Source organism: Cnephaeus nilssonii (genome assembly GCF_951640355.1).
Source record: "Cnephaeus nilssonii genome assembly, chromosome: 3".
In the NCBI taxonomy this organism is placed as follows: Eukaryota; Metazoa; Chordata; class Mammalia; order Chiroptera; family Vespertilionidae; genus Cnephaeus; species Cnephaeus nilssonii.
Genome location: NC_137074.1, coordinates 61,465,683 through 61,609,861, shown reverse-complemented (window position 1 = coordinate 61,609,861; position 144,179 = coordinate 61,465,683).

Here is a 144,179-nt window from a genome sequence, read left to right as displayed (position 1 = left end):
AAATTTGCATGTGCATTCCATGCCTTTTGTCTTTTTCATGTCACAGTCTATTCAAGCCTTGAAGAGGGCATGTGTCAGGTAAATGTTGATTTACATGCAAATTATAGTTGCCTTTAAGTGAAAAAAAAAACACACACACAAATTTATTATTTTCCTCATTAATTCCTACTTTTTAAAAAGTTTAAATATTCAATGTCAGCTGAATAGAAAGAGTTCATTGGGCTTTTGTTTGGCAAGCTTATCCTTCCTCTTGCCTTTTATAAATCTGTGTTGATTGAAGTTAACAAGAACAACTCCTCCTTCGGCTTGTTTTTCATCATCTCCTTTCTGTTTACAGTTGGACCCTGGAAGAGTCAATGAATCCAAACGTATGTGTTTGGTTTGTACATATCTTAGGAGGGTTCCACTACATGCTCCCAAGAGAATACCTCTCCAAGGCCTGGACTGGGACAGGATCACCCAAAGAAAGAAGGAGTGGGAGGGAGGAAGAGTTGAATGACAAAGCTGATGGCTTGAAAGCCCAAGGGTTAAAAAACTAGTTTCTTTCCAGTTTTTCTTCCACAGGAAAAATTTAAAGTGTCTACTCTAGTGTGAGAAATCCCATAACCTAGACCGGAGTTAGAAATGTTAGCCTAGATTTTGTAAGAAATTATTGAATCAACAAAATATCTTGTCTTTATTTAAGATTTTCAACACAAGGAGGAAAACACCACTCATCAGAGGTCAATGTGAACTTAAAATTTTCAGAAGGTTCTGGACTGTGAATTTTTTTTTAATCCTCACCTGAGGATATTTGTTTCCATTGATTTCTAGGGAGAGTGGAAGGGAGGGAGGAAGGGAGAGAGAGAGAGAGAAAAAAAAAAACACAAAACACCAAAAAATGGATGTGAGAGAGATACATTGATTGGCTGCCTCCTAAAGGAGCTGTGGAACCTGCAGCTGAGGTATGTGCCCTTGACCAGTATCAAACCCTCAACCCTTCAGTCCATGGGCCAATGCTCTAAACACTGAGCAAAACTGGCCAGGGCTGGTTTGTGATTTTTAACCCTTGCTCCCTCCCCTTCCATATCCTTCACCTTCATACAGGTCCTTTCAGAAAGTTTTCTTAGACCTACAGGTAAGAACTAGGCAATTTGTTGATAAACTATTGGTTTGAAAAGATAAGGAATCCTTTCTGGGTAGAGAGCAAAGGGAAGAAGTCTATATAAGAGAGACTGAAATATGCCCAGAGCTTAGGCACAAAAGAGTAATTACCCGGGGACAGTTAACACAACGCAAATAAGGCATTGCTGTGAATAATTATAACAACACTGGGGTCAGCTAGAAGGTAACTTGATAGTATTTTGGACTTGAGAAGAATTGTAGAGTTGCCTGTTTTTATTTAATAGCTGAGCTTTACAGCTGCAAAAAAAGTGCTGAGAAATGCCAAAATCTCATCATTTGATGGATTTATCATAAAGCTAATATAACTTAAGTTTTCAAGTTTCTCCCCATGCACAGACCCTGGTGAGTGCTGGGGGTTGTGTGGTATTTTCAAGTGAGTGAAGAGAGGAAGGGAGGCAGCGTAGTCAATGGGAGGTATTTCACCATGATTTTATGGGAAAGAATGCCTATATAGATTATAGAAATAAAAGACATGGATTCCCAAGCCTTATATATTTGTGGTTATTTGATATCAAATTCAAGATAAATATTACATATCATAAATATTTTTTTATTATTAAGAGCTTTCCTCCAGGACTCACCAAATCTGAATCTACCTTCATGTTTTATAAGGGGTGATCACGCTTATGTATTTAAGCTGATTTAAAATTGTTAATTGCTTAAAATGGTTTAGGTTTATCCATTTCTGTTTTAAATTATTGATTAATTGATTTTAGAAGGAGAGATGAAGGGAGAGAGAGAGAGAGAGAGAGAGAGAGAGAGAGAGAGAGAGAGAGAGGAGAGAGAGAGAGAGAAAGAGAAAGAAACATGGATTTGTTGTTCCACTTCTTTATGCATTCATTGGTTGCCTTTTGTATGTGCCCTGACCAGAGATCGAACCCACAACCTTGGTGTATCTGGACGATGCTTTAACTAACAGAGCTACCCAGCCAGGGCCTAAGTTTATCCATTTCAAAGAAAGAAGTATAGTTGTGAAGGTACATAAACACCTGGTTACAGAGGTAACAACAAAAATGTTTATAATGTGGTCATGATGCCTTACCACCACATGGTGGCAGTATCCCTAAAATACAGAATGTAAATGGTTTCACTTGCTTCAAGTATTAAAACAATGTTTACATTTTGTTTGTCAGTTTATTTTGTTCATTAGGGGACACCTGAAATAATCTCAACATTAAAAAATTTTAATAAAAATAAATGAAATAGAAAACAATGTTTACAAAAGGGGGGCTTGCACATATAAAACAGTAATAACTTGTGTTTTACTTGTTGATTCTATTATAGAATTTTATTAAATTAATTATTAACTTGATAGAATAGAAACCTGTTTTGTTTTTGTTTTTACTTTTCCAGAATACATCTGGCCTTTTATTAGGTATCTGGATGTGTTAAAGGGAGATTAAAATAAGTTCTAGGCAACAGGAATTATTATAGTAGATGCTTATCGATGACCCACAACTTGAGGAAAGGGGAAGGGATGACTTGTGTTCACAGGCTAAGCACACTCTTTAATGCTTCACACTTTTAAAGAAAACATGAAAAATACCAAATATTATCATTTATTGCACTATTGCTGAGATAATAAGGCATTCCTTAGCTATTGAAATACTTAGAATTAAATTAAAACTTAGACATATAAGAAGCTTGCTGATCCTACACCTTACAATAAACTAGAAATTATAATTTGGGGAAAAGTGTCTCAGGCCTTTTTCGGTGTGTTGCTGATTTCCACCTTATGTTTTGTGGTAGGCTGGACACCTTTGCAGGGCTTTAACATAGATGGACTAGACTTCCCTGAGCAAAAAAGAAACTCACAGATTCCCTGTGTACTAAACAGGCCGTTGGCAATAGCTAAACAGCTGTTGGCTGTATGATACATATTTGGCTAAAAACAAACCCATCTGTATTTAATGCATTATTGCCAAAGTGTAGTAACATGCTGTTTCCAGTCTGAAAACACTGGTACCCTCATGTGAGATGATCAAATTGAAAATCTCACAACATGGCTCTTGCACTTCTTGGCTATGCAAGCGGAAAACCTAGGAGTGTGCCCAAGGACTGCAGAGTCGCTTTCCAGCTGCCATTTTCAAGGCAAGGAGGGTGGCAGTAGATGGGTGCAGTCTAGAGAGTTCTTTCCCTTGGTAGATACCTTATCATACTTTTCAAAATAAATCCTTAATGTCTATTACTTCCTGTAAATGTATTATATAATCTTTACTCTTACTGATTAAGAAGTAATAGATTCTGAATAGTAGATAATTGGAAAATACAAAGAAAAAATAAAATGAAAAAAATTACACTTTGCCTGGCTGGAATGGCTCAGTGGTTGAACATTGACCTATGAACCAGGAGGTCACAGTTTAATTCCCAGTCAGGGTACATGCCCGGGTTGCAGACTCCATCCCCAGTGGGGGGTATGTTGGAGGCAGCTGATCAATTATTCTCTCTCATCATCAATGTTTCTATCTCTATCTCCATCTCCCTTCCTCTCTGACATCAATACAAATATATATTTTTAAAATTACCCTTTATCCAACCACAGAGTTTATTTGGATGGGTCACTTATTTATTTATTTAATTTTTATTATTGTCTAAAGTTTTACATATGTTTCCTTTTTCCCCACTTGACCACTCCTGCCCTAGCCATTCCCACCCCGGGCAAGCCCCCACCACCCCAGTGTCTAAGTCCATTGGTTATGCTAATATGCATGCATACAAGTCCTTTGGTTGCTCTCTACCCCCCCCCCCCTACCCTGCCATTTGTCTCTGGATCTATTCTTGTTCATCAAATTATGTTGATCATTATATCCCACATATGAGTGAGATCATGTGATATTTATATTTCTCAGACTGGCTTATTTCAGTTAGCATAATGCTCTCTAGTTCCATCCATGCTGTTGCAAGTGGTAAAAGTTCCTTCTTTTTTATAGTGGTATAGTATTCCATTGTGTAGATGTACCACTGTTTTATAATCCACTCATCTGCTGATGGGCAATTAGGTTGTTTCCAAATCTTAGCTATTGCAAATTGTGCTGTTATGTACATAGGGGTGCATATATCCTTTCTAATTGGTGTTTCTGTTTTCTTGGGATATAGTCCTAGAAGTGGGATTACTGGTCAAATGGGAGTTCCATTTTTAACTTTTTGAGGAAACTCCATACTGTCTTCCACAGTAGCTGCACCCATCTGCATTCCCATCAGCAGTGCACGAGGGTTCATTTTTCTCCGCATCCTTGCCAGCACTTTTCATTTGTTGATTTGTTAATGATAGCCTTTCTGACAAGTGTGAGATGGTATCTCATTGTTGTTTTGATTTGCATCTCTCAGATGATTAGTGACTTTGAGCATATTTTCATATGTCTCTCAGCCTTCTGTATGTCCTCTTCCGAAAAGTGTCTATTTAGGTCCTTTGCCCATTTTTTAATTGGGTTGTTATCTTCATTTTGTTAAGTTGTATGAGTTCCCTGTAAATGTTGGAGATTAAACCCTTATCAGAGATAACATTGACAAATATGTTCTCCCGTGCAGTAGGCTTTCTTGTTGTTTTGTTGATGGTTTCTTCTGCTGTGCAGAAGCTTTTTATTTTGATGTAGTCCCATTTGTTTATTTTTTACTAAGTCTCCATTGTCTTAGGAGCTGTGTCTGTAAAGATATTGCTAAGACATATGTCTGCTATATTGCTGCCTATGGAGTCTTGTAGGATTTTTATGATTTCCCATCTTACATTTAAGTCCTTTAGCCATTTTGAGTTGTTTTTTTTTGTGTATGGTGTAAGTTGGTAATCTAGTTTCATATTTTTGCATGTATCGGACCAAATTTCCCAGGACCATTTACTGAAGAGACTGTCTTGACTCCATTGTATGCTCTTGACTCCTTTATCAAATATTAATTGAGCATAATGGCTTGGGTCGATTTCTGGGTTCTCTGTTCTGTACCATTGGTCTATATGTCTGTTCTTGTGCCAGTACCAGGCAGTTTTGAGAACCATGGCTTGGCAATATAGCTTGATAGCTGGTATTATGATGCCTCTAACTTTGTTCTTCTCTCTCAGGATTGCCGTGGCTATTTGGGGTCTGTTTTTATTCCAGATTAATTTTTAGAGAGTTTGTTCTAGACCTTTGAAGTATGCCATTGGTATTTTAATGGGTATTGCATTGAATCTGTAGATTGCTTTGGGCAGTATGGACATTTTAATGATGCTGATTCTACCAATCCATGAACATGGTATGTTCTTCCATTTGTTTATGTCTTCCTCTATCTCTCTTTTCAATGTCCTGTAGTTTTCTGAGTACAGGTCTTTTACATCTTTAGTTAAGTTTATTCCTAGGTATATTAATTTTTTTGGTGCAATGGTAAATGGGATTGTGTTTTTCATTTTTCTTTCTGTGAGCTCATTATTGGTGTATAAAAAGGCCATAGATGTCTGGGTGTTAATTTTGTGTCCTGCTACATTGCCAAATTCATTTATTAGGACTAGTAGTTTTTTGATGGAGTCTTTGGGGTTTCTAAGTATAGTATCATGCCATTTGCGATTAAGGACATTTTAACTTCTTCCTTTCCAATTTGTATGCCTTTTATTTTTTCTTCTTGTCCGATCGTTATGGCTAACACTTCTAGTACTATATGGAACAGGAGTGGTAAAAGTGGGCATCCCTCTCTTACTTCCGTTTTTAGGGGAAATGAGTTTAGTTTTTGCCCATTGAGTATGATATTGGCTGTAGGATTGTCATATGAGGCTTTTATTATGTTGAGGTATGATCCCTCTAGTCCCACTTTGCTGAGAGTTTTGATCAAGAAAGGGTGTTGGATTTTTCTCATTGATTGATATAATTATGTGATTTTTGTCTCTCAATTTGTTTATGTGATGTATCACATTTATTGATTTATGGATATTGTACCATCCAGAATAAATCCCACTTGGTCATGGTTTATGATCTTTCTAATGTAATGCTGAATCTGATTTGCTGGAATTTTGTTGAGGATTTTAGCATCTATATTCATCAAGAATATTCGCCTGTAGTTCCCTTTTGTTGTGGTGTCTTTATCTGGTTTTGGAATTAGGGTAATGCTGGCTTCATAGACAGAGCTTGGAAGTGTGCCTTCCTCTTGAATTTTTTCGAATAGTCTGAGGAGGATAGGTATTAGTTCTTCTTTAAATGCTGGGTAGAACTCCCCTGTAAAGTTGTCCAGACAAGGGCTTTTGTTTGTTGGAAGATTTTTTATCACTGCTTCAATTTCTTCAGTAGTTATTGGCATATTCAGGTTTTTTTTTATTCTTCCTGATTGAGTTTGAGAGCTTGTATTTTGCTTCTTGGTGAGCCTTGTAGAGGCTCATCAATCTTGTTTATCCTTTCAAAGAACCATCTCTTGGTTTTGTATTTTTTTTTTTTTTTTGGACTCTATGTCATTTATTTCTGCTCTGATCTTTATTATTTCCTTCCTTCTGCTTATGCTGAGATTTTCTTGTTGCTCTCTTTCTAACTCTTTGAGTTGTAGGGTTAGATAATTTATTACCATTTTTTCCTGTGTTTTGAGGTAGGCCTGTGGAGCTATGAACTTCCCTCTCAAGACTGTTTTCACTGTGCCCCATAGATTTTGAATTGTTGTGTTTTCATTGTCCTTTGTTGCCATGATGCTTTTTATTTCTTCCTTGATCTCTTTGGTAACCCAATCATTGTTTAATAGCATGCTATTTAGCCTCCAGGTGTTTGATATTTTATTGTACTTGATTTCTAATTTTATGTCATTGTGTTCTGAGAAGATGCTTGATATGATTTCTATCTTCTTAAATTTGTAGAGACTTTGCATGTGTCCCAATATTTGGTCTATCTTTGAAAATGACCCATGAGCACTTGAGAAGAATGAATATTCTGTGGCTTGGGGTGAAATCTTCTGAAGATGTCAATTAATTTCATCTGATCTAGTGAGTCATTTAGGATTGATGTTTCTTGGCTGATTTTTTTGTTTAGAGGATATATTCAGTGGTGTTATTGGAGTATTAAAATCCCTTACTATGACTATATCACTGTAAATATTTCCCTTAGTATCCTCCAGAAGTTTTTTTATGTATTTGGGGGCTCCTGTATTGGGTGCATATATGTTTACCAGAGTTATATCTTCTTGTTGAATTGCTCCCGTTAGTACTATGAAGTAGCCTTCCTTTTCTCTTGTTACGGCCTTTACTTTTAGGTCTAATTGGTCAGATATAAGTATTGCTACCCCAGTTTTGTTTTTGTTTTTTCATTTCCATTCGCCTGAATAACATTTTTCCATCCCTTCACCATCAGTCTGTGTGAGTCCTTTCTTCTGAGGTGGGTCTCCTCTAGACAGCAGATATATGGGCCAGGTTTTCTTATCTACTCAGCTACCCTATGTCTTTCGATTGGGGCATTTAATCCATTTACATTTCAAGTTAATATTGACTAGAGGCCCAGTGAACGAAATTCATGCACGGGGGTAGGGAGGGTTGTCCCTCACCCTGACCTGCACCCTCTTCGATCTGAAAGCCCTCAGGGGATGTCCTACTGATGGCTTAGGCTCGCTTCCCATGGTTCTCTGCTCTCTGCAGGGCCTGCCTGCTCCATACCACGGCGACTTCCAAGCAGGTAGTGCTAGGAGTTGCCTGTGGGCCACACTTGCCTGCTCCCCTGTTGCCGTGGCAATGGCCAAGCAGGCCATGCTTGGTGCTGCCTGTGGGCTTGACTTCACTGCTCCCAGGTCGCTGAGGCCCTGCTGAGTGCTGCCTGAAGCCGTGCTTGACTGCACCCCAGTTGCTACAGTGATGGCCAAGCAGGCTGTGCTGGGAGCTGCCTCTTCCCTGCTGTCAGTCTCCTTGGAGTTGATGAGGTTAATTTGCATACTCACTCCTGATTGGCTGGTGGGGGTCATGAAGTAATGGACAATTTGCATATTTCTCTTTTATTAGTGTAGATAGGTACCTGTTTGTCACCATTTTTATTCTTTATGCCTGTGTTTCTTCTTCCCTTCCAATTTATTTTTACAGCAGTCTCTTTAACATTTCTTGCATTGCTGGTTTGGTGGTAATAAAATCCTGTATTCCTGTTTTGTCTGTGAGGCTTCTGATTTCACCCTAAACTTTGATTGGTAACCTTACTGGGTATAGTATTCTTGAATTCAGACCCTTGCTTTGCATGACTTTGTATATTTCATTCCATTCCCTTCTGGCCTGAAGTGTTTCTGTTGAGAAATCAGTTGATAGTCTGATGGTAGATCCCTTGTAGGTAACTTTCTCCCTCTTTCTGGCAGCCATTAAGATTCTTCCTTTGTCGTTGGTATTTGCCAATTTAATTATAATGTGTATTGGTGTCGGTCTTTTTGTGTTCATCTTGTTTGGGACTCTGTACGCTTCTTGGACTTGTGTGAGTTTTTTCTTCTTCCCAATATCAGGAAAGTTTTCTGTCATTATTTCTTCAAACAGGTTTTCTATTCCTCGCTTACATTCCTCTCCTTCTGGGACCCCTATTATGTGGATGTTATTTCATTTCATGTCGTCCCAAAGTTCCCTTAGGCTCTCCTCCTGTTTTTTAAGTTTGTTTGTTTTTGTTTTGTTTTTTTTCAGTTGCTGCTCTGCTTGGGTATTTTTTCCTACCTTGTCTTCTAGCTCACTGATGTGGTCCTCCGCTTCTTCTAGCCTACTGTTGATGCTTTCTATTGTGTTCTTTATTGCAGTGATGTCATTTTTCATTTCTCCTTGGTTCTTCTTCATTTCCTCTTGGTTCTTACACATTTTGTTGAATTTTTCTTCCATTCTTTTCAGCATCTTTATGACCATTGTTCTGAATTATTTCTCTGACATATTGCTTGCCTCCATTTCACTTACTTCCTTTTTCAGTGATTCATCCTTTTCTTTTATATGGGGGCTGTTTCTTTATCTCCCCATGTTCGCTCCTCTCAGGGTGTCTGGTTATGTAGCTCTCTGTGTCTCCTGAATTGACTCTCTCTAGGCAACCTTTGACCTTTCCATCCATGGATTGCTTCACCAGCTGTGTTTAATTGGCCAATTCCAGGTGGATGTTATTCGATTCAGCTGTTCCTTCTATCTGCCCTGTGCTAAGGCTAAGGACCCATCCGCATTTTTGTGCCACTTTGTCTCCCCCTGGACAAACTTTTTAGGTGCCCATGGCTGGGGATTTGGAGTCTCAGTGTTTGTGTGTTCGCAGCTGAGGCAGCTGGTCCCTTAGCGTTGTGGTTGTAGGGTCCTGGGAGTTATCCAAGGTCTCCCTGGTTGAAGCTAAGGCTGGGCTTCTGATATCAGCTGCTCTCCCCTTCAAGATGGCGTGGTCTCTGTGGCAGAACCAGCCTCTCCAAGAGAGATTTCAGCAGTAGTAGAGGCTGCCTGGCCAGGGGAGCCTGGTCCACCAGTCCCCAACAGTCCTGTGAAATTTAGCTGTCACTCACTCACAAATACAGACACTCCCTGGATGTCCACACACTATCTTTTCTCTCTCTTACTCACACATTATCTTGCAGCCTGCCATCCCATCAGCCGCAATCTTGGATCCCCTGGATGGGCCACTTTTAAAAAATATATATATTTGTTATAGATTTGAGAGATTTGTTGTTCCACTAATTTATGATTCATTGGTTGATTCTTGTATGTGCCCTGATGGGGGAATCAAACCCACAACCTTGGCATATTGGGATGATGCCTTAACCAAATGAGCTATTCAGCAGGGCTTTGGATGACACACATTTGAATAAAGTTATTATTTAATGTCTCAGGTGCTTAACATGACTCAATACATTTACTGGGATCACTGTACTTCGGTGACAAGTAAGAAAACAGACTGACAGAGATCAGGCAACTTACTAAAATTATTTATCTCTTAAGTGTGCAAGCAAGGATTTGAACCCACATTTGCTTTTAGAGAAGAGAGCTGGGGCTTTCACCACTATAGCATACCACTTCTCATTATGAAAATAATATTGTTCAAAAAATATGTCCCCAGAGGTTAAAAGAATACAACTGTTCTTATGATAATTTATACCATTTGATATTAAAAAACTAGATTATGTAATAACTACAATGGAAAGCAACAGCTTAGTTTGGTCATGAGTAAAATATTCCTAAGTGTACTAAACTGTATGTGTAAACAATTAGATATGGGATCTCCCAGCATCTATCATTTAAGTGAAAAAATGTGTTAGCTAACGAATTTTTAATGTTGATTAGCATAATGGAATGTTCCTCTAAATACTAGCACTTATGTTATTTGACAAAACACTGAACAATTTGGGGGAATTTTTGTAGTTTTTTAAATGTTTTGAATAATGCATAGCTTTTTCTCATAATAAGCAAATGTTCAAATCAACCTCAAAGAAATCTTTACCTGGAAAGCTCAAGGTAATTAAACATTTTTCTCTGCCTGCTGCCAGCATCCTCTTCTGCAGTAAATAGTCAACAGCTGGAATGGTAACAGCGAACTCTCAGTGCAGCTACCGAGAGCCCCATATTTTACAGCTCAGAGACTGTCAAAAACTTTTTAACAAAGAAGGTATTATAAAAATCTTACTTTTTTGTTTAAGTGCATACCCAAAAACTCTTATTTTAAAGGAATAAACTCTTTGCACTAGTAATTAAGGTCACAGTACTGTAAAATACAAATTAAGATAATTTATAAAGTGAATGGTTTTGCAATGTCACAATCCCATCAAAACAATAAAGATGTATCTGGAGTATGATTCAATCTAACAATGAATTATTTGTAAGACCTTATCTTCCCTGATTTCTCAGATGACAGAAAGAAAGCATGCCAACATTATCTATGGGAATGTTCAACCAAATACTATAAAAATGCATGATACAGAGAATATATTAGTCCTGACACACTAGAACATACTTGAATATATATTTTTAAACGTGTTGACAAAATGCCACCTTCCCAGAAAGACATTTTAAATAATTCAGATTAACTCTAAAACATGTTTGCTGAGTCTTTTGTTTAATTTAAATTTCCCTCTTGCTCCCAACTGATGTTTGGTTTTGCTCAAAAATGTCTAGAAGAAATACTGCAGGCAACTCTCTTAGTAAAATTTGAAGACAAGTGGAAAGAACCCGGCAAAACACAGGATCATATTAAAGTAGTATTTGGGTATGCAGAGGATAAGAGAAACAGAGAAATGTGAAAGGAACTTGAGGCAGTGAGAAAGTGCAGCACAGTGAATGAGTTTAGAGAGAAAGGGTAGAAAGACCAAACACTTAGAAAGGTAGACACAAAGAAGGGAAGAGAGAACAGGAGAGAGGTGTTCATGCTCCAGAGATAAGAAATGAGCAAGGGGAGAATGATGTGCAAATCTAGATCCTTAAAACAGTCATGTAAAAGAATTGTCATTGACCTTCATGATGTAGCTCTGTGGAAAGAAGATGGACATTGAGTCGCACTGAGCCCTTATTAGTTGTGCAACCTTGGCCATTGCTCTCAGAAAAGTTGCTTCAAAGGTAAAATAGAATTTTTAATCCTTAAACTACATGAGCGAGTATATGGAGCAATGTCTAATACACTTAATGCCTTATATATTCATAGATATTTGATTAGTGATCATTTTGGCTTCACTTTACAGTTGAAACACTGTATTTCAGAGACGTTTAAGGGTTTAGCTTGGAAACTCACTCATTTTGTTTGTTTTGTCCTAGCCTATAGTAGGCTCCCACTAAATGATTGCTATCATTATTATCCTGCAATTTACTCCAGGGTTTGATGGGGGCGCTTCTCTTCTCACCATTCAGAAGTCACCTTGTCATTGTCTGGTGAGAATGAAGGCAAGTGTCGCTGTGAAAAATCTATTATTTTGTTAGAGAATAAATAATTTAATTTGTAAAAGTCAAAGTGGCCCATAATTATCACAACTATTATATTCTTCAAGAGGCCTGGTACATAAATTTGTGCATGGGTGGGTCCCTCGGCCTGGCCTGCGATAGAGGCCAATTGGGGTCATGGGAGGTTGGATGGGGGGAGGGACCATGGGAGGTTGGCTGTGGGAGTGCAATGACCACCAGGGGGCAGCCTCTGCATTGAGTGTCTGCCCCCTGGTGGTCAGTGCTCATCATAGCGACCAGTCGACCAGTCATTCAGTCATTTGGTCATTTGGTCATTTGATTGCTTAGGCTTTTATATATATACTAGCGTTCCCGTTGCAGGAAAAATCCTGCAATAGGATTTCCTGCTGCACTCTACCCCGCCTCCGCTCCTCCCTTGTCGCTCGCCCCGCCTTCTCCTCCAGCCCGCCTGCTTTTCCCTTCTCCCCCGGCCCTGCCTTCGCTCCTCCCTTCTCCTCCCCCGCCCCCAGGCTTGCTTGCTTCTCTGAAGCTTTACTCCCTTCTGCAGCTCTTGGCTTCTTTGGATGCTGTCTTGATATGCAAATTACCTGCCATCTTTTGTGGGCTAATTTGCATACTCGTCCTGATTGGTTGGTGGGCGTGGCTTGGCTGGTGGGCGTGGCTTGGGTGTAGATAAGGTGTGGTCAATTTGCATATTTGTCTATTTTTAGATAGGATATAGATATTCCAAATGTATATTAATATGGTCTTTGAGAGATATAGTCTAACTATCAGATAAGATAAACAGAAATACGAGGTGTACCGGTTAATAATGGTGGATTTTGTAATCAAAGAAAACATGATAATTTCAAGAGAACATCAAAAGTGCTTTATTCAAAGTAATGTCCATCGCTAGCTACACATTTCTCCCATCTTTCAGGTAATTTGTGGATACCATCCCAATAGAACTTTTCTTGTTTTGAGGCAAACCATTCAGAGACCCAATTTTCTACTTCTTTGTATGTTTTGAAGTGCTGATCAGAAAGTGTGTGTGCCATCGATCAGAACAATTGGTAATCTGAAGGAGCACCATTTGGTGATCTGAAGGAGCACCAGGCAAGATCTTCTAACATGACTTTAACTGGTTTTGAAGTGTGTGATGATGCGTTATCATGAAGCAAAATTACTGTGCCATGTCTTCTGGCACATTCTGGTCATTCCATGATCAAAGCGTGGTTTAAATTGATTATTTGTTGTCGGTAGAGATCAGTATTAATGGTTTCACCTGGTTTTAGAAGCTCATAATACAGCACACCTTCCTGATTCCGCCAAACGCAGAGCATTGTCTTCTTTCCGAAGCAATTTGGCCTTGCAATCGATGTTGATGGCTGACCTGGATCAACCCATGAATTTGTACATTTGGGATTCTCAAAATAAATCCACTTTTCATCGCCAGTCACAATTTGATGCAAAAAAGACTTGCTTTCGTGCTGTTGAAGCAACATTTTACTGATGACTTTTTAGTTTTCCATTTGTCTTTCATTCAGTTGATGTGGCTATTTTCCTTCCTTTAAAATCTTGCCCATTGCTTGTAAACGACCGGAAATTGTTTGCTGAGCAACGTTTAATCTTTCTGCAAGTTGTTTTTGAGTTTGACACAAATCTTCATCCAATAATGCTTGTAATTGTTGGTCTTCAAACTTTTTCAGTTGATCTAGACATTCTTTGTTTTTCACATAGAAATCATCACTTTTAAAGCATTTAAAGTAGCGTTCACAAGTATCTTGAGATGGAGCATGTTCACCATAAGCTTCCCGAAGTATTCAGCAGCACTTTTCTTCAAAATAAAGTAATGAATTAAAACATCCTGCAAATGGTCTTTTTTTTTGGCACGAAATTCGACATTTTTAAGCGTAAAAATATCTATGATGTTAACACCTTCAGCAAATTTGACATATGAAGTTTTGAAGCTTGCTGTCAATACAACAAAATAGCATACATATCAAATCACATATATATCAACATATGTGTAAGTTCATCTATTGAAAAAATCCGCATTATTAACTGGTACACCTAGTAGATATGATCGTGGGTCTTGAATAACCCTGTACAATAGAAATGTAAAGGGAACTAACCTAGTGATATAAAAATTTCTAGTAGCAAAATTTTTAATAAGTAAAAAAGAAACAGGTGATATTAATTTGATAATCTGTCTTGGTTAAGCAAATATATCCAAAATATTGTTGTAACATATAATTAATATTTTAAAAATTCCTGAGAAATTCTACTTTTTAAAAATATTTGTGTACTAAGTCTTCAAATTCTGGTGTGCATTTTAGAATTACAGCACACCTTAGCACGGACTTGCCCCATTTTGATGGCTCAATACCCACATGTGTCAGTGTAGATACAGAAAAACCTAAGCAGAGAAACAATATAAGAAACCAGTGTAGACACTAAGCTCTTACCCCCATTCCCATTCCCCCAAGTAAGCCAACTAGAGAAGCAAACCCTCTGAACTTAAAAAACTCTCCTTTATGCAGACTGGCGCAGCCACTGTGGAGAACAGTATGGAGTTTCCTCAAAAAACTAAAAACAGAACTCCCATTTGACCCAGTGATCCCACTTCTAGGAATATATCCCAAGAAACTAGAAACACCAATCAGAAAGGATATAGGTACCCCTATGTTCATAGTGGCACAATTTACCATAATAAAAATTGGAAACAGTCTAAGTGCCCATCAGCAGATGAGTGGATTAAAAAACGGTGGTACATCTACATAATAGAGTACTACGATGCTGTAAAAATGAAGGAGTTCTTACCATTTGCAAAAGCATGGATGGAACTGGAGAGCATTATATTAAATGAAATAAGCCAGTCAGAGAAAGATAAATATCACATGATCTCACTCATTTATGGAAAATAATGAACAACATAAACTGATGAACAAAAACAGATCTACAGACAGAGAAGCATCTTTCAGACTGGCAAACCAAAGAGGGAATGTAGGGGAGGGTGGGGGTAAGAGGGAGAGATCAACCAAAAGACTTGTATGCATGCATATAAGCCTAACCAATGGACACAGACAATGGGGGTGGTGGGGGTGGTGAGGGCATGAGTGGGGGCGGTTGGGGGGCAATGGGGAGATAAGGACACATATGTAATACCTTAATCCAGTGATGGGCAACCTTTTGAGCTTGGTGTGTCAAACTTCTCCAAAAAACTGAGCATAACTCAGGTAGTGTGTCACTTTGAGGAAAAAACATTATTTCGCAAATGTTTCATCCTCAGGAGCAGCAAATGTTTCATCCTGGGCATGTGGCTGCCTCAGCAGCTGCGTGTCATCAGAAATGGCTACGTGTGTCTGTGCTGACACACGTGTCATAGGTTTGCCATCACTGCCTTACTCAATAAAATTAAATTTAAAAAAAAAACAACCTCTCCTTCATCAGATATTTACTTCAGCCTGGAGCAGTGTGGAGCATTATGTGGCTCTGCTTTCCTGAGAAGAAATCAAAGTCACAAAACAAACTTCCTTCTACCTCTTCTCCTCAAAATGTGTCTGTAACCATATGCTCCTCACAACTTCTGAATAGCCAAGGGTGTTACCAATTTTCTCCTTCCTCACTTCTGTTTCAAAGGAAAAGTGTTTTATTTTATTCTAAGAGTTAAAGCCCCAACTACTCCCATTCCCCTGCTTTTTTCATTGCCTCCTTCCATCAAACACTGTCTTATGTGACTTCTGCAATGTGAGGTACACTGCATTTCCTTAGACCCCCTTTCTTAAACAAACAAGCACTGTACACACAGACCATCCCAAGCAGATAGATTCACAGCAAAAGTAGGAGGAAGGTACAGAGATTTCCTATATGCCTCCTGCCCCCACATAGGCACAGCTATCCACATCAACATCCCACACCAGAGTGGTGCATTTGTTACAACTGATGATCCTTCGTGGACATGTCATTATCCACCAAAGTCTATAATTTAAATGGGCTTCCCTCTGGATTTTTACATTGTATGCAGTTTGATAAACTTATAATAGTAAGAAACCACCATAAAAGAATAGTTTCACTGTCCTTACAATCCTCTATGCTCTACCTATTCATCTCCCCCATCCACTTTTGCCTGTGGCAACCACTGATGCTTTTAAATGTCTCCGTAGCTTTGCCTTTTCCAGAATGCAATGTAGTTGGAAACATACAGTATCTATGTAGCCTTTTCAGGTTGGCTACCTTCACTTTGTAATATGCATCTATATTTCCTCCATGTCTTTCCATGGCTTGATAGCTCATTTCTTTTTATACTGAATAATATATCATTGTCCAGGTGTCCCACAATTTATTTATCTACTTACCCACTGAAGAAGATCTTGGTTGCTTCCAAGTGTAAAAGAAATAATGTAAACGGAGCCACTTTAAAATGGACCTGGAGCTGCCAGCTGCCTTGCACATCTTATGCCTCAAATCTTTGGAATGTTAAAATAGGGCAATATAACCTTCAGACTGGGCCTAAAGAAACAGTGCCCCAAAGAAAGCAAATATTTTGACTACCAAACTGATGGCTCTTAGACTGAAAATTAAAAACATTCTTTAGAATTAGTATCATTATGTTAGCTCATTTGCAACAAATAGAAATGCCTTTCTCCTATTGATGTTATTGTTTCTCTTCCCTTTCTCAGAAATGCCCCTTGTCTTTGTCTCTTAATTGGAACATTATTTGGGTTTCTGCCTAAATCAGTGCTTCTTAAATAGCTATTCTTTTTTTTATCTCAACTACATGTTTTCTGGCTCTCACTTTGGCTTTTTATTTCTAGGTTAACACACATTTGGGCAACTATGAATAAAGCTGTTATAAATATTGGTGTGCACGTTTTTATGTGGACACGTTTTTAACTCATTTGAGTAAATACCAAGGAGCAAATTATTGAATTGTATTGTAATTGTTTTCTAAGAAATTGCCAAACTGTCTCCCAAAATGGCTGTACCATTTTGCATCCCCACCAGCCATGAATGAGAGTTTCTGTGGCTCCTCATCCTTGCCAGCATTTTGAGTTATCCTTCCTCCTTTCCTTCTTCCTTCCTTCCTCCCTCCCTCCCTCCCTCCCTCCCTCCCTCCCTCTCTTCCTTCCTTCCTTCCTTTCTTCCTTCCTTCCTTCCTTCCTTCCTTCCTTCCTTCCTTCCTTCCTTCCTTCCTTCCTTCCTTCCTTCCTTCCTTCCTTTGCCATTCTAATAAGTTTGTAGTGGTATCTCATCTAATCTGAAATTCCCCAATTACATACAATATTTAGCATCATTTTATATTATTTGGCTTATTTGTCAACTGTATATCTTCTTTGGTGAAGTGTATCTTCAGATCATTTGCTCATTTTGTAGTCAGGTTGTTTGTTTCCTTATTGTTAAGTTTTAAGAGTTCTTTGTTTACTCTGGATAACAGCCTTTTATCAGATTCAGGCATATCTCACTGTATTGTGCTTTGCTTTATTGCACTTTAAAAAAATATGTTTTTACAAATTGAAGGCAAGCTCCTCCACCAGTAAAAAAATTACAGCTCACTCTGTTGCAATACGCACTTTGTTATGGTGGTCTTGAGTAGTAGGCACAATATCTCTGAGGGCTGTCTGTATGTGTTTTGTAAGATTTTCTCTCAGTCTATGCCCTCACTGTTTCTTAAATCTTGAATAACTGCTCCATTTATTTGACTGAAACTGCTTTTCCCAACATCAGTAGCAACAATTTCATACACTAATAGATTGGTGATGGTTGCACTCTGTGAATATACTAAAACAGAACAAGAAAAACCACTGAGTCATGCAGATTAAGTGGATATATTGTATGTATGATGTATGATATTAAATCATATCTCAATAAAACTAATACATACATGTACAAATGTATGCATATACACAAACATAGCACAGAAAAAGGAGGGGTATGGGGGAGAGGGAGAGAAATAATCGTAAACATAAAAACAAATGTATTTCTTCATTTATGACACGGCTGCTGTTTTCAGGGTGTCCTTCATCCCACACATGTTTGAATCACATTCCTTCACAGGATTTACTTAGGCCTTGTTCCTAATAGAAACTCCACACAGATTCAAGGCTAGCATTACTAGTATTTGGTTTATTTATTAAGCACAAACAGAGCGCAACAATGTGTGTAGCATTCTGCATACTATTATCTTAATTCCCTTTTAATAGATGGGAAAACTGAGGCACAGGGAAACCAAAAAACATGCCCAGAGCCACACAGGTAAGAAAGTGCCTAAAACAAAATTTAAACTCAAGCAATCTGGCCCCATAACCTAGGCCTTCAACCAGTAGGTCACACATTTCTTTAGTGGGGGAATAAGTGAATACACACTTAGTGTAATTCCATGAATACTAGGAAAGCTCGGTTTTCTTGAATTCGTCTTCTTGTCATCTATTTGCTGATGCCTAAAATTCCAGGTCAGAGCCTAATCCTTCAGTAAAGCACAATGCTCTATTCAAATGCAAATACAACCTTATCTGTCCTTTCTGCCTTAGTATAAATTGATTTAGCAAGACATTTGGTGATAGCAGATTTTGATGATGGGTCAGTCCAAGAAGTCACCCAGACTAAGATTACAAAGTAGGAGCTTTTAGAGCAGAGGAAAAGAGGTGGGGAGAGGGAGATTGAGCTGGTGACTGGCATCTCAGGCTTGTCTAGATTGACTGTGTAGACTGAGGGGAAGTTTCACTGTATGTGGGAGAATGGAAAGTATTTCATTTTTCCTTGGTGTACTGGAGGTTTCAATATTTCCATCTAAGTAAGAAAGTTGAAACAGATCTAAATTTGGCTTAAATCAGAAAAAATAAACATCTCAACCTATGGGAAAAACCCTCTAGGACACAGAGGAATCATCACAAGGCAATCCTTGAATTTATATGTTCTATAAGCATCGCCTTTAAAGTGAATAAATAGTAAGTCCCACTCATTTGTGCATCACTATTTCTCAAAATTTATAGATTCTAAAATACAATTTTATTTAGAAATAAATTCATGGTATTTTCATCATTATGGATTTTCTCAAGCAATTTGGATTTAGATGGGCGAAGAGGCTCCATCTTTAAAGCACGTGCTTGAATTATGAACCGTTTCTATAGAGAATAAATTTGGAAAAAAAGTGGAACAAATCTGGTTTTCTTTTATGTGCCTTGTTTACTTACATAAACTGTGATTCTAAACTCAGGAGAGCATATTTTCCTTGGCATCACCTTTCAAGCTCACAGATAGAAAGTGTATCTGGGAGATGAAGTGCTCAGGTCTCTGGGTCAGCACCCTGGTTAGTGCACACAGCCTGATGGATGTGCCTGTGTACTTGTAGCAACACAACCTTTCCTTGCATTCTTTTACCTTTACCTTTGCCATTTTAATTCAGCAATTAAAACACTTGTAACATCATAAAAATCAAGCTGTGGTTTTCTGACAATTATCATATCTAAATAGAGTAACAAGATCAGTAAAGACATGTTCATTGAAATACACATTGGTCCACAGGCATGAGCTGCATTTGGGATCAAATCAGGCTATTAAACCACAGGCCAGAGCGTCTGTGATTTGCATGAGTAATTAGAAATGATTAATAGAATGCCTTGCTTAATTAAACTTATCTCATAAGGGCACCTCTTGAAAATGCATAGCTTGACAATTCTCGATATGTTGGGTATAATATGTTTTGCTTCTAATGAAGGATTTTTTGACTATTTAAAATAGACATGATATAATGGAACAAGCCACACTGCCTTAGAAATGTAAGATGTCTTTGAAATTTAAGAATTCTATAGAACAGTGTACAAAACAAGCAAAAACAGATGATGTTGGGGAATACTATAACTAAGACAAGGTTGTAGGCTTTTTCAGGGGGCTCGCTGCTAACTATGATGACCAGCTCTTTAATATGGGATGGGGGGAACATTAAAGAAAAATATTACTATTTTAGCCATTTTTGGCTGCCATAACAAAATGTCACGGACTGTTGACTTAAACAACAAATGCTTATTTCCTACCAATCTGGAGAATTAGTATAAGATTAAGGGGCTGGCAGATTTCAGTGTCTAGTGAGAGGCCTCCTTCTGATTTGTAGATGGCTGCCTTCTAAGTGTAATTTACATGGTAGAAAGAGAGGGAGCTGATGCCCCTTCCTCTTTTCATAGGGACATTAGTCCTATAATGGGGCTGTATCCTCATGACTTCTTCTAAACCAATTACTTCCTCAAGGTCCCACCTCCAAATACAACCACATTTGAGGACTGATACTTCAACATATGAATTCTGGGGATGGGGAGGGTACAACCATTTAATCCATACCAAATGAAGAATGAGGCAAAATCTGTTAAGTATCTGCTGGTTACCACGTGGTAGGGTGAATATTTCTATAAATGCAGAAGAGAATAAAGATTATATTTGAACTTGAAGGGCATATAATAGAATAAGAAATATACTTTTAAAAATCACATACATATGTCAACTAACTTAGCTATAATTTTTGAAGTTAGGGGAGATGAATTTAGGGCAAAATTTTGAGGTGAAAGAGGCACTGGAAGACAGAATACAAACTCTAATGCTAATTCTTAAGAGGCACAGTATTTCGCCAATATTTCTCATATTCGCTGGTAGCATTCTTTCGTGTCTTTCAGAGAAACCTCTTCTTCTTAATTCTACTGTTTCCTGGAGCATTTCTCTCTTTTCCCCCCCTTCTTTCTGTTGACTTCTACTTTTTTAAATTACCTTCCCTACTTCTTATCTGGATAAATGTTTCACAATAACTAGACATTTTTGATGGTCCCAATAATTACTGGAATATAAAATACATATTTAATCTTCAGTGTATAAATCAAATTTAAATGAAAATGACAAATCTTTTAAAAAATAATTCCCATATCTATTTTTAATAAATGTTTTTTGGTGGATCGATGGTCAAGCTAAGGAGAGTGGACATAAGGAAATGGAGGAATGAACATTGAGAGCCATTATAGTCTTCTAAAACAGGAATGATGAAATTATTACCCATGAAATTGTTTGCTTATATGTTTAATAGAATGGTCGATTGCTCACACTGCTCTAGATATATTATTCCATACTTGTACCTGGATCTGAGTACTAGAAAACTCCCTTTTAGCAAAGAGTAAATTATTGTTCCAGCTTGTGACAATTTGGAGTTCGAGAGTACCTCCTTTTGTTTAAGATGTTTTATTGATTTTTAGAGAGAAAGTAAAGGAGAGGGAGAGAGAAACATCAATGTTAGAGTGAAACATAAACAGGCTATCTTCTGCGGGCCCCCAATTACCACCAAGGATGGAGTAAGCAATCTGGGCATGTGCCCTGACCAGGAATCGAACCAGCAGCCTTTCAGTGCACAGGACACTCAACCCATTGAGCAACACTGGCCAGGGCAAGAGTAACTTTAAGACAGGTATCTGTGCCCTTAAATGATGAAACTCAACTCCTTAACAAAGGTAAACAAATTTGTCATATGTAAAGTAGCAGCTTTTACTTCTATTTCAGAAAGGCATGCTACTTTAGAGGTTATTTTTGCATAAAGAAAGGGGAATACAATTGCCAGTAAAACAAATAACTTGGATAAAAGCAAGGTGTTTATTCAGATCTAGGGTTTATATTGTTAATCCAAACAAGTAATGTGCTGAGAGTTGTCATTCAAATAAGTCATGAAGTATGTTTAAAGAGGAGATACATATTGTGTTTAATTCATTTTTTACATGACTGAGGCCAAACCCAGCTCTGAGTCTTCTCTTTCTCTTTTACACATGCAAATATGATTTGAAAATGCATTTGAACTCCACATATATTAAAAACAAGTACATCTCAAACTTCTTTATGTGAAGGTGTACAAGGACAAAGCCCCTAATCTCAAGAAGTTTTAAATTTTATTGGAGAAGATAAAACAGAAAAGATGAGCAAGGAGGCCAAATGTGATGATTACTGGAAGAAAAGACATTTGGTCTTAAAATGGTGGTGTTTTTGTGCATTATGCTGCAGGGTACGTATTCTGATATTGCTATACATATTAATCTCTGCCCACATAGATACAAAAAATATACATTCCTGAGCCTCACAGGCTTGCTACAGATCAGTAAGGAGCTCATAAAAATGCCCAAATCCTCAGCACATGGCTTTTTGGTTAAGATCCCTTAAAGACTAGGTCCTTCTCAGTTTTGTATCACTTGCTGTGTTAGCATATAATAAGGGCCCAATAAACACTTGCTTAAGGTATTTGAGATAAGTTGAATCTAGTTGAACGGATTTGTGTTTAGAAGCCGCTATTTCTCCACTGAGCATGCTGTTGACTCTGCATGGATATGTGGTTGGGAGGATGGATCATTGGGCTCAAATGTTGAAGATCTCATTATGTGTAGGGGAAAAAATGTAAATTGTGGTTCCAAAGACCTTAATAAGTGGTTTATGGTGAGCCAAGGGAGAGTTAACCTAGATCCATAGCAGGTGGTACAGTGGAAAGAGCATCGCTCTATTATGATCTTGTGTTCGCCATTAATGGTGCTGTGATTGTGGATAAGTTCCTCAACCCTTGTGAATTTCAATATCCCTATCCGTGAAATAAAACAGAGAAGGTTTGAACTAGATAACTTCTAAGACCTCTTAAAAGTTCAAAAATTTGATGACAGCATCTTCCAAAATACATTCTTGGAGAACTTAGTAAATGTCCTGTAATAATGTTTTCTATGACAAAATGAGTTTTCTATAAATTTGGATAAAAAATGGATTAAAAATGATAGGTCTTTTATTGACTTTAGCATGCTAATGTGCATTTTGTGACTCTACAATAGACTCTCTTCAAGCTTATTTCATTATTAAAATCTTTATTTTTATGTAAAGGCTATTAAAAATTAAAGGAATGATCATATGCCATAAAACAGAGTTTGGAAAATTCACCTTTACCATTTTGAAAATTCCTTCACAGTCCTTCAACAGAACTCATCACAGCAACTAACATTCCAGCTAATTCCATACATCCTTATTGAGTGCCTCCTATGTGAAAAGCTCTTTCAAATATCATCTCACCCAACTGTCACAACAGATTAGGGATGTAGACACGATCTCATATTTCAGGTAAAAGAATTGAGTTCTGTGGAATGACTTGATTTGCCCAGTGTGACAAAATTTAAGGAGTAAAGCTGAAAATATAACCCACTAGTCTGACTCTATAGTGCTGTCAGCTTTGCTTAACAGCCTTTCACTACCACCAAAGCCACACTTTTACCTTTCAGTGTAGGTTTCTCTAGATGCAGTGGCATTTCACAGGGGACAATGCCCAAGGGCCACTCAGAGAACAATAACTACCATTCATGAGTAATATGATAGGGGTGTGGGGTGACAGACCTACTACTTAATAGTCCAAACACTCTAGGAGGATACCTGGGGGAAAGGATTCTGTAGTTACGCCCAGTGAGTTCAAACACATCATATCTTAAGAAAAAAAGAAAAAGTGAATACTATATATTTCCCCCACCTTGAGAAGTTTATCCTTTAAACAGGAATTTTTACAATATGCTTCTGTTTTTAATTAGTGAAATCAATATCATTTCAATCACTTGCTTTCCATGAACTTACAGTCCAAAAAGAGTCTGGATTGTTTATCTTCACAACTTTTCAAAAAAAAATATCTCATAATTAGTAGACAGGGTTGGGCAAAAGTAGGTTTACAGTTGTTTATATGGAAAATATCCTATCTAATAAAGAGAGAATATGCATATTGATTGCCACACCCTCAAAGATGGCAGCCCCCACAGCCACAAGATAGCAGCGCCCAGTCCCCTCAGCCCCGCCGGGGCAGCAGGCGTGCAACATGGCCGGCGCCCCCCCAGGTGGGTCTGGCCACTCTGAACGCCTGCCTCCAGGGTCCCCCAGTACCCTCAGCCCCCCAGCCGCCCAGAGCCACCCAAGGTGCAGGCAAGCCTCGGATGGCAGCTGCCCAGCCGCCTGGGTCTGGTCTGAGGTGCAGGCAAGCCTCAGATGTTGGCTGCCCAGCTGCCCAGGGCTGCCTGAGGCTCAGGTAACCAGGGCTGGCCAAGGCTTGTGCTGCCGGCTGTGACAGCAGCAGAGGTTTGATGGGGACATCACCTTCCCCTGATCGCCAGGTTGCCTCCCACCCCTGAGGGCTCCCAGACTGTGAGAGGGAGCAGGCCGGGCTGAGGGACCCCCCCCCCCCATCCAGTGCATGAATTTTCATGCATCGGGCCTCTAGTATAATAATAAAGGCATAATATGCTAATTAGACTGGACGTCCTTCCAGACGAAGCTGAGGCTGCCAGGGAAGCCAGAGGAAAGCCCAGTGCCGGGTGCCAGAGGGAAGCCGGTGCCAGCAGATGGGGGGAAGGAAGGTCTACTCTTGCATGAATTTCATTCATTGGGCCTCTAGTAATACAATCTACACTAATAAAAGAGAAACATGCAAATTAACCATCACTCCGTTACACCCACTAGCCAATCAGGAACGAGTATGCAAATTAACCCAACTAAGATGGCGGCAGCCACGGAACTAGAGCGAGCAGGAGGCTTGGGTTGCCCCTGGCGATGGAGGAAGGGGGTGTGGCCAGCCTGAAAACGGCCCTCAGCCCCTCACCCAGGCTGGCCAGGCACCCCAGCGGGACCCCCCCCCCCCCCCCCCCCCCGTGAAGGGGCTGGGAGACCTTCCAGGAGACCTTCCAGACATTCTTCTGGAAAAAACCATGGTGGTGGGGCTGAAGTAGAAGCAGTTAGAGGCCAAAAGGGGAGGGCATTTGTGGGTGATCAGGCTGATGGGGGGCGGGGCTGTTGGGGGTAAGCAGACCAGCAGGGGGGCAAGTTGGGGGTGAGCAGGCCATCAGTGGGCATCAGTTGGAGGTGATCAGGACAGCAGGGGGAGGCAGTTTGGAGTGGGAAGGCCAGCAGGGGGGCAGTTGGGGGAGAGCAGGCTGGTGGCTGGGGGCAGTTGGGGGCAAGCAGGCCAGTAGGCAGAGTGGTTAGGGGTAATCAGGCAGGCAGGCAGGCAGGTGAGTGGTTAGGAGCCAGCAGACCCGGATGGCGAGAGGGATGTCCGACTACCGGTTTAGGCCTGAACCCTGTAAACAGGCAGTAGGATATCCTTTGAGGGGTCCCAGATTGCAGAGGGTACAGGTCGGGCTGAGGGACAGCCTTCCCCCCACTCCCCCCCATGCATGGATTTCATGCACTGGGCCACTAGTAATTAATAAAAAACAATATAAGAATAAACTCTGTGTTTCACATACAACTAAAAACCTACTTTTGCCTCACCCTATATAGGGAGGAAATTGATGCATTATAAAATTAATGATTAGAGAAATCTTCTCAACTTAGTGGTTGCCCAGGACTCAAAGACAGACACCCAATTCTCTTATTTCTTTGCTTGTGGCATGCTACTCTAGAACCTGACTGTCCTATCTCCCCAGCTTCTGGATGGAGAAATATGGACTTCAATGAGCACAGGTTTTCTAATAGATCAAAAAGAATTATAGATAAACCATACAGAAAAAAAGTAGCCATAGCTAGGTAAGGGACTTTTTGACAAACTTACATAAGAATTACCCTGAACAAAACATATTAAACTTACTATTTCATAGTCAACAATAAGTTCAATAAAGAGAAAAGGGAATTTCCATACTAAATTTTCCCAAACTGAAGTTCTGCCCCCTATTGAATAATGTTGAAGAAGGCACTGAAGTACAAGCTTATTTTGCAACTTGTCAAAATAAGAAATTAATACAGCTTCAAAGTATGTAATCAAACAATAGGTCCAAGGCCTACATTTTGACTGCAAAGAATGCCATTATCAAATATGAGGCAATTGGCCTTAATTGGCTGTGCTATATTTTCCACCTGAATCAGTGTATTCTTTGTCCCCAAAGGCACTTAACAAGAATGTGATGGAGGTGATTGGAGTAAGGGAGGAAGAAAACGACTGCTAGAGGATTCAGGCAATGTTCTCTGCCTCACTTTCCCCATTTGTAAACTGCGGCTAATTATTCTTATTCATTAATGAGCTGCAACCTAGATAAACAAACTCCTTTAATACATTTCAGTTAAGTGGTATCTATTCCAGGTAAAAAGTTCTTAAAGGAGCTTTTGGATTTTCCTGGTCTCTGAATTTTCCAGAACTGGCCTTTGAGAAGGGACTGTGAACTTAAAAACAGCGAACCCTAACAAAGAGATCAAATGACCCTATGTGACCATTGACTACAAAGCCCAGCGAAACACTAAATAGTGGTTCTGACCTCTGCCAGACTTACCCAGAGAGAGCATCTTACAGCTGATAGAGAAATAGACTCAAATCCAAAGTCCAGAGTCCTACAATGGACTCTTTCACTGATGTTGTTTGGCTTTGGCAATTAACTTAACCTTCCTAAGCTTGACTCCTCGTATGGGGTCATGGCTCTTTCCTTGCCTACTTCCCAGGGTTGCAAAGAGGATCAAATAAAACAATATGTGAGAAAGTTAAAATGCTATGAAAACAGACATATAGGACATCTAGACCTAGTCCATAGGATATTTGGCACCGTTTTTTTCTCTGTAAAATTCACCTTCTCCGAGGTGACTTCTGATACTGTTTTACTAGTATTTAAGAAAGGATGAAGAGAGTAAGACCTAAGCCAGGACTGGTGACTTGCTTCACATGTGCGTGCCTGTGGAGGATTTTAGTAGCTATGGCAGTGTGATACCTGCATAGCCTCCTCAGCAGAATTGCCAGACTCTATAATGCTGTCAAACAAAATGCATGCAGCTTTGTGGTGTTCTCTACCATGGGCTCTCATCTTCCAGCTTCAGTGTGTGGGTCAAACCCATGCAATCACTCACATGTTAAAGGCATAGAAGAAACGGAAATGAGAAGTAGGAGAAAGTTCAGGCAGATCTATTACTGGAAGTGTGGTGTAATGTCATTTAGATAAAAAATAGTCATGTAACATATTTTTTGGTTGCTGGGTGGCTGGAGTGGCGCTGATGGTCTTTTGGAAATGGAACAAGATTTATATGGGATAAGAATTTAAACCTTATGCATCATTTTTTTACACAGCCTAATAATAGGCCGCCTCATGCCCCTTTCAACACAAAGCTAGCGTTAAATAGTATCTAAGAAACATTGAAAAGGCACTTCAATATTCATTAAAATATATAAAGAGGGAATACTGGCTAGAGGGAATCCAAAAGATGATATAATATCCTTTTCAGGGTAAGAAACTCTATGCAGTTTTCTGAAGTCCTCCACAATAGCTTCTCAGACTAATCAAACTACCAAACACCCTCCTATCTCTTCTTTCACACTCCAGTCTCCAGTGCCAGCTAATCAGCTTTACTGATTTCTCCCCTCTCATACAGATACTCCAGTCCCTCTTCCAGAGTACTCCAAGCTCTATTTTTTAAACCAATCTACCTATTTTAGCTATTTTTTATTCTAATGCTCATCCCATTTCCCCAATTAGACAACAAACAAAACAAAACATAAATTTCTGACACCTGTAGGTTGTTTTCTCAGCAACAAAGTTTCTTACTATTTTAGAGAGTTGGTTGCAGAGAAGAGGAGAAGAAACTGTGGATATATTTATATCATTCCCTTTACAGGCTCTATACAGGCAGTTGGAAAAAAATCGATAATAGAAGATAAGCCCCTATTGAAACAGAACCACATTTGTAGGCATATGGAGTTGAAATATACTGAACACTACCCTAGCTGGTTTGGCTCAGTGGAGAGAGTGTCAGCCTGTGGATTGAAGGGTCCCAGGTTTGATTCTGGTCAAGAGCACATACCCGGGTTATGGGCTCAATCCCCAGTGGATGGAGTGCAGGAGGCAGCCGATCAATGATTCTCTGTCAGCGTTGATGTTACTATCTCTCTCTCCCTCTCCCCTCCTCTCTGAAATCAATAAAATATATATACTGAACACCAGTGGGTTTTCAAAACAATGTGTTTATTTATTTATTTATTTATTTTTAATATTTTAAAAAATTGATTTTTAGAGAGAGAGGAAGTGAGAGGGAGGGAGAGAAACATTAAAGTGAGAGGGAAGCATCCATTGTCTGCCTCTTCCATGCCCCCTACTAAGGATCAAGACTGCAATCAGGGCATGTGCCCTGACCAGGGATTGAACGAGTAACCTTTTGGTGCATGGGATGATGCCCAACCAACTGAACCACACTGTCTAGGAAACAGTGTGTTTATTTTAGTTTTTAAATATATATATTTTTTTATTTCAGAGAAGAAGGGAGAGAGAGATAGCGATAGAAACGTCAATGATGACAGGGAATCATTAATCAGCTGCCTCTTGCACACCCCACACTGGGAATTGAACCCACAACCCAGGCATGTGTCCTTGACTAGAATCAAACCTGGGACCCTTCAGTCCACAGGCCGACACTCTATCCACTGAGCCAAACCAGCTAGGGCGACACAGTGTGTTTATTTTAGAGATGCGGGGTACCACACAGGTACTGTGGAGGTTCATGGAGCTCCATAGTGGTAGAGACAGTCATGCTGTGATTCTTGCTTCCCACACCATTGCTTCTTCCTCCATGCATCAGTAATTAGAATCTGACTAAAATAAGCACATGCATGCAGGTGAGCATGACTGCACAAGTTATAAGATACTGTCAAATGTGTGATTTTTAGCCTCACAAGACATGATATGACTGGAATAATTCATGCTAAAGACTGTTCATTCAGTTTATTCTGAGGCCATTTCTATGCTGTTTTTTTGGCTCCACTTCTGTAAGATCCCGACTTCTATAAACTATGATACCTAAGACAGGCATATACAGTATATTAATAATAGTATGCATAATTAATACCACTGTGATTCCATGATTAAAAAATACTTTCCCTTCAGGAGATTTTGAATCACATTTTATATTGTTATGCTCTTACTTTCCCCTTCATTTTTGTCTGCAACCAAGTTCTGGCTTCTCATTAATTGGGTCAGTAAGCAATCACTAATGAAAATAAACAAAGACCCTCATTAAAAAATCATCTTTCCTCATGAATTTTCAGAACTTGAGTTTTCTTTAATCTCAGCAGTACATAATAGCATGTCTCTGGAATGTACTTTCCTGTCCTGTGACTAAAAGTTGACAACAACTCGGTCCCTGGGTCATGGTCTCTATGCTGGCTCATTCTAATTAGCCAGCAGCACACTCCCTAGAAGCTCTGCTTCAGTGATTTCTGAGAAGCAGGACAGAAAACAGCTGGGTTCTTATGCAAACTAGAGCATGACACTGAATTATTATTTAGTAGTAATTTCCCCTTATCCTATCGCCACCTGCCAGGAGCCTATTTGGAGTTTGGTAGAATACAATCGTGGAGAACTGGTTTTCCTCCCAGGTAGGCTGATTACTCACAGCCACAAGGAGGATGGTATGCTCCCAAACCACACAAGAGAGGTTTTAAATAGTTTATCTGGCAAGGGGCTGAGAGACCAATGTGTTGGTTTTCAGAGACCTGTGGTGCTAAGAATGAGGCATCTGGAAACCAGAAGGGGGGAAAAAACACAATTTGATTTTCTAGAGACTCATGGAAGGCTCAACCCAGTGCTACATCTGGCATGTGGAAGGTGTTCAATACTTGCCTGAAGAATGGAGTAATGCAATCTGGAAGTCAATAAAGGGCAGGGATCTAGGTTTCCAGGCTAAGAATGGAGCCAGATGTCTTGGTGGGAATTCAAGAAGGGGAGCCAAAGGCTACATAACTACTCAGTAACAAACAGAAGCCTCATTCTTTCCCTTAAGCCATATTATTGCTAAGGCAGGCCTAATTCTACAAGTTCAGGGATTTGGACTGCATAAATTTGGGTTACCATCTTGATTTAATATATGGACAGGTGCCTGGGTATCGGGAACTCCTGTGTTTCTGTCCTGGATCAGTAGCTAGCTGGCTGGATAAGTCACTTCATCCCTTCAGGCCTTCAATCCATTATCTGTGAGATGAGTTAGTTGGAGTAAATGGATACCTGGAATCCTCAAGCATTAAAATTCTCATCCACATCTGCCATGGGAAGTTTGTGAAAGAGTAGGAGTGCCAGAGATTGTGAAAACTTTTTCATAGGCTTCATGTTACATAATTATTATGTCACCTTATTAAATTATATATTATTCCCCCTCCACCTTTTCTTAAATAAAAAATCCACAGCATATGATGGTTATAGAACATGTTCAAGGTCACACAGCTAGTAAATGGCAACACTGAGAATCTAACTCAGTGTATGCCTGTTTTGCAAATAATATAGACAGATTAACAGGAGGCAGCCTCAGTCTCATCCTCGAAACAACAATAAAAGAATGATCACCTTAGATTGCATCCTGGTGCTTAAAATAGAACTATGACATGAATTGTCACGAAATGATTATTTTCTCTTTGTGCCAAAAATAAATATGTAGGAACAGTGTCTAAACCTGAACAAAAGTTCTGTAGGGTTTTGAAATTATCATTGTGTATATAATGTGATGGTATTAAAACTCCATTAACCCCTGTTTTTGCTTCAATCAACAAAACTTTATTGAGGCACCAAATGTGGACTGAATGCTGAATGGAGAACTTAATCTAGTCAGCTTATCTTAAAATCTTTGGAGCATATGCAGGAAACCAACACATGATATTTGTGTTTATGAAAATAAAAAAATAGGTAAAGAAGGATTTTAACTTGCCTGAGCTAAACTAAAACTGAGTTATAAAAATCTAGATTCAGTCGAAACCGATTTAGCTCATTGGATAGAGCATCGGCCTGTGGATTGAAAGGTACTGGTTTCGATTCCGGTCAAGGGCATGTAACTTGGTTGTGGGCACATCCCCAGTAGGGGGTGTGAAGGAGGCGGCTGATCGTTGTTTCTCTCCCATCAATGTTTCTAACTCTATCCCTCTCCCTTCCTCTCTGTAAAAAAATCAATAAAATATATTTTAAAAAATAAAAAATAAATAAAAATCTAGATTCAGGATACACACACACACACACACACACACACACACATACACACACACACACATATATATATATAAATATAATTTATATATATGTACACATACATATATAGCAGAATACATATGTATATATAATGTATACTAGTAAATATATATCCACCTATTTTTAGAATCTCAAAAATCACTACATGTTGGATAAGAAAATGTCAGGAGCAGTAAATAAATAAAATGTTTTTGATGTGCTGAATTTGAGAAAATCCTAGGTTGTCCAAGAAGAAGACTGGGAGATAGTTTCTGTACTGGTTCATATCATCTCTAGTCATTTTCTTGCACACAAACACATAATTTCACTGTGTTCACTAACTGTTATTATAACTATACTGTATATTAAAGAACATACATATATACACATATACTTATATATATATACATGCATACTTGAACACTTGTATCTATCTATCTATCTATTATCTATCTATCTATCTATCTATCTATCTATCTATCTATCATCTATTTATCTCTTCATCCACCAGTCAAATGGATTTCCCACCACAATAGGGTGACTTATAAGTTAGAAAGACTGACTTAAGTCCATGTTTTACAGACATCAAAATATTATTTAACCTCAAACTTGCAACATGTTAATAATCTATCAGATGTAGAACTTATAAATATCAAGAATGAGTATCTACTGTGCTGTAACAGTCAATAATATTAACTAGACTTGACTACTGTGTTCCGAAGTCTTCACTGTAGCCTAGGAAAGCACTAACAATGATGGAAGAAACATCTGAGGCAACACCGACAAACTGCATATTCTCTGTAGGGCTTCTGGGTCTTGCCCAACAGTACTCAGTGACCTTCCCACTTCTGGCAAACAACAAGAATACTATATCTACTCAATCTTTTAGTTCCTTTTGAGAGTAGGAACCACTGCTGTCTTGAATATGGACTTTCCCAATGAGGAAAATATGACTCCACATGGAATTAGGGAATGAAATGATAGATATCTTATAGACACAGGATGGCAGAGGCTGTCACACTGCTTTGAGGAGTTCTACCCAGTTACTCAGTCTTGCTAAAAACTTTACAGAGACTTAGGCTGTGTCAGGATCAATCATTTTCAGGGGACTTGTTTGGTGTCCTTGGCTGCTATAGTCATCTTTGTTGAGCTTTTTTCCTTAGTTTTTCCCCTTGGCATCCTATATGGCATCCTTGTTTGTTACAGCACCAGGGCTTCTTTTTTGAAGGTGTAATGAATTGACCCTCATTTAAATAAATATTGTATGACCAGATAGATAAGCAGTAGCTCTATGCAAAGTATTGTTTTTAGGGTTGTCTTTTGCTCTGATCCCCACAACACATATCCACCAAGGGGTAGGGGAAGTCTCATACATGTTTTTTTTTTTTTTTATTATTTATCAGCTTTCTGGCTATTATCAAAATTTCTCATCACTAATGTCAGAAGTTATTTTTAGATGGAGGAGGAGGACCTAGACTCTTTTTACAACACTGAAACAGTTCATTAGCAACACCTCCCATAGTGCTGAAAAGGATATCTAATGTTACTACTTTCACCTTAGAGTTTATCAAGCAGTGGCTGTCTTCAACAAAGGGAATGGAATAATATCCTTCCTTTTGCTGCTATTAACACAAGTCAAGGAAAGAGCATCGTGGCTGACTAACTAAAAAAAAAAAATGAGTCATTCTTGGTGTTAAAGCATGCTATGCAGTCTCACTCTGCAGGTTATACCCAGATTCAAATCTTGGTCCTACTACTTTCTAATTCCCTGGGAAAACTACTTATTCTCTTTAAACTCTACTTTTGTTGTTACAAAAATATTGGGTAAAAAAATCACCTCTCAGAACTGTTGTGAAGATTGAATGATGAAAATTACATAAAACGCAATAAAGTAATTGAGGGTAAGTGCTCAATGTCCATTCCTTTCCCTCTCATTTTTGTCATATTTGAGAACAACAAAAATCTATAATTTTGGTAGAGTTTTGTGAATGAAAAGACTAAGACCATTTATAAATAATAAAGATCCTGGATGTCACTCATAATAAAACATGGGTAAGACTCAGTGGGACACAGAAGATCTTTAGAAGGGAGATAATACACAATGATAACAAGTGGTATCTGGTGAAGGATTATCACCAGAATATTAGAGAGGGGTAACTAGAGATTGGCATTTCCTCAGCATAGGAATTAGTGAGATAATCTATAATAATAAAAGCGTAATATTCTACTTATACCGGACGTCCTTCCAGACATACTTCCGGACAAAGCCGGGACTGTGAGGGAAGCCGGGTCCTGGGTGCCAGAGGGAAGCCGGTGCCAGCAGCCAGGGGAAGGAAGGCCTACTCTTGCACAAATTTTGTGCCTCGGGCCTCTAGTATTGTATAATGTTTAAGAGCATAGGTGGGGAGCCAGACTGCCTGGTTTTGAATCCAAGTTCTACCACTTATTAGTATTAGCTGTGAAATATTTAATAGTTGTTTTACTTTTCTGTGTTCACTGTAAAATGGAAGTAATGTTAGTGGAAACTTGAAGTGTGATCTTGAGTGTTACATGTGTTAATATATGAAAGTGTTTAGATGATTGCCTGGAACATTGTAGGCACCATTCAGCAGTTTTAGTCTCTCTCTGTGTGTGTGTGTGTGTGTGTGTGTTCGCTCAAGCTGGTATAATAAATAACATGTAGTTGTCATTTCAGACTAGAGATCAGTCATTTCTTTTTTAAAATTTATTTATTGATACTAGAGAGAGATATCAATTTGTTGTTCTACTTATTTATGCATTATTGGTTGATTCTTATATGTGCCCTGATCAGGGATTGAACCTACAACCTTGGTGTTTGGGGATGATGCTCTAACCAACTGAATTACCCAGCCAGGGCTGGGTCAGTCATTTCTGAATAGATCAATTTGCCTTTTCATAAAGCCCATGGTGTCTTGGAGATTATTCTAAATATAAGTACCTGGTCTTGGGGGATTGTACTTCACTAATTCAGAAAAGATATACTGCTAAGAATTGATAAAATAAACCGTACCATACCTTTAAGTGGTGTTTTTCAGAGTGTGAAATTTAGGCCACTTGAATTAGAATCCTCTGGAGCATTTGTTTAAAATAAAGATTCCCAGATCCTATTCCTAAGGTGAACATATACTTGATTGTTGAAATCTGGACATTTTATAAAGTGAAAAATATTGCTATAAATAATCATGCCAGGCTAATAAGTATAAACTGCACTGCCCTTGGGCAAAATAGAACATGGGATGCCCCTACATATCCCAGATCTATAGCACTTTTGGGATTGAGTTCCAGAAATTTGCATTTCTATTAAGTTTCCAAGGTGATACTTTGTGCAATGCAAAGTTTGAGAAAAGCTCTTAAATTGTGTTGTTTCAATAATTTTAAATTAATTCAGGGACTCTGAGAATTTTATATCATATATCCACTTCCTGAAGATATTTCTTTGTGATAGGGAATAAAAAAAATGGGAAGAAAAGACCATTTATTGACCAACTACTCCTGTTAAAGCCTTCCGCCTCTTGGCATGACACCATCCTGTTGTCTATGAAATAGGTTTAGAGATGTTTGCCTGCTTTTGAAATTGAGTGCACACCATGTGGTTAAGGCAAAGCCACATTCCCCTAGCTATGAAACCACCACTTTACCACTATATACCACTTATGAGACTGACCCTGGGAAGAAAAGAGGTAGTTATTAGCTAACTATCCTTAATAACAGAACAACAACAATCAATAGGAATTAACCCATCAAGCACTCCACCCTGCTGACAGCAGTCACCACCAGAAGTGAAAGCACCCCAGTCATCATCTGACAGTGTATAGACTCAATCTCATGCAGCTCTATGCAACCTGTAATCTGACCTAAACTTCTGCCCCTTTTTAGCTCTCTCACAAAACGATTTAATTGCACAGCCTTTCATCAGCATATCCCATTTTCCCTCCATCATTTCTACGAGCATCTTCCTCTTGTACTTGCCCTAACTGAATGTTAAATATTCCTTGAGATCACAGATGCCCCTGTAGCCCCTACAGGGAAAGGAGGGAGGCTTTCTTCATGCTCCCTGTTGCTACCCCAGGCCATTTCTCTTTTCTCCTCTCTGAATAACTTAAGAGCCATTGAAACCTGCCACCATACTACACCATCTACTACTGCTTCTTGTTTGAATCATTCACTGACCAACAGGTCATTCATTCTTTCATTATGAATATTTGGAACCTGTTCACTGTCCTTGAGTAGACTTGAATTACTGCTCTGTTCAACACATTGGTAGATAATCCAACATCTTGGGGTATCAACTTCGTATTTGTTTCACTTCCAGAAATGTTTCCCCCAATCTCAGCCATAGTGTTCACTACACACTGTTATCACCAACTTCAAAATCTTTATTATTTTCACTTTCTCTCTTCTTCCTTGTCTTGTTTTCATTTCCTTTTGTACCAAACTTAGATACCATGACTCATCACTGTAAGCAACCCCTTGCAAACACCATCAACTTAAACTTAGTTTTCCTCCAACATGTCAAAACCATAGTTGGCAAAATCCAACCTTTCTCTACCCTAGCCAGTTGACCTCAGTGGATAGAGCATTGGCCCGCAGTCTGAAGGTTCCTGGTTTTAATTACAGTCAAGGGCATGTACTTCTAGTGCAGACTCAATTCCTGGCTCCGGTTGTATGGGAGACAACCAATTTATGTGTCTCTCTCATATTGATATTTTCTTTCTCTGCCTCCCCTCCTCCCTTCCACTTTTTATAAAAATCGATATAAAAATAGACTCAGGTGAGGATTAACAACAACAAAAAACCCAGCCTTTCTCTTCTTCCACTACTGTACATAAGCAAGGTAAACAGGTGGAGAGAAACACCAAACCATGTGACTGGACGGGCCCTAACCTTTGACCACAAATTTCAAATGGGAATTCAGCACTGCCAACACGTGTACACTATTTCCTGTCAGTTTACTTTTTCATTTCTAGGAGAAATATTTCACACAGTTTCCTTTCTCCTGAAATATCAGATAAGACCTAGTCCTACTTCATTATCAATTGATGACCTCAATATTTAATTGAGAAAATAAAAGCATTCTGAATGCAATAATACTCACTTGTCTTTCATCAAATCTACTAACCTGACTGCATTTGGATCAATATACTTTGCCTTTCCTCCTGTTAAAATTGATGAACTGTCGCCACTCTATCTAAAGCCAACCCCTGCACTTGTGCGCTGGAGGCTGTTTCCCTTCACCTGCTAATGGATTTTGTTTTGCACTTGACCTCTATCTCCTACAATACATCATCAACTTTCTCCTCTATAGCAGCTCATTTTTATCAGCATATTAACATGTGGTAATATCTTCCATGATATAAAATTCCCTCTTGACCCAATATTCCCTTCAAGCTTCTGTCCCATTTCTTTGCTTTTCCTCTCAAAAATCACCCCAAAAGAGTTATTTATATTTGTTGTCTAAAATTCATCATTTGCCATTCTCTCCTCAACCCATTCCACTCAAAAGTTTGTCCTGATCATGTGAAGGAAACTACTCTTGTCAAATTAACAATGATTTCCATCTTGTTAAATCCAATACTCAGTTCTTTGTGCCTATAGTATTCTATCTCTCAGCAGTATTTGACAAGAGAGAAATATTATTTTCACTTGACTCCTATGATACAAGATTCCCCTAGTTTCCTTCATACTCCTTCTCTATGTCCTTTGTGGGATTCTCTTCCTTACCTAAAAATTTTGGAATGCTCCAAAACTCTAACCTCATCCATCTTCTCATTTCTATCCACCCAAACTCCTCCGATGGATGTATTTACTTTATTGTAATATCTTTGACATATAACATTGTGCAGATTTAAGGTGTATAACATGTTAATTTGATGTGTCTGCATATTTTAATATGATTGCCATTGCAGCAATACACCTTCATTGTATTACATAATTATCCTTTCTTTTTAGTGGTTAGAATCATTAAGTTCTTGAGCATAATAGGCCAAGTGAGATCAGTCAGACAGAGAAAAGCAAGTACTGCATGATGTCACTTATAAGTGGAATCTTAAAAAATCTGAATTTGTAAAAACAGAGAATAAAACAGTGGCTACCAAGGGATGGACAGGTGGATAGGACAGATGTTGTTTAAGGACACAAACTTGCAATGAGTAGAAAACAAGCCCTAGAGCTGTGATGCACAGGATAGTGACTCTAGATAACAATACGATCATATAGCCATCAAACTCTTAAGTAACTGGAACTTAATGATGCTTCTCACCTCTATTTACTTTTTTCCTGAATTATCTTGTCCATACCCATAGTTTTAAATTCCAACTACATACATAGTAAAATATGTATGTCTTTACTAATAAAGTGATACAATATCTGGGGTTTGCTTCAAAACAACATAAAAAGAGAAGAAAGTGGTGGGAGTATAGATGAAATAAAGTTGGTCATGAGTTGATAATTATTAAAGCTAATTAATGGGAAGTCTGGATTAAATCAGGTATTGTTGAGATTTCCCATAATAATATGTAATTTTAAATACTATTTCAACTGTTCTCCTCTTGTACCAATACCTTCCAACTTTTAGATACATATTCAATTTTCTATTCAGTATCTCCCCTTGGATTTCTAAGAGTCATAAAATTTAGTATGACCAAAATAGAATGCTTGAGGTCCCTTTGCTTCAAATCTAGCCTTCCCATGTGTTCCCAATCTTAACAATGGCTATATTCCCCAAGCTTACAAGCCATTATTGAGTCATCTTTATTCTTTCACACATTACAGCCCATCAGTCAGCAAGCCTTGTTTGTTTACCTTTTATATACAGAATTTTTATCCTTCTTGCCATTTCCACAGCTATCATTCTCACCCAAGTTGCCATCACCTTTTGCCTAAATTACTTTAGGAGTCCCCTAACTCATATTGTTTTGTCCATTCTTGTCCCCAAACTACCTGTACTTAAATGGTAGTACTGTCATCTTTAAGTCACTTTATGTCATTCCCTTGGTCACCCCTTTAATGGTGCTCTTCCCATCTCTAAAAACAGCCAGAGGCTATACCATGGACAGCGAGAACCTGTGTGGTCGGTCTTCTGGGTAACACTCCAAACTCATTGCTGCAGATGTTCTCATCCAGCCACTCCTGTTAAAATGGCCTCCTATTGTCCTCCAATAGGTTAGGCTTACTGTACCTCAAGGTTCTTGCACATGGTACTTTTCCTGTCTAGAATGTTCTTCTTCTACACATGTACATGGCATAACACTAACATCCCTCTGTGTCAGGGAAGGCTTTAAGCCTTTCACCTGTTGGAATCTTTTCTGCTTTGTCTTTCTAGCACTGATCATTACTTAAAATTATATTCTATCTATATTATTTTTCTTGTTAATTTTTTGTTTCCTCAACTACGATGTGAATGCCACAAAGACCACCTTTTCCTATTATGTTTCCAGGGCCTAAAGCAGTGCTTAGAGTCTAATAGATTGTGAACACCACACACACACACACACACACACACACACTCACACACACACACACACACACAGTGTGTAGATGACATAAATGAATGCTAGACTTTGCTATGTGTTTTCACATAAAACTGGGCAGCCACCGCAGTGAGATATTGCCTTCCATTTGAACTGTGAGTTCTCAAGAATTCGACCTGGGATTAACAGTCTGCTGTAGTTTCCCTGACAGTTCTCTTTATCTACAAACTGCCCAATCTCTTAATTCCTAAATTACAAAACATGCAGATTGCCCGAGGGGAGAAAAAGCAACCCAGAGTCTATCTTCCTAGTCATTCATCATTAATGAACCTTTTACTTTGAGTGATATTTTAAGAGTAGGAGTTTGTACTTCTCTGACCAGGTTCTTTCTATAAATGAATTGCAACCCCAGGCAACTTGTAGACAATGGGTTTAATCAATCCTCAGACTGAGTTCCCTCTTTAGCCAATGATATAGTGAAGTCCATTTGCAATTTGACCCTACCAAACAGTTTGTGCCTTTCCTTTACATCATTCGAGCTTCTATTGTCCCAGTCTTCCCGGCTATAAAAGTGGAAATTTATTCCTAACTTTCTTCATAATGGGTGGCTTTCTACCCTAGTTCATGAGGTCAAAATCATACACGTTTAGACCAAGAGAAAATTCTTAGAACAACTGAATGCCTCGATAACTTGCTAGAGTACACTTATTTTCTGTGGATTTCAAGATCTGTGTTCTCAGTGGGTGATTACAAATACTTTCATTGGGATTCTTAGCCCCTGACCCCTGGCTTGTGTGTATTCCATCCAGCAGAGTTGAGACAAGCCAAGATATGCTTTGACTTTTCTATAATATAACTGAGGGTGGACAGTTCAAAAGCTAATTTTCTACTGCAGAGTAAGAATACAATGAATTTACCTGCACATAATTTCTTCTCCCTTTCTTTTCTTCCATTCACATCTTCCTGAATTGTTACCTGTGCTTATTTGATACACCAATGAAGTAGTTTATGGAGCCCAACCATCTGTGCCTTTTTCTTCCTCAAATGCATAAGGCTATAATCCATGTACATAAATTCATAATCCATGTGCACTGCTTATAACTCTATTAAGATAGTGAATTTCCCAGTACAATTAAGCTGTGAGGTAAAGAGATGATTGCAATTTCAGACTGTATCATAAATACTTGGGCCCTTAAACCTATACAGCTGCTGAAAATTTGGGGGTAAGTTGCATTTTTGAAATACATACCTTAGAATAAAGCTAAAAGAATAGCATTAAAACACAAACTGTCCTCCTCTAGTTATCTAAACTTCCACTATCCAAAATCAGAATATAGAAGAGTTTGATATATTTATAAAGTATTCCTTGCTCTGACTTGCTATCTGAGACAAACAAACAAACAAGCAAACAAACAAGCAAAAAAAAAACGGAATACATTCAGATACATATGTAACCCTTGCTGCCTGCACATGCTATTGAATTCTCATTCTCTAAATCCAGGAACTAAATAGAGTTGGTTAGTGAAAAATACTTGCACTTTGAAACTGTGGCATTGCCACCCTTTAAAATAAGACTTTATTATTGGAGTAAGGTAGTAAGAAGTTTTAAAGGATGTATAGGATTCCTGGCAGACATATGTCAAATTCTATAGAGAAGTAGCAAAGTCACTTTCGGTATTTTTGACAGGAATGATTAAGTTGTTCTGTGCATTCCTAACCAGCGTCCCAAGATCTCTTGCTAAATTTGTTATAATCATCACACAAAGACAGCCCTCACTCAGTCATCAGAAATCACTGTACGGATTCAGTGGATTATATTGCTCCCATCCTCAGGACTGTCTTTGAGCTCCCCTGAAAGTGGACTGCTATTGATTAGGTCAGTTTAATAAAACCTGGATTTCACAACAGAAAAGAGCACTGAGTTACAGAGTTCAATAGCCATTAAAATCCCTCAGATGGTCATAGGATTCTCTTATTTATTCCTAGGCTCCTCTGCCACATCCTTGGTACTCATATAAGGGATCAAGGTGGATAGAAACTACCCTGCACTAGAAGAATGGCATTGTCATAAGGCTTAGTACAGTGTCTTTCACAGAGCAGACATTCAAATACTTATTGAGTAACAATGAATTTGTTTATAAAGATTTATTTTAAATTATTTTCTGAGCCATGAGGTAGGAAACTCTGAATTGAAGGCAGAGACAAGTGTAGCAAGATCAGTGTAAAAGAAAACTTTTATCTGGGAAGCTGATAAGCTATACTAGAAAGTTAGAACTAAGAGTCACAGAAAGTTGTGTTAGCATTGAACTTTCAAAATTCTGCCTGTTATTTATCCGTGAACATGGGGGCACTTACAGTCTAGCACTGCAACATACACTTTCATCTCAAGGTTGATAGTAAGAAACCAGAGTGATTTTGTGTTGGCAGTTTTTAGGACATAAGAGAAATAGTTTCTCAAAGGCTCAAAAATCATGAGTCTGCCTGAAGTTTTGGGGTTGGAATTTGCTTATGGACCAAATTTAGCTCTTTCAGATAGTTTGCCAGTATGATGGAGGATGTGAGAACCTTATTAATCAACTGAGTCAATTTAACCTAAGGTGATGAACTCCTAGGTACAGAGATTTACATGCTCGTCCATTGTCAGATGTATGTATGCAAGCATTTCTCCACAGCCTGTGCCCTGTCTGTTTATTTTTTAATGACATTACTTGAAAAGCAAATGATTGAAATTTAGTGAAGCTCAAAATTTCCACTTGCTTGTTGGTTAGAGCTTTCTCTGTCCTATGTAAGAAATCTTCATATATCTAAGATCTCCTATTTTCCTATATTTTCTTCTGAGAATCTTTATGATTTGGGCTTTAATATTTAGGTCTGTGATACTTCTTGAATTATTTTTGTATATATTGCAAGGTAAGGTTTGAGTTTCATCCCCCCCCCCAACTCTATATAGTTATCTAGGTTTTCCAGGATCATTTTACTAAAAAGAATTTTCATTTCTTATTGATGGCTATGGTTGTTTTCTCAGTCCTCACCCAAGGATATTTTTTATTGATTTTAAAGAGATAGAGGAAGAAGGGAAGAGAAAAGAAACATTGATGTAAGAGAGAACCATTGATTGGTTGCCTCCCATACGTATGGAACCCACAAGCTATGTATGCGCCCTGATGGGGAACCTAACCTGCCACCTTTTAGTGTACTAGAGGCCATTCCAACCAACTGACCCCCCACTGCCACCTCCGGCCAGGGCAGACAGCTATAGTTTTTAATTGTAAAATTAATCTTCACTACTTTCCACAATATAAGAAATGCCTCTTTACATAAAATTGTTCTAGGTAGACAGCACTCCATGTCTGATAGATACACCAGGAAGCAATTACTTGTCTTTTGAGGTATATGCTTAAAGAGGTTAGGATTTACCTTGACTATTCTTATCTTCTCTTAACATGTGCAAAATGAGCAGACTCATGCCTCCAGGGTCTTGCTTACAGATGAGTATGGTGCCCTGCACAAGAATACCCAACCAACGGGGACACTGTGAGCCAAGTTCCCTGTGTGTGCCTGCTTGTCAAGCTGCTCATTCTTGGGGACGTACATGAGAAAAGAATCACAACCACACCATGAAAATGGCCCTTTTTCCACATACAGGAAGCACTCTTTAGAATTCATTTAGAGGAAATACTTGAAGGTTTTCCCAGAGCTGACACCTTTTTGAATTAGTATAAAGCTGCTTTATGTGCCAGCATAGGCTCTGTGCTGCTCATCTAACCATTCGTGAACCTGCGGTGCTCAGTACCCTTTCAGTTGTAATATGTTGCTTCATTTTAACCCTTTGCACTCGCTTGCTTTTTTCTCGAGCTGCAACCGATGCTAACCTTGTCGAGTCACACTCGACATCTGAGTGCAAAAGGTTAAAACTGTAGAGACAGAGTAGGGACCCTGCCTTTGTTTCACCTTTCAGGTTTTGATGATGATGATGATGATGATGATGATGATGATGATGATGATTTTACTTGTGGCTATTTGTTGCCTTAAAAAGCTTCCTTTACTTAAAAAAAATGACATTCAGGACAGCCTCTTTCACAAATGTGAAAATGGTGTTGTAATATCCTATAATGTCAGTAGATTTTAATCTGAACAGTAATTATGTAGTATGTGCTCCTAAGGACATTTTACTAAGCTTTTAGAGGACCAAATTCTTTTCCTCCACCTCCCAAGCTTTTCACTTTCTTGGTTCCAGATTCCTTCTCTCTCCATCCTCTCCATGGTCTCAACCATCAGAATGGATGCAGAATTTGACAAGTGAGATTGCAATAGCACAAGATTTTCAATCATCACCTTAAATCTGTTTCTTTCTATAAGGTATTCCTATAAAATCTCTATTCACATATCTCAATTTAGACCTAAAGAAAGAGATTGTAAGAACTTTAAAGACTTGCCTAGGTTAACAGAGTTATTTAAGAGCAAAGCAGTGTCTAGAACCCCTAAATCTCCAAGCTAGTTTGGAAATAACCTGCAGGCTTATTCTCTCCCAATAGTTCCAAACTTTTTGTATGTTAAGCAGAAAGTCTTGTTCCTCTTCCCTTTAAGGTAAACAAAAAATCATATGTGGATGGGACAGAAATGAGAGAGATTGGGAGGAAAAATAAGAGTGTTCTTTACTCAATGACGAGAAGGTGTGAAATATTCATTTCAGTGAGTGTGAAGGAACATTGACTAAGGAAATAGAGTACTATTCTTGGATAGTTCAAAAAGCCCAGTTGGAATTTGTGGTCATATAATTAAAATAGGATGAATTGATGGTTTAGTGTCAAATTTAGGTGTTTGGATGGATATGCAAAGAGATCAGTATTTTAATTTCATTAAGTTTTGGGTTGTGTTGCACAAGTAAGAAAGTAGGAGGAGTCATGGAGGTGAGCAGGTATGAAAGGGTATGATTATACTGAAGAATAATGGTGTCAAAGCAGCCTAGTTAATGTGAAACATTAGGGGAAAATATTGCTCAGTGAAAAAGGATATGTCCTGATGGGGACAAAGAATTCTTGGGATGTACATATTAGACTAAATGAGTTTGGAATATATGGAAGAAGAGTATTTTTTATATAGCAGCACAAGTATAACAAAAGAGAGTGAGCCTGCTAGAATAAGGAGAATGGAATGTTGTTATATGAATGAAAAAGAGTGGTAATCTATAATAATAAAAGTGTAATATGCTAATTAGACCGGACGTGCTTCTGGACGTCCCTTCCCGACAAAGCCCCAGCGGGCAGCGGCAGGGCGGGGGGGGGGGGGGGGGCGAGGCAGAGGCAGCCCCGGCAGTGGTGGGCAGGGTCCAGGGCCAAGGGCCTTGCACAGGTTTCGTGCACCAGGCCTCTAGTAAATAATAATGTCTGATAAGGAGCTGCAGAGGAGCTAAGAGCTTTGAAAGAGGAAAGAAGAGTGGTTTATGAGAAGCAACGAGGAGCAAGTACCCTAATTCAACCTCAATGACCTGTTTTAGATGGGTGGTGGGTAGAGAAAACAAGCAGTTACCATTTAAGTCAGATATGGCAGTATTGGATCCTCACTCAGGTAAAGGTCAGGTTTCCATTAAAGTGAAGAGGTTGATGGGAAGTTCAATAGTACAATGTATTTTAATGACAGACCAAGAGTTCCAGGGACATAACAAGATCATGTAAGAGTGCTACATCAGGTCAGATTAGGAGATGGGGAGAGGCAGGTGGGGAGATGGAGGAGTAAATAGCATGGGTTCCCAGTGTAGATAGGGATTGGATGCATGTTGTTGTCAGTTCTGTTGATCTCTTGGGTGAAGGTAAGCATGTGCATATGCAAGCGCGCGCACACACACACACACACACACGAGGTTTATTCAAAATAAAACCACTTAGTATTTCATGAGTGAAGGGCATGTATATGGTTCCAAAATGCATCAATATGTCTATTTGCTTTTGGGTCTCTTACAATTTATTTCCATCTTAGAAAAGGATAAGATTGCAAAAAAAAAAAAAGGAAAGGAAAGAAAAAAAAAAGAGAGAGAGAGGTAGTTGGAATAAAAGGCATGGTGCTACTGACTCAGAAAACCAGAGACACAGCTGTAAGAAGGGCTGTCTGAATTGTTTATGCTCTTTTCCCCAAATGTTGTGATATGTCTTTCTTGGACACTGTCACACCCCTCAGAATGAAAGAAAAGATGAACACAGCAGCAACAACAACAACATAACAGGGTTCCTGCATCCCCAAGAGAGGAAAGCATCCCCAAAACTAAAACAAAGTACTTCCCATTTCCTCCAGGGATTCATGTGATATAATTTCCATTTTAAATGAAGCAAAAATACTTCCAATAACCAGAAAAACACTTAAAAATTAAGAAACACTTGTTCTAGTTAATGTGTCTGAGTATTACTAAGAAAAAAGTCTCCCCCAGGAGGTCATTATTATTCAAAAATTACTCTAATTAGGTCATGAATACATTAGACCTCATTCAGTGCCAACAAGAGGAAAATAGAATTGGAAATGTGATACACGTAACACTCCCAATGTGGGAGGGCGATTTTATTCCAAAATGCCATTAAAAGATGAAAAGGTCACCCTGTAGGGAAGTAATTGGTACAGCACTCTTGTAACTGATGAAAGGGGCTTTTATTTAGGCCTTTTTTTCTTTGAAAAACGGTCTTTCTAGATAGAAAAATGAGTGTGTGTATCTTTGTGTGTATTTCCATATATATAAGTCTGATTGGATGGCTGTTTGGATGTTTTAGGACAATAAAACAGGAAGAGAGAAAAACAAGAGGTCTTGACATATCGAACTAGACACACTTGGTAGTGCAGGAACAAATTGCACAGGACATTTTAAGAACATATGAAAATGTATGGGTATTTCCTTATATGATTTTTTCATTCAACCATTACTATGGTTTCTTAGAATATCTGCTTCATAGACAAGTTTTGTGTTTAATTAGAAAAGAGTATACAATTTTAATGACTTGCCCAAAATAAGAGGCTAGGAGTCTGAAAGCCTTTTATTCTTTTTTTCCTAAGAAAACTTAACAAAATCTGATAATAAAGCCCTGGGGGTAGCTGGATGGCAGAATTTGTGGCTCTCCAGTAAGCCCTATTATACTTCATATGGAGCCAACAGGGAAAGCAGCCACAGGGTTTTCACATGCATTTATCCCCTGTTGAAAGCCTAAAAATCAGAGACATCACTTTATCAGTTGCAGCAGGCTTCCTATATAATCTCATATTGTGTATGCAGTTTCATATAATAGTTTGCAACATTTATAACAAAAGTTGCTTTCTTTAAAACATGCTAAAATTTTTATCATGTATACAAGATTACCATTTCAATTATATGATGCCTAAACATGAGACGCCTGAAAACTCACCTTTCCCCCATTATTATTAGCTTACAAATATCTCAGGTCTTAGTGTCCTTTAAGAATTCTAAAAGCAAGCTACAGAGGGAACCAGGTATAACAGATATGGACGAAAAAGGGGCTGCAGACTAAACCCGAAAAGTTCAGGGGAGGCCTGCATGGCGGCCTTACAAACTCAGAGACCTAGATTAACCACATAGGATGGTATGAAATTAAAACTAATTAAAAGCAAGTCATGGCTGGTAGTCATGTCTTATGCTGGTATCTTCCCTAACAAAGGTCAATCTTTACCTTAACTAAGGCTGTCTACATATTATCTTTTTGCATCTAAGATAACATACCTTTCCAATGTCAGAGTAATCCTTTTTCTAGGCTCCTCAGGGCAAAATCTCCTATGGGAGATGAGACCTGGAAACCCATCATTGTTACCTCGTTTCCCAAGTACCATCTCTATGTGCTGTAAATGTTTCTTTTTAACTATTCTATACCCACCCGTGTAAAATACGTATTTGTCTCTTCATTTTACTCTTTACCCAATCCCAGAGATTTCCCTGCTTTCCTTTCTCCTGCCTCCCTATTCTATCACCAGTGAATTTTATATAACCCTCCTTATGCCTCCTCCTTTTATTGTATTGTATACAATAATGTGCAAAATGCCATTCTGTGCAGCATTTTCTCAATCCATTGAGATTTTGCTTCCCAGCAATTGTCACCAGTTTGACTCATAAACTCATAAAAATTCTTACAGTTTGGACATTTCTTACATTGACACAGATGTCTGAAATGATTTTGATGATACTAGATTAATTCTTGTTCTCCCTCCCTCATTTAGTCACTCATCCATTCAACAATATATTTTTTAATTGTAACTTTTTATTGCAACACAATCTCAGAATTAGGAGCAAGTTGCTAGATTTCTCAAACTACCTTCACTCAGATTTTCAAATGTATACAGAATTGCACATGTATATATCTTCTGAACCACTTGAAAGTAAGTGGCAGACAGTATGCACCTTTACCAATAAATATTTCAGAGTGAATGTCCTAAATACATGGACATCTTTTTATATAACTACAGTCAAACTATTAATATTAGGAAATTAACTTTAATACAATAATATCATCTAATTTACAGAACTTATTTAGGTTTTAAGTAAAACCTCTATTCACATTGTCCCAACAATGACTTTTTAATACTACTCAAGATTCTTTGGTATATAACCAAGTAAAAGATTCAAGATAGTGTGTTTATGGTAATACATTTCATTTTAGTTGAAAATATTCAGTACCTTTTAATTCAGTAAAAGGTATTGATTATCAACTTTTGATATAGGATATAATGATATAGCTCCCATTTATTGAGTGATTATAATGGGTTAGGCACTATACTAATATCCCCTACTAAGTATGGTTTGACTTATGATTTTACTAGAGGCCCGGTGCACGAAATTCGTGCATGGAGGGAAGGTCCCTTAGCCCGACCTGCACCCTCTCCCATCCGGGAGCCCCCAGGGGATGTCCTACTGACAGCTTAGACCCGCTCCCTGCCTAAGCCGCAGTCTGGCCTCCCTCTGCAGGAGGCGACCGGGCTGATCAGGGGAAGGCACTGCCCCCTTCACCCTGCTGCTGCTGTCAATGCCAGCAGTGCAGCCACCAAGGTGTTTTCATCAACACGGACTCCAGTCTCTTCACCATGAAAAAAAAAGACAACTTTCTTTAGGCATTCTCAAGATGTCTCTTTCATAGGATATGTCATTTCTTTCTTTTTATTTTTTATCCTCACCTGAGTATATTTTTCCATTGATTTTTAGAGAGCATAGAAGAGAGAGGGAAAGACAGAGAGAAACATCAATGTGAGAGGGACACTTTGATTGGTTGCCTCCTGCATGATCCCTGAACTGGGCCCGGCTAGGGAGAAGCCTGAAACCTAGGTACATGCCCTTGACCAGAATTGAACCCGGACCCTGCAGTCAGCAGGCTGAGGTTCTATCCACTGAGCCAAGCTGGCTAGGGCAGGATATGATATTTCTTAGCCCCTCTAGCAATAGGGTTGGTCCTCGCAGCTGTGGCAGCTTGCCTAGGCCCTCACAGCCGCTGAGGTTTGCCTTGGCCCTCGCAGCCCCAACTTCATCTGGAAGGTCGTCCAAAAGAACATTTGGAAGGTTAGTTGGCTGTCTGGTCTAATTAGCATATTAGGCTGTTATTATTTTAGACTAGAGGCCCAGTGCATGAAATTTGTGCATGGGAGGGGTGTCCCTCAGCCCGGCATTCGGACATCCCTCTTGCAATCCAGGACCACTGGCTCCTAACCACTCACCTGCCTGCCTGCCTAATTCCCCCAACTGCCCTCCCGTGCCAGCCTGGTCGCCCCCAACTGTCCTCCCCTGCTGGCCTGGTTGCCCCCAACTGCCATCCCCTGTCGGCCTGATTGCACCTAACCCCCTGCCAGCCTGATCTCACCCTTAACTGCCTTTGCCTTGGCCCCCACCACCATGGCTTTGTTCAGAAGGAATTTGGACGCCTGGAAGATGGCCAGTTGACCTGGTCTAATTAGCATATTACCCTTTTATTAGTATAGATGATTGTGTGAAAACAATTCCCATTCAGTGTCCCATCTTTGTGTTAGATGATTTTGCCCAACTATAGGTTAACCTTTTGCACTTGGATGTCGAGTGTGACTCGACCCAGTTAGCATCGGTAGCTGCTCTTTTTTTTTTTTTTAATATATTTTATTGATTTTTTTACAGAGAGGAAGGGAGAGGGATAGAGAGTTAGAAACATTGATGAGAGAGACATCGATCAGCTGCCTCCTGCACACCTCCTACTGGGGATGTGCCCGCAACCAAGGTACATGCCCTTGACCGGAATCGAACCTGGGACCTTTCAGTCCGCAGGCCGATGCTCTATCCACTGAGCAAAACCAGTTTTGGCAAGTAGCTGCTCTTTTTATACTCTTTGAATGTATCAATAATTTTAAATATAAAAAAATCCAAATAAATAAGTTTGTATGAAAAGAAACTCCAGTTTTTTTATTCTACTACCATGCTTTGTAAAATCTGGGGTATTTAAAAAATTAAATCCCGATTTGAATAAAGGAATCGAGAAAAAAGCAAACGAGTGCAAAGTGGTAATGCTAGTATTCTGAACATCTTTCAGAAAGGCTAGGCTAGCATCTAATGTTTGGTAGATTGGGTGTATTAAAAGTATTTTCGACTTATGACATTTTTAATTTACAATGCATTTATCAGGACATAATCTCATCAGAAATAGAGGAGCACCTACAATTTTGTGTTCCCAACAATTTCACAAAATAGGTATTATTTTATAGAGGAAGAAACAAAGGCTCAGAAGGTTTAAGCAACTTGTTTGGGCTCAGAGCAAGTGAGATGCAGTAATTTTTGTCAAATCTTTCTGAGTTCAAAACCTAAACTCATTCATGTCACCATATTCCTCATAGCTTGAGATACAGACACTGATGATGTATTTCCTGTTGTCTTGGAAGTTATAATCTTCCTGAGAGGTGTATATAAACACACACATACAAACTTGGAACATTAAAGTTGAAAGTTTATCTTCATTTAATGCAACATAGCTGCTGACCTGCCCCTGATGCATCAATCCCTCTACAGCTCACCTAATTTCTTATCTTCTGCATAGCACTTACCATCACTTAACTCATTATATAATACTAGAGGCCTGGTGCACGAAATTCGTGCATGGGGTGGGGTGTCACTCATCCCAGCCTGCATCCTTTCCAATCTGGGACCACTTGAGGTATGTCCAACCACCCGTTTAGGCCTGATCCTAGTCCCTCTCACAATCCAGGACTGCTGGTTCCCAACCACTCACCTACCTCTGCCTGATTGCCTAACCATGTCTGCCTGCCAGCCTGATCAACCCCTAACCACTCCCCTGCCAGCCTGATCGACGCCTAACTACTCCCTGGCTGGCCCGATTGGCCCTAACTGCCCTCCCCTGCTGGCCTGGTCACCCCTAACTGCCCTCCCCAGCAGGCCTGCCCCCCCCCCCAACTGCCCTCCCCTGTATGCCTGGTCAACCCCAACTGCCCGCCCCTGCAGGCCTGGCTCCCCCCCCAACTGTCCTCCCTGCAGGCCTGGTTCCTCCCCAACTGTCCTCCCTGCAGGCCCGGTCCCCTCAAACTGCCCTCCCCTGCAGGCCTGGTCCCCTCAAACTGCCCTTCCCTGCTGGCCTGGTCTCCCCGCAACTCCCTCCTCTGCTGGCCCGGTCACCCCTAACTGTCCTCCCTGCTGGCCTGATTGCCCACAACTGCCCTCCCCTGCAGTCCGGGTCCTCCCCAAATGCCCTCCCCTGCAGTCCTGGTCCTCCCCAACTGCCCTCCCCTGCAGGCCTGGTTCCTCCTAACTGCCCTCCCCTGCAGTCCTGGTCCTCCCCAACTACCCTCCCCTGCAGGCCTGGTCCTCCCCAACTGCCCTCCCCTGCAGGCCTGGGTCCCCCCCAACTGCTCTCCCTTGCTGGCCTGGTCACCCCCAACTGCCCTCCTCTGCTGGCCTGGTCACCCCTAACTGCCCACTACTGCCCTCCTCTGCAGGCCATCTTGTGGAGGCCATCTTGTGTCCCCATGGGGGCAGCCATCTTTCACCACATGGGGGTGGCCATCTTGTGTCTTGGAGTGATGGTCAATTTGCATATTACTCTTTCATTAGATAGGATGCATATTTACTATGCTAATATTGTGTTTTTTCCCATAGGAATGAAACTACAAGAGCGCAGACAATTTTTTTTTAATTGTTAGGTCATCAGCACATAGAAAAGTGCCTTGCATCAAGTGGGTATTAGTAAAATATTTTTTAAATAAACAATTAAATTCCTTCACCTGCTTACTTTTATAAATGAGGAAAGTAAAACCCAGGGAGATTGAGTTGCTCAAGGTCAGAGTACTTTGAACACTCAAAATGTCACTGATTTGAATGTAAATTAGAGTCACAATGATTGACATAGAGTCCCAAGAGAGCATAGAGGAGGAAGAGATAAGGATGGTCTGAGTATGTGGGAGATGGGCGTTTCAACGATGAGGAGAGAGTGGATCATAAATAATAGGTAGAAAACCTTTCATGCACAAAGACCTGGGGAAGGAAATTAACAGGGAAATTAGAGGGCATATTAGATGACCAGATATACAGGAAGGCTCATTATGGGAAATGATGGACAATGAGGTTTGGAAGGAATAATGCAAGATTATGGAAGATTTTATTTTTAATTTCAGTAGAGAAGTTTACATTCCTATAAGCCCAATAAGTTTAATATTTTCTGGCAGTTAATCAGTTAAATCATCAATGACACAATGCCTGACCCCATCTCTACTCTAAGCAAAAGCATTATAGATAGCAAGAATGAACTGGTGATTTTCCAGGGCTCATTTGTATATTCATTTCTCATTTTCCTAGTTAGTATTTGGTTTTAATGGATTTAAAACAGTAAATCATTGCTCAGGGAATGATTGAACAGATCACTCCTTTAATTAATGTTCAGCAGTTCCAATAAACAGAGATGAAATATTGTAGCTAAGTAAAATAGTAAGTGATAACAACAGATGCTGGAAAGAATAGGACAAGGAAAATAAAATGTGTGTGGTTCACACTTGGCACATGAAGCTAGTGAAATGACAATCTGACCATTCAGCTGTCTTCAATTTGTATTTCGTACTTTTTATTTTAGTTCATACAAACCTATCCCAGATTTAGGGTTGTGCCAATTCTGAAGCTTCCATCATTTTTGACCTTTCTGATGTTGAAATCATGTTGATTTAAATTATCTGCTCTGACATAGGTAAAGAAAGATCCAAAAATAAAGTATGATGTATCTCGTCTAAAACTAAATGAAATCTCTGTTTTGTTTAATATTATTCACGAAGTATCTTATAACTCTGACTTGTTAAGGATTCTTATCTTCATTTCACAGAGAAGAAAACAGGCTCAGAGGGTTTTGGTGACTGTCAGAAGCGTAGCTGCTGAATATGAAAACCAGGATCTCTGTTTAGATCGCTTGGCTTCAGGTGTCTTGCCCTTACCATTACAACATGCAACAAGGTCCCACCTCAGTTTCCTTTGCCCAATTGCCTCTGTGATAAAGGTAGGAAATGTACTTTCTCATTTGATGTATTGTGACCCAGTAGTTGAGACTAGGTATTGAAAAGTATTACAGATTCACAGTCACTGAAAGTACTGCTGTTTTGGCTAATTTTTGTGAGAAACTTATTGATAGCATTACCAACTCTGAGAGGATGAGGACATGTCGTTCTTGCTGCTGGCTCATATCTCCCTCCTTTTTTCACCCCTTAAAAGGTGTCTTATTATTATAGTTAAATTAACGCATAATGGTCAAACAGCAAGCAATAAGGTTATAAGATAATGAAAATTAAAATATCTCTCCTTCAGACTCTGAACCCATTTCCATTTTTAAAATAATACCCTTGCTTCAATTTTGTTTTCCTTGGTTTGGTTTGGTGTATTTTCTCCCGGTATTTTTTTATACAAATAGAATCACAGTTACTTCATTAACTTATTAATATATTTTTACTATCTTTTTATATTATATACTAGAGGTCCGGTGCACAAAATTTGTGCATGGGGGGAGGGGTGGGCAGTGTCCCTCAGGCCAGCCTGCACCCTCTCCAATCTGGGACCCCTTGAGGGATGTCAGACTGCCCATTTAGGCCCAATCCTGGTGAGATCGTGCCTAAACGGGCAGTCGGACATCCCTCTCACAATCCAGGACTGCTGTCTCCCAACTGCTCGCCTGCCTGCCTTCCTGATTGCCCCTAACCGCTTCTGCTTGCCAGCCTGATCACACCCTAACCACTCCCCGGCCAGCCTGATTGATGCCTAACTGCTCCCTTGCCAGCGTGTTTGCCCCTAACTGCCCTTCCCTTTAGGCCCGGTCACCCCTAACTGCCCTCCCCTGCAGGCCTGGTCCCCCCAACTTCTCTCCCCTGCAGGCCTGGGTCCCACCAAACTTCCCTTCCCTACAGGTCTGGTCACCCGCAACTTCCCTTCTCTGCTGACCTGGTCACCTCTAATTGTCCTCCCCTTCAGGCTTGATTGCCCCCAACTGCCCTCCCTTGAAGGCCTGGACCCTCCCAACAGCCCTTCCCTGCTGGCCATCTTGTGGTGGCCATCTTGTGTCCACATGGGGGCAGGATCTTTGACCACATGGGGGCAGCTATATTGTGTGTTGCAGTGATGGGCAATCTGCATATTACTCTTTTATTAGATAGGATAGAGGCCTGGTGCATGGGTGGGGACCAGCTGGTTTGCCCTGAAGGGTATCCCGGATCAGTGTGGAGGTTCCCTTGGGGTGTGGGGCGGCCTGGGTGAAGGGCCTGTGGTGGTTTGCAGGCCGGCCATGACCCCTGGTGACCCAAGCAGAGGCTCTGGTATCTGGAATTTATTTACCTTCTACAATTGAAACTTTGTAGCCTGGAGAGGAGCCAAGCCTCCTGCTCACTCTGTGACCGGCAGCCATATCTCTTGGGATTGATGTATCTTCTATAATTGAAACTTTGTAGCCTGGAGCGGAGGCCTGGCCCGGCCAGGGCTGCAGAAGCTTTGTTTCCTCCATTGCCGGGGAAACCCAAGCCTCCCGCTCTTTCCAGCTCAGTGGCTGCCGCCATTTCTGTTTGGATTTGTTTACCTTCTATAATTGAAACTTTGTAGCCTTGAGTGGAGGCTTAGGCCTGCAACGGCACATGGAAAGCTTGGCTTCCTTTGTTACCGGGGAAACCCAAGCCTGTCTCCTGCTCTCTGTGGCTGTAGCCATCTTGGTTGGGTTTATTTGCATATTTGCTCCTGATTGGCTGGTGGGTGTGGCTTATGGGTATGGCTTGTGGGTGTAGCAGAGTTAGGGTCAATTTGCATATTACTCTTTTATTAGGTAGGATAAAATTCCTTCATTCCAGTACATGAATGTTAACAAATTTAACCAATTCCTGTTAATACATATTTAGGTTGTTTCCAGTTTTTGTTATTAAAAAAAATATATGTTGCAATGACAGTCATTGGACACATAACTTTGTTAACATATTCAACAAGTAAATCCATGGGAGAAAAAGCTGGGAGGTGGAACTGATGGCTTAACCAGTATGTAGACTTAATAGTTTGCCAGATAATGCCACATTTTTCTTCAGAATGTGTGCCAATGTATTTTCTCATCACAGGAATATCATAGCACAAACTTCCCTGTTCTCCCACCACTTCTGGATATTAAGGAACTTTTAAATCTTGTCAATATTACTTAGCTATCTGTCAATCTATCTATCATCTATCATCATCTACACACATTCATGTACATACATGGAGAGTGTTTACATTTAATTATAAGTTGAGACATATTTATTGGATAAACATTTATTTATACTTTTTTGTATAATACCTGTGTATCCCTTTTATCTATGTCATTTTTATTTTTTAATTGTAAGAGCTCCTTATATATTATAGAAATTAGTTCTTAGACTTAGTTTATGCATAATAAAGTTTAGTTTATCATTTATCTTTATCTTTTGACTTTTTTTGACTAGACATATGTTTAATATTTGTATGCCCCAATTATTTTTATGTATAACTGCTGTTATATTTTCCCTTCTTTAAATAGAGCTATATCAGTTGCAAATTACATTAAAATACATTCTTAAGGTTTCATTTATTATTTGAATCTTTGATTAATTTCAAATTTATTATGATATTAATAGAATCTGGTATGAGTCCAGATATTGGTTTTCTCAATTGCTAGCCAACAGCCCCAACACTAATTATAAATCCAGTTTGTCCTTCATCTTTAATATATAACTTCTCATAAAGATGTTAGTCTATTTATGATTTATCTATTCTTTTCACTACTCTACTTGCCTATTTTTGTCAGCATCAAACTAATTTTTAATACTTTTGTTTTAAAATACATTTTACTATCTGGAAGCTTCCTTACCTTCCCAAAGTATTTTAGAAAATGTCTTGAGATTTCAATGTTTATTGCTCTAGAAAAACTTCAGTTAGTATTATTTCTTCAAGTTTTGAAAAAGTCTTGATATTTTGAGATTAAATTTATATGTTATTTTAGACATAATTTTATTTTTATAAAATTGAGTCTTCATATTTTAATTTAATTTATTTAAAATAATTTTATTGATTTCAGAGAGGAAGGGAGAGAGAGAGAGACAGAAACATCAATGATCAGAGAGAATCATTGATCAGCTGCCTCCTGCACATCCGACATGGAGAAATGAGCCCGCACAAACCCAGGCATATGCCCTGACAGGGAATCAAACCTTGACCTTCTGGTTCATAGGTCAATGTCTCAACCACTGAGCCATGCTGCCTGGGTGAGTCTTTCTATTTTAAAACACAGTATGCATTACCCTTCATCCAATGCTTTTTTTTTAAAAATTATTTATTTTTTTAAAGTATTATATAAGTCTCCTTTTCCCCTATTGACCTCTCCCTGGCCACCCTCACCCTCCCAGCACATGCTCTCACCCGCCCCCCTACTGTCTGTGTTCATTGGTAATGCTCATATACATGCATACAAGTCCTTTGATTGATCTCTTGTCCCCTCACCCCCCACTTTCCCTCATAGGTTGGACAGTCTTGTTCGATGCTTCTATGACTCTGGTTCTATTTTTGTTCATCAGTTTATGTTGTGCATTATATTCCACAAATAAGTGAGATCATGTGATACTTATCTTTCTTTGACTGGCTTATTTCACTTAGCATAATGCTCTCTAGTTCCATCCATGCTGCTGCAAATGGTCAACATTTTTTTTGTTTCTCAGTTGTGACAATTTCTTCCTATTTTAGCTGCACATTGCTTATTATGCTTGCTCTACAATAGTATTGTATCTTTCTGACTGGTTCAATGAATTAAATTATTCTTTCATTAACGTTATACTTGTTTTCAATTATTGTATATATTAATATTATAATCAATCACCTTTTTAGATTTACATATCATTTCTAATTGTTTTTAATTGTCTTATATGTGTGAAATCCAGACTAATGTTTAATTAGTTTTTCTTTTCAAAAACAGTAATGGGAATTCCTCTAGTATTTTATAAGTTATGGCCCTGAATTTGAGTTTACAAAATGCATTTATATCGTATTAAGAAAGTCACCTCCTTTTTAATATATGCAAAGTTTGAAATGAAGGTTGAATTTATTCTCCAAATGTGCTTTTGACCTCTACTAAGCTGAACATAGTTTCCCTTGTTAACTTTTTATAATTTAAACTATTTTGATAGATTTCTTGTTATTGAATCATCCTTATATTTCTGAAACAGAATCCACTTGATCATAGTGTTACATTATCCTCATTTACTCCTGAATTTATTTTAGTAATATTTTCTTTATGATGATTATATAAATATTCGTATAATACAATTATCTTTCTCTTTTGAATGTTTTAGGAATTGAAAGAAATCACCTAAGCAAATTTTCAGCCTGCATTTTTTTTTTTTTTTTTTTTAGAATGTGGTTATTTGATAATTTTCTTCTTGGTAATTTAGCTGACTAAATATTATGTTTTATTTAAATTTAGATAACTTCTAATTTCCTTTAAAAATGTTTCATTTCATTCATGTTTAGAAAGTATTTTTAAAGAAGTTTAGAAAAAATATTCATTTATTGGTCTCTTAATTTCTTTTTTCCCAAGCACTATTTGATCTGTTCTTATTTCTGAATTTGTGCATTCTCCTTCCTTTATTGTACTGATTCTTTTCTTCTTCTTCTTCTTCTTTTTTTTTTTTTTTTTGAATTCAGCACTTAAATTTATCATTTAAAAATTTTTACATTTTTTCTTTGGATCTGTTTGTTTCTGTTTTTATATCTTTCGATGGAATATTTCTCAAGTATTGTTGTTCAGTCATGTTGTGAAGGCATATGTTTCTCCAAACATATTTTTAATATGCACCGCAAACATTTTAATATAATCACTACTTTCCAGGTATTGTGTACTTTTACTTTTGTTCTTATTTTACACATGAGAGTTGTTTATATATATCTATTTTGCTTGTTTGGTTTAATTGCCATGTCATTGGGTACACAGGTTTCTATTTTTTCCCCAAAGATTTCTAGCATAATTATTGTTTATATATATATATATATATATATATATATATATATATATATGTATATATATATATATATATATATATATATATATATATATATAATTATTTCTAGCATAACCAAACAATATATTATTTATTTTGGTTTAAAGTTTATTGAGGATTTTCTTTAAAGCATATGGCCAATTTTTAATAAATAATATATAGTTACTATAAATCAATTCTATTCTCTGCTTCCAGGGAATACAGTTTGATATATACCTGTGAGTGCAAATGTATTAATTATCTTATTCAAATTCTCTGGGGCCTTATTATTATATTTATGATTTATTGGAAGTGATGTCTACAAAATCGGATCAAAACTATACTAGTAATTGAGGAGAAGAATATGACCAAGAAAACAACAACATACCATGGCATGTAATTCTATTTTTGTTAAAAAGAGGACAACTTTAATATGTCTTCTGAAATATAAATCATCTAAATGTCTTCCACATTTATGTGTGTACTCAAGAGATCTTAATGGTATATTTTAGCATTTTTCTCAGGTTCCTGGATGTTTTGTCAAACACAGTAAAAGTCATCTAAGGAAGTATCTATAGGTTGGCAACCAATGGACTTCATTGCAAAGAAGAAAGATCCAGGCCAGCCACTTTTCCTACCCTTCTTGATGTTCTCTGCTAGAGGCAGGGCTTGTTAAGCATGGCCTTTTCTGTCCTAGTTTTCCAGGGGACAACCTGATCATTACAATCTTATCAAATAACCTATTAAATAAATGTTTAAAGCACAACCTTGCTCTGAAATCCCCATAAAGAAAAAAGAAATACTTTAAAAATAGGCTCAACACTTGCCCCTAATGTTTATTTTATTTTTTAACATAGTTAAATTGGGTGAGGAGTGATGATATGTGTTACACATGAAGCTTCATTAAAGTACCACAAGTGTTTGTAATGGAGAACTGCTCTCCAGATGTCTGCATGGAAACACAGTGATCACATAGACAGCTCATTTCCATCAATAAAAGCTCAGCTTTCTCGCTGGGTCCTTTTGTGTGAATGTGTGTTTCAAATCTTTTCAGAAACTGCCAATATGTTCTTTCTTTGATAAAAGCAAAGGATTACAAAGTGGAGCTGAAAAATATGACATGGATCCTGAGATGACAGATGTCTAAGAGTGAACCAAACATCAAGGAAGATAAAGCTTCAATTTCTTTCTGTTGTAAGACAAAGAAATCTCTTTGATGAATGCTCATTTCAAGATATTTTGTTTTAAGAAACAATATCCTATTATTATGACCAGAAGAGGTGCTTACCACTTAGAGACTCATTTCTTTAAAACTTCGTGGAAACAAATTGGGAATACACTGCTTTAGACATTGCTGTCTTTCCCCATCTTATCCATACCCCCTACTGAGTAAGAATCTTGTGTTGGCTTTGCTAGAACACAGGGTATCAAAAGTTGGAAGTTACAGAATGTTACTGAGGACAGTGTTTCTCAAAATACTCTTCTCAACCACCTGTATCTGAATCACCTGCTTTTCATGTCTCTATTGATTTGGAATTTCTGAAGCAATTGGCTCAGGAAGCAGCATTTTTAACAAATCACCCAGATGATTCTTAGGCATATGGAAATTTAACAGCCTTTAGAGATTTTCTTATCAAACCTCCCCTGACTTCCATATGATGAATTTGTTACCAAAGTTAGTTAAAGCGTTGTTTAAAAAGTACAGAAGGGCCTCATGCCTCAGTAAGTATGCTTACATGTGGAAACTGGTAGCCAAAGACATCAAATCCTTAACTGCATTTCAGGGAATTGTGCTCCATGGAAAGCTATTATTAAGTCTCTTGTGCTTGATGAAGCCTCTTAAAACACAGTTTTTACAAGGTCTTGTACATTCTGGGTTCTGTTCTAGGCACTTGAAATATAAACACTTTAAGATTTTTGCTCTTGAAAGCACATAGCCCGTCTTATGCTACACTTGAAATTATCATCCCTCCTAAAACTACATGTGAAATGTTATGTATATGCACTTTTTATGAGGGATGAGAGTTCATCCAAAGATTTCAACATCAAAATGGGGATCAATTGCCCCCCCTCCCCCCAGAAGGCATGGAGCTGTTCTTGCCCTTCTCAATAGTCTCTGAGATGTGGATGTTCAGACTTAGAGTTCTATGATCTGGTTGTTAACTAGGAAGGAATCAGTGGGCATTTCTATCTTTCCTTTATAACTCTGATAAAAATTGAGCTTTTCTCTCTGCTGACTTTAGCTGCTTCTCCTAAATTTGGAATTAGGAGAATTAATGCAGGTGTTTTAAAACAAGGAGACTTATTCACAGAAAAAAAAAAATTAGGGCCATATCCTCCTATCTTAAACTCACTGCAATTGAGAAGGGCCTCTGACTCCTAAATGAATAGTGAGCCATATGTAGTTATATACAATACTAGTGGCCAGGTGCATGAAATTCGTGCACATTAGAAGGGAATTAATTAAAGGAAATATTTTAATATTGCTATTTGCCCTTTATCTATAATAGAAGTGTCAGAGATGAAAGAAAATTAGTAAAATTTATATGAAACATTTTAGAGTCTGGGGTGCGCCGCGGGACCCAGAGTGAAGTCCCTGCCCATCTGCTTGTGCTGCAAAATTGCACGAGACCCAGACCAGGCTGTCCCCAACCCCATCAAGCCTTGCAGGGTGAGGGGTACAGCCTCAGGTCCCCCAGCCCTGGCACCAGGGCGGGGGTGGTGCAGCTTCAGGTCCCCCCGACCGGCTTCAGGTCCCCTGGCCAGAAGGCGCAAGGGCGTGATGACCATTTGCATATTAGCTCTTTTTCATATAGGATAGCTGAGTGGAAAGCTGTTGTGCTGGGGGTGGTGATGAGGGAGAACATAGGCAGGCTGGCACACTGAATATCCACAGGTCCCTCACCTTCTCTTGATGTATTTGTCTTCTATAACAGGTTAGGTCTAGAGGCTGGAGAAAAACTAATGTTGGTCATTGCTGCAGTAGATTGAATAATGGCCACCTAAATATATCAAGTTGTAATTCCTACTGTTACAGAAAACTGGAGAAGAACCAAGCAACACTTAGAGAGATGGAGTTACACTTTTTTATTATTATTACGTGCGGGCCAAGAGAAAACTGTATTTCAAATTCTGGGCCCCAACATGGAGGAAGTTTCCCTATTTATATATTTTTACCTTCTTTGTCTCCCAAATGTGGGTTTTTTCTGGTCCCCTTTGCAAGTTCTTAAAGAGCTCTATGTGCTGGAGCTTTGAGATCTCAACCAATGGCTTGACTTGGCACCAGCACTGATAACTTTTCTGGGGAAGGTTTATGGCCTCTCTGGAATGGGAGTAGTCTTATTTTCTTTATTATTTAAGCAATCAAGCATTTACAGAAGCCAAAATAGCAGGGTTAAAATTTCAAACAGCAGTTTTTATATAAAATGGATGCTTCATTCCCCACTGGTCTACAATTTGCAAATTATTTGGAAAAAAATATTTGTAGATGTAATTAAGAATTTTGAGATGAGGAGATTAGTCTGGATTATTTGGATGGGCCCTAAATGAAACCACAAATGCCACAGGAGACAACAGGCACACAGAAGAGGATGCAATGCAAAAATGGAGGCAAGGACTGTAGCCATAAGCCCAGGAATGCTGAGGCAGCCACCAGAACCTGGAAGAGGAAAAGGAAGATTATCTCCTAGGACTTCCAAGAAGGATGAGAGCCTTATTGGGTTTTGGATTTCTATCCTCCAGAATTGTGACAGAATAAAATTCTGTTGTTTGAAGCCACCAAATCTGTGGTAATTTGTTACAGAAGCTCCAGGACACTGATATGGTTGCCATGTCCCATACCACATGATGTGCTAATTCTCTAGGTAGCCTGGATGGACCTCAGTGCAGAGTTTTCAGTTTTCCTTTTCTTGCTCATGTATCTTTACACTAATATTTCATCACTTAAATAACTATAATTTTCTGTTCCTAGGAACATCTAAGACACACTGCTTATGAGCTTGTTTTCTACTTTTCAGGTTGTCTCCATCATCTGCAAGTGAGTGCTTAAAGAATGCAAACTACTGCTCGTCTAGTGTGGCTCAGTGGTTGAGCATTGACCTATAAACCAGGAGGTCTTGGTTCAATTCCTGGTCAGGGCATGTGCCCAGGTTGTGGGCTAGATCCCCAGTGGGGGTGTGCAGGAGGCAGTTGACCAATGTTTCTCTTTCATGATATTTCTATCTCTCCCTCTTTCTTCCTCTCTGAAATTACCAAAAATATATTTTAAAAAATAATTCAAACTACTTTTATTAAAGATTTACACAATTCTTAATCAAAACAAATAAGATTTAAAAGCAGAGTAGGAATATAATGTTTTAAAAGCTAAATAATGAGAGTTTTTATAAAATCAATTTTAGTTTGTCTGTGCCACTATTTCCCTCCAAAAAATCAATGGAACTAGAAATTATGGCATAAAATGAAATAATAGTTATTTTAACAAACATACCAAGATTTATATGTGTAATAGATTAAATATGGACATAATTTATTTGTAGTTCCTCCCATCAAGAAGTTGAATCTATTCCCAATCCTTGTAATTTGGGGTAGTCTTTTACTTGCTTTGACCAAAAGAAAATACAAGTATTTTTTTAAATTGAGGTACAATTGATATAAAAGATCATATTAGTTTCAATTGTATAGCATAATGATTCAATACTTTAATTAACATCTGTTACCATACATAGTTATAATTTTTTTTCTTATGATGAGAACTTTTAAGATTTACTCTCTTAGTAATTTCAAATATGTAATAGAGTATTGTTAACTATAGTTAACATGTTATATATTACTAGAGGCCCGGTGAACGAAATTCGTGCATGGAGGGGGGTTGTCCCTCAGCCCAGCCTGTACCCTCTCCAATCTGGGACCCCTCGAGGGATGTCCGACTGCCCGTTTAGGCCCGATCCCGGTGGGCAGTTGGATCCCTAAACGGGCAGTCGGACTGCTGGCTCCCAACTGCTTGCCTGCCTGCCTGCCTTCCTGATTGCCCCTAACCGCTTCTGCCTGCCAGCCTGATCACCCCCTAACCACTCTGCTGCCAGCCTGTTTGCCCCCAACTTCCCTCCTCTGCCAGCCTAGTCACTCCTAACTGCCCTCTCCTGCAGAGTTGATCACCTCCAACTGCCCTCCCTTGCAGGCCTGGTCCTTCTCAACTGCCCTCCCTTGCAGGCCAGGTGCCTCCCAACTGCCCTCTCCTGCTGGCCATCTTGTGGTGGCCATCCTGTGTCCACATGGGGGCAGGATCTTTGACCACTTGGGGGCAGCTATATTGTGTGTTGCAGTGATGAGCAATCTGCATATTACTCTTTTATTAGATAGGATAGAGGCCTGGTGCATGGGTGGGGGCCAGCTGGTTTACCTGAAGGGTGTCCTGGATAAGGTGGGGGTTCCCTTAGGGCATGGGGCGGCCTGAGCGAGGGGCCTGTGGTGGTTTGCAGGCTGGCCACGCCCCCTCGCAACCCAAGTGGAGGCCCTGGTATCTGGAATTTATTTTCCTTCTACAATTGAAACTTTGTAGCCTGGAGTGAAGCCAAGCCTGGGGCTCCCTCCGAGGCTGGCAGCCATTTCTGTTGGGGTTATAATTGAAACTTTGTTGCCTTAAGCCCGTGGTCCTGGCCAGGGTGTGCGAAAAGCTTTGCTTCCCCTGTTGCCGGCGGCAACCCTGGCCTGCTCTCTCAAGCTCCATTCTGCCGCCATTTGTTTGAATTTGTTTACCTTCTATAATTGAAACTTTGTAGCTTGAGTGGAGGCTTAGGCCTGGCAAGGGCAGGTGGAAAGCTTGGCTTCCTCTGTTACCTAGGAAACCTTGTTCTCTGTGGCTGTAGCCATCTTGGTTTGGGTTAATTTGCATGCTCGCTCTGATTGGATGGTGGGTGTGGCTGGTGGGCATGGCTTGTGGGTGTGTTGGAGGTATGGTCAATTTTCATATTTGTCTATTATTAGGTAGGATATCCTTATGACATAATTATTTCAACAGAGTAAAAGGAGTTCCAGAGTTTGGGTCTCAGAAATATTGATGATTTTTCCTGTGCACTCTTGGGGCACTGCCCTGAGACTAGCATGCTGGGAAGCGACCTAGCCTGCTGGAGGCTGAGAGTCCCTGTGAAGAGAACAGAGTACCCTTCTTAGAAATACCAGACATGCAATTGAGTCCATTGTGTATATTTCCATTCAGAGGACTTGCCTTATGCATGCAATCCTATAAGTGAGCCTGGTAAAACCAGCAAAATAATCATCTGACCATCTCACAGAATTGTGGGAAATATATTTTAAGCATTTTTTAAAAACCTTAAATATCTTTACTGAGATATAATTGACATACAATAAACTGCACATACTCAAAGTATATAATTTGATAAATGTTGATGTATGTATGCATATATGCAGCCATCACAACAGTTAAGATAATGAACATTTCCACCACCCCCAAAAGATTACTAGTGTCCCTTTGTAACCTTTCCTACTTCCTCCTCCCTCTCATTTCCACCCTACCATCCCCAAACATAATGATATAATTGGTCATGGTGATTAGAGATCAATTTGCTTTGTCTACAGTTTTATAAAAAAATGAAATAATATAGTATGGATTTTTTTTTGCAATAATATGGTGATTAGACATTCATATAACTTACGAAGTGATCTACCCAATAAATCTTGTGTCCATCTGACACTATACATAGTTATCTTAGCATAGGGAATATAGTCAATAATCTATACTAATAAAAGGGTAATATGCTAATTAGACCCATAGACCTTCCAGACGTCTTTAAGGACCAAGCTGTGGTAATGGGGCCAAGGCAGAGGTGGTTAGGGGCAATCAGGCCAAAAGGGGAGGGCAGTTGGGGGTGAGTAGGCTGGCAAGGGGGGGGCAGTTGAGGGTGAGCAGGCCAGCAGGGGGGCGGGCAGTTGGGGATGAGAAGGCTGGTAGGGGGGCAGTTGGGGGCGAGCAAGCTGGTAGGCAGAGTGATTAGGGGCAATCAGGCAGGCAGGGGGGATCCCAGATTAGAGAGGGTGCAGGCCAGGCTGAGGGACATCCCCCCCTAACCATACACAAATTTCGTGCACCGGGCCACTAATATTGTAATAACTATATATGGAGAAAGCCATTATTTTAACCTATTAAATACTGGAATTTTTGTTGTGCAGCAAAAAATAAAAGATACAACATCCAAGGAGTCTTCCTTCACAGAAACTTCCTGTGGGAATTGCCTTTAGATTCTATTTATATATTTTTGTTATTGTTAATCCTCACCCCAAGATATTTTCCATTGATTTTTAGGGAGAGTGAAAGTGAAAGGGAAAGACAAAGAGAAACTTCAATGTAAGAAAAACATACTGATTGGTTGCCTCCTGCAAGAGACCCGGGCCCTGGAGGAGCCTGCAACCAAGGTACATTTCCTTGACTGGAATCAAACCCAGGACCATTTAGTCCACAGGCAGATGTTCTATCCACTGAGCCAAACCAGCTAGGGCAGATTCTATTTAGAAGTCACACCCATTGTTCTGAGACAGACACACTACTTCCTGCATTAAAGAGGCCCTGGCACTCACTGTTAGGAACTGAACTGTGTTCACACCCCCAAATCCATATGTTGGAATTCCAACTCCAGTACCTCAAATGTGACTATATTTGGGGATAGCATGTTTAAAGAGGTGGTTTTGTTAAAATGAGGTCATCAGAGTAAGCCCTAATCCAGGGTGACTGGTGTCCTCATAAGAAGAGATTCAGACACAGATGTGTACAAAGGGAAGACCATGAACAAGCACAGGGAGAAACAGCCATCTGCAGGCCAAGGGCAGCTCTTTTCCTCGGGGCCCTCAGAAGAAACCAATCCTGCCCATGGGAACCCTGATCTCAGAGTTCTAGCCTCCAGAACTGTGAGAAAATGAATTTCTCTTGTTTAAGCCACCAAATCTGTGTTATTTTTCTGTGGCTGCCTTAGCAAACTAAAAAACAACCCCTCCCTCATGCACACGCAAATAAAATCTTCACTGATCCTTAAAAACAAAACAAAACAAAACAAAACAAAACAAAACAAAACCAACAACAACCACTAAATGGTTTTTGCCAAACTTGAGTGTCCACCTTTTTAATAGAATTGGCTTACTCTCAAAGAATACAGATTTGCTTTGCTTTGGACAATCACGACAACATGGAAAAGACTCCAGAAACAATTTCTAGGAGAAGAGCTCTCTAAATATTTTGAACAACGACAGTGTAATTAGAAGATATATTGCTTCCTTTGGTTAGTGCATTGAAAAGAAAAGCCCTAAATTTTTTCAAACAAAAATAATTGTTCTTTTATAATCACAGTATTGTTGTTGTTTTTAATTCATTTTACCTTGTTCTTCATCTGTAGGGTACATGTTTTGGGAATAACTTGAGTCTATGTAAACATCTGCATTAACCAGGGAAATAACATAGTTTTGGAGTTAAAACAAACACTCTACGACAATACCTTAGATCTGTTTTATGAGTTCATTTAATATAAAACAGTTCTTCTTTCCCAACCATATGCCTCCACCCCTCTCCCACTCTGGCATTATTAGGTAAGTAGAAAAACACACACACTATAATAGCAAAGAAGATAATGAAAAAGTTTTTATTATCTGAACTGATGGGAAAAGGAAGAGTGCCAGTTAGACAAAAACCCTAATAAAGGAAGGATTAATATCTGCATTCTCTGGTGGTTTCCATCTCATCGCTTCCCTTGCTGTCTCACAAGATATATAAAAAGTTAGGCCTACAGATTTAATAACTGTTGTTTGTTTAAAACATAGAGATACAAGCCACTGCTACTTCTTGCTCCAATTAAATCTCAGGCAAATTACTCTTCTATTTTGTGCAAATCTACAGTGCTGAAAGTCACTATATTAAAGATTTATGTCAAAGAAACAAAAAAATGGACTTTCTCAGTTTTCCAGCTGGTAGAGTACTATGTAACACAACCACTTTTATGTCTCTTTCTCTTAACTGTGTTTGGTTGATCTGTAAAAATCATAGATACTCCTTTCTAAGACAATGGCCTGGATGACTCAAAGAATATTAACTCCAGGAAGAATTATAATAGTAATTCTTTGGACTACTCAGCCAAACACAAATCAACAAGTCATTCTGTAAGTTAGAAGTGTCTTTCTCTAAATGCTCAGGTTAATATCTAATTGTCTCTACACTGTATAAAATGGAAACGTTGTCATGACAACTGGGTAGAAATTTTAGCTAGAATAACATTTTCTTTTAAAAGAATGAAGCAATTTCAAGCTTTTTAGTGCTATTTGGAATTATAAAAATTGCTTTATATCCCCATTTTTAGATTACATGGGGTGATTGATCATTTTTTAAAAGCTGGCTTATAGATTCCCTTAACACCATTCTTGAAAAAGTGTTTGATTTTTTTTTCCCTTTTCTTTTGACTTTTTTTTCTTGGTAGCAGAATTCAACACTTGTGAATGAAGCAAATAATTCTCCTGTTCATTAGTTCATTGGACTTATAGCACCTGAATATAATGGATATTTAGTCACAACTCATTGGACTGGTATATTGTAAAACTATCATAGAAATAAATCTCTGGTTACTAAATGAACAGAAACAGTATTTTGTCTTTTCTTTGTTGTAAGATAGAACATGAGATGTATATTTTACAATTTCCAAATGAATGCCCACTAACAAGACCTGGAATAATTCTGGTCTTTGGAAAGTTCTCTCTTTTTAGTAGTCTTCTTTTTTTCTCAGTAACTGCTTCAATTATAGATTTTTATGATTGCATAATTATTCCTGGAGTGTTGCCTTTGGTCATCGTGTTTGACTATTCTGAACATATAACGGTCTGAGTGCTTTAGATAAACCAATTGATATTTCTACAATGCTAGTGGGGCTTAGGGACAGTCAAAGAGGAGAAGTACTTTTCTGAGTATGTATATTGCGAGATACCAGTTTCAAAATAAGGGGACATTTTTGTGAAAACTTACACATTTTGGTATCATTGTATTTATCTTTCCTATTTCAAGACTTAGCAGTGAAAGACACAGTAAATCAGAATAAAACAGACTCTACATGAAAGGTGCTGCATCTAAAATTACACCCATCACAAATGCAGTAACCACCAGTGCTGGGCGTGCAGCTGGGACATCCAAGAGCAGAAGATGGAAGGGATTCTCTGTGCAAAATCAACAGTTTTCCCAATGGGAATTTGGGGATCATTCAAATCTCATTGCAAATGTCAGTATGTAGAGGTCCAGAATGAAGCAAGAGGGGCATCCCAGCCAATACAGTTGCTGAAAAGGGCAATAGGTTTCAAGGGCAGAAAATAGAGAGAAAGGAAGTACTAACTTTTCTAGTTTGTTTTAAGATTTTATGGTCATGTTTCTACACTTTGGACAGGAACTAATAAGAGCATGTCAAAGCTCAAGTTCTAAAAAGACCCAGCTCTCTGGTGCCTATGTATACCCACTTGCTCAAAATCAGAGACCTACTAGTCATCTCTGAATCTCCCATTTTCCTTAATTTTCTACATTCAATCCTTTAACAAGGCCTGTTTGTTCTACCTCCAATATAAAGCTTTACACTATCAACATTTCCAGCCTAACATTTTTGTTGACTAAGAGACTTAAAACAGCACCCTGATTTCACTCTGTAACACCCAACCTTCATACAATAGCCAGAATATTCTTCTAAAATCATAATTCAAGTCACTTAATTTCCTTATTTAAATATCTTCAGTGGGTTCCCATTGCACTTAGAATACAAGCCAGACTTTACTAGTAACATATGGTACAAAGCCTGCATGATCTTCTCTTTTTTTATATATACTAGAGGCCTGGCACATGAAATCCGGGCCATCTTCCCCCAGCTACCTGCAGCGGGCCCTGCCCCCATCCGCCACTCACCCCGAGGTGATCGGTGCCTGATGGCCAGGGGAAGGGACTGAGAGGTGGTCAGTGTGCCTCATAGTGACTGGTCCAGTGGTTGTTCTGGTTGTTCAGTCATTAGGGTCAATTTGCATATTACCCTTTTATTATATAGGATAGAGGCCTGGTGCATGGGAGGGGGCCAGCTGGCTTCCCTGAAGGGGGCCCCAGATCAGGGTGGGGGGGTCCCTGCTGGGGGACAGGCCGGCTGGGGTGAGGGGCTGTGGGCAGTTTTCAGGCTGGCCACACCCCTGGCTTTGTCAGGAAGGATGTCCAGATGACATCTGGTCTATCTGGTCTAATTAGTATATTACCCTTTATTTCAGAGAGGAAGGGAGAGGGAGCGAGAAATAGAAACAGCACTGATGAGAGAGAATCATTAATAAGCTGCCTCCCACTGGGGTTGGAGCTCGCAACCTGGGGCATGGGCCCTGACAAGAAATCCAACAGTCAACTCCTGGTTCATAGGTCGATGCTCAACCATTGAGCCATGCCGGTAGGGCAATCTTCTCCCTTTATAAACCTCTGACTTTGTGGTAATCACCTCCTCTTGCCATTGTGCTGATAACCACTCTCTCCCGCTTTGTGTTTTAGGGGTATTGCTGAGTCGGCAGATGGGGTCAACATGTCCAGCCTTGCAAAACACTGAACTGCTTATGTTGGGGATAAGGCAGAGATTGACTCCAGACTTTTAATCCTCCTCCCGTCACCCCAGTTTTGACTTTGTAATTATCCTGCCAATGCCATACAAGCATAAAGCCTAGGAAGTGATCTGGTACAGGAAAAGGGTCTTCACAGTTGGAAATCTGTATATGGAAAAGAAACAGTGCAAGCTAAGATGTTAGGGTTTTTACTGAATCTTGTGGTAGAATCTAAGCAGTGCAAGTCACTAACTAAAGTAATTAGAAAGACTTCCTCTCAGGATGAGTGGCTCCAAAATGAAGGCACTGGAGATTAAGGAAAGGAACACAGCTACTGGAGGAATCAGAAAACAAAAGTAAACATCTCTGCACCCCACCTTGGGGCTGATGACAAAAATCAGGAGGACCCCGGTCCCTGCAGGCATCATTCCTTTGAAGAAACTTAAGTGTACCGCAAAGCAATTAGAAGAAGCACATGGAGAGCGTTGCAAGTGCCCCCCTCACTACCTTAATCAAAATATTTCCCTTTGACAAGGAGCTCATTTAGAGGAGATATAACAAGCCGGTGTCACCTCGCTTCTCCAGGATTGGCGTCGTGTCACGTGAGCCCGCCGGCGCTTCATGCTCCAGTTTCAGCCTCCCACTTCCTCCCTGCCTAGACCAGACCAGCTGTCACTTAGAAGATGAAATATATTTGCAAATTAATTAACTTTGTCCAGCTACTGGAGAATTAGATTTCTGCTATGGGTTCTGTCTGAGTGATGGATTCTTAAGACAGTGAAGGAATTAAATACCACTTTTTTTTTTTTTCCTTTTCATGTTTTCTGCAGCAGGATTGTGCGGCTACCATTGTTCTACCTCTTTCACCCACTTCCATTTATTACCACACTTCACCTCCGATGCCAGCAGAATTTGCTTAGGTGGATGATGACTCTTGTGAAGATTTTTGATCTCTGTAAATTCCTTATCAATGCATTACAAAACCTAGAAGCTAATACACATTAGGTTGAAGAAGAGTAGGAGGCAGCTGTATCAGAACAGCGCTTTGTAAGGATTTTCTTTCCTTGACCGGCTCTTTGTTCTGATTCTGAAATGCACAGTGAGGAGGCCAGCAGGATATGCAATGGAGACAAGGGTTTCCAGAATCCTGGCTCTGCAATGTAAGCCCATTAAAGGATCTTTGCAATCAAAATTCTCAGGCCGGGAAAAAGCATGCCTGGTTGTCTCTTGACCAGAATAAAAGCGCAACAGTATACTGTTAGATGTGTTTATTTGTGATCACTTTGGATTCAAAACAATTATGCAGAGCATGATTTTAATGATACTGGAAGGTACAGTCCTAGGGGAATATTGCCCTAGGACAGTGGTCGGCAAACTCATTAGTCAACAGAGCCAAATATCAACAGTACAATTGAAATTTCTTTTGAGAGCCAAGTTTTTTAAACTTAAACTTCTTCTAAAGCCAATTCTTCAAAATAGACTCGCCCAGGCCATGATATTTTGTGGAAGAGCCACACTCAAGGGGCCAAAAGAGCCGCATGTGGCTCGCGAGCCGCAGTTTGCCGACCACGGCCCTAGGAAAACAGAGAAAGTTGAAAGAGAGAGCATTTCAAGAACATATTTACTCAGATTATGTTTTAAACTGAGGTACGTAAACATCATCCTTCTCTCTCTCTTTCAACAAATATCACATAGTGGCCCTAGCTGGGTGGTTCAGTTGGTTGGAGCATCATCCCTGTACACTAAAAGGTTGTGGGTTTGATTCCTGGTCAGGGTGAATGTTTCTCTTTCACACTGATGTTTCTCTCCCTTTCTCTCTCACCAATGAAAACATATCTTCAAGTGAGGAAGTGAGGATATATATATATATTGTATATATGAATATCGCATGATGAATATAGCAAAGAATCATGACTATGTCTATTACCTTAACTTTATAATAATTTATTCTTGGCAAATGAACAAGTAAGCAAACAACAGCAACAGCATAGAATCCCAGGGACCATATTCAAAATGGTGAATGTATGTACACCTGTGCGTCATTTATGAGTGTATATCACACAGTTGTCAGGCATCCAGGGCAAACAAGAACTGGCAATTAATCTTTTGTGTGTGTATTTTAATTTTAAGGAACAGAATAAAAGGATTTAAAGGAAGATTAATTGTATCTAACCACTTGCTATATACTAGTAGCATTGAATTTGAGGTTCTTGAAGATCAGGACAGCATCTTCCTATTTTTATATATCACGGGCCAATCAAGGTGCCTGAACCACTGTGAACATTCAATAAACATTTACGTGAAAGCAGCAAAGCAGTGTATCTTTGGTGGGAGCTTTTATGGGTAACAATTCATATTCTTTTCTTCTTCTTATGAAGTCTTTCTCAATCTTAAGGGATATCTAGTAATATCCAGTAGTTGAATCATTTACATCAACCTCTTTGTATTAACTGAGTCAATTATTTCAGGAAAGTGTTCAAACTGAACAGTACACAGAGTTGTCTACCCCTTCTTGATGATTCCTTAAGACAGAATTAGGGACATCTTGCAGCCTCTCCTAAACTAAGTGAAATAAGGGCACCAAGAAAAGTAAAACTTTAAGTCCCAGAGACTGGTAACCCAGAGCTGTTTCTCTGTGTATGGTGGTTAAATGCTGGGATGGCTGTAGGAGTCACACACACCTGAAAATGCACCTTCCCCCATGGGATAATATGTGACACTCTTATTCAGATGTTAAACATTTACTATCATTTTTTAAATTCTTTTATTTTTGCATTCAATTTATATGGTATTTCCATTTAGCAAAGGGATATGTTGCTCACATAAATCCATCTGAGTTTTACTAGCTATTTTTTTCAAAAGTTTTTCTTAAGAGTATATATTATTTTGCTGAATACTTCATTCAACCTCAGCATTCCCATAGTGAAAGTAATCCTTGAATTTTACATGACTGTAATAGATTCAAATCTAGGAGAGGGTATAAGTATAAGGAGGATAATAAGGTGTAATTATCTCTTGCATTGCGGTCTTTGTTGGCAAGCAGATTACTTTCCTTGCTCCTAATTTACTGTTACATCTAAACCCAAAGTTTAGTGTTCCTGGGAAATTACATAAGTTTCTTCCAGAGCGGAAAAGGTAAAGGAGAGATGGCCCCTTTCATCTGATGGACTGTAGAAAGAGAAGGCAAAGTAGGCAAATTAGAGAAGTGGCATATGACTTTAATGTGTTGGAAATGTTGCGGAGAAACCTAAAATCATTAGAAGTTCTGAACCATTTTCTTCTTTTATCTGCCTGGAAAGAGAGAACGCCTCGTCCAATTTGAGGAGGATGGTGCTTGTCTGGTAGAGAAAATTGACGAGAGCCATGGTCGGCAAACTGCGGCTCACGAGCCACATGCGGCTCTTTGGCCCCTTGAGTGTGGCTCTTCCACAAAATACCATGGCCTGGGCGAGTCTATTTTGAAGAAGTGGCATTAGAAGAAGTTTAAGTTGAAAAAATCTAGCTCTCAAAAGAAATTTCAGTCGTTGTACTGTTGATATTTGGCTCTGTTGACTAATGAGTTTGCCGACCACTGACCTAGACTCTCGATTCCAATAATTACAAGCTGTTGTTGTTCCTTGTGATTAAGCCCCTATCTCAGTGGTTGGCAAACTCATTAGGCAACAGAGTGGCAAACCGCGGCTTGCGACCCTCATGTGGCTCGCGAGCCACAGTTTGCCGACCACTGGACTAGAGAAATGATCCTGAGACATGTTCTAGGCTCCTCCCACTGGTAAGTGGCATGCAAGGGGTCCAGACATTTCTATAGTTTCTGTTGAATTGACATGAGTGTGTTGAGAGGGTGGATAAGAAGAAGAGGATGACTAGATCCAGGGCTCAACAGTGCCTGTCAGGACATCACTCCCAGAGGCCATGTAGGACCAGAGCGTACATCTGTGGTCATCCGTCCAAAGCCTAGCGTAGCCAGCCACGCCACTGTGGCAATGAGCCCCATTCTTGATATCCAGGCTCCATTCTAAGATCCTCATGTACTTCAGGTATGTGAGCTCATATTAGATCATTCCTGCCTCTCACCCAGCAGCCTGATCCCATGTTAGATAGCCACAGAGGGTGCTGTAAGTGTGAATGGCACTACTTATCTAAAAGATACCCGAATATCCAAAATAGATGACTAACATTAGAGGGCAAAGAGACTGTTCATGCTAAAAAAAAAAAGTTATCCTCTTTCTCCTAACCTCAGTCTACCTGGCAATATTAGAGTAATTAATAAAAATTAAAGAAATGACTTTTCTGACTGCCATCTGAGCAACTATATAAATTCCAATTCAACACAATGCACTGCTATAGAAATGGAAACTGCTCTTAACTAGTACATTTTCCCCTTGAGTTCCTCAAGCAGAATTCTGTTCCCCATGTGTGTCCAGAGGGCTGTCAGCATTTCTTCTTCACAGCTCAGCAACGCACAAGCTACCACATTAGGATCACTGACGAAGAAGCAGAACCTCTTCGCAGTCTCCCTTCTCTGCTTCCATTCTGGATGGCAGGGCGGGGGAGAGCCACCAGCACACACTGGATTCAGAATCACAAGTGCCTTTTCCCCCCAGAAAAAAACCAAGTGTCTCCTCAGAACCACATCATTTTCTCATATGAGCTGTAATCAATTTGTCCTCCTCCTCTTCTTTTTTCTAGTCTTGAATTTTGTTTCTTCTCTCCTCCCCCAACTCAAAGCATAAACTGTAATGACAGAATTTCATGCTCAGCCAACTTCTTTATGGCCATTTAAGAGGCATCAGTAAGGTTATGCACCTGCTCCTGGGAGCACTGCCACCCGTTTCTGATTACACGTGGGCAGCAGAGGGTAAAAAGTGGTCAAGCACTAAGCAGCAGGTCCCCTCCCGCCTTGTACTCACTCTCTGTTAAACACGTAAAATCCTATCCCCTCATACAAATAATAAGCTTCTCTATTGGCGTCTATAGTTTAAAATCCCCCTGTCCCATCCATTCATTCATTCATTCACTCATTCATGCAATCTAATTCAAAATCTTGCTTCATTCTTTGATTACTCCTTATTCTTTGTTCCCTCTATTATTTTTTAAACAACTCTTAGTTTCAGCATGCTGGTATTTTGGGCACAAGTACCTTCTTCTCTGTATCTTTCCTTACATTATCTCTTATATCCAAAATATAAGATATCTCTTTAGCTCTGTGATTTTTTTAAAACATTAGTATGTCTCTTCACTTTTCTGTATCCTTTAAAACACAATATGCAACAAAACTCACATTCAGATGAATAAGTGAGTATGTGCCACACTCTAGTAGCATTGAACTACAGAAAAAAATTTATATCACAAATTAAAATGTTTTTTTTTAAACCCTCACCCAAGGATATTTTTTTTCATTGATCTTTAGAGAGAGTGGAAAGGAAGGAGAGAGAAACATCGATGTGAGAGAGACACATGGACTGGCTGCCTTCCCGCACACTCCAATCAGGGCTGGGAATTGAACTTGAAACCAAAGTACATGCCCTTGACTGGGAATCCCAAGATCCTTCTGTCTGTGGGCCTATTTTCTAACCACTGAGCAACCAGCTAGGGCCACATATTTGCATTTAAATTTTCTTTAAACTAAGATTAAGTTCACTTATCAACCCTTGTCAGTTACAGTGTATAATATAGCCTAATTGCATTATGCTGCTCATGGCATTATGGTTCTAAACTAGTGGATTTAAGAGTAAAGATTGGGATTAGATTTCATCAATGGCTGTGTGATCTTGAATGAGTCATTTATCCTCTTTAAGCTTTAGTTTCCTAAATCTACAAGGTATCACTCATGCCAACAACTTCGCAGGACTGTTTTAAGGGTCAAATGAGAAAGGGTGCAAGATTCTTGAAACATGAACAAAGTTTGGTCAGGCAGAATTTTTTTGAATATATCATCCTTAAGAAAAGGCAAAAACCACTGAGGTTAGACTGCAAACTCAGAACAAAATAGAACTATTTCTCTTCTGCGTAGTGTCAATTGTGTAGGTATCTTTCAGACGTTTGCAGTTGCCTGTGACCAGACCTGGCATCTTGTGAATCAGGAGGCCTTGACGGCATTTCCCTATTAGTAAAAGGTAATGAAAGACATCACATAAATCACATACATTAAACATGTTATATGTGCTGTACATTTTGTGGCATCTCTTATAAGCTTCTTCTTTTTCTAAGTCCTTTCCTTGCTGCTCTGAACCTCCTGATATAAGAGGAAACTAACTGGTCAAACAAATACAATCAATCAGTATAGATTTAAGTGGTCCCTGCTACATGCCTTGCTTTTTAAGGTACAGAAGCAGTATAAAGTCTCTATTCTCAATGAGACTACATGCTATTAAACCATTATAAGATGGTATAATCTCAGGGTTCTTTGATTTATTTAAATGACCCATCTAATACATGAGTCCCCTCTAGAATGGACCCCTTAGTTCATTGTTCATCCAACTCTTAAATATGTCCTTTGACAGGGGTATTGTTCTCTCAGAAGCCAGCCTATTTGCCCCTCTTGGCTGCTCTGAATGGATTTCATTGCATTAACTTTCTCAGGAGCATCCATCTCTACATCTTTAATTCTATCCTTCGTGGCTATACATTTAAATGCTTTATTATGAAACTGACAGGTGAATGCATTAATTGTTCAGAGAAGGGAAGGAGGAAGCTAGGACCATAGCAGGTTAGGAAAGCTTGTGTCTGGGCTTGGAAGAAAGCCCAGGATTTAAATAATTAAAAGGGAACACTGCATAATCCAATACAGGGAAGAACATGGCCAAGGCCCAGAGGCAAAAATGAAGGCGAGAGGCTGAGGGATTCCCTTTCTCAGGACTACTTGCATTTTGAAAGGAACTAACTGCAGAGATCAATACTTTTACTAGAAATGAGGGCTGGATCTATGAATGGTAAAGATGACAATATTCTTACAAATTGCATTTGGCTCATAAAACTTTGAAAGATAGGGGGAAGTCTACATTTTTAGAAATTCAGAAATATTTAAGGGAAGAATTTTCTATTTTAGGGAGTAATTTCAAAGAATGCCAACCACTGAGATTTGCAGCATCCCTGTATTTTTACACACCAGGGGACAATTAGGTTGTGTATCTGGCCTTATAATGTTGATAAACTTAGCTAATGAGTCACAGGTGTGGTTGAGGTGGGCTGAGAAATCCAGATTTTCAGAGCTCCTGAGAGCAGAGGTAGCATAAGTCATGTAATATAACACAGTTCTCCTTCAATGATAGGCCTTAAACCCAGAATGGTAATAAATTTCAATAGCAGTAACCAGCAGCTCTGTGTCTAAGAAACTCAGGAAGAATTCAGTATCTAGGATTTTTATGTATCTTTCAATTCAGTAAAGCAAAATGCCTCCTGACTCATAGACGAAGGAAGAAATTGCTTCTAATAAAATACAAAGATAAGAATTGCATCCCTATTTTAACCTATTCTCTCCCTATTCCAAACCACTTTTGTATTGTTTTGGCTATTTTTCTAATCCTCCCAGAAAAGGCTTTTGAAAGAAACATTTTCACTTCCAGACTTTGAAATTTGCACTTTTGAACGATGCACACAAATCTTATTACAGTCAGAAGACTATGAAAAATGCATCATTTTGTCCAATGACCTCCTTCCCCTCATACAACACACACACACACACACATACACACACACACACACACACATACACACACACACACACTCCCAAAACAGAAGGTGAGAGTCATAGAATGACAGTTTGGAAAACCCAAAGGAAAATTGTGTAGAATGGTTTACTGCACAAAACAGATCAAAAGAAATCTTTCTGAATGTGATAAGTGCAGCACCATTCTCTAAAACTTTACTAGCCCCAGTATTTCGGCAGTGAAATTAATCAATATCCTACTATGATAAGGAGTTGCGAGTTCTCTGCTTGGGGAATTTTATTATCCTGTAGAATGGAGAAAATCAAGCATGAAATATTTTTATTTGCTTGTATGTGTTTGTTTTTCTTAATATTTTTATTGGCATAAAATATGCAAATATTATCACACTTGGTATTAAAAGAATATACCAACAACAGTTGGTATTTCACATTATTTGGGATTCTGTTTTGATTTGGTCTGTGAGTAGGTGTAAAAAAGATGGTATGTAATGAAGGAGAGAACACGGGGCTAGGAGTAAACATTCAAAAAATGGTGGCTCACTAATAAGAATAGCCACCATTTATTGAATGTTTACTGTGTGCCTAGCACTTTCAAAGGTAGCCTTATTTAAACCTTAAGACTACTCTAAGTGGTAGAGACTAATTGTCCCTAATTTACAAAAGAAAAACTGAGGCTGCAGTGATTGAAGTAGAACTTGTTTGCCATCATCCAGCAAAGACGCGGGCTTCTGTTTATTGGTCATTCAGTTACAGAAGACATAGGCCCTTTCTTGTCTGTTACTCCCACTTCCAATTCTAATGGGCAAGATTAAAGAGCAGTACACATTGCTTTTAATCTTCCTAAGGATAATGGAGAATATAATTATGCACTCTTGATATCAGATGTCCAAATTTGACCTAGAGAAGACTGAGGTTGCACATATGCAACCTGTTATATGGGAGACACATGACAGTTGGGTTATCCATCATGCATTTTTATGTCGTGCCACTGTAGATGCTGCACAGCTGTTGGGCTGTATCCAGGTGGCTGCATTCCAAGGGTGGGCAAAGAGGCTTCTAAGTATGCTAAATGTGCTGTACAGTGATTGCTAATTCAGTATATTTGGATCCACTGGGATTGTAGACGTTACAAAAATAGACATAGTGAAGCAGGTTGCCATTAGCAAATGTTCTGATTTTTGAGGGATAAAGAAATCTTATGAAGCTGTTGTTTTCTAATTTCACTGAAAATAATTTCAGTTCACTTCTGGAAAGCCCTGTGCTGGATGGTGTAGAAGCAAATAAAACAAATGCTCGATTCTGGTCCTGAAAGAATGTTTATTTTAGTGTAGAAGACAGAAAAGCATGAACACAATTTCTCCACAGCTCCTGAATCTCAATGACTAAAGTTTAACAAAATCATATTTTGGTAGGAGTGATTTTGAACAGAACCCCTCAGTTCACTCATCTGCTTAGGTGGAATTACACTTTCCATTTGCAGCCCACCCCTCATGTCATTGCCCCGCCCCCAGAAGCTCCTAGCCATCCTGGAAAGTCATCAGGGTCTGCCAGGGACAGGTCCCCAGTTCGGACCTTGAGCACCTGGGTTTCTCTCCCTGCCTCCTCATATGTCGAGCAGAACAGCAGCGCAGGGGGAAGTAAGTGCTTCCAGGAGAAACCCTTAACCCAGGAAGGTGGGAGTTTGTGTGTAGCTACTTCATTTTTCTTGCTTCTTGGTGGGACATTCTGAGTTGCATTCCACAGTCTCTCAGAGGATCTCCAGCAGGTTTGAGCCAACACTGCTCACAGTGTCAGATTTTTATTAATGGACTCCTCACTGGATTGCACCGAGATATTTTTTTCTCAGTCTTGTTTTGGAGCAACCCAAATTAAACCATCTTTATTATCTTGAGGATAATTTTTGTTGTGAGGATTTAAGCCAATGCATACAAAGCCCACAGATGCTCCGTAGCGTCCTGGTCTGTATGCTTCCCGTGTCCAGTATCCTCAAGTATACTGTGCCCATTCCCACACTCGGCTCTGAATGCCATGTCTCAGCTCATGCTGCTCCTTTAACCCCGCTGACTCCTCTCTGCCACGGATTTTCACTGAAAGCCATCTCCCGAGTACCCCCACATTGTTCAGCTTTCACCCTATCACCTTTTCCCACTTTGTGTGCTGCCTGCCAACTTGGAACTGGTATTCTTGTCACCTTGCCTTTTACTAGAGACTTCTAATTACGTTGCTCTTTTGGTACTGACCTTTGGTTTCTAATTCTTCTCCTCCGCTAAAATATCAATCACCCCTTAAGATTACTTACAACTCTGGCCATGATGGAGAAAACTCCAGTCCGAACCAGAGCTGCCCCTAAGTCTCCATTCAGGTAATGCTCCATTGCTGTCCCTACTGTACTCCCCAGACCCCTGCAACTGGGCAGGAGTGTTTTGTTTGATATTTGCTGGTAATAATGTAAAGGGAAATCATGCCCACATTATTAATATGCATGCTGTGCAAGAAAATGGGTAAGTGTGTGATTCAGAGAGATTCAGAGAACTTCTGAAACCTATTTGTCAGGTACTTTCTTTTAATAAGTTGCTTAATGAGGGAGATGTTTAGTCAGAGATTAGCCCCGCCGGACAGAAATTACCTGATATATGACAGAACCAGAAAAGCAGGAACTCAGAGGTCAGATGAGCATAATAAAAGAGAAGGGGAGGAAAATAATAAGGTCCAGATTAAAGGATGGGAAGCTATCAGAAATCATGGAAAGAAGGAAATAAAATATCCTGGAAACTGTGATACACAATGATACACAATATGATACCTAATATGCTCTTTTATTGAATCTTCAAAAACTCTGTACTTATAGATATTAGAACCTCTACTTTGCAGATTGGAGACAAAACCCCCAATTACTCAGAGAGGAGGTAGCAGTCAAGGTCTATGGAACTATTTGACTCCATAGTCTGGTCTCTTTTCCCTATAGCACACATTATGTAAACACTTAATAAACAATCACACCAGCCGGGCAATAATTTCAGTGTATACGCGTATCAAAACATTGCTTCATACACCTTATATATATGCCAGTTTTATTTGTCAATCATACTTAAATAAAGATGAGGAAAGAAAAGAAAAAAAACAATCAAAATGTTTAGCCAGGTAAGGTACCCGAATTTAGAGGCACATATGAGTCCTCTGACAGAAGTGGGCTAATACAGGAATGTAGGCAGCTAGGCAGAGCACAACCAAGATATGCAAAAGAAGGGATACAGATATGCCTGAAAAAATGCCTGTTAGTTTTGACAGCTGGGGAGGACAAAAAAAAAAAAAAATGACTACCTCCTCTGAATTGAGAAGACTCAAAATGTTGCCACATGCTCTTCCCATCACCCAAGGCATCTAAGTTGAAACCAGTTTTAATTATAACATTTAAAAAAATGAAGTTGAGAGGTTAGATGTAGTGAAATCCCTAGTAAGCTCCAGTGAGTAAGGAAATGCTGAGGCGACAGGGATAATGTTCGGAAGTCTCCTGCAAGTCTGGGTAAGTGGGCATGAAAGTGGCATCTCAGCAGATGAGCCTCGTTCAGCAATAGTAAAGGTAAAATGTTTTTTGGGGGGAAAAATCCAAACTATAAGATTATAGGCTGTAAACTACCATCCACAACCTGGAAACCTATAAGTTCTTTCTGCACTGGAAATACTGCCTGGGCCAAGAGACCTGTGGCATGCTGTGCTTCCTCATGGAGTCTTATAGAATAGAACAGAAAGCATTGCCGAGGCTTACTGGGAAAAAAGCAAAACAAAACACAACGTAGTGCTGCAATGCCTGGGTGCATTATGCATTTGCTCATCACTTTCCAGGACACAGAATGGAGCTGGACAAGATCCAGACTAATTAGCGTGGTCAGGGTGGAGGGCGTTTCCCTGAAGATGATGGGATTAAAAAGCTTCCCTTTGATAGAATGGCAGCCGCACAAAGAGATGATAGAGTATGTACTCTTTCCCTTGAACAAAAATTAAATAGTAACTGGGAATGAATATTTTTAGTATCTGAAAATTCTACAACACCTAGAAGTATTTTAAATTTATATGACCACCCAGAGCACAATGCATTCTGAAAAATCCATTCTTCATACTAAAACTACATGCCCATGTATCCGTTCCTTGATCAAACAACCTTATACTGACTGCTGATGGTTGGTCAGATAATATACAGGTGTTGGAATTAGATGCTGGGATAGACATAGACAGGCTCTTCATACAGAGGGCTCAATAGATTTAAGGAGTACATCAAGGAAATCCTATATAATAAAAGCCTAATATGCAAATTGTCCCCTCAACCTGGAGTTCGACCAGGAGTTCAACCATGCACTGACCACCAGGGGGCGGCGCAAAACATGGTGGGCATCTGCAATGTGGCACTGGCAGTGGGTGCCAGTGGAGGCACTGAGGGACCTGATGGGCCTTGATGAGAGCAGGGCCATGTCAGAATGGTGGAGCAGGTGAGCAGCAGTGCCAGGCCAAGGCAGGTGCGAACAGGGCCCGATTGCCCAGCTGATAGCCCTGCAGATGGCGAGCAGTGGTAGCAGCGAGGGACAGGCCCACTGCCTGGCTCCCAGGAGCTGAGGGAGCTGAGCAGGTTTCCGATGACTCAGGCAGAGGGGGCGCGAGGGGCCCTGGGAGCCCAGGTGCTGCCCAGGGCCCAGAGGTCAGCTAGGACATGCCCTTCCATTCCAGACACTCACGCTTCAATTGCCAGCCAGGCCTAGGGACTGCACCCGTGCAGGAATTTCGTGCACCAGTCCTCTAGTTATTATTATAATGTACTGTGGTAATTGCCATTAATTGAAGATTGTCTTAAACTTATGATGGTTGGGAAGAAATAAATCCTGAATTAATTTGGTTACAATAAAATATATTATCTATTATGTGGCCTTATATATGCTCCCTTTATATATTTCCTTTTCAATTGCACATTGATTTTATCTAAATGGTATAAAAAATAGTAAAGACTGCATTTAAGTAGCATTAAAATTGAGCATTTAGCTTGCCAAACACTTTTTCCCCCAATGTTATTAATATGATAATTCTTTATTCATATAGATCCCTACATTTATAAATTCACATTTTGCCTACTCTTTTCCTTTCTTAGTAAATGTTTACCATAATATGTAGCATGTAATTTTAAATGCATACTGCATTTTGTTTCAGAGCTTATAATAGTAGAGGGTTTTGTTTTTTATGGTTTTTTTTTCCTTTAGATTAACTAATTTCAGAATTTCAAAATTCGTGCACCGGGAGGGGGGGTGTCCTTTAGCCCAGCCTGCACTCTCTCCAATCTGGGACCCCTTGAGGGATGTCCGACTGTCCGTTTAGGCCTGGTAGGATTGGGCCTAAACTGGCAGATGGATATCCCTCTCACAATCCAGGACTGCTGGCTCCAAACTGCTTGCTTGCCTGCCTTCCTGATTGCCCCTAACTGCTTCTGCCTAGCAGCCTGATCAACCCCTAACCAATCCCCTGCCAGCCTGATTGATGCCTAACTGCTACCCTGCCAGCCTGTTTGCCCCTAACTGCCATCCCCTGAAGGCCTGGTCACTCCTAATTGCCCTCCCCTGCAGGCCTGGGTACCCCCCAACTGCCCTTCCCTGCCAACCTGGCCATCCCTAACTGTCCTCCCATGCTGGCCTGATCACCCACAACTGCCCTCCCTTGCAGGCCTGGTCCCTCCCAACTGCCCTCCCCTGCTGGCCATCTTGTGGTGGCCATTTGTGTCCACATGGGGTCAGTCATCTTTGACCACATGGGGGCAGCCATCTTATATGTTGGAGTGACGGTCAATTTGCATATTATTCTTTTATTAGATAGGCCTGGTGCATAGGTGGGGGCCGGCTGGTTTTCCCTGAAGGGTGTCCCGGATCAAGGTGGGTGTTCCCTTGTGGTGTAGGGCAGCCAGGGTGAGGGGCCTGTGGTGGTTTGCAGGCTGGCCATGCCCTCCCGGTGACCCAAGCTGGAGGCCCTGGGATCTGGGATTTATTTATCTTCTATAATTGAAACTTTGTAGTCTTGAGCGGAGCCAAGCCTCCTGCTTGCTCTGTGGCCACAGCCATTTTTGTTGGGATTTATTTATCTTCTATAATTGAAACTTTGTAACCTTAAGCAGAGGCCAAGGAGGCCAGGGCTGCAGAAACTTGGTTTCCTCCATTGCCGGGGGCAACTTAAGTCTCCTGCTCTCTCCAGCTCTGTGGCTGCCACCATTTTTGTTGAGATTTATTTATCTTCTATAATTGAAACTTTGTAGCCTTAGCAGAGGCTAAGGCAGCCCAGGGCAGGTGGAAAGCTTGGCTTCCTCCATTGCTGGGTAAACCCAAGACTACTGCTCTCTCCATGGCCACAACCATCTTGGTTGGGTTAATTTGCATACTTGCTCCTGATTGGCTGGTGGGCATGGCTTGTGGTGTAGCAGAGGTACAGTCAATTTGCATATTACCCTTTTATTAGATAGGATATATTATACTTTTATATTGCTTTTCATCACCATGGATCAAAACCTGCTTTATTAACTACAGTGAATGCACTACATACAAAATAATTTATTTAAACAGCAATGGTAGCTGTCCTAGAAACTATATCACAATAATAAACTTAAAATCTTTCCTACTATATGATCATATTAACCAGTTACCCCAATAAGTTTAATTAAAAAAGGAAAAAATCTTTCCTAGCAAGAAGAATTAATGAAATCTGATGAGAAGCATTTTAAGACTGATTTTGGAAGCTTACCTTTTAAATGCACAAGCTACACCAAATTGCCTATTTTAGAAACATTCAATAACATTTCCATAAAGTTACTGTTCATATTGAATTATACAGGTTAGCACTTTAATAAATCATAAATAATAGAATGATAGGGGGATGCATACTAACTTTTAATATTTCTTACAATTTCTGCTTTACTATTATGTCAACAATTTAGAAAATAAAGGTGTTTTAAACCATCTCTATAAAATTAATAACATTTATAAAAGCATTTCTGGGAAATGTTGGCAATCATTTTTGAGGAGAATTTGGATCATTTTATACAATTTAGATAAAATAATTCAGATACATTTTGTTGCTCTCTTTTCCCTGTAAATGTCCCTGAGACAGGTATAGATATTAGAGATCAAGTTGCTATCTTCTTCCAGAGTTTGAAATAAAAATGTCTCTCTTTTTTTTATTCTTGAATAGCCATCTTATCTGCACCAGCAGCTTCACCTTGCACCCTAATATATTCAAGTCAAACCTGCCTTTAAAATGCATGAACCAGCCCTTACTTGTGCTAAATTTTTCATCCTTTGAATTCTCATAAGATTTTTATTTCACAGTGTCAAAAAGTCTGAAAGGTTGGGCTTCAATGTCCAAATTCAAAGGCACCCAGTGCTAAGTGTGATCCAGGAACTACAAAATCAAAAAGTTCCATTTCAGTAACACATTGTACCTGTTGCCTTACAACAATAGAAGTAGCAATTAGCAGAACATGGCTTTATATTTTCCCAGCCATTTTTTTTTCTATCTCTCTGCTTCTCTCTGGTTCTTTATTCTTTCCCCTGCCCGGATAGAAGAAAGTTTATGGATCCTCAAGGAAGTGCTAATCTGAGGCTACTTCTAAGCAGAAACTAAATAGGAATAGAAATTGCACCTAATACAAATCACCAAAATCAAATATTATTTAATTTTTCAAAAGTAGAAGCAGGCATTTTTTTTTAAAGTTGCCTAATTTTAATGTGGTAAATGAAGTCTGGCTAAACCTAATATTTGACTACTTCAAAAATGACAAACCATTTGGATTAAAGAAAAAAAAAACTAATGTAAATGTTAGCATGCCCCATAGAATATGATTTCTGAGTACAAGTTTTAGACTTTCCTCAAAGTCAACATAAGAAAATAAACCCTCACAAAATGTGCATTTCAAATAAATAGGTAGCTTTGTATTTTTTCTAGTTTTGTAATTAACCCACATGACATAGTAAGTTGAGGTTTTAAAAAATCAAACAAAAAACAAAGCGATGTTGTGGGCATACTATACATAGGGGATATGGTTGGATTTTCCAAATACAGATTATAGGACCAACAGAGATAAAATAACTAAGTCATGATAAAAATTTAAATTGCTTGCACTTCTGCTGAAAATATTGTACTAAAAGTGGAACATCTGATACATTCTCAACAAAACTAGAAGACGAAAGGTATATAAAGAACACTGATTCAATTTGATTTTAATACCTATTGCATAACTTTCTGTGTTCATAAGTTAGTTTTTTGGAACAGACAATAAAATATATCTGCAAGTTGAATTCATGAACAAAATGCATATGATGGTTTTCATTATGACCAACAAAGAACTGGATTGGAATGAAAAAAAGAGACGGGACGCTTAGGAGATAGTGCTACTGTGATTTTTGTAATAGAAGGAATGCAGAACAGTTTATTTTATTTTATTATTTTTAATTTTTTATTATTTAAAGTATTACATAAGTCTTCTTTTTACCCCATTGACCTCTCCCCTTTCCCCAGCCAGTCCAACCCTCCATCACATGCCCTCACCTCCCTACTGTCTGTGTCCATTGGTTATGTTTATATGCATGCATACAAGTCCTTTGGTTGATCTCTTATCCCCCCTCTACTCCCCTGCCTTGCCTCTTAGCTTAGACAGTCTGTTTGATGCTTCTATGACTGATCTCTATTTTTGTTCATCAGTTTAAGTTGTTCATTATATTCCACAAATGGGTGAGATCATGTGATACTTATCTTTCTCTCAGTGGCTTATTTCACTTGCCATAATGCTCTCCAGGTCCATCCATGCTCTTGCAAATGGTAAGAGTTACTTCTTTTTTTACAGCAGCACAGAATTCCATTGTTTTTTGGTCCACCCATCTGCTGCTGAGCATTTAGGCTGTTTCCAAATCTTAGCTATTATAAATTGTGCTGTTATGAACATAGGGGTGCATATATCCTTTCTGATTGGTGTTTCTGATTTCTTGGGATATATTCTGAGAAGTAGGATTACTGGGTTAAATGGTCGTTCCATTTTTAATCTTTTGAGGAAACTCCATACTGTTTTTCACAGTGGCGGCACCAGTCTGCATTCCCACCAGCAGTGCAGGAGGGTTCCTTTTTCTCTGCATTCTCTTCATCATTTGTCATTTGTTGATTTGTTGATGATAGCCATTCTGACAGGTGTGAGATGGCACCTCATTGTTGTTTTGATTTGCATCTCTCGGATGATTAGTGACTTTGAGCATGTTTTCATACGTCTCATGGCTTTTTGTACGTCCTCTTTAGAAAAGTGTCTATTTAGGTCCTTCGTTCGTTTTTTGATTGGATTGTTTATCTTCCTTTTGTTAAGTTGTATGAGTTCCTTGTAAATTTTGGAGATTAAACCCTTATCGTAGATAACATTGGCAAATATGTTCTGCCATGCAGTGGGCTTTCTTATTGTTTGGTGATGATTTCTTTAGCTGTACAGAAGCTTTTTATTTTGATGTAGTCCCCTTTGTTTATTTTCTCCTTAGTTTCTGTTGCCCTAGGAGCTATATCAGTAAAGATATTGCTACAACATATGTCTGATATTTTGCTGCCTGTGGCTTATTCTAAGATTTTTATGATTTTCTGTCTTATATTTAAGCCCCTTATCCATTGTGAGTTTATTTTTGTGTATGGTGTAAGTTTCATTTTTTTGGCATGCGTCTGTCCAATTTTCCCAACACCGTTTATTGAAGAGACTGTCCTGACTCCATTGTATGCTCTTGCTTCCTTTGTCAAATATTAATTTTGTATAATGGCTTGGGTCCATTTCTGGGTTCTCTGTTCTTATCCATTGGTCTATATGTCTGTGCTTGTGCCAGTACCAGGCAGTTTTGAGAACAGTGGCTTTGTAATATAGCTTGATATCTGGTATTGTGATCCCTCAGTTTTGTTCTTCTTTTTCAGGATTGCTGCGGCTATTCGGGGTATTTTTTTTATTCCATATGATATTTTGGAGAGTTTATTTTTTAGGTCTGTGAAATATGCCATTGGTATTTTAATGGGGATTGCATCGAATCTATAATTTCTTTGGGTAGTATGGATATTTTAATGATGTTGATTCTACCAATCCATGAACACGGTATATTCTTCCATTTGTTTATGTCTTCCTCTATCACTTTTTTCAACGTCCTGCAGTTTTCTGAGTACACGTCTTTTACCTCCTTATTTAAGTTTATTCCTAGGTATTTTAATTTTTTTGATGCAATGGTAAATGTTGTTTTTTGTTTTGTTTTGTTGTTGTTGTTGTTTTTTGTTTGTTTGTTTTTTTACTTTCTCTTTCCATGAGTTCATTATTGGTGTATAAAAAAGCCATAGATTTCTGGGTGCTAATTTTGTGTCCTGCTACATTGCCAAATTCATTTATGAAGTCTAGTAGTTTTTTTATGGAGTCTTTAGGGTTTTCTATGTATAATATGTCATCTACAAATAATGACAATTTTACTTCTTCTTTTCCAATTCGGATGCCTTTGATTTCTTCTTTTTGTCTTATCGCTATGGCTAGAACTTCTAGTACCATGTTGAACAGGAGTGGTGAAAGTGGGCATCCCTATCTTGTTCCTGTTCTTAGGGGAAATGGTTTTAGTTTTTCCCCATTGAGTATGATGTTGGCTGTAGGTTTGTCATATAAGGCTTTTATTGTGTTGAAGTATGATCCCTCTATTCCCACTTTGCTGAGAGTTTTTATCAGGAAAGGGTGTTGAATTTTGTCAAATGTTTTTTTCTGCATCAATTTATATGATTATGTGATTTTTATTTTTTTTATTTCATTTTATTTTAACCTGACCTCATTACAAAAAGAATTTGTAGTGATTCACAAAGATGTAGACTTAGCAAATAATAGTAGGTATAAGGTGAAATAAGTTAATATAATAAATGCCCAGAATGAATTCCTATACTGCACACTTATTAATGAGAACCTCACATTTGGATCATAGCTTTTTTAAAAATATATATACATATTTTTCCTGGCCACTTTGGCTCAGTGGTTGAGTATTGACCTATAAACCAGGAGGTCCCAGTTCAATTCCCAGTCAGGGTACATTTCATAGGTTGCTGGCTCAGTATCGAGTGTGGGGCATGCAGGAGGCACAAGCATCTCTTGTTCCTATTTTTTTAAAGGCAATGATAAGAGAGAATCATTGATCAAGCCTGAAACCTGGGCATGTGACCTGATCGGGAATTGAACTGTGATCTCCTGTTTCACAGGCCAACACTCAACCACTGAGCCACATCAGTGCAGCAGATCATAGCTTTCTTGAAGCAGAAAGCAGAGTCAGTTAAAAGACTCACAAGTAAATCAAAACTCTTCCAGATACATAATGTAGAAAATAGCTTATATTGGAGACACAGAAATAGGACAATAGTCAACAATATCCTATGAGTAAGCAAAGCCATAGATTTTACATAAATGTTTCCTGTCTGGTAATGTCCCTTATAGGACACGATAATATTTCAAAGTGAAAATCAGTTAAATAAATACTTTGAAGTTTGATCCATTATGAAAAATTTGATTGTTTCCCTCTGTGAAACCTCAAAAACCACCCAGGGATAATGAGTTTGAATTTGTGTTTCATACTATGTACCTGGAGAAGCTTGTTTCTGTGCCCTCTTATGGATGGGATTGTGTGAGATATAACAAGTAGGACAGTGGAAGTAAGATGGACGTTTTGTAAAAATTAAAATAACAACAAGTCAGGGTCCTAAATAACTGCAGTCATATCTCTCTCAGAGGTAGAGCTCAACTCACCTAAAAGCTAAGTTTCCCATGGGAGTAATTTTGTATAGAGATTTAACACAGAATCTTCCATTCACCCACTGTCAGAATTGTTTAAAATAATTACAGCTAAAGAAATAAGAAATTGTGGAAATGACTTTAATCACTACTTTCAGAAAATAATGATTTGATTAAGTTAATACAATTGCACAAGCATCTCTTGCTCCTATTTTTCTAGTTATAAAATAGAAGATGAAAAAGGAGACATATAGATATGTGCTGTGAACATGGAAACATAGTGTCAAGATGGCTTAAGGCCACAAAATGAGCTTCAGGTTTGTGAAATATTCTAAGATCAAGAAGAGGAAATACCTATACATGTGAAGTTTATTCAGAAAAGCTTGTGGCTTTGAGAGGATAATGGCCTAGTAACAAATGAAAGAGGGAAGCCAGGACTTTTAACTTCTGTGTTTCATCCTCCTTCTGTAGCAAGAAACTCAATATTTGAAGGAATTGGAAAAGGGTAGGACAAATATTATAAAAACCAATTAAAGTTCCGGCAGATGAGACGGTAGTAAATTATAACCTGGACAACATACATGTCTTCAAATTTCCAGGTCCAGAAAGATTTTATTGCCAGAATGTAAAACAACAACAACAACAAAAAATGTGGGCACTAAATCACAAAGATTAAAGTGGGAGAAAAATTCCAATCCCAATTTTAAGAAATAAAAAAAAAAATTATGAATTGGTGAACTTAGCATTCATTTCTGGTAAATTTTTGGAATGGAATGGGCTATCACTTACTTATGAGTGCTTATAAAGGAGTCTATTACTAGTTATAATCAAATTTAACTTATTTCTGTTTTCCATAAAATGGTAGCAAATCTAGTGAAATCTTTTGATCTTTTTTGTCTTTACTTCATCCAAGCATGTATAAAAGCATATGGCAAATGTACAGAGATTATAGTATGCATGGATCAGACTGTCGGGCCTCAGAGGGAGGGTAGGAGAGGGTGGGGGTAAAGGGGAGAGATCAACCAAAGGACTTGTGTGCAAGCATATGAGCCTAACCAGCGGTTAAGGACAACAGGAGGGTGGGGGCATGTGTGGGGAGGGGTGTGGGCTGGGAATGGGGGGATGAGGACAAATATGTGATACTTAATCAATAAAGAAATAAAAAAAGAGATTATAGTATGGATACTAGTTCACTGTAGTTGATTGACTCATAGATGTCAAATTAATTGAAACATTTAATATCCCTCTCCTCCCAAAATGCTATATTGATCAATAGTAAAATGTAGACTGAAGGCATGCTTCCCAAGATGTGCCATAGGACAGCCAGGTCTAAGCTATACCTGTATCTCTATCATATATGTTTATATTTATCTATCAATGGCTTGAATATAAACACAACACTTAGTACATTTGTAGGTAGCACCGAACTGGAATGAATGACAGAATTAGAATTCAAAGTAATCTTAACTTGTTAAATTAATTTTTTTTCAATTATCATCTGACATATTGCTATTCTCAATTTGAAAGTCTATTATGCACCACTGACAGTTATAAACATGTGACTACAAATAAAAGAGCCAGTCCTAGACCCCGAGGAGCTCAGCGTTGAGAGAGAGAGATGATGACAAAACCATAATAACAAACACCACAAGTGACAAAGTGGTAGAACAGAGGAGAGAAAGGGGCTGTGGGAGGCCAAGGAGGAAGTGCCTGTCCCTGCCTAGGGTGGAAGGAATACATGGCTGGAATGGCATCACTAGGGAAGTTGGTCTCCAGCCAGATGGTAAGAATCAGGAAAAGAGAGCTGAGGGGATGTCAGGTCCAGCCTGACGATTGAACCGGGCTGAGGTAGGGAGGTGGGAATTGAGAAATAAAAAGAATAAGAGAAACAAAAGCAAGAGAAACAACAGCGGGGTCAGGAGGTCCAGAACTCTCGAGAAGCTCTGGCAACTTTTATTAGTAATACAGTGCTTTTTATACATAAGACACTAAGCAGGGAATCACTCACAAGGAAAACATTCTTTGTTTCTCTAAAATCACTACTGGAGGGATAAGTTGAAGGACAGGTTTCTTGTTACAATAAATCTCACTAGTTGGATACATATTTCTTAGTAAGCCATGAAAATAGCTCTTATCCTACTGATAGCAGTCATATAAACAAACCCTGGGAAAGCTCTGTAGGCAGGGGCTGCTCTCGTTATACTGATTAGTTGCCATCCAAACAGGCCTGAGAAATCTGTGCGGGTAGGGTGCCAGCCTTGCTAGCCCCTACAGGTGCAAGGACCGTGTCAGCTTACAGCCCGTTCCCCACAAGGGGAGACAAGCTTACGTGGAAAAGGCCTAGTGTCAAAGTTGAAAAAATCTCAAAAATATCAATAATTTATTTTGTCTGAGACTTTAAGACATATCTTAACAATTTCAGAATTCTTAATAGAAACACTGCACCTTAATTAATGGAGAGAATAAGAGGAAGCCTTTGCTGTACTTTTTGACCCTTTCTGACCCTAGTTCCCCATGGAAAATAGCTGGAGGCAGCAGCATGACTGTATGTTTTCCACCTTCCGATAGAGAGAAAATCTCACACAGCTGCATCCACCCTCACCTTCTTAGTGCCGCAAAAGGAGAATGCAGTCATTTTGTCATAAAAACTCACCCACAGAAATGTTTTCTATTAAACAGTCCTTTTTTAAAATGCCAAAACAATAAAAACAAAACCACTCTAAAAGATTTCTCTTTGTATTAAAAATGTTTTCTCCCTTTTCCTTAACATCTCCCATTTTGAGTTTTGTCTCATATAAAAGAAACCCTTATTAGGGAAGGAAAATGTTCATTCCCAAGTATATTAAGTTTATCTTTAAAATTTTGCAGTTAATAAAATGTCTCAGAATTAAAAGAAAATGCATTTAAATGCATTTTGCATAACTATATTTTGCTTTACACTCAGTTTAAAAATGAGTTTTAACAATAGAGAAGGAGATCTAAAATTATAGAGAGACAGATAAATCATAGTACATGAATGATCACTTTTAGAAATTCAAACACACACACACACACACACACACACACACACACACACACACACACACATCTCTAGAATCAAGAATTCAGCACTCAGTAATCCGGTCACATCAGCTAACTGGCTGCTTTTCAGAAGGAGCTCTCAAAGACATGGCTATTCAGATGAAGAGTCTCCATACTTATTTTTTGAACTGTCTCATTTCTTCTTTGAAAGCTTTCTGGTTTTTCTTTGAAAGTGGAGTATTCCAGGTTGCCTAGGCAACGTAGTAGTTGACTGGAGTTGCAACAGGTAAGTTCAGGATCAATCTACTATACTCCAGGTGAAATTGTAAGGAAGTTTGGGATGCTGTGGCAATTCAGCATTCAGCATATAGCAACCACTTATGTGGAAAGAGTAGTCTATTTTCATGTAAACTAAATTAGTTCATGTGAACCGCTTTCCATGCAAACAATCTAGTCTATGAAGATAAATTTTACTTAATTTGTTGGACTGAAATTCATGTGTGATTGGGAAATGGACTCCAAAGCACCAACACCTGCTTAAATTTGTGTAAAACATAAGCAAACTAGAATCATATTAAACTCAAGTAAATAGTCCTGGGTATGTGAGATATTTACATAAATATCTATTATTTACTATTAGGCTTTTTTTTTTTATTTCTGCAGATGAAATTCAACTTTAAAATAGATAAGAGCTACTGTGTTAAGTATGAGAAGCAAATAAATGAGGTGATTATTTTTCAGCCATCTATGATGTAGTTAAAATTAGTCTTAGTGAATGATATTATGCACAAGGACATAACCACCATGTGGACTATTAGCAACATTGCCAAATTTATGTCAGGCTTAAAATAAACATTGTAGAAAGCCCTAGTTGTCTTTGCTCAATGGATAGAGCATCGGTCCATGGACTGAAGGGTCCCAGGTTTGACTCTAATCAAGGGCACATACCTGGGTTGCAGGTTTCATCCCCAGCCCCAGTTGGGGCATGTACGAGAGGCAACCAATCGATGCGTCTCTCTCACATCAATGTTTCTCTTCCTCTGCCTCTCTCCCTCCCTTCTACTTCTCAAAAAATCAATGGAAAAATATCCTCAGGTGAGGATTAACAAAAAATATATTTTAAACAAAATAAACTGGTGGAAAGACAAAGTTGCTGGAAAATGACTTGCAGCTATGATTGGAGCTTACACCGATACACATCCCTGTTATTTTAAGCTTCCAGCTTAAAAAAGATAAGAGCTGGATCAACCTCTTGGTTGGTTGGTGGAGCTGAATGAGGTTTTCCATGTTGAAACAGAATTAGTCTAACTCCATTAGTCTACAGGCCTAAGAGAACATCTGAGAAGTCTAAGTTATAATTTATTTTTTTGGAGTGGAAAGGTTAATGCAGTAATGACTTGTATGTTTTATGGTTGCTACAGCCAGGAGAGTGGTTACCAAGAACTGCCAGGGAGCTTCAGCAATTATTTAACCCAGTAGATCAGTCCTACTTATTCAGCCTTACTCTATAGGTATATCCATACACTTGATACTCAATTAGGACAGTACACCTAATATTTCTCTAGTGTCTTTTCATAATTAGGGACACATTATATTTATATGCTATATGCACACACAAATAATCATAGAGCTAATAGATAGCCTGACACTAGTGTCAGGCACAATACATGTATGCTACATACACCCAGGATTAGTCGTGAGGATTTGATGAGAGAATGCTATCCAGAGGGATAGGGCAGTCTTTCCAAGACCCCCAGTGGATGCCTGAAACGGTGGAGAATACTGAATTCTGCATATGCTGTGTTTTTTTTCCCTGTAAACACATACCTATGATAAAGTTTAGTTTATAAATTAGGCACAATAAGTAATGATAAAATAGAACAAGTATAACAATTATACTTTAACACAAGTTATGCGAATATTGTATCTCTCAAACTTGCTTACCCTTCTTGTGATGATGTTAGATAACACAATGTCTATGTGACGAGGTGAAGTGAGGTGAATGACACAAAGTGAGGCTTTGTGACAGTGTTTGAATGTGTACTGCAAAGATTACTTGAGCACAAGCACTTGGATACCACAACAGTAGATCTGGCAACCCAGCGGTCTCCTAAGCAACTGATGGGTGGGGAGTGGATAGAGCATGAGTACGCTGGACAAGGGATGAATTGCATGCCAGGCAGGATGGAGTGGGACTGTGCAAGATTTTATCACCCCACCCAGAACAACACACAAGTTTGAATGTATAGATTGTTTCTGGATTTTTCATAATTTAATATTTTCAGACCCCAGTTTACCACAGGTAACAGAAACTGAAGAAAGTGAAAGGGTGGCTGAGGAGGCCTATTATACTTCACTAGGTGCTGGGGACCCAGAAGTTTAAGGATACACATGGAATCTAACTTTAGGATACCTACATTTTAGAGATGAAGATGGATATTTAACAAATGTTCCTGAGATTGATGAATACCATAAAGAGTAGTATGGGACCTTGGGGACAGAACAAGTAATCCCACTAAGCCTGGGGCACCCCAAGAAATGGCATGCTTGCCAACTTCTAACAGCTAAGTTAACTGGGTTAGGGAGAAAGTTTTAGATGAAACAGAAGATCCCAGGACAGGAGAGAACACAGACTTTTGGACTTTTAAAGTATCAGAGAGAATGTAGAACACCTGGAGCCAGGAGAATATGGAAAGATAGTCAAGAGAAATCATAGAAGCACATAGAGGCCATATTAAGAATGCGGAACTTTATCATAGGGGCAATAATAAGATTTTGAGCAGAGAAAAGTATCATAGACTTTGTGGTTTCCTCATAAAGCGCTCACAACGACCTTGTATATATGTAATATATACCACTCCAACTCTACAGATGAAGACACTGATAATCACAGAGATTAAACCAAATGTCTAAGGTCACACAGCCACATCATATCCTAGGCAGGTTTCGGGACCCTGGTCTTTGATTGTAGGTCCAGTGCTCTTCCAAAGGGAAATTGTTGTCATTAGCTTGCAGGGTTTTTCATTAGCAGTACCTTATGGGTAGAAAACACCCTTGTGCCATTTGGTATTAGAGAGAAGAATATGAAAGGAAAAGGGAGAGCCTAGTGGTTTCCCGATAGTCCCATGATTTTTCCGTTTTTACTGCAGCACTTGAAAAGATTAGGAAAAAGGGGTTTACTTGAGAAGGCAGATTCTCTGATCACAGCCTTTTTATTGATAAAATTGGGGGAAATATAATTGGATCATCTCCAAGACTTTTTTCTTTTTTTAAAAAAATATATTTTATTGATTTGTTACAGAGAGGGAGGGAGAGGGATAGAGAGTTAGAAACATCGATGAAAGAGAAACATCAATCAGCTGCCTCCTGCACACTCCCTACTTGGTATGTGCCCGCAAACAAGGTACATGCCCTTGACCAGAATCAAACCTGGGACCCTTGAGTCCACAGGCCGACAGTCTATCCACTGAGCCAAACCAGTTAGGGCTCCAAGACTTCTTTTCAGTTGTAAAATACAACAAAGCTTGTCAGTCTCAAGTCACAGGACAATGCAGCGCCATAGACCTCAGGCCACCCCAGAAACTGACAATCAAAAGAGCACCAGTGCATGGGAGCCAGGGCACAAGTATTTTCACAACTGGACAAGAGCCCAAGAAGAACCAGGGCACAAGTGAGCTGGGTATTGTTACCCGAAGAAACTGGTAATGTAGCAGGGGTGAATAGGATAGGATCTCAGGTGGGTGCATGTGTATCTGTTTTCTGAACTCCTTGACTGCTGGTTAAAGGGAGTAATATTCACTTGAACTGGAGTAATAAGATATTAGTAAGGACCCATCTATTGCACTTTCCTTTTACCTGAAACTGACAGCTACCTCCATGTGATAGGTCAGTTACTTATCTGCCTGGAGCCTCAGTTTCCCTCAAAAATAAGGTAAAGCCTTAGCTGGTTTGGCTCAGTGAACAGAGTGTCAGCCTGCAGACTGCAGGTCCTAGGTTTGATTCCCGTCAAGGGCTCATGCTCGGTTTGCGGGCTCGATCCCCAGTAGGGGGCATGCAGAAGGCAGCGGATTACTGACTCTTATCACTTAAGTTTCTCTCTCCCCTTCTCCCTTCCTCTCTGAAATAAATAAAAATATATTTTAAAAATAATAAAAGTGAAAATAATGCAGCCCTTTAATTAGTATTTGTGATTATAAAGGGAAACAACTTTATCAAATAAAATACTATAAGCATTATAGTAATATTTATTAAAGTGACCCTATTCTCAATGAATTGTATTCTCACAAAATATTAAAGTAGAAATCTGTTTTCCATCTTCTGCGTGGCTTGTGAGTGGCGGATAAGGTTTCTACCAAAAAGAAACTGGAGCACAGGTATCAAGTAGACATTTCCTGTTCTTGACAATTCTATCCTTTCTGCTGTCATGATTTATGCCACCTGCAATATAGGGCAACATAGGAAAACTACAGAGGAGGAAGTGAGATGTTCCACAGTGCCTTTTCTCTTATCCCCTGCTTCTGCTGGCTGTATTCCATTCTATGAATATATATTTAATATGGATATCACTTCAGGATTTTCTAAGAAGAAAACTCAAGAAGCAACATTTTTAACATACCCTAGTACAGTTATTAAATCATTAATTCTGGAGTTTGACAGGTTCAACTTGTGGCTCTGAATTTCTTGATTGCATGACCTTAGCCAACTCAATTAACCTCCCTAGGCCTCAGCTTCCTGATTACTAAAATGGAAATAAAAATAGCTCTCCCTCATGGGGCTATCCTCAGGACTTAAGGAATTCAAACATGCAAAGAACTTAGAGATGTATCTAGCACATAATAAAAATTCAATAAATATTAGCTATTATTACTATCATTCTTCTTCATCCCTTTCACATTTCTATTCTCCGTTCTGCTCTTTTTCTCATTGGTATCTTCTAATTGCCCAGAAGAAGACTACTGTTCATGCAGGGGGGAAAAGGAGGACATTTTGATGTCTTAAGATTTATGTCTCATAATTATTGTTTTTATATTAGTTATAAAATTGTTAACACTGGTAATGTTAACAGAGGCAACATGACAGAACAGAGCTCACCTGTGCTCTGTATGTGCCTGCATGCATACACCCACTCATTGGAGGAAAAATGAAAACTAATGGGGCTAGAACAGAAAAGAGCAAGACATTATCTTCAAATATCATTTAGGGAATTGAAGAATAATACAGTTTAATAATAATATTTTACATGAACAAATTTTCCTTCTTTTGAGATGAGCTTAATGTGCTTAATTTGGTTTTCATTTATATTAATCATTTCTTATCTCTATTAAAGCACTTATCACATTGTATTGCAATTTATCTATTTATATGTCTATCTCTCTTACTAGACCATTAAATCCTTGAAGACAGAGACTCGGTATTATACATCTTTCTGGCCTCCAGGGTAATACAGTGGCCAGGAAAATAACAGGTATTCAATTAATATTTGGAGAATAAACAAATAAATGAATGAGCTCCTCAATCATATTGTTGGCTTAATTAATTTTCATTATAGATAATCCAAGTTTTATATGCTTTAAGCAAGCCTTTAATAAAATCTAAATTTGTAACTTGAACAGTAATTTGCAATATCCTACAAATGAGTGCTTTAAAAAACAAGTCAGGTCACAGATTGTGCAAATAGTAAACTTATCAGTAGTACAAGGCTTAGTGTTTGAAAGTTTTTATGGAAAATTTGCCATGACATTCAGAGATAATCTCTCTCTCTTTGGGTTAACCCAGATGGCATCAAGATGAATTGCATCCCTTCTCTTCTCCCACCTTGCAGGTGTACCCTATTATTAGTGCTCCCACCTTGGAAAGTGTTAATAAAAATTTCAGTCTCCGAAGACATTGCTTAGGAACAGAGTCAAGTTAATCTTAGTTTTCCTGTTCTTGGTCAAGAATCCCTGCCAATATTGTGGCCCCCTTCTATATAGATACCCAAGGTCTGTTTCTTTCTCCTGCAGCCCTGCATCTGTAGGTCTACACTCCTGTTCTGAGTTTTTGATCTTTGATCTCCCATAAAAATGGCTTGAACTTTCTTTGCTCCATGCCTGATTTATATTTCAGATTATAAGATCACACAGTGCTTATACTGGATAAGAATTTAACAGTCAACCACATGAGAAACATGAGGACTAGAGAAGTATACTGACATCCTAGAGTAACTTTGCAAACCAGTGTCTGAAAGAAAGCTAGAACTAAATTCCCCCATCTCCATGCCTACTCCTTTCCTATTATGTCATGGAGACCTAGTTAACATGACCATAGGAATCATAATTCTGTAGACCTTACTTCCTCACCTGGCTAACATGGCAGGTCCTGGGTGACTTCTTGTCATATTTTAGGCTAAGCAGGACTTACATACAGCCCACTTTCCTACTATTTCTCAACAGCTTGGCTTGCTCTCTTCTTTCATTTCTAGATGTTCTTTTGAAGAGTTGGCATTGACAAATCCCTTGCAAGATTCAGGTAAATGGCCAACCAATGTGTAACTAGGAGATATAATCTTTTGACAAATATTTGAGTATCTGTCATACACAAAGCTCTGACTTAATTTACCTAAAGAGGATAATGGGATCATATATCCTCTTATTTTTTTTTTTCTCTCTCTCTCTGATACATTTACTTAATGACTTTCCTGGCTTAATTTAATCTTGGAGCTTTAATTTCCAAATCTCTATTTCAATCCTTTATGTAATTTCTCCATCTTTATTTTGAGCCTTTATTTTGAGCCTAGGTATGCATATATATATATATATATATATATATATATATATATACACACACACACATATATACAGTATATAACATATATATTTGTTTATACCATACATATCTTAACCTACTATTTACCTACAGCTCTATATTTCATGACATTTATTGTGACATATTAGTAAGTTATAAAATAAATTTAGTGGATTTTAATGATTTTTAAAAGTAGAATAGAAAGGAAGGTAAAGCCCGGCTGGTATGGCTCAGTGGTTGAGCATTGACTTATGAACCAGAAGGTCACAATTCAATTCCCAGTCAGGGCACATGCCCAGGTTGTGGGCTCAATCCCCAGTGTGGGGTAGTGTAGGAGGTAACCGATCAATGATTCTCTCTCTTCTCTCTCATCATTGATGTTTCTATTTCTCCCTCCATCTCCCTTCCTCTCTGAAATCAGTAAAAATATATTAAAAAAAAGACACACACACACATGAGCATATATATATATATATATATATATATATATATATATATATATATTTGTTTATACCTGTCAGAGGCAAGAATGGCACCAGATGTTAGTCCAAACCAATAGGGTCAGATCAGACCTTGGTTCAGGAACCTCAGTACTTGAGTTCTGCTAGGAAAGAATTCATAGCCAAGGCTCAAAATAAAAGGGAAAGTTTATTTATAAAGTCACAGAAGTAAAAAAAAAATGAGTGATAGAAGAAATGGGTAAAGTGCCTGGCTGAGAGGGGAAGCAGAGAGGGAGGGGAAGGAGAAAAGCAAGGGCGTTCTCTGGGAGAGGGGGAGCTCTCTGAGTCCTCAGGCATAAGGGCTTTTCAGGGTGAGGATTTTAGGAGAGATCCCAGGGGAGCATGCCAATAGAATATTCATCACCTTACCAGGTGAGTCCTTTCATGGTCTCCACTGGTTAGTCAGAGACAAAACAGAGGGTGATGGTCTCCACTGATTGGTCAGAGCCAGAGCAGAGGGTCAGTCATTAGTAAATGCATCTGGCCCTGATGTCAGTCATGGCATCACTTGTCTGGTTTTGTTGCTTTTCTAGTCTGGGAGTTGAAGTACAACTGAAGCCTAGATGTATTTGATGCGGGTCAGAACCTCATTGTCCTGGGGGCTTAATGATTAAGGGCTATTCTTCACCCCCCTTGTTCCTTACCCCTCTAAGGGAGTCCAACCCAAATGACTAAAAACATGTCAGAGGAGAAAGGTCAAGGGAGGGGCAGAACCAAATGATCCTAGATATGAAAGGTCAGGGAGGGTTTATCCCTTGACCAGCAATATGCTCAGGGAGGAAAGGTCACCCTGGGGACAAGGTCCTTGATTTCCCAGTTCTGTCCTGGTGACCTTCTGTACCTGGCCTATTGTCCTTGCTCTGCTTATGTCTATCTAACTGCCTACTACATTAGGTCATGATAAAAAAAAAACACATAAAAGCCACTGACTTAAAATGTACTTACTTTACTTCTAATGAAAGGCTAAAAGATTGGCATGCCACTTTTCTTAATGATTGTCAGTGATTTTTATGGCTAGCTTTTAAAATCATGTATTGTTGCAGAAACAGAAAGATTAAAGTAGAAGTCACAATTGCTACTTCAGCTCTCAAATGCACAGGAAATGTATGGTCAAATTTTTAATGCTATTCCAGCAAACTGAAAGTCTAAATCAACGTTAAAAATATTTATTTTTTTTAACATTCTGTGAGTTTTATTTATTTTATAATTATTGTTTTATTTTTTGCAGTATTACAGATATTCTATGTTTCAGAACACCTGGTACTATGGAAGAGAAGGTGCGTGCATTCTCTGGCCAGCTTCAGTTAACACCTGCAGATTGGTCAATTCCTCACTCTCTTTTCTTCTTTGCATATCTTTTTACTACTCCTTTACTACACTTAAACTATTTGACTAGCAGCTGTGGAGCATATAATGACTTGGACATCTGCTTGAGATACTTTATCTGCTTTGAGGAAAATGGGAGCAAAGGAGAAGAGAAGAATTGTTGTGTAAATCCTTTCTGTGTCTGAAAGGTACATGAGTGGAGAGGAAAACAATAGGCATAAAGCATTTGCTGAGACTGAGGATTTGGAAATCACAGTCATCCAGAGTGTTCATGAAGTTTTTGAGGTTTTGTTTCCTCATATTTGAAGGGAAAAGAGATATGCAAAAATACAGTTAAAAACAATAAACAGAAATGACTTTATTTATTTATTTATTTATTTATTTACTTATTTACTTATTTATTTATTTTGCAGGACTAGAGACCAAAAGGAATGCAGGTATAATTACAAGTATGAGAGAAGGAGATGGTTGTAAATCCAGTCATTTCCATCAAGGTCAGTGTAATTTATGAATCATTACAGCTACTTCTGGCAGTAGACCAAAGATGGCTTCAGAAATATACTCTTCCACCGGTTTTATTATCGTTGTTTGTTAAATTTGAGTGACAAATTTCTTTTTCACTAGCTGTTACAACAAAACTTCATAACCCAGGACAGGACAAACCTGATAGGGGCAGAGCACACATTCCACCAGATGGAAAACGCCTCACAGTGCCCCTCAGCCCAGGTCTCCCCTGCTCCCAAAGACTGAAGTGGTTCTTACTCTTTTAAAAGGATGTTTTATATTAGTTTTCTTTTTCTTTTCTATTTTTTATTGTGTAAGAATATTTAACATGAAAACTAACCTCATCAAAGTTTTAAGTGTACAGTACAGAATATTGACTATAAGTCCAATGTCGTTTTCTAATCTCTAGAGCTTATTCATCTTATTTAGCTGAAATGTATGCCTGTTAATTTGTAACTTCCCATTTTCCCCTCCACACAGCCCCTGGTAAGTACAGTTCGGCTCTGATTCTATGAATTTGAGGCTGAGCAGGTTCTAAAGCTAAGAAGGAGGACCCTTGTGTTATTCTACCAACACGGCCAATAAAGGAAGAGCCATAGAATTTAGAGAGGTAAAAGGCCTTAGACATCATTGATAGAACTTCCTTATTCAGTTATTAGGGACACTGGTTTAGAGCAGTGGTCGGCAAACTCATTAGTCAACAGGGCCAAATATCAACAGTACAAGGATTGAAATTTCTTTTGAGAGCCAAATTTTTTAAACTTAAACTTCTTCTAACGCCATTTCTTCAAAATAGACTCGCCCAGGCCGTGGTATTTTGTGGAAGAGCCACACTCAAGGGGCCAAAGAGCCGCATGTGGCTCGCGAGCCGCAGTTTGCCGACCACGAATTTAGAGAAATGGAAGTACCTGTCCAAATGTACACAAGTTTCTATCGTATGACCAACTCTAGTCATTGCTAGGCCAGTTCTATAAACTATAACCACCCCAGATTTGTTTCGACAAAGATTTTAACTCTGGTTGTGTACCAATTAATTTTAAAGGGAAAGTGCATGTTTTGAATTAACCAAAACCCAAGATCATAATACCCACTGTCATTAAAACTGAGAAGACATTTTATAAAGGAGACATTCATTGTAATATCCAGTGAAGCCCAATATTCCATGTTAAGGCCATTAGTTTTCTCACTTTGGTCAAAAATGTTAATTCATTTGTCCAAATTCACACAGAAAATAAGTGGTGGAGTTTGTGACAGCCGAATGTTTGATTCCAAGGGCCATTCTTTAACCTCTGTGCTATTCTGCCAAGGTGACATTAGCAGCCGCAGAGCTGAGAAATGAAGTAGAGATACAAACATAATCTATATCCTAACACACAAGTCTCATAACATAATGTTTTAGAGTTAGATGTGGTTGGATAATGAGATAGTGCCTCTGTGAAATGAAGTTCATCAAAAGTGATTCTCATTATGGCTGTACATGCCCGAGTTCACATGTTTGAGTTGTGCACAACAGGCAACCATTAAGTTGTGTAGCAATTGGAAATGTGTCGATTTTTTCAAATGAAGACATCATGGTATTTACTGCAGCCACAAAGTCAAAATCAATTTCAATGTGTTGGCCATAATTATAAACCTATGTACAACTTAGGGAGTGACCCCTTGATAATAAATGGTGCTCTTTCTCTGTTTCACTTCTTATGAGCAAAGAGGGGCTTTAGCTGAAAGGACACCTACGAAGGTTCCCTTACATCACATATTTATCTATGAATGGCTTCAAATTTAAACATTGCCGATTTACTCCTAACACTATCTCTTACTCTTTTCTAAAACAAAACAAAAATAAGACACAATTGAAAGAAAAAACAAAGCTCACAGTGAGAGATAATGTGCCCCTTTGTTACACTTATTAGGATGATTTCTCTTATCAGAACCACTGTCTCTTGGCCTCAGAACAAGGGCCCTTTATTCCAGCTCACAGGCTATGCTGTCAATTATTTTCTTCTGGCCCATCTAGTACCTGTCTTACAGACAGTGAGATGAAAGTGTTTCACTTAAACAAATACCAGGGTGGCACTATCACCATGGCAACCAGAAACAAGAGATTTTTCAGATGGAAAAAAAGAAGTGGGGGAAGAAGAGGTGTTATTATTTATTTTACATTAAATATAATACATGCAAGATTAATAGTTGAAAATAGCCTAGCATATTAAAAAGAGATGATAGAATAGCTTCCTTCAACCCTACCCTCACATTTTACCTGCTTTCTATTATTGTGAACAAATTCAGAATTACCCAGCAGAAGAATTTAGCTCCCTTTCATGAGGATTTCCAAATGATACCTATTATGTCGAGCCATTTATTATTTAAATTATTACAGTGTTCATTTGGAAAATAAATGGGCATATGCCCTACATCATTACAAAAGAGAAATTGATAAGAGCATGAGACTCTCAATGGAATTCTTAAAAAGCTAGTTCTGAATCTTACATATATGAAACACCAGTCAGCATAACACGCGCATCTCAGCCTTGTCTATGAGTGGAGAAAGGGATTTAAATTTAACAGCACAGTTGTGTCTCTAAGAGCACATTTCTGATGTTAGTAGGCATGAAGTTTAAACAGCTTCCCAGCTGGATTTCAATCCCTTAAACTTATTTCTAAATCAATCAAAGTTGCACATTTATACATTTTATGTACGTGCATCTTTCATCTTTCCATCCCCTTCAAAATTAGTATAAAATAATCCTATATAATAAAGAGGTAATATGCAAATTGACTATCACTCCAAAACACAAGATGGCCCCCCCCATGTAGTCAAACATGGCCACCACAAGATGGCCAGTAGGGGAGGGCAGTTAGGGGTGACTGGGCCAGCAGGGGAGGGCAGTTGGGGGGACCCAGGCCTGCAGGGGAGGGCAGTTGGGGGCAATCAGGCCGGCAGGGGAGTAGTTAGGCGTCAATCAGACTGGCAGGGGAGTGGTTAGGGGGTGAACAGGCTGGCAGGCAGAAGCAGTTAGCAGGCAGGCAGGCAGGCAGGTGAGCGATTGGGAGCCAACAATCATGGATTGTGAGAGGGATGTCCGACTGCCCTCAAGGGGTCCCAGATTGGAGAGGGTGCAGGCTGGGCTGAAGGACACCCCCCAACGCCCTGTGCATGAATTTCATGCACCGGGCCTCTAGTATGCCATAAAGACTAATCATATTTCTAACATACATACACACTTAAATACATTTAATAGACTTGTCAGCACGTTTCTTGAAATATTGAGGCTGTAAGTTTCACTGTGTAGTCCTGTTATATAGATATTTAGAAAAAAAGCTCAATCTTTATATTGTTTAGAATGTCATTATTTTTATTGTCCTGAAGAAATTAAAGGTAAACCTAGAAGCGCTACTGAGAAAATTACAGACTTTTGCTTTTTCTCTGAAATCAAGTTGTGCGACTGCCTCTGTGTGAGATGAGGACCCCGCTGGCTTAGTGACAGAGCAGGGGCTGAGAAATAAGGGGATCGTTTCTTCTCATTTGTTTTGGGGATTCTCTAGATACTGTTTTCTGGTGTCATTAAAATTTCTAAACGAGGGAGTCTGAGACAGACTTCACAGGAACTGTCTCTACCTGCTGATTTGAGGAGCCGAGTAGTCTTGGCCTGAAACAAAGACTGAACGAGAAATTGGCTGGCAATCCCATATCCCCATGTTTTGTTTTGTCTGAGTGAAATAAACATTGCTATTTCCAAATAAGTTTTTAGTTTAAACACACCTCACTACGAAGCATAAACCATTCCTCTAAGACGCTAGCTGAATAACCTGGCACTTTCTACAGAACCTTCAGTCATGGAAGCACTGCCTATGAGGGAAATTCACCCAGAAGAAAGAGTGAATATTGGGGACATTTTCTGGTCAGAATTAGACTGAGACTTGGTTGTCATGAAAACGTGTGCCCCTTCCCCTTGGTGTCAGCTTCAAACTTGTCAGCATAAAGCAGCACAAGGAAAGATCTGATTAGTCTTGGTACCATCAAAAAGCAATGGATAAGACATAGGGGACCCAGCTTCTCACTCCCCATTATTTTATGTATTTCTCTGTGATTGTGCTTATCTTTTTCAAAGCAACTTCTATTTTTCAAAGCAGAGAGAATGTTGGGGCTACCAGAAATTGAGAGACTCTATCAGGGTTCCTCATTGTGTTTTTTCAGAATAAAATTAATGATGCGTTAGTTACTAGAAGATTAATATGCACAGGGGTTCTGGGGCAAACAACTTTGGGAAATGCTTGTTGACATAAGGTTAAACAGGGCTCCTTAAATACAAGAATTCTCAGAATTTTTAATATGGCACGTAGGTTGTGACTCTCCAGAAGGTAATTAAATACTTCATTTTCCAAGACTATATACATATATGAAATATTAAAAACCTTGGAAAGAATGTAGACCCAATTTGAGAAGCCTGATACCACCCAAAATTTTTATCTTATCAAGATGAAGACTGAGGCCTAAAGGGTTTCAAGTGATTTGTCCATAGAAATGAATTGACAACGATATGACTACACCATGCTCTCCTGACCCCCAGTTTTGGAATTCTGTCTACTATATCATGCTGCCTTCTAAACTTTACTGTGTTCCACGTTCTACAACTGAAACATGGGGCATTTAAATATTTTTTGAGTCTTTAAGCATCAAATGAGAAAAAAAAAGTTATTTGAAAAGTTCTCCTGGATGAATTAGTATGTAAAAAATACTAATATTTAACATCAAATATGTGAAGTATGTGAAAAGTACGTGAAAGTATGTGAGCTAAACTAATACACATACACATGCATAATTTAAGTTGTGGCTGTTTTTATACTTTTGGAAAACTATCTAGTTATAAGTACTTATTCTAGAAGCTCTACCACCCTTTGTGAGAGCGATTTGCAGGCTCCCCTCAGCTGCTCTTGGAGCCCAAGGGAGTCTATGAAGAAGCCTCAGGATGGCCAGGGCCCTTCTGAAATTACAATTTTTAATTATTTTCTCATACATGTGCTTCCCAGATTGTGAGGGACCCTTTGAAATTTTATTTTCAGTTTTATGGGAGTTGTAATGAAATAGAATCTGAAGCTAAGAACAAAAGGCTCTGAGTACCCCAATACTGAGTCAAGCCACCTTCCCATCAATCCTGCTAAAACGTGCTCTTTCAGTTAAACTAGCTGCTCCTTCTCCCCATGTCTACAGTAAAACAGAAACCTACTATATGATCCATTTATTTTTCTCCTAGGTATTTACCAAAGTAAAATAAAAAAATAGCTTGATCCACATAAATGTTTCTACATGAATGTGCATATCAACTTTCTTTGTAATAGTGCCAAATTTTAAACAACCCAAATGTCCATCAAAGAGTAATGGATCAAATGCCCGACTGGTGTGGCTCAGTGGTTGAACATGGACCCATGCACCAAGAGGTCACCCATTGGATTCCAGGTCAGAGCACATGACGGGGTTGTGGGCTCAATCCCCAGTAGGGGGCGTGCAGGAAGCAGCCAATTGATGTTTCTCTCATTGATGTTTCTAGTTATTCCTTCACTCTGTCCCTTCCGCTCTCTCTAAAAATCAATAAAAACATATAAAAAGATTAATCGATCAACAATATGTGGTGTATCCACACAGTAGAATAGTTCTAGCAATGAAAAGGAATGGACTCATGATATATGCAATGGCATGGATGAATCTCAAAATAATTACACTGAATGAAAAAAAGCCAGACAAAAAAGCATACGTACTGTATGATTCCATTTATATACATTTCTAGAAAATCAGGTTAATATACGGTAACAGAGAGGAGACCAGTGGATGTCTAGAGGTAGAAGAAAGCAAATAGAGGCAGGAGGGGAAATGAAAAAGGGGCATGAGGAAACATTTGGGGGTGATGCCTATGTTCATTAACTTGATTGTGCTAGGTATCTCCAGTGTGTGCACATGTCAAAGTTATCAAATTGTAGGCTTTACATAAGTACAGTTTGTTGCAAGTCAGTTAAACTTCAATAAAACTTATTTTAAAAAGAAAACTGAGAAGTCCTGTGGGAGAGGATAATACTCTTTTTGAATTATAAAGCTTAAGCAGTCCCTCATCTCTCCATCTCTCCCACGACAAACTGCCCATAAGATTTCCAGTGATGGATCCAGAGTTGTGCTTTTCAGATAATCCCCCAGAGCCATAAAAACCCTTCTTTCTTTCCCCTATTCTAGGGACACAGTGTCTATTAAGCAGAATTGTTGATTCTCCATTTCTAAATAGTATCTCTATGAATTACCGCAGTGTGTACATAAAGGCAGCTCTCTTAGCAATTAGTTCTCTGGTGTGCTCCTAGCTCTAACCTTTTTTTTCCTGTGAAATTTCATTGTTCCTCAAATGCTTTAAGGCTGCTGTGTCCAGGAATATTTTTTTGCCCGTAGCATCAAACATAAAAGAGATTCTAGTGCTCAAAGAAATGACTCCAAGATATGTTTTCCTGCTAATTGACATAGTTACTGAGCATCATCAGATTTTGAAATTCTGTTGAAAGTGCCTATTTTCCACATTTATATGGTGTTCTCAGTGTGGGAGCACTAACAAGATAGAAATTTTGCATTATTAAACTCAGAATATATTTGTATTCACATTATTTGTGGTGGTATTTCTAAATGAAATAAATTCTTTTAATAAAACAACTTTAAATCATTGCACACAAAAATGTTTTATTATTGCACCTATTCTGCTGGATAGAATAGACAATAACACACTTAAAGCTAAATGTTAACTCTTAGAAAGTTTCTTAAAGAAAGACAGTATAGTAAGCAATAGCAAAGTTCGGAAAAGCCAGCATTGAACTGGGATGTGCATTGGTCATACATATGAAGAGCTGAGTTCAAGTCTTAGTTTTGTCAATAATTGACTGGTGAAACATTGGGCACATTAAGTCATAGTCACTGGTGCATGGGTTCCTCATCTATTGAATAAAGGGTTATGATAAATGTTCCAAAGATACTTTCTCACTCTCCATTAAGGATCAGTATTTTTCTCATGGCACAAAATGAGAAAGGGAAAAAAGTCACACTATCACTTAATTGTAGGTTTCTCCTAGTTATACCACTGTATAAAACTGTAAGTTTTCTTCCTATGTAACTCAAAGCAACAAAGAGGATCTTTTCTTTTTAAAAAAATATTTATTGTTGAAAGTGTTACATATTTCCCCTCCCCCCCCCCATTGGCCCCTTCTAGCCTGCCCTGCCCCCTGCCCCAGGCCTTCACCACCCTATTGTCTGTGGCCATGGGTTATGCAGATATGCATACAAGTTCTTTGTTGGGTCTCTTCCCACTCACCCACCTCTTCCTTCAAGGTTCCTTCCTAAATAATGTTTCTAGAGGAAGGTACTTAAACCATTTGGTACCATACACTAGAAATTATTTGTACAAATTTTATATATATATATATATATATATATATATATATATATATATATATATATAAATACTAGAGGCCCAATGCATGAAAATTTGTGCACTCAGGGGACAGGGGGTTCCTCAGCCGGCCTGTACCCTCTCACAATCCAGGACCCCTCGGGTAGGGTCCCTAGGCCTGGCCTGAGATCAGGGCCTATCGGGGCTTTCCTTCCCCTGGCTGCAGGCAGCTGGCCCCACCCACACCGCTGCCACTGCTTGCCATCTGTGCAGCACTGCTCCCCCTCCCCTGCCACCAGTGGCCTCCCTCTACAGGCGACAGGCGTGGGGTGCGATGGCTTGGCTGGCTTGGGCCTCCCTTTGTGGGGCAATCGTTGGTCTGCTGCACACCTGCCACAGAGTCGCCATCGGTGGCCTGGGCCTCCCTCTTTCTTTGCTGGGGGACTGGGCCAGCCTTGTGAGGGGCTGTCTGCCTACCTGATTGCCCCTAACTGCTGGCCTGCCTACCTGATCACCCCCAACCACTATGCCTACCTGATCACCCTAACCACTGGTCTGCCTACCTGATCACCCCTAACCATTTTCCTGCCTACCTGATTACCCCTAACTACTTGCTTGGGGGCGGGGCCAGCCTGGAGAGGGGCCGTGGTGGTTCTGGTCTCTGGCCATTCCGGTCTTAAGCTTATGGTGGCTGGCCTTTTATTATATATGATTCTGGCAATACCAAGGGTAGTTTTAATTTTGTTCATTAGCTATAGTTGTGGAAATACAGGACAAGTGTTTGCTCTGCACTGTCAGGATGAAGTGTGCTAAAGGAATAATAAAATATACATGATACACGTCTATTAAACAACAACATGTCAGCAGATACTTTCATTAGATAATTTCAGGTTTGAAATAATGCCATCATCTTGGTAATTTGGGGACACTGGATGACAATTCAATGCCTGGAGCTTAGAATTATTATTTTTCCCTGTGGTGTGTGGTGTTTGTAGATATATGCTGCAGAGGATCTAAAAGATTTATACAATCTAGTCTGTTTGTATTCCTATGACCTATTATAAAATAAAACGTTATTTTCAGTGACATAGTATTTAGTTATTGGCCCTTAGTGTTACAGATATATATATTTTTTAATGGAAGAGTAAAAACATTTTTCTGAGTGCAATGAGTAACATGAAATTAGAGAGAATGCTAGAAAAGTGCTCACAAATTGTTTTTAAGTGACACTGAAAATAAAGAATTATTCATCCTAATAGTTTTATAACAGCCATCAGGAATACAGAAGGCAAAAAAAGAACTTTAGTGGACTCTCATAATTGACCACTTCTTTAAAAGAATCTCTAATGTATGAATCACCAGGCTTTTCAGAACCAATCTCTCTCTCTCTCTCTCTCTCTCTCTCTCATCATGATGAAATCTTTGAAACTTTCAATTTTATATGATTACTTTCCAGAACTTCACATGTAAGAATCTGCTGTACAAAAGCATTTGAAACAATGCCCAATTTTGCCTCAGGTGCTTTGTGCTCTCCTTGGACTCTGGATTTCCTCCTGGCACTGTTACTGATTGAGCCTTGGGAACCCCTGATTTTTTGTTTATTGTTAAAACAAACTCTCTTTAATAGAAGCACATATAAAAGAAAACTTTAGAATTTAATTTATTCAAGTGTAATAAGGCTGCCAAGAAGAGATCAAGGTAAAAGTCAACCTCTTTTTTTAAAAAACAGAGCCTGGCCCTCTCCACGTCTTGCCTCCTCTGCAACCTTCTCTCTCTGACAGACATCTTATACTCCATTCATACTAAACCAGTTATGGTGCCCATCAAATGCTTCCTGCCTCCATGACTTTGTATATGGGCAACTATTGTTTGAAATGCCATTTTCCTCCCCTTCTCCTTCTCTCCCATCTAAGTGTAACTTGTTCTCCAAGACTTGTGTCTGGGCTTCCCCTTTGGAAAGTCTGAATATCCCCCCACAACCCAAAGTCAGCTCCAACCAGGAAAGATAAGCAGTGTCTCGCTCTGTGTTCCCTTTCTGTACATATGCAAATCCTAGCCCTCGTGTCTCGGTATTACAATTATCTCTGTGAATATCTGTGTCTATGGAACAGACAGTGATTTCCTTTAGATTTGGGATTATTTGCTGCCTCATCTGCAGAGTTAGTCACACACCTAGCCTTTAGTAATCACCCAGTCAGTTTTAGATGAATGAATAATCCACCCAATGGACCTGGGGTTTTAATTTGGAGAAGAGGACTGTAAGAGGCACGAAAAAGGGGTCTGGATATCCTGAAATACTGTCATCACCATAATAATAACAAATCTTAATGTATTGCTTAATAAGTCCCATGCCATCTTTCTAGTTTTTCACAATATGTAATTTATTCCTGGGCAAACCCAATGTGGTGGTACTATTGCTTTCCTCATTTTGTACATGGAATATGTGAGGCACATAGAGGTCAGGTAACCAGAATAACCTTGGGCAGAACAGTATGGAGACAAGTTTGAAACCAGATGGTCTTACTGCAGAGCCCAACTCTTAACTACTAGGGCAGGGAGCCTGCCGGAGCTATAATTGTAGAAGAGGAAAGAGATGATCTCCAGCATCTCAGCATAAAGCTGGCATATTTTATGAACTCAATAACTGTCTATATTTGTTTTGAGTGTTCTTAAAGCTTGAATCCCATTGAGTGTCAATGGCTTTTGTCTCAACAGAAAAAACAAAACAAAACAAAACAAAACAAAAAACAACACCACCTTTTAACAATTAGAGCTATCCAATGTCGAAATGGGCAAAATCAGAAGCCACTCATTTGTACAATATTTAAGCAGAGACTAAGCTTAAAGTGGCAGCTTTTAGACCTGCATTCATACACTGATTAGGCACTGGTAAGGTGTCAGCATGGATGGAGAGGAGTTATGCTTTGGTCATCCATATACTGAGATACAGGAATTACAATATAGAACTCTCCAAATGAGGTCATTAAACTCGTTTTGAAGAACCAAGATGCCATTATAACCCAACTCATAAATTTTATAACAATAGTATTGGACATAAACAGTGTGGAAAGCTCACAGAAATAAAGGATAGTGGGCACATTATCTGTTGCTCACTAGTCAAGGGACAGTGTGCATATCATTTAACCTTTCAGAGCCTCAGTTTCTTCACCCATATGATAGGGGTATTAATAGCTCCCATACTTTCTCGATGCAGGGATCAAACAACATTTCTGAAAGTAGTAAAAGGGGATGTAAATACAAATCACCATGAAAATGATACGAAAAAGATACAAAGTCACAAGGCGACCATCAATTAACGTTAGTTATCTATATTCTTATTCTGCCTACCGTTATAACCAGGTGTGGTGGCTCTTAACATTTTTCCAGGATGATTCAAGTAGCTTTGTCAAAAATGTCTCACCGTCATGGCCTGGATATTTTGGTTTACCTCATGAACTGCTACCCCTCCCGGATGTTATTTTCTGTGCCTCGGACCTTACACCATAAGCACCAAATATAAGCAGCCCCGACTATGCAACATTCTTAACTTGCTGAGGACAGAGACACATTCAGAAATCTAAGGTTGACAGTGTGAGAATTGTTTTTTTTCTCTTCCCGGCATATTACTATCTGCTCAGATGACATCAGCTGAACAAGCATAGTAACAGTGTTTGTTTGGGAATGATGCTGGCGGGAACATCTGGATGGGCAGATGTGGACTGTGGTTTAATGTCAGTGGCAGTCAGCCTGGATCAAGGGAAGGCAGATTCTGATCCTCGGGTTACAGAGTCACCACGGATGAGAAACACACTTCACACACCACTCAGACAAACTACCGAATGATTTCGGATGATATTAAAAAAGAAAGTAGCACTAAGAATGAATGGGAAAGGATAGAGAAAAAAAATGTAAAGGAAGAAAGACTACTAGGAAGAGTGAAATGAGAAGATGAAAAAGTCCAAGGAGAGAAAAGAAAACAGAATGAGAAAAGTAAGGGGGGAAAACCCCACACTAAACAGATGAAAAAATAGCAAGTCCTCTGTACCTGTTTTGCTGGACAATTGAAGGGGTTCCCCGGACCCCACTGTTCTCCCAACTACCAAAGATGGATTAGCACAATAATATACTGAGCATAAATGTGCTGAGTGTAGTGGTACGGAGTCACCTTGGACTTCATCAGCATTGCTAAACATCACCCGTGACCTTTCCATTATCACTGAGGGTCTGCTCAGCACCAAACCCAACTGCTCCAATAATTTCAATTACTTTCCCTGACAAATTTTATGTTTCATGTATTTTAGTGGCCTGATAATTATGATTTCTCTCATTTCTCGCTATCGAGCTTAATGGGTTCCAGCATGAGTGTGCAGTTTCAGAAATGAAGTTCCACTTGAATTCACAAGTTATTATCTTCTTTCATTAATGGAATTGGAAAAGAGAGAGTGGAAAACAGACAAAGGATGAGGAAGAAGGAAGAGATGAATGAGCAGGAGGAGGAAAAAAAATGGGAGTTGGGTAAAAGGGCAGAATTAAAGAAAAGAAAATCAACCAAATGGGAAAGAGAAAATCAGACTAAGTTTAGAGAGTAGAAAGAAAACAATGTAGACAATCATTTTTTTAAATTATTTTTAAATATGAAAAGCACTGAATGGAGTATTTACACTATTAGACATATGACTGATGAAGAAGCACTGTGTGTTGGAAAACTATCAGGCTTTGCAGCTGGACCACCCTGGGTTTGAAGAACCTGGTTCTTTCATTTACTAGCTGTGTGATCAAAGACATGTTACTTGGCCTTGCTGTCATTCACTCCTTTTCCTTCTCTATGTGGATGAGAAGATTGACTCTATGGACTAATTTCTTTTCTTCTTCCTCAATCTCTGGTGTGTGTGTGTGTGTGTGTGTGTGTGTGTGTGTGTGTGTGTGTGTACAATTTTTCATGGAATGACAACATGTATATGGAGTTGTGCTGGTACAGGGAAACAGGCTTTCTGAGAGGTTGCAGAGCTGGAGACAGAGATGTATGCCTGGCCATCCACACAACTTTCCTCTCCGACTTCTCTGATATAAGAAATTGGAAAGTCCAATCTTGAAAATACTCTCATCAGTGTGAGCCTTAGTAAAAAGATAATCTGCATCAGTTCTATTATGTAAGCCCCAAGAGGGAAAGATTGTGATACAGCAAGGCAAAAGGGCTCAGATCCACTAGGAAATTTGAAACCAGGTGACACCAGCAGCTGTGTGTCACCTATTAGGGAACAGATGTGCTCAATACGCAGAAATTTCTCCTGCTTTGTGGAATTCTAATTTTAGCCCAAATAATTGGTAATTTAATCTGACCTTACAGTGGGTTTATGCACATCATCTCTTACCAACATTTTATCCACCTGAGAATATGTAGCTGAAAAAAGTAGGACATATAAAGATGAAGAAATAACCCTGATTTTAATGTGCTCATGATATATGTATATATATATATATATATATATATATATATATATATATATATACACACACACACACACACACACACACAAACACACACACACACACTAGTGGCCTGGTGCATGAAATTCGTGAATGGGAAGGGGGGTGTCCCTCAGCCCGGCCTGTACCCTCTCCAATCTGGGACCCCTCGAGGGATGTCCAACTGCTGGTTTACAGGGATTGGGCCTAAACCGGCAGTTGGACATCCCTCTCGCAATCCAGGACTGCTGGCTCTTTACTGCTCATCTGCCTGCCTGCCTAATTGCCCCTAACCACTCTGCCCTGTGCTGGCCTGATCACCCCAAACAGGCCCCCCCCCACTGGCCTGCTCACCTACAACTGCCCCTCCTGCTGGCCTGATCACCCCAAATGCCCCCACCCCACCGGCCTGATCACCCACAACTACCCTCCCCTCCTGGCCCCTAACCGCCTCTACCTTGGCCCTGCCATCATGGCTTTGTCCAGAAGAACGTTCAGAAGGTCTCCTGGAAGGTGTCCCAGTCTAATTAGCATATTAGCCTTTTATTAGTATAGATAAAGGCCTGATGCATGGGTGGGGGCTGGCTGGTTTTTCCTGAAGGGTTCCTGGATCAGGGTGGAGGTTCCTTTGGGGGACAGGGCGGCCTGGGTAAGGGGCCTGTGGTGGTTTGCAGGCTGGCCATGCCCCCATCCAGTCTGGGCGAGGGGCTAGGGCAGTTTTCAGGTCAGCCACGCCCCCATGTGTGAGGGTTCCCGCTAGGGGTGTGTGGCCAGCATGGGTGAGGGGCTGAGGGTGTTTTCAGGCTGGCCACATACCCTTCAGGGTGGGGGTCTGCTCTGGGGTATCTGGCCAGACTGGGTGAGGAGCTGATGGCTGTTTGCAGGCTGGCCACACCCCCCAGCAGGGACCCTCAACCCATGGGGGTGTGGCCAGCCTGTGTAAGGAGCTGAGGGCCATTTGCAGGCCCCTCCCTCAGCGGCCAGCTTGGGCGACAGTGACCCATGCCTCCTGTGCCCCCAGGCTGGCTCCGTGGCCCCCGCCCACAGGCCCCTCATTCAGCAGCTGTCCCGGGTGGGTAGGAAGCTTGGCTTCCTCTATTGCCAGGGACGACCCAAGCCTCCTGCTGCCATCTTTGTCCCACTAATTTGCATAGTCATTCCTGATTGGCTGGTGGGTGTCACAAAGTGATGGTCAATTTACATATTTTTCTTTTATTAGTGTGTGTGTGCATGTGTTTGTGTGTGTGTGTGTGTGTGTGTATATATATGTGTGTGTATATATATATATATATATATATATATATATATATATACACACATTTATATAGTGGCACATTGGATCATACTGGTTAAAGGAAGGAAAATGTTATATCTATTATAAAATATTATCTTTTAATAAAGATTAAAGTCTTAAGCCAAAGAAATGACTCTTTTTTTTTTTTTAATAATTTCAAGCATCAATAAGCTACTTGGAACATAAAAGGAAGATTACAAAGTCCTTTCCTATTGTTCTGAAAATACGTCGCATAGATGGCAACAATTAAGTCCTATACTAGAGGAACTTAAGGTGGTAAAAAGATAAAGACTTAGAAAGAAGAAACACTCAAAGAAACATTAGAATTAAACATTTTCATGTTAACCAAAAGCAGCAGTAGTGGAAAAAGAAAACTGAAAAATTACCAAACATGGCAATAGCTGAACTGATGAATCATTTAAAATTCCTTTACTCTGTAGTCTGCAATTGAAAAGTTATCAGTTTTGTTGACCCAGTGTTGCTCAGTGGATTGAGCATAGTCCTTTGCACCAAAAGGTCACTGGTTTGATTCCCGGTCAAGACCTATTCCTGATTGCAGGCTTGATCCCCAGATGGGGACATCCAGGAGGCAGCTGATCCATGTTTCTCTCTCATCAATGTTTCCATTTCTCTCTCTCCCTTACACTCTCTGAAATCAATTTAAAAAAAATTTAAAAGTATGGGTATCCATTTTCTACAAATATTCTAATAGGGATCACTAAAAGATGTCTGTCTTTGAAGTAAAAATGAAGTAAAAATGGCTATTCTGCTTAATTCCAAGTGAAGGGAAAAAAATAATTACCTGCAAAATTGCTCCTCTTTCACTAAGTACCTTTCTGCAAAGGCAATTAAAGCTGCCCTGGCCGGGTATCTCAGTTGGTTAAAGCATTGTCTCTATACATCAAGATTGGAGTTTCGGTCCCTGGTCAGGGCACATACAAGAATCAACCAATGAATGCATAAATAAGTGGAACAACAAATTGATATCTCTGTCTCTCTTTGTCCCTGACTCTCACTTCTTCTAAAATCCGACCTAATAATAGACAAATATGCAAATTGACCATACCTCCGACATGCCCACCAGCCACGCCCACCATTCAATCAGAGCGAGTATGCAAATTAACCCAACCAAGATGGCTACAGCCACAGAGAGCAAGGTTTCCTAGGTAACAGAGGAAGCCAAGCTTTCTGTCTGCCCTTGCCAGGCCTAAAGCTACAAAGTTTCAATTGTAGAAGGTAAACAAATTCAAACAGAAATGGTGGCAGAATGGAGCTTGAGAGAGCAGGCCAGGGTTGTCCCCGGCAAGAGGGGAAGCAAAGCTTTTCGTGCAGTTTATTGTATGTCAATTTATATGTGCAGTTTATTGTATGTCAATTATATCTCAGTAAAGATATTTAAGGTTTTTAAAAAATGCTTAAAATATATTTCCCACAATTCTGTGAGATGGTCAGATGATTATTTTGCTGGTTTTACCAGGCTCACTTATAGGATTGCATGCATAAGGCGAGTCCTCTGAATGGAAATATACACAATGGACTCAATGGCATGTCTGGTATTTCTAAGAAGGGTACTCTGTTCTCTTCACAGGGACTCTCAGCCTCCAGCAGGCTAGGTTGCTTCCCTGCATGCTAGTCTCAGGGCAGTGCCCCAAGAGTGCACAGGAAAAATCATCAATATTTCTGAGACCCAAACTCTGGAACTCCTTTTACTCTGTTGAAATAATTATGTCATAAGGATATCCTACCTAATAATAGACAAATATGAAAATTGACCATACCTCCGACACACCCACAAGCCATGCCCACCAGCCACACCCACCATCCAATCAGAGCGAGCATGCAAATTAACCCAAACCAAGATGGCTACAGCCACAGAGAACAAGGTTTCCTAGGTAACAGAGGAAGCCAAGCTTTCTGCCTGCCCTTGCCAGGCCTAAGCCTCCACTCAAGCTACAAAGTTTCAATTATAGAAGGTAAACAAATTCAAACAAATGGCGGCAGAATGGAGCTTGAGAGAGCAGGCCAGGGTTGCCGCTGGCAACAGGGGAAGCAAAGCTTTTCGCAGACCCTGGCCGGGACCACCCGCTTAAGGCAACAAAGTTTCAATTATAACCCCAACAGAAATGGCTGCCAGCCTCGGAGGGAGCCCCAGGCTTGGCTCTGCTCCAGGCTACAAAGTTTCAATTGTAGAAGGAGAATAAATTCCAGATACCATGGCCTGCACTTGGGTTGCCAGGGCGTGTGGCTGGCCTGCAAACCACCTCAGGCCCCTCGCTCAGGCCGCCCCATGCCCCAAGGGAACCCCACCCTGATCAGGGACACCCTTCAGGGAAAACCAGCTGGCCCCCACCCCTGTACCAGGCCTCTATCCTATCTAATAAAAGAGTAATATGCACATTGATCATCACTGCAACACACAATATAGCTGCTCCCATGTGGTCAAAGATCCTGCCCCCATGTGGACACAAGATGGCCACCACAAGATGGCCAGCAGGAGAGGGCAGTTGGGAGGCACCTGGCCTGCAAGGGAGTGCAGTTGAGTAGGACCAGGCCTACACTTGAGGGCAGTTGGAGGTGATCAACCCTGCAGGAGAGGGCAGTTAGGGGTGACCAGGCCGGCAGAGGAGGGAAGTTGGGGGCAAACAGGCTGGCAGCAGAGTGGTTAGGGGGTGATCAGGCTGGCAGGCAGAAGCGGTTAGGGGCAATCAGGAAGGCAGGCAGGCAAGCAGTTGGGAGCCAGCAGTCCTGGATTGTGAGAGGGATGTCCGACTGCCTATTTAGGCCCCATACCACTGGGATAGGGCCTAAACGGGCAGTCGGACATCCCTCGAGGGGTCCCAGATTGGAGAGGGTACAGGCTGGGCTGAAGGACAACCCCCCTCTGTGCATGAATTTCGTGCACCGGATCTCTAGTCAATAATAAAAAAAGACAACTTGAAATTTCTTAAGGCCACCTATACTTTTCTGTGAATACATTTGAAAAGACCATTGTATGGGAAGGAATATGATCAATTTATCAATCAATTGATCCAGCTATATCATCCTTTGGCTCTCAAAAAAATGCACACACCCATTCAAAATGGTGGGCAAAACTGCCCCACTCTAGGCACTCACTGTTTGTGGCATAAGAATATAGACAAGTGAAGAAATCTTGCTTTTGGAGACCCTGTGCTTTATTTGGAGAAACAAACACATATAAAAATAATTACAGTCTCCTAAAGACAAATAAGTGCAAAGTGCTGTGTTAGCTGATACTAAGTGTGTGGTGGGGGAGTGACAAGCTTCAAGAACAGGTCATATTTCAACTGGGCCTTAAGGAATCCCAGGAGCTTATTTTGTGGTGAAAGTAAAGAGTTCAAATGGCATCAAGGGCCTTCACAAACTGTTGTTTGCAAGATTCATTAAGTATTTAGGCAGGTTCTGTTTGTCCTACAATTTATGGACTATCCCCAATTTACCACACCACTGAGGTAATGCTTGTGGCCCACAAAGGGCTTTGGCAATAATTTTTTAAAATATCATTTCAAAATTGGTTCCACCTTTAAAGACTTTTATGTTTGAGACACAATTGAAGCTGGCTTCTTTGGGTCACAAGTCTACTTTATCTCAGGAGGATCATATTAGGCACAAATGAAGAGATACACATTTAGTGACCTTCCAGTCTCATTACCTTTTACAATGGGCTACTTTTCCGCAGTTAATCTGGGCAGAGAAGCCCTGAATGTTAGGATAAAGAGGGTGAATGGAAAGAACCTATGAGAACCTGGACTCCCTGGGCTCAGAAATCACCAGTCCATAGCAGCCTTTCGTGGAGGCCATGGCCCGAAAACTCAATTAGCAACAATGAATCCAGAATCCCAGCAGCAGGTCTCAGGTTTCTTTGACCCGTGTGAGATACATAAGAATCCTGCCTTAGTTTCTACTATGTCTACTTCCCTCATCAGGCGGTCAGCTAGAATACTAATACCGTACATCCAGACAGCTTGAAAAGTAGAATGTTCTATTTAAAGTCAAAGATTCCATAACCTGCTCAGATGACTCCTAAGGCACTTTGAAGAATAAAACCTTTCTCACATTTCCATTTCTAGAGTTTAGACCATTAAAAACTTATTTTCTCCTACTTTTTGGAAGTTATGCTGCATTTCTTGAACTACAGCCATACTAATTTTGGAGAAGCTCAATCTATTCATGTTTCTGAATGTGAGGGATGTGAAGAATCAACATGTTCGCTGGAAATTTTTGTCTTTTTTTTTTTTAAAGACCATGGAACTAGTTACCTCATATGATTAAATATAATCTTTAAATTATGGGCTAAGAGTGTTCTTTTAACCTTTGGAATTATATTTTTAATGCTCTTTATGTCTTGGTGTCATCACCAAAGTTTTATGGATATTTTTAATAAGCATATTTTGAAAATAAGACCCATAATGAAATATGAATGGAAATAGAAATTATAGTGTTGAAGCATAAGAAATGAAGTGGGTGACTTATAAAAGGTTGGTGGGTTTTATCTGCCCCAACCCATGGTCCTAGTCCCAGTAAATTATTTAGCAGTATGATTTGTCATGTGAAATAATATTTAGATCACTGATTAAAAACTCATTATATGTCAGGCACTTTACATAATTTAAAACCAATTTTCATATCCAAACATATACTTATCATTGAGAAAACCAGTTCAGAGAGCCTCAGAGGCTTACCTAGGGTTACATATTCAAGTTAATGCAGAATGAGGATCTGAATCTATGTAATCTGAATCCAAAACCAAGTCTTTTTTGCTTTTCTGATAAATTCGTATTTACAGAATTTTTAAAGGTCAGAAGAACTCAGAGTCAAGCTCTTTCTTCTTGCTAAGTGGGTAGGGTCAGGTTGCTTAGCCACTTCTGTTTTTCATACACAATCAAGATAAATGATTTTTAGAAGATTAAAATGCCATTTCTATTCTCTTGCTTTAGAAGGGGTCTAAAGCAAGAGGAACAGATGGAGAAGAAAGAGGAACAGATCTGCCTGAAAGTGGGAGAGTTGGAAGGAGAAACACTGAGTTGAGGGGAGAGGCTTTTGTTGCAGAAGTTTGGAATTCGGCATTTGAGTCAGAAATATTTCCACTACAGTGATGCCCAATAGAAATACAATGCAAGTCACAAATGTAAGCCATATGCTTTATTTTATTTTATTTTTAAAATACATTTTTATTGATTTCAGAGAGGAAGGGAGAGGGAGAGATTGAACCATCAATGATGATAGAGAATCATTGATTGGCTGCCTCCTGCATGCCCCCTACTGGGGATCAAGCCCGCAACCCAGGCATGTGCCCTGACTGGGAATTGAACTGTGACCTCCTGGTTCATAGGTTGATGCTCAACCACTGAGCCATGCCAGCTGAGCTGATTTTAAATTTCCTAGTATGTTTTAAAAAAGAAAAATGAGCAGGTGGAAATAATTTCAATAATATATTTTATGTAATCCAATGTATCTGAAGGACTATTACATGAAGATATAATCAACACAAACCATTAATGAGCAATTCTACATTTTTTATAGGAAGTCTAAAGAGTCTGGTTTTACACTTCAAGCATGCCTTTATTTAGAACTAGAGGCCCAGTGCATGAAATTTGTGCATGGGAGTAGGGGGAGGAAGGGTGTCCCTCAGCTGGGCCTGTACCCTCTCATAATCCAGGACATCCCTCTTGCAATCTGGGACCACTGGCTCCTAACTGCTCACCTGCTTGCCTGCCTGATTTCCCCTAACCACTCTGCCTGCCTGCCTGCCTGATGGCCCCTAACCACTCGCCTGCCTGACTCATCATCCTTAACCACCTCTGTCTGCCTGCCTCATTGCCCCTAACCACTTGCCTGCCTGCCTGATTGCTCCTAACTGCTCGCCTGTCTGCCTGATTGCCCCTAACCACTCCCTGGGAAGTGGGGCCAGCCAGGGCAAGGGGCTGTGGTCTTTCTGGTCTCTCGTCATTCTGGTCATTCCACTGTTTCAGTTGCTGGGCTTTTATTATATAGGATAGCCACATTTCCAATGTTCAAGAGGAACATGTGGCTAGAGATTACTGCACTGGACAGCACAGCTCTTGCAGTTTAAGAAGCAAGCTAGAACAGGGAAGGTTGTCATGAGGATTTTGCATTAAAATAAACTCAGTTCAGAATGAGATAATGGAAGTATAAACGCTATGTTGATAATTGGAGGAGGATAAAATTCCCATCAGCTGGGAATAAATTAAGGAACTATAGAGGAATAGCATACAGTGGAATGAAGGAAGAAGAAAAACACTTGTAAAGCAGGAACTTACATACATCCATTGTCTAACACTAATGCACAGAAATTCACCATTCTCCCCATCATATATAAGAAAGCGCTGAAGCTTAGACAGTCACTTGCTTAAGTATCTACTTTCTACTATTCTACAAATCTGTGATGACCCCAAATCATAGTTTGTATCTATCTTATTCTCATTTCCTGTGGTAAAAAAAATAAACAAAAAAGAGTATAATCTGCCAACTGACCAGAGTCTATGCTGCTGATGAGAAGCAAAGATAGAGGATTTACAGAGAGCAAGGTGGGAGGAGGACTGAACACTTACAAAGGACTGTGTTTCAAAGGCTAGAGCCTTGAAGGTATTGAAGGCAGGGAGCCAGGCACCAGTCAGCTGTTGTACTACACCGTTGTTGTTCTGAAGACATGCACCTGCTGTTCTCTTGGCACAGTTAAAGACAAAAAACAAAGGATTGGGTTTGACATGTAGTCAGAGAGCATAGGTGGAAAAACTGAAAAAAAAATCAAAACAAAAACACAAAAACTCCTGCAAATGAGTTTGATTAAGAATCAGAGGAGCTCGTCCAACGGGCTCTGGATATTCAGACACTAGGACAGATTCCTATCTGATATACAGGCTCAGTGTGTCTCCTGGATTACATTTTAAATATAAAATAACAGTCATACTCATACCTGTACATGCAAAATGCAGATAATTAATATTATGTGGTATGAATTGTAATCTTGTGTCATGATGGTGAGAAAAATTTTCATGTAGCCAAGTCTTGTTATGAGAACTTGGAGGAACAGAAAGGGGGAACAGACAGCAGCTCTGATTAACATCACTTTCATGAAAACGAAGTTTCATAAAAATCACGTTATTTTCAGTTAAGGATCATTGCTCAGAGGAAAGAAAAGCCAAATGAGCTGAAGAGTCATAAGATTCTCTTTAAAGATGTGAACATAATGAAAACTCATTTCTATTCCAATAAGCAGTTCACACTTAATTATTTAACCTATAGAATTGTGAGAGAGATAAAAAGGGTAAATTATATTCATTCATTCAAAAATTCCTTTAACAGCAATTTTGTGAACATCTATTATGTGCTAAAGGCTATTCTAGGTTCTGATTATAGAGCAGTGTGGCAAAAGCTGCTATTTGATCCCTGAACCCATGTTCACTTCTTGGGAACACAACTAACCTACATTTCCTAGCCTTCTTTGTGATCAGGCTTGGATATATAATTGAGTACTTGCCAATGGAATGTAAGAGAAAGTGTTACCTCTGTTTTTGTCTTGTGGGATTTTCAATGGTTTTTCTCCTACCATGGCAACCTTAGGAGCTACATGGAAAGTGATAAAACTACACAGAAAAAGGAGGCAGAATCGCCACTTAGAGGAGAGTAGTAAGTCTAACTGGTTTTAGATTTGACATGAACTAGAAATTAATTTCTCCGTTACAGCAGCTAGCATGACCCTAACTAATATGAATGTGAGTAACAGACTTGCTCTATGCCCTCTTGGTCTTATATATCCATGGGAGATAGACAAAAAAATAAGCAAGCCACATAAATATAGACACATTGCTATATATAAGAAAATGTTAAGCCTAGATATAGAAGCCCACATAGTTCATGCTACACAATTAAAACTGGTAATGTTATGAGTTCACATTTGACGTTAGAATGAAGTTTCTCTTTGCTCTTCATCCTGACCTCCCTTCCCAACATACAGACATACTAAAGTCTATTTTCTGAAACAGTTATGGACTCCAAAGTATGTGGAATAAGAGAAATCACATCACCAGAGATTTCAGTTCACTGTTTCCTTTACTGAATCTTAATTCACTTGTAGAAAGATGTATATGCAATTTTCCCCAGGCAATAATGAAATACTGGCTGGCTGTTTAATGTTCTCTCATGAACAAAAATGGAAATGTTGAATACCTAGCCTGGTGGTAGAGCAGCCAAAAGGTGACTCAGGTGGTAATAAAAGGGGTCTGAGATCTAGCCCTGATTATATCTTGTTAAAGTTGCCACTTCTGAGGCCTCAGCTTCCTCATCTACTAAATTAGACATTCAGGCTAATCCTATGTAATAAAAGCCCAGCGACCAAATGGCAGAATGACTAGAACGACTGGTCGACCAATTGCTATGACACGCACTGACCACCCAGGGGGCAGGTGCTCAATGCAGGAGCTGCCACCTGGTGATCAGTGTGCTACTATAGTGGGAGCGCCACTCAGCTGACTGGGATGCTGCTCCTGCTGCAAACTCCAGGCTGACAGGAAGGAACCCAGGCTGCAATCGTTGCCTCCTCGCCCCAGGCTCCTCCTCCTCACTCCCTGCCTCCTCCTCCAGATGCCCGTAGGCTGCGCAGTGCCGCTGCTGCTGCCAAGCTCACAGAGCTGACCCCAGAGGCTGGGAGGCAGGTTTGTGGCCACCATGAGACTGAGGCCTACTCTGCCACCTCTCAGTGCTATTGTCCCTGAACCTGGCCCCTACTGGGTCCCCTGGAGAGGCGAGTGCTCTGGCTCCATGGAAGATGCCGGACCAGGGAGTAGCATCTCAGAGGGCAGGTCTACAGATGCTCAGCTGACCAGGATGAGTGGTGCTCCCACATCGAGCTGATCCCTGCAGGCCACACCCCCCACCAGTGCACAAATCCCATGCACTGGGCCTCTAGTTGACCTATAAAATTGCTAGCAGCTCTCACATTTCTATTTCCAACTTTTGACTCCAAACCCAATCATTTGGGGGTTTGGTTTTTGTGTGTGGACAGTACATAGTAGAAGTGTGGCTCAGGTACAGAGCTTAGGAGACATTATGCATAATTTCCAGGTTCAGATGAAGAAACTCAGTATGTGAGTTCTGAGTCCTTGATTCTCAGAGGCCTGATGTACTAACTGGAAAAGGGAGGCTAAGGAGACATTGCAAAATTCCAGGTGATGCAGAGATTCTGTGTGAGTTATCCAAAAAACTGCCCAAGACTTTTTCTTCATTTGACCTCTGTACTTATGAAACATATATATATATAGTGATTTTGATTTTCCAAAACTCTGAGCCTCCTTTGTTCTTTGAAACTTCAACCTTTCAAAATAACTGTATTGTTTTAGCAATTGGGTCACTTTCACCAGTTTTCTACCCCCTGCTCAGCTTCTATCTTGTCCTCGGTGTCTTTCAGGCCCCTCTCAGCTGCCTGGCTCCTGCTGGTGTGCCTTGTGATTGAGGGTAGTCTGTGCTTTCCTTCCCTTTGTGCCTTTGATTCAGATACAGACCGATACATTATTGATCAGATCTTGGCTGCTGCTCATAGCTTGCTGGCACTACACTAATAACTAATAAGCTAGAAAGAGAAGAGCAGGGAGAACCTATCTTCTTTTCAAAGGCAAGTGTATGATAACTCCATAGCCTCCATTTTGGAACGCTTAAGAAATGCTACCTGTTTTCATGCTAGAAGCCTTTGTTTGGTCCAGCATCATTGCTGTCCACACACTAGGCAAGAAAGGCCTGCTTGGAAGATGAAGTGTGCTTATAAATGGAAGACCATTCTTTGTTGCATAGTGCATGAGAGGTTGGGATTCTCTGCTAAATATTCCACATAAACCCTAAGTAGCCATTTTGAACCAGACTCTATAATCTTACTTAATTTTTGCCACTAACCTATGATTGGGTCTTTAGACTCTGAGCCTACACCCTTCTATCCATACAAGAAGTTGCTATGCTGGGAATTCTCTCCTGCTACTCACTCCAACACATTTTCTGGAACACAGTGAGGTGACTGAAAAAGTTACAATGAAAGATTTATTTATCTAATCTAGAGTTTCCTTCTTCTTTAGACATTCAAATGCTCTACTTCAAAATATCAAATTTTTGAGCACTTATATCCTTTAACTCAATAATTCCATATATATATACATATATATGTATATATATATATATATGTGTGTGTAGATATATATACATACATATATATACATATATATATGTATATATATATATATACACACACACACACATATATATATATATATATATATATATATATATATATATATATAAAACTAGAGGCCCAGTGCATGAAATTCATGCACGGATAGGGTCCCTAGACCTGGCTGGAAATCAGGGCTGATCAGGTTCCCTGCCTCCCACCTCCCTGCCTCATCCTCCCCTCGCCACCCTCTTGAGCACACTGCCACCATGCGGTTCCCCATGCCTCCCCACCTCCTCCTTCCATCGCTCCCTCAGTGCCCCGCTGCCACTGCCGCTGGTCACCCACCATGTTCCGCGCCGCCCCCTGGGGGTCAGTGCACACCATAGTGAGCAAATTAACTCCTGGTCTCCCAGTTGAACTCCCGAGGGGACACTTTACATATTAGACTTTTATATATAAACTAGAGGCCTGGTGCATGAAATTTGTGCACAGGGTGGTGAGGTCCCTCAGCCTGGCTTGCACCCTCTCCAATCTGGGACCACTGGGGGATGAGTGACTGCTGGTTTAGGCCTGATCCCTGCCTAAACTGGCAGTCAGACATCCCTCTCGCAATCGAGGACCACTGGCTCCTAACTGCTCACCTCCCTGCCTGCCTGATCGCCCCTAACCATTCTGCTTGCCTGCCTGCCTGATTGCCCCTAACCACCTCTGCCTGACTGTCTGTTGCTCCTAACTGTTCTCCCCTACTGGCCTGACCACCCCTAACCACTCTCCCCTGCTGGCTTGATTGCCTCTAACTGCTCTGCCTGCCTGCCTGATCGCACCTAACTGCTCTGCCCGCCTGATCGCCCCTAATCGCCTCTGCCTTGGCCCCTGCCATGTGGCTTTGTCTAGAAGGATGTCCGGAAGACGTCCAGCCTATCCAATCTAATTAGCATATTACCGTTTTATTAGTGTAGATAGATTCTAACATGTATTAGCATAACCTGGAATAACTTAAATAAATTACTATACATATATAGAGTTGAATAATATTGTAGATACTTAAAATGAGATCAATATATGATGATTTTAAAAATATCTATGTTATATTATAAAATGAAAAACATATTTGTATAAACTGAACAATTCTGTCAAAATATTTTTCTATCAACTATCTACCCTTCCATCTAGGTATGCTGGTTTATGTATAAAGTGCTTTATATTTTGATAAGAGTGTAGATAAAATCTGTTAACAGCAAATCCCACCAGGGAGAGTGACTATGGGAAAGGGAAACACATTAAAGTTTGCCTTTTGGTGTGTTTTTTTTTTGAATTTCTAACTTTGTGCAGATATTGCTTTCATTTTTAAAAGATGTCATGTCAACTGAGGTTAGCTGGTCTCTCATATTATTGAGAATTTGTCTTCTATATTTATTTCTATAATTCAAAAACTTTATGTCTTATTTAAAATTGCCCTAGTTGTAAGGCTTAATAGTTCTATAAAAATTTGGTGCCAGTCACTGTCTTGAAAATAAAATTTAAAAGATGAAAAGAGAGAATCATGGGGGTTTAAATCAAGAGTAGTGAGAAGACACTTCTGGGAGCAAAGGAAGCCCTGTGGAGTGGGCGGAGTGGCACTGATGGGTTTGTTTCCCACGCTGCACAAAGGCAATGAGGGGGAGGGCTGTGCCGGTAGTTAGGAAAATCGGATTCTAGCCCTGTGCTGCCATTTACTACCCTCTTGCACATGTCACTTAACCTCTCCTAACCTCAGTTTCCTCATTTATAAAATAAGGGAATTGTGCTGGATGATTTCTGAGGTGCCTTCTAGCTTGAAAAACCTATAAAATTCTATGAAACATCATCCTTCCCTCCACCATGTAATTGGCAGGAGGTGGTAATGAAATGAGGTCCAGAATATAATTCATCTTTCAATGAGTATTTCTTTGTCCCTCAGATGGAGGTAGTTGATAGGTCTTATTTTCCCCCTCCTGTTACACTTACTAGAGAAGTCAGGATAAACTCCCTATATTGGACACCACAGAGACTTTACTATGCTCAGAAAGACTGAGCTAGCCTGACAATACTCAGCAGACAGAACACACTTCTAGTCAGAGCCAGAAAAGGCAGGAATGGTGAAGAAACCAGAGGGTAGAAAGAGAGATCAGAGTTGTCTGTGTGTTAGCTTGTTTGTTTCTTGTTTTGTTTTGTTTTTATTGTTGTTGTTGTTTTGTTTTTGTTTTAGACAGAAAAGTATACCATTTGTCACTTGAAAATTTGTAGTTTGTGGTATTTTCTATATCATTTGACTCAGCTCACCTGTCCTTTTCAAAGCATTTCAACCCCACTAAAATTTTCTCTTCCAAACCTATAGACACGAAAGAAGCCTGACCTGGCCCCTGCCACCCCATCAAACTGTCAGGATCCCCCAATCCTTTAAAGTCATTGGCTCCTGGTTATGGAAAGAGACAAAGCTATACACATGGACCCTCACCAGTTAATGGTGTGCCTAGGAAAGCCAGTGTTACTTGAGAAATATTTTTGAACACCTACCACATGTTTGGCATTAGGCTAAGGACTAAATATTCAAAGGTTAAGGTCCCACCTTGAAGCAGATAGGAGTGTAAAGGGCAAATAATCAATTAGGTTGTAAAAACAGTATAAGTCTCTTGCCAGAAAAGTATACTGGAACTACAGAAATACAGAGGAGGAGCCATTTAGCCTGATTTGAGTTGGGCAAATAACCGATATCTAGTATCTTTCTTTTCTAACAGTTTGCAAACTTACAGTAGCGAGGAAAATATATCCATCCCTCTGCATGTGACAGCCCCAGAAGTATGAATGTACAGAGACCAAGCAGGTCCTCTTAAAAGCCAAAGGATGGAGAAAGACCCAGGGATAGCAGAGTTGGCTCAGGAATGTGGAAGAGTCAGAAAACAGAGAGAAAGGCAGAGAAAGATGGGCCCTGGGAGGAAGAGGGCGACAGAACAGGGTGGGGGCAGGTGAAACATAAGTGATGGGCTATGCCTCACAGATACCACAGACTTCATTCCAAAATTGTCTTGGTCACCTTATCGCTTCAGAAATTGGGCTTCCTTGGGCATCCTATAGTAACTGCTGCCCAAGTGCATCTGTCACATAGGGTCCCCTAGGTCTGTAAGCTGTCATGAGCAAGGTAAGTTTTGTCCCGAAGCCTTTGCAAAGTGGATCAAACCCAGCAGCATCACTAAAGCATGGGCTCCCTGCTGGGGTGAAGGTGAATGGAACACACCTGGGAAATGTACAGCCAGGCATGAAGAGATGGAGAAAGAAAATATTTTAATTAGAGAGTAATTTACACTGGATTTAGACTAAGACAGATAGCCAATTGCAGGAATCAGCTAGAAGTCACATGTGCAAGAACAAATACTGTACTTTTTTTTTTCCTTTAAGAAGCTTGTACTTTTAAATCAAATCAGTGAATGCTTTTTAGTGATATCACTGTGCTCCAAATGTTGTCATTCCTTGATTTATTTATTTTTCTTCTAGCAGAGTCAGAGTAGAAGGGTCAGGAAGAAGAGGACATGATATTAAATGGTTGATCAATGACTATTTTCTAGTGAGTAATAAATTAAGGGGTTCTTACATCTTTCTGAATCCCAAAGGGTGTCCCACTAGCCTGAAATTTCTAAGGTCAGATTTATTACTAGTATAAAGATGATGAGCTTTCATAAAGGTCCTATTCAAATATCAATTAATGCCAGGCAGTTTGTGAAGTCATTATGCAGAAAGAGTGATTCTGCTTTGTTATCATGGAGGAAGAATCAAGGTAAAACACTACTCCATTTTGATGCCTAATAAAATAATATATCAAAAGAGGAGAAGAGACATTAATGACAGATGTTGTCTGTTTCTTTAAGTGTTGACTTAGGGTCAGAGAAATATTTACCAAGACATGAATGATTTCAGGGTTATGGTTAGAATACCTAAACTTTTGCAAAATGTGATCTTGTGTTTTAGGTGCTGAAAACCTAACAATATTCCTTGCTATTTTCAAGTTCTGAACAATATATAGTTATATCAATTGGATGGCAGAGCACCCTAAATCCATATAATTATGAGGCAAATTATCATGATTCTAGCTCTGTTGTTTATGTAGAATTAAGGACTTAAGACATACGGTTTAATTTGCCTTGCAAATCACAGAGTGGGATATTCAAGGTCTTATTCAAGGTCCTTAATTGAGATGTGATAATAATGCAAAAGCAAATACAAAAATAAAAACCTGAGATACCAATTCTCTGTCACATATTTTCTGTGAATTCCACTATTTCCAAAGTACCAAAGAGAAGAATTCTAGAGAAAACCTCAGCAGAGAAATCACAACCCTGAGAGAAATTAGAGTTTTCAAAGCTATCTGCCTGACAAATCTATGTCTTCTCCCAGCCTTCATTTCAGCCCTTGGAGTGGTCCTATTAAGAGGCTGAGTGATTTCAAACAGAGTGTGTGATCAGCAGCTTGGTAGGCAACTTAAGACCACCTGAGAACACAAGGGAATGTGATCATGTGTACATCCCAGTAGCAAATCTGGAAATGAAGACAAATAAAAAAATAAATAAATGAGAACTGTGGGTGAAAGAAGCTCCCACTGTAGCTTTCTGAATGTAAGAACCAATCCGATACTTAATCAATGAACAAATACTTATTTTAAATTATCTATGTCTTCCATATTATGTAGGGAGCTATAGACGGTAGATCAAAATAATGGAATGGCCTCTACCCTCAAGCAGCTTATGAGTCTACCTTAATGAAGCACATTCATTCTTAGGTATGGTTCACTAAAATGTAAAAGTACTATTGAATAGAAGTGGTCTATGTCAGCATGAGGGTCATTTTCATCAGATGACTCTGGATGAATGGATTTTCATAGAAAATAAAGGATATGAAGAAGAGTGATGATGAAGTTCTTTCTTCACTGAACTATGCTGGTGCTCTTACAGGGGAATAGGTTGCTCCCCAAAAGAGGGGAATGAGGGACCAGTGATGATCATGTAGAAAAAATCAGAGATTTAAGAGTATTAATTTTAGACACCATCTTAAATAAGTATACCTTTAATCAACTAGTCTTGATAACATGTTATTCTTGGCATAATCAAAGAAACTCAGAAGGTAAATGATATTTCATAACTCCTGGAAACCCTCAAGATATCTTGCTAAGGAACAGTAATCATTTATCATCTTCCTGGTTTTAGAGAGGCTCATGATTGATGCTCAGTCATATTATCCTATCAAATAAAAGGGTAATATGCAAATTAACCATCACTCCATCACAAAGATGGCAGAGCCCATAGTCACAGGATGGCGGCACCCAGTCCTCTCAGCCCTGCCAGAGTCCCCCAGTCCCGGGGGGTTGGCCTCTGAGAGCGGACAGCATGAGTGGGCTGGCGGAATGCTTGCTTCATTGCCCCACCTGGCTCGGGCCGGCCCCCCGGAGCCGGAGCGGACATGGACAGGGACAGGGGAGCGAGCCTGCAGCCTCCGTGGCTGAGTGCAGGCCCGGAGAGGAGATGACGGGCCCGCCTCCCACGGAAGCAGTGCTAGTCCCTCCCGACTCCCACAGGAAGCGGAGGACGGCCTACTGTGCGTGATATCATGCTATGGGCTACTAGTTAACTATAAAACTATTGAAAGTAAATCCATAGCTTTAAAAGTGCTTATTTTGCACAAAAATGAATTAATGTCTTGAACCTCAAGCTTGCCAAATTTTAGCATCTAATAGAAAGACATTAATGCTATATGTCACTTCCTATAACGTATTCCTGAAAGTTATTAGTAAATACTTTTGGATATATTAATTCACATAATAAATGCACTGTGAGAGTTGAGCTTATTTAAAGTGGTCCAGGCTAATTCAACTTTTACTATAAATCAGTTTCATTTCAGGCATTGAACTAGTTGCTGTGGGTGTAAAGATTAATATAACTTGGTTCCTGGCATCAAAACTCTTAGAGTTTAGTTGAAGAGGGGGATGCACGGATACAAAATGTCAGGATCATAGGCTGAAGCAAGCATAGTGTGTTGTGAGGTAACAAAGAAGGCATGTGTCCTCCTGTGCAGATCAGTAATAGTGCTTGTATGAGAAAGAAATGGCTGAGTCTTGAAAGAAAAATCACAATTCTAAAGAATTCTTAGGCCCAGTAGTCATTCCTTATTTTATTCATACTGTTTGTGTAACAGCAGCCAAAGCATGGTCTCATTTCTCTCTAACTGATTAATTGTAGAATAGGGAATTGGAAGCAAATTCAGCAGGTGGTTTGTTAAGGTCATTTCCATGTTGAAGGTCTATATATTCTGTGGTTCTTTCTTACAATATTTTTAAAACATTAAGTGTTCTTAATGCAAAACACTCATGCTTTATACTTGTACTGTGAATATTATCAATGTATTGATAATTAACCTGAAATAAGAGATAAAATGAGTATTAGTAGTAGTACCAATAACAAATATTACACAGAAAGTCTAAACCAATCCTTGAGAAAAAAGCAGTGCATTTGTTTTCATGGCTACATTAAAAAAATGGGGGGGGGGGCATTGGGGAGGAGATGGCCTCCTAGAGAGAAAAAAAATAAACAATCACAATACATCAAATGCTCCTTCTAGGAAGTGTCTTTGACTATATGTCTATTATCCTTGTGTATCAATATTCACTCTTAAATGGTTCTCTCTTAATTTTCATATTAATGAACACAGTGTTTTTATTGAATCAATTTACATTTATTTTCCTCTGGCTTTTACTGGAAGAGGGGATGTGGGGAGGAGTGGAAAAAGATGATAGAATCATGTAAACTCAAAAGTTCGAATTGTAAAGATCTTTAATGAGCTGTGCGAATAATCATACCACTCTGTAAGACCAGGAGGTGTTGGGCTGGAGGCAGAAGATCATACCCCAACTCCACCTATATTGTGCGTTGAGAACAAGAGATGTAAGTTCTCCCGCACATCCTCAGTTTCCCCATATGTAAAACAGAATGGCCTGGATACACTAAAATTGTCTTTCCTATCTTTATTTTGTTTGGGGTGTTGAGTCATTAAAACATCATGCTACTGATTTATTAGAGGTTAATCTATAAGTTTTAAAAAAATCTAACAATAACCTTAATTAGAATTGCACCAAGTGTCCATATGTGGAGGACAACCATGTTCTCATGAACTGTTTTAGGTGATAGTTGCCTTACCCAAGATTTGGTAGTACCAAAATCAAAGACAAGAACTTCTCTGAGAGAGAGCAATAAGCAAGAGAACCTTGGTAACACGTGGCTATCTAATGGCGCCCAGGTGGAGATCTTTATTTAATTAGCCTCTGGCTCTGTTTAAATGCTTGCCTTTATTTTTTTCTTTTTCTCCTCACAATTGCATAATATCTAGAAAATCGTAGCTTGCTCTTGCTAATGCACCTCCATAAAGACCTCCTTTGGAAAGGTCTTTTACATGTTGAAGCAGGCTTGACTCTAATGCTTTATAATGCTTCTGACTTTAATAAACAAAACGGATACATAGGACTTCTTATTATCGAACCTGTCAAACTTGCATCAGCCATTAGTGACTTTTAAATAGTTTTCTTTCTGTTTTTTTGTTTTGTTTGTTTGTTTGTTTGTTTGTTAGCAGGGAAGTTAGAGTTTACAGACACTCATCTGAGTTATAGAACTTAGAGTAACAGCAGCTAAGATGCCTGATTCCTTGCTCATATAGAGTGTGTATCCGAGGGCTACCATGCTGGAGGCCGTTTTTATTCATGTGAGAAAGAGAAATGGATATATCCTCTTTTCTAAATCTGAGATCTCGAGAGATCAGATGCATAATAAAAAATGGATAACAACCTTTTAAATAAAGTGTATAGATTTTTCTGACTAAACAATAAATCTTTTCTCAGATAGACAGAACATACTCTGCTTCTAGGGGCCAGTAGTACCAAGCAGGTAGGGCTCTGGGACTTACTAGTAACTGCCCCCAACCAATCGCGTGTTCATTCACACTCAGGTGGCTTTTTTTAAAAAAATCACCTGGAGCATCACTATTTCCCCAAACACTGAAATCGAATACCTGTGGGATCTTTTATTTATTTTTTCCCCTTCCCCTGACAAGGTGGTACACGGAAAGAAAAGAGCTTGCTGGAAAAGAGCTTGCTTGTTCTTTAGGGCCAGAGAGGCCTGGGTTCAAATTACAGTGTCCTTATACTGAATCAGGGCATTAGGAAAAATGAAAACAAGTTTATCAAAGTGTTTCACACAAAAGTTACCTGTGTTAGATGACCCTTGAACAGCACAGGTTTGGGTTTGAACTGTGAGGTTCAACTTATATGTAGATTTAAAAAAATAAAATTACATATAGTGCTGTCAACATATTTTATCTTACTTATGATTTCTTTCTAAAATTTTATTATTTTATCTTGCTTACTTTATTGTAAGAATACAGTATATATATATATACAAAATGTGTGTTAATTGGCTGTTTATGTTATCAGCAAGGCTTCTGGCCAACAGTAGGCTATTAGTAGTGTAGTTTGGGGCACTCAAAGGTTATACATAGACTTTCAACCATGCTGGGCATCAGTGCTCCTAGCCCCTGTGTTGTTCAGGGTCAACAGTCTATGCAAGAAGAAAGGGGTCCTGTCCATGCACCTCTGCTACTGTTGGGAAAAAACTGAGTCTGGAGCTCATTGTTACCATTGTTCAATGTTCCTAGTTTTTTTTACACCAATGCTACTTCTTTTTACTCTAAATAACTAAAAAATTCATAAGAAGGACAAAGGGGATGAGCAATAGCTGCTACTATGCCAGGCTTTTGTTAAGTTATACTTTAAAAAACCCCATGCCTCTGAAACGCGGCGTGCAATGCAAGAAGGCTATGTGGAAAAGCTCCAGGCAGCTGGGAAAGTTACAAAAGGGAAGAGGGAACCAGAAAAATGTGCCTAAATGCTCAAATCCAAAACAGTTTTCAACACAGCCCCACTCTGCTGACTCTCAGCACAGAGATGAGAGTCTCAGTCCCTAGAACTTCCCTTCCTGCAGAAAATGCAGACTCAGGTCACACAAGACCATTCCCTTGCAGCTCTGTGCTTGTCAGTATTTGGGCTGGTGCCGCTCCACACCCCACAAATATTGCACTCAGACTCTCTCTTTGTCACAGGCCACTGGCCCCTGAAATTCCAAGGAGTGATAATGAGCTCCTCCCCTTGGGGTACCAGCCTTCTTCCTTTCAGTGTCTGATTACTTTAGGTAACATCTCCTTTGAGTGCACAGGCTCAGAGTTTAGTGTTAAATCAGAACTTGCCACTTCATACTAGCAATGTCACCATGAGGACATTTCATCCAAAATGTATGTCCCAGAGCAGGTGCTGGTGAAGCCAGAGAGGGACACAGAGGGGAACCCTTCTGCTCTTCCTCTTGCTGAAAGCCCTCACTCCAGGTGTGGTTGCCTACTCTGTCAGGGTTCCATTTGGTCCTCATATGGCATGAGAACTCCTCTTGTTGGGTCATCCTTAAAGCAAATGTTATTAGCTTCTTTCATCCTGGATCTACAAGATACTGGTAGGTGGCATAGAATCAACACACAGGACACATTTTGAAGATCATACCAAAAATTCTACACACTTTTTTTTTCCTTTGAGGTCTTTTCATCACTTTCCCACTCAAGAAATTGGGTCATAACATAAGAGTGAGAATGGCATTACTATAGGGATTACCTTGAATCTATTCATATTATTGGAAAAAAAATCTTTTCATGCTTTTGTCTAATTATTAGGCCACATTATTTGTAGGTGTCTTGCAACTGATCTTGGCACATCCACTAAAACTTAGCATAAATGAACAATTTGTGCATTATACTTATCAAAGAGGCTATAGCATATTGTTGTTCTAAATTTACAAAATCCCACATCCCAGTTTTACTTATTCTCACCCTGGACACCTGTTTGTGGTTTTATTGCGTTTTAACACCTCGATTCTATAGAATACCAAGGAATGAAGAGGTAATGAACCCTGCTTAATTAGAGCAACACTTAAGATTTTTATGCCAGAGTATCAAATGAGAATAAATACAGATAGGAAAGAGATGATAAAAAGAGCCATTTATGCAGATACTTGGTAAGCATATGCTAATGAACCATCTTCCTACTTCTTCCATCCAAATATTATCGCATTTCAAATGCTTAGGAAATCATAAGTTTGAGATTTGCTCATAACTTTAAACCATTTCTTTTACATTTGGGAGAAAATCAAGCACAGTGCATACTTCCATTTTTTAAAAATCTTAATTGGGCTCTTATTTTTTAACAATATTGGGTTGCTGAGACAGTTGAAGGCAATGGCTAATGGGGTGTCTAGGAAGACGACCTCTGAATTTTCAGAATTTGCTTTTTAGGCTTCTTTCTGTCAATACAAGAAATCAAGGACTAACCATAATCCTGGCCAACAAGCTATGGTTCTTCTCCTTGTCCTTGGGGACCGTCTTGCATGCATTATGTAAGGTACTCATCTGATATTAGCAGTTAACAATGTTAACTATGGTGAAAATGATGATGGGAAGTAAAAATTAAAAATAGAATATAGCATTACCAAATTAGAACTTTAATGAGAAAAGATCTCTTCCTCATTAAAATGTTTCCTGTCTCTTCTGAACCGATCTTTGTGCCATCTACTGCTACGCCCATTTGATTCTTCAAACTAAGCTTTAAGGAAGAAATTCCACCTTTGATTAAGGAGGCCCAATTATTTCATTAGTGAGATGACTAATTATGTCAAAACTATACAGCATACCTGTATTCTTCTTCTCTCAAATGAGATTGGGTTGAAATAGCTCTTCCCTGAAGGAAAGTGGTTGAAGGTAGTTGCAGATACCTTTAACTAATTAGTTAAACCTTGTTCAGAGTTAGAGATTTATGGTTTTGGACCAATAGTAACATACTATAAAGTCATCTCTCATGTAAAATAATGAGAACGTTTTAATAAAATTCATTATATATACTTGATCAGTATTTAGGCTATTTAACCCTGCTTCATTGAAATTTTGAAAACCAGCTCATTCTTGGACACAATTTATTGAAAAGAGAATCCCTGGACAATAACAAATAGTTGAGCTTAAGAAATAATAGCACCATCATAATAACAATTGCCTGGTCTGGTGCAGAATTGACACATAATGCAAATGACATAGAAACCAGTCACTTTTTAGGAACTTTGCCTGCTTTGTTTTTAAATGGAGATCCATACGTTGTATCATGGTAGTGAAGAGCTTGTATCTGAAGTTAAAAAGCCTGGGTCCAAATTCTGTTCCCTCACCTATCAATTTGGAAGACTAAATCAAAACCAACCTCATAGAAATGGTGTGATGATTAAATGAGATAATGGTGTTAAAAAGCAATAAAACCTGAGCTGTGTAAAACATTCAATGTACCTAACATTGACTAATTTAACAACAAAAATTATGTATTACAAAGTTGTATCTATCTAAGGGACATATATTCCTGGATGTTGCAGGTAATCCTATTCTTTCCTCTTTTCCTGTTTTGTCCTTGCTTGCAAGTTAACATCCCTTCTATTCTGTTCTTCAGTTATATCCTTTGGGCATTTTAAAGGCAGAGCCTATTCTTGAGGAGCAGAGTTATGATTATCAAATACCCTAAACACTGATATTAGTTAGACATGGGGAAGAATGGCAGGAGACAGCTAAAGCAGGAATTTGAGAGTGTAAATTTGAGATTGCCTGGGTTAGTAAAAATGGATGGATACTGAAAGCTGTGGATATGCTCTGACTGTCTTAGCTATAATTCTAGGGCAAGAAATTCCTAAAGGAAGGGACTTGGATTAGGTAAATATAGGGATACCTGTGTGTCCAGGTATCTGTGCAGAATTTATCTGTCTTCTCAGGTGCTTTACTTAGCGAATGAGCTCAGCAATATTCACCCTGAAATTGCTTGCTCCAGGGTGCTTAACAAATGCTTGGCCGTTTAATGGCCCAAGGCAGAGCCAGGGAAGGTTAACACACTGACAAAATGGGCATTAACTATGATAACAACTGTTTTCATGGGGGGTTATTGCTATTATAAACCTTATTCGACATCATAACGCTAGCAATAATTTTTGTTTCTCCCACTTTAAAATTAAGTTATGTTCGAGAATGTACATGTCACAGAGGAGATCAGAGAACTTGGTGTTAGACCTGTAATGGCCTTTTTATAATTCTCTGCTGTTGCAACAGAAACACTCAGGTGCATAATTCAATACTTGCTAGATGATATTACTCAATCTAGAGTCAGTGTATTTAGAAAGAGAGATGGCGATTTGTTAGAAAACATTGTGACAGAGACTCATGCCCATCTCTCCCAAGCCCTACCAAACGTCTTTTTGACTGGACTTGCCGTCCATGGTTAGAGCAGCTACTTTGGCTTGGACAACAAAAAATGAGGTGTGTTTACATGGAAAGTCATGTTCAATTGCACATTGCCGGGTTGGAAAGAAGCAACCTAAAGACCCACCTCACTTGTTTTCATTAGCACAGAACACAGATAATTTATCAGAGTAGTATTTGGGAATATAAAGTGTCTGCTTAGTAAGAATGAGGCATTTCTCTGGTAATATTCAGTGTGGAGCCCAGGCAAGAAGAGCCCTGCTGGAGATGCACTATCTGAAGGACTGGGACCAGGATAGAGGGACCACCTGGTGGAGGTGCATTTCTGGCTGATGGGCTCCTGATGGAACCTGTTCCTGAGCTGTGAATGACTTGTCCAAAAGAGGAAGGGGCGGGTCAAACTCAAGCATCTTACTTCCTAACTCTCTCTAGATCAGGAGTGATAAGTGAACATAGGGTGGACTTGCTGAGCAAATATTTGTAGCTGAGTCCCAGCAAGCCAGTTCTCCGATGAGCACTTTGGCTAGAAGAGGGGGTGCTGCTGACTCCATTCATGCATCAGATTTTCCCTTCTGCCACTTGAGCCCCAGAGTAGATTTGGCTTCCTCATTATTTCTCCTTCCCTTGTGTTTCCCTTTCATTTCTTTCAGATTCATTTTCTCATCTGTTTTTGGTCTCCATTTCCATTGTTGAGTCTCCCCATGCCTTAGGTTTGAATTATCTTCTTTGGCTATTCCCTTTGCTTCTTCTCTCTAAGAAATTGCTATACTTTCATTCCCTTCACACACACACACACACACACACACACACACACACACGAGGAAAAAAAAACACAAAATCAGAAAGAAAACTTGAGGTTCCTTTTCTGGTTACACCACTTTGCTCCCAATCCCATTCCTATGCCAGCTGGAAGCAAGTCCCTGCCAATTGGCAGGGTTGCTCCATGACTCGCCACTGACTTTGGAAAAGAGTCAAGAGGCTTTTCTTTAACTCTGTCTTACTCTCTGCTTTTATGTTTAGTCCAACTTTAACTCTCCAGTTTCAATTCACCAGCCGCAAGTTCCTTATATATCCCAACATATGCAGCATAAAATTTAAGCCTCCTTACATAGCCTGTTTTTAAGTTGAAGACAGGTTGGCAAATTGCTGACACTTATTAAATTTTTATTGCATTTATATATTCTAAGTTACCTATCATCAGGAAATACTGACATTTTTGAGAATGTCTATGATAGGTGGTCAGGCAGGTTCTACTTGATCACTTCAATTGAAAACAAAGTCACTACTTTGCCAGACAGCAAGCATCATTCTATTCTTAGTTTGACTTATGAGAAAATTCTTCCCTGATCTTAGACACAATTTGTCCCCTAATAACTGTCACCTATGGGCGCTTACTATGTAAATTAATGCTAATATCTTTCTCATTTAGTATAACTTCAACTACTTTAAAATACGTATGCTCCCTGAGTCTTCTCTAAGCTAAATATTTCCATTCCCTTCAATATTCATCATAAGCGAGATGTTGAACAATTTTGATTAGCCTCATTTGTCACTACCCCAGCTCCACCATGGGGTTAAAAAATTGAACTCTGAGTTCCAGTTGTGGTGTAAGTCATAAAGAATATAGTGCTTATTTTTATGACAGATTAAAAAATAAAACTTACTAGCCTATTTTGTGGAACTCATTATCTCCCCAAGCTGGCCTAAGTTGAAAATCAATAAAATCACGAGGGAATAATTCATTTTGATTTAAAATTCTAGGTATCTATAAAATGGATAGCATTTTAATTTTAATCAGAGCAATACCTACCACCCTATTTCTATGTACAACCCAAGTCTATTAGGTTGTATGCTTACCATTTCATCCCAAACAAAACAACCCAGCCCTGGGTGGAACTGTCAAGATTCTTATTTTACAGTGGTCAGAACCTGGGTTTGACTCATTATAGCCATTCATACCACAAGTTCCTTGAATATTCAAAGCCTTTTCAGGGTTAGTAAGTTTTTCCCCCAAAGTAGGGGTACTAAGGCATGTATGTGTAGAGTGATTCTATAGCTCCATCAGATCCATTAAGATTGAGGAAGATAGGGCTAAGCCCAGCTTGCCAACCTATCTAATAAAAGAGTAATATGCAAATTAACCATCACTCAGCTACAAAAATGGTGGCGCCCATAGCCACAAGATGGTGGCGCCCTGTCCTCTCAGCCCTGCCAGAGTGCCCCAGTCTCAGGGAGGGCTGCCACTGAGAGCCTGCAGAGTAAGTGGCCTGGCGGAATGCTGCCCAGAGCCCTCCTGACCCTTTATAAAAAACAAAAAAAAATTCACCCCCCACGGCCCGATCCCCTCCCAGCTGAGGCAGCCTGGGGTCTCAACCTGGGAGGGCCACGCACCCCACGGTGCGATCCCCTGCCAGTGGTGGCAGCCTGGGCTAGGGTCTCAGCCTGGCAGTGGCGTGCACCCCCACGGCGCAATCCCCTGCCAGCCAAGGCATCCTTGGGTCTCAACCACTGAGTCACACCAGCCAGGCAGATATGGAGGAATCTTAAATGTTTCTTTAAAAAAAAAATTTATTGATTTTTTACAGAGAGGAAGGGAAAGGGATAGAGAGCTAGAAACATCTATGAGAGAAACAGGATCAGCTGCCACCTGCACACTCCCTACTGGGTATGTGCCTCTAACCAAGGCACATTCTCTTTACTGGAATCGAACCTGGGACCCTTGAGTCTGCAGGCCGATGCTCCATCCACCTAGCTAAACCAGTTAGGGCTGTCCAATATGTTAAAGAAAAAACCCTATCTAATAAAGAGGGAATATGCAGGGGAGGGCATTTGGGGGTGACCAGGTTGTCAGGGGAGGGCAGTTAGGGACGATTGGGCTGGTAGGGGAGCAGTTAGGCATGGATCAGACTGGCAGGGGAGTGGTTAGGGGGTGATCAGGATGGCAGGCGAGCAGTTGGGAGCCAGCAGTCGTGGACTGTGAAAGGGATGTCTGACTGCCTGTTTAGGCCCGATCCCCAATCCCTCTAAACAGGCAGTCGGACATCCCCCAAGGGGTGCCAGATTGGAGAGGGTGCAAGTTGGGCTGAGGGACACCCCTCCCCACCCCAGTGCACGAATTTCGTGCACCAGGCCTCTAGTTTCATAATAAAAGAACACTGGTCTTGATGCAGGCAGTGAGGAGTTCTTTTGATATTCTACTTGGCATGCTCATAAGCCTAAATTCCTGCTCTCTTACCAACTCCAAGGAAATTGATATTTGATTGGGTCTGAGAGGCTTAGAGACTATTGTGGAGGCAAGATCTTTCCATTCTTCTACAAAACTTTGCTCCCTTGATTCCTTGTAGTATCTTTTAAACAGTAATGTGTTTGGACTTATAATTCATTATGTGTGAATTGATAGTTAAGACAAGAAGACTTCTCCTTAGAGAAAAGAGTGTGACTCTATCAAATCTGAAAAGATGCTATAAATTTCCCCAGACCCCACATAGGAAGATTATCTCATGTTAACTCTGTCCAACTCTGAAAGAGAGCCATGCAAGGGGCACAACCTGGGGTCTGGGTGTGCTAGAATCTGGGAATTAGAGAAGCTGGATCAGCACAGACCCATACTTTAAATGAATGCTAGGTCTATGTGAACACTGACCTTGAGGAAATTAATCATTTTCTTTATTTCTTTCTTTGCTATGAGACAGGTTACCAAATGGACGTAGACTGGTGACAAACAAATTGCTGTGTACATGACTGCCCTTCAAAGTGAGTTGTCTGTGGCTGACATCTGCACAATATCCAGAGTAAAAAAACCTCTTACATACTGACAACCTTGTCAAACCTTTGCCCACAATACTCATGCTTTGTGTGGTCAGCTTCTATCTACTGTTTCACCATTCCATGAGCAGGCCCCTGCAGCCCAATTTTCTGAACCTCTAACCAAAATGCCTTCTTACTGATCTTAGTTTCTTAAACATGCTGTGTCCTATCGGCCTAACATGACTGTTTAGCTATTAGATGGAAAATAGGATTTCTCATTCATGTCAATAGCAGTTGATTAGTAGTAGCTGCCTAGAACACCATTTTAACAAAAAGCATACAGCTATCTTTGAGCTCCCCATGATTGATTGAAAATGCCTGCAGTGGGCACACGGTGGTGAGGTAGTAGCATGTGTACCACTCTTCAATAATTTCTCATGTGACAATCTAAAACAAATGGATAACAAGTCCATATCCTGACAAGTTGTTGGTGTACAAGAATCAATTTATCCCCATAGGTTGCCTGTGTAGTAAATCCATCACCAATAATGGATAATACAGCTGCCATGTACTGAGCAAGACCAATGTGCCAGCCACTGTGCTTGGTGACTTACATGCATTATCTTGATAGTTCTATCAACTATACAAAGTTGGCATTGCTATACACATTTTACAGATGAGAAAATGGGGCTCAACACACTTGAATAGTTTTTCCAAAGCCAGGTGAATAAATGAGTAGCAGAGGCACAACTCAAACTCTGACCCACTATGTTCCAAAATGTAACAGAAGAAGAACAAGAATCCTAAGCATCTGTGGTCTCACTGCATCCCTAAAGGGGAATCTTTATTTTGTAAGAGGCAAGGCAGAGCCAAGTGAAGGGACTTGAGCTCAGCATATGAACTCAGATCCAACATGGTTGAGAGTCATATATAAACATTTAAATCAATCTTAAGACATTCATAAGAGTTAGAATTATAATTATGATTTATGACTCAGTAATAGATCAGCTAAAATAAGCAAGTTTTAGACTAGGATTTCAAAGATAAGAATATTGGTACCTATGATCTTTGCTACTAGATGGTAAATGCCATGAGGCCACGAGTCATATTCTCAATTTTTTACCTCCTTGTCACAGTTAAGATCAAGCATAATTCCTTAAAATCCCCACATGAATGCTGTTACTTAAGTTTGCATTACCTTAGACAAAAACAAGGAATAATTTAAAAAATAACATGCTAAGAGAATGTTTATTTATCTTAATTCTAAGTATAAACATGGGGAATAGAATAGGTAATTTATAATCAAGATAAGAAAGCAAAGAGATAGCTTCCAAATTCTGATTCTTCACCATTAAATAGGGTCACCTTGTGTTGATAAGTCCCTATCCCATGATAAAGAAAAGGGCCTTAATGATAGTTTCTAAATGTACAGCCTAGTAACATAAATCTGTGGCAGAGAATTAGAAACTCTGTGGCTAGAGCCATAATATTTTCTAGTATTTAGTATTCACTAGATGGGAGCAAAGATAAGAACTGCATGCTAAGAGTTAGTAATTCAAGCAGAAAGAGCAATGATATCCTACAAGTTGTGGGACAATGTAATGCTGCATCATCTAATCTTAGTAGCTAACATAATTATTTATGTTAAATAACCACAAAGTGATTATTGCCAACATAATGATTAAGGTTTATGGTGCAATGTAGAAGGCCAAACTTGTTTGAGATTTAATCAAAGCAGAGTAATTGCATTAAATCTGAATTAAGTTCACATTGGAGACGTGATAATATCAAGCAGAGCATCTCATTCCTTTTCTAATATTTAGAACAGATCCATGATCACGTAAATCGATGTAGTTCAGTTCAAGTTCACTGAAGAAGCAGTTTTCTAATATAGATTATAGGTAGTTTATCTCCATCAGCAATGACACATGGAGTTTGCCAATAAGTCAAGGGATACATCTTGGGAATTTACTAAAAGAATGCATTTTTCCATACCTTTTATTCAAGATGTATTAAAGTTGCTTTTAGTATTTTTAGGTGTTATTTTGTTACTTAGGCTAATGCATCTCAAATTTCAGCACCAAAGGATATCTATGGCATAAGGGAAATACACTTTCCCCTAGGTATCGGCATGCACAATCTACCGAAACTTTAACTTTACCCTAACAGCTGCTATTTTACCGTTAAAATTATTGTAAAGTTTTTATTCTTTTTCAGGATACATCAGACTGCTTTTTTATATCAAGAATACCATTTTAAATTACTTACTATCAAAGGAAAAAGTTGTACAGTGTTTATCCCTGAATTATGCAGATCTCCAGTGTGAGAGGCCCAGCTTCAGATACTTCACTTAAGTAAAAAAATTAGAAAATAAATATTTACACATTAGAAAGTGGGTCATAATAAACTCACTTAACTATTTTTCCTGAATTGGCAAGAGTATTCCTTGAAAGGTCAACTGATCTCTTGAAAAAGGTTAACAAAGGTTAAAATGGAACTTAGCAGTTCAAATTTACTCATAGATAGTTTAAACAAGCCTTTAATAAAACATTGCTTGACTCACTTATATTTTCAGTTTTTTATTACTTCAGGTGTCAGTGAGTCCAGACATTTATTCTTCCTACTTTAAATGGTATCCCTAAAATAGGAATTTTTTTTCCTAAAGAGTAAGTTGAATTTTAGTCTTGTAAGATGTTTCACACATAAGAAAAGGATGAAAGAACTCCATGTTCAAACACATTTTTGGAAACTAAGCATACCACATATATATTGTTGATTTAAAGTACGTACTAGAATGTTGAACTATCTGAGAAGTCCTGTAGGAACCCAAACAATGCTCAGTTATTATTTTCAAAAGTTAGTTATTCACCCCTACTGTAACTAGTGCTCCATGGGACACACTTTATAAAAAGCATAAACTTATTTATCTCATATGCTTATGTTACAATCCAACTCAGCATTTGCCTTTCCAAACTAAAAATAAATAAATAAGTTTCCTTTGGTTTTTTTCTTCACTCTTCTGTTAAACTTAGGACAGGGGCATTTCTGTTTGGTTTGTTATAACTTTTCTAATGATGCCCATTCATTTTTCTTTATAGAAACACACTGTGTTCATATTATTGGCTTACTATGATTTTCATGGTTTAATTGCTTCAATAGTGGAGGTTTAGAACTCAGCATGTTTACTAGTGTTCTAGTTTTTCATTTTTCTTTCTACCAGTTATCTTAAGTAGATCACTCTTGTGCCCACCAGCTACTTTTAAGTTCATAAGCGAATACTTTTGAAACCTTCCTGAACTCTCTATCAGTCAACTTGGAAATTTTATTCACTCTTATCACAGCCTGTTAGGAGATTTGCATTTGCTTCTATCCAGTCATTGAATCCAGCAGTAATCTTTTTATTTCCCTTTCCCAAGATGTACCTATTCATCTTTAACCCTTATTTCCTGTCTCTCCTCTTTCTCCTCTCCAAGATACAATAGTAAAATAGCAAATAACATTTAGTTAACCTATTACACTTTACAGAGAGCTTTTAAGCACATTATATCATTACGGTTCTGACACTGACTACTGAAATAGCTGCAGGAAGACTGCAGAGCCCAGTGGGGAAATTGTATTGGAAAGG